This window comes from Salvelinus namaycush, chromosome 14, assembly GCF_016432855.1.
Source record: "Salvelinus namaycush isolate Seneca chromosome 14, SaNama_1.0, whole genome shotgun sequence".
NCBI classification, from domain to species: Eukaryota; Metazoa; Chordata; class Actinopteri; order Salmoniformes; family Salmonidae; genus Salvelinus; species Salvelinus namaycush.
The window spans coordinates 17,165,329-17,309,507 of NC_052320.1; the positions used below are offsets into that span (position 1 = coordinate 17,165,329).

At 42.4% G+C, this 144,179-nt stretch overlaps 7 protein-coding genes and 1 long non-coding RNA gene across 11 annotated transcripts in view; 4 read left to right on the top strand and 4 right to left on the bottom strand.

Moving 5' to 3' along the window:
• Positions 1–1,397: 1,397 nt before the first annotated feature.
• On the top strand, positions 1,398–18,763 carry LOC120058627 (neurofascin-like). The gene is made up of 26 exons (XM_039007386.1): positions 1,398–1,473; positions 1,612–1,717; positions 1,837–2,027; positions 2,295–2,417; positions 2,693–2,863; positions 4,050–4,161; positions 5,547–5,731; positions 6,021–6,152; positions 6,320–6,463; positions 7,825–7,936; positions 8,011–8,174; positions 8,296–8,443; positions 9,197–9,321; positions 9,509–9,610; positions 9,770–9,967; positions 10,137–10,207; positions 10,336–10,558; positions 10,789–10,904; positions 11,157–11,367; positions 11,491–11,613; positions 11,723–11,896; positions 12,004–12,135; positions 16,090–16,159; positions 16,587–16,598; positions 16,897–16,935; positions 17,039–18,763. Exons 1-26 carry the CDS (start codon positions 1,398–1,400, stop codon positions 17,292–17,294), a joined length of 3,516 nt encoding a protein of 1,171 aa, XP_038863314.1. The 3' UTR covers positions 17,295–18,763.
• A 22,980-nt stretch (positions 18,764–41,743) lies between these two features.
• On the bottom strand, positions 41,744–59,658 carry LOC120059207 (N-fatty-acyl-amino acid synthase/hydrolase PM20D1.2-like). Of its 3 annotated transcripts, none has more exons than XR_005478131.1 (14): positions 59,371–59,658; positions 59,160–59,246; positions 55,438–55,673; positions 55,150–55,236; positions 53,319–53,452; positions 48,751–48,870; positions 47,274–47,349; positions 47,088–47,149; positions 46,851–46,929; positions 46,058–46,129; positions 45,402–45,567; positions 45,153–45,252; positions 42,790–43,000; positions 41,744–42,651 (listed from the first exon to the last, which is right to left on the bottom strand). XR_005478131.1 is itself a non-coding variant. In XM_039008075.1 (13 exons), exons 1-13 carry the CDS (start codon positions 59,588–59,590, stop codon positions 42,871–42,873), a joined length of 1,569 nt encoding a protein of 522 aa, XP_038864003.1. In that variant the 5' UTR covers positions 59,591–59,658; the 3' UTR covers positions 41,744–42,870. The 3 variants fall into 3 exon arrangements, 1 of the variants encoding a protein (XP_038864003.1); XR_005478132.1 differs by having other exon boundaries at positions 41,744–42,647; positions 42,786–43,000; XM_039008075.1 differs by having other exon boundaries at positions 41,744–43,000.
• Positions 59,659–59,742: 84 nt separating this feature from the next.
• LOC120059208 (lamina-associated polypeptide 2, isoforms beta/gamma-like) lies at positions 59,743–70,889 on the bottom strand. The gene is made up of 6 exons (XM_039008076.1): positions 70,618–70,889; positions 66,165–66,267; positions 65,948–66,070; positions 64,041–64,105; positions 60,898–60,962; positions 59,743–60,594 (listed from the first exon to the last, which is right to left on the bottom strand). Exons 1-6 carry the CDS (start codon positions 70,828–70,830, stop codon positions 60,315–60,317), a joined length of 849 nt encoding a protein of 282 aa, XP_038864004.1. The 5' UTR covers positions 70,831–70,889; the 3' UTR covers positions 59,743–60,314.
• Positions 70,890–92,530: 21,641 nt separating this feature from the next.
• Positions 92,531–95,951, top strand: mfsd4ab (major facilitator superfamily domain containing 4Ab). Its single transcript, XM_039007608.1, has 10 exons — positions 92,531–92,760; positions 93,443–93,641; positions 93,740–93,988; positions 94,173–94,335; positions 94,535–94,650; positions 94,751–94,924; positions 95,102–95,249; positions 95,465–95,535; positions 95,615–95,735; positions 95,848–95,951. The coding sequence occupies exons 1-10, from the start codon at positions 92,531–92,533 to the stop codon at positions 95,949–95,951; spliced, it is 1,575 nt and encodes a 524-aa protein (XP_038863536.1).
• A 734-nt stretch (positions 95,952–96,685) lies between these two features.
• On the bottom strand, positions 96,686–107,959 carry LOC120059209 (acidic mammalian chitinase-like). The gene is made up of 10 exons (XM_039008078.1): positions 107,811–107,959; positions 107,642–107,698; positions 106,615–106,780; positions 106,344–106,468; positions 106,038–106,161; positions 105,840–105,923; positions 101,884–101,997; positions 99,124–99,243; positions 97,368–97,509; positions 96,686–97,234 (listed from the first exon to the last, which is right to left on the bottom strand). Exons 1-10 carry the CDS (start codon positions 107,942–107,944, stop codon positions 96,918–96,920), a joined length of 1,383 nt encoding a protein of 460 aa, XP_038864006.1. The 5' UTR covers positions 107,945–107,959; the 3' UTR covers positions 96,686–96,917.
• A 3,899-nt stretch (positions 107,960–111,858) lies between these two features.
• LOC120058870 lies at positions 111,859–117,728 on the top strand. Its single transcript, XR_005478067.1, has 5 exons — positions 111,859–111,970; positions 116,518–116,608; positions 116,746–116,855; positions 116,978–117,034; positions 117,197–117,728. It is a non-coding gene; the product is annotated as an uncharacterized LOC120058870 (long non-coding RNA).
• Positions 117,729–125,396: 7,668 nt separating this feature from the next.
• LOC120059210 (cell division control protein 42 homolog) lies at positions 125,397–128,499 on the top strand. 2 transcript variants are annotated; one of them, XM_039008080.1, is made up of 6 exons: positions 125,397–125,453; positions 125,914–126,044; positions 126,230–126,302; positions 126,405–126,514; positions 126,720–126,917; positions 127,601–128,499. In XM_039008080.1, the coding sequence occupies exons 2-6, from the start codon at positions 125,940–125,942 to the stop codon at positions 127,688–127,690; spliced, it is 576 nt and encodes a 191-aa protein (XP_038864008.1). In that variant the 5' UTR covers positions 125,397–125,453; positions 125,914–125,939; the 3' UTR covers positions 127,691–128,499. The 2 variants fall into 2 exon arrangements, with proteins under 2 accessions (XP_038864008.1, XP_038864007.1); XM_039008079.1 differs by lacking the exon at positions 125,397–125,453 and adding an exon at positions 125,458–125,547.
• Positions 128,500–131,159: 2,660 nt separating this feature from the next.
• Positions 131,160–144,179, bottom strand: part of LOC120059211 (F-box only protein 44-like) — a 16,612-nt gene continuing 3,592 nt past the window's right edge. Inside the window, exons 2-6 of the mRNA XM_039008081.1 lie at positions 140,435–140,693; positions 140,211–140,328; positions 139,268–139,363; positions 139,033–139,168; positions 131,160–131,816 (exon numbers count right to left, since the gene is read on the bottom strand). Coding sequence (XP_038864009.1) covers positions 131,670–131,816; positions 139,033–139,168; positions 139,268–139,363; positions 140,211–140,328; positions 140,435–140,693 — 756 coding nt within the window. The 3' untranslated portion in view covers positions 131,160–131,669. The remainder of the gene's footprint in view (positions 131,817–139,032; positions 139,169–139,267; positions 139,364–140,210; positions 140,329–140,434; positions 140,694–144,179) is intronic.

A 144,179-nucleotide genomic window follows, 5' to 3' on the forward strand; every position in this document is an offset into this window, starting at 1 on the left:
ACACAGAGTATTTCTGTGAAATTCTTTTTGGCATTGAAATTGCTCAGTATGAATAAGCCCATAAGCAGAGTGTGGGACTGCAATAGAGATAAAGCTTTGTTGTTACACAGCTTTGATGTAAATACAAACAATTCTGTCTGGCTTCCTTCATAAGTTTCCCCAGATAGGCATCATCAAATGAGTCAGCATACAAGGTTGTGACCACAGACCATGTATCAAGGCTCTATATCTATGGTTGTGACAACCATCTTTCTTTCCATGCAAATTATGTCATGTCCAACACTCAACAATGTCAATCATTCCAATTCCAAGCAGTGCTCAATCATTCCACTCAAACCACATTTTATTTTCATCTCATTGTTAAAACTATCCATGATACTTATTCACAAATTTCTTTGAACGTATATGTGCGTGTACACGAGAGAGCGAGAGAGAGGGAGCTTGGCAGGCACAGAGATGTGCGTGGTGAGGGGGGGGGGGGGGGGGGGGGGGCGAAGGGAGCTCATTCATTATTCATGAGATGGGTGGGCAGAGTGCAGAATGGCCATGGCACAGACAGAAACTCTATTACTGAGATGTTCACTCTGCTCTGCCTCTCCAGATTCCTGCTATTTGATTGACCAAGGAAACAAAATTGACTGATTGACCACCAAGGATTTGATCTGTTTACGGCACTAACTGGACATTGGAATTGTGGAGAAACTCAATGCATTGGAGTGTCATGGAGATGATGGGGAAGAGGGAAACCTCATGATATTCCACTTGAAGGATTGTACTTATGAAAGGTAACGCAGATGTAATGAGCTAATGTGTTCTAACAAGAGGCGGAAAAGTTCTGATAATTGTTGTAGATGAGTTGATCAATGAGTCTGATCAATGATCTGTTTTGTTACACTTTGTATCATATATATTTATAACTAACAGGGTAATATAGTAGTGACATATTAATTACATTATAACAATGTATTTCTTTGGGATTCAAGTAAATATATACAGCAACTAACAAAAGCTTTATTAATGTAGTCCTGTGGAGGAGGTAAGTTTTTCATAATGGCTTGAGACTGGAATTGAGTCCTGGGCATGTGTTGCGTTGGTGGATCTATTGTTTGGAAACAGTGACAAAGAGACTCTGTCAGAGAATGTGACAGCGCAGACTGTTGAGTGGGACAGAGATTAAATACTGCTATTTGGATACTGAATGGCATTTCATTTTATTTTGTTGTTTTGAGCTAGAAAATATTGTCTTACAAAGCAATTGGTCCCATAAATGTCATGAAATGTAATTTAAATTGATTTCATGAAACATTTTAATTGCTTAATCGGTCACTTATAAAACAGTTCCTAGATAAAGGCGTCCGGCAGTTCAACAGGATCGGTGAAGGTCATTCACTGGAGAGATGGGGATGCTGGCCAGATCCACTCTATTACTACTGTTATGGCAAGGACTGTCTGCCATTGACGTCCCACTGGAAAGTAAGTCAATACAACCTATTGTGTCCCTGCAATATGGTGATAATAGTGTACAGTGCTGTATATTTTCAAATACAGTATGTAAATGAATGTACAATCCTAATGCAATCAGGTCTTTCATTTTGACTTGTCAACCTACAGTCAGACAGCCCCCCACCATTATAAAACAGTCGTTGAAGGATCATGTCGTGGACCCCAGAGACAACATGGTCGTTGAGTGTGAAGCCAAAGGCACCCCTCACCCAATGTAAGAACTGACTAATCAAAAACACTTTCTTTATAGTTCAAAACCATATAAAAATTGTGAGTAGCTGTAGTACAACTCTTTTAACTACTTTAACCAAATTACTTGCCTTTATCCCTAAGTTTCTCATGGAGGCGTAATGGGAAGTATTTCAATGTGGCACGGGACCCTCAGGCCTCGATGAGGAGACGTTCGGGGACGCTGGACATCTATGCCTGGGCTGACCCGGAGGCTTATGAGGGGGAGTACCAGTGTGTTGCCACCAATGAGCATGGCACTGCATACTCAAACAAGATCAACCTACGCATCTCTAGTAAGCTGCCACTCAATTCAGGCTTTTGAGTCCATTGTCACAGAGTACATTCGAAAGCTAGGGCCTCAAACCTTGAAAATGCTCAACTTTGGTGGCAGAACCAAGCAAAGCTTAAAGGGACAAATCCGTACAAAATCTAATTTTGCCAGCCATTTTCAGACCTCAAAAGTGGTCTTATGTTAAGATAAGTCCATATCCCGGCAAGATTCAGCTCTCTGTGTTAAATGCCACTAACCGCATCCTCTTAACCCTATGTTTTCATGTCAGGGGCCCCTCTGTGGCCCAGAGAGGTGTTGGAACCGGTAACGGTGAGTGTTGGTCTTCCTCTGGTCTTGGACTGCAGCCCTCCTCCAGGCCCTCCCAAACCTGAGACCTATTGGATGAGCAAGTGTGAGTAGGCCTACCTCCTATTCTCAAATCAGAAGTACATCATGTCTAGGAATGGCATTGATATTCTATAATTAATGACAACCACCTGTCTCTCGTTCAGAACTGATGAGCTTATTTTGTTCATGTTTTTGTAATATGGCACTTATCCCAAACATTATCTGTATTTATCCTATCAACTCCAGATGACCTTACCAGGAAATGCATAAATAACTTTGTATTTATTTCAGGTTCATCAGGGAGACCTTTCAACTGGCCTCACCAGCCCCACCCCCCAGTCATGCTGCCTATCAAACAAGACCGTAGAGTGTCTATGGGGGTGAATGGAGATCTCTACTTCTCTAATGTCTACGTCAATGACTCTGCCACCGACTACTGCTGCAACGCACGCTTCCCCTACAAAAACATTATCCAACAGAAGATGCCTATTACCGTAAGAGTCCTTACAAGTGAGTATTGGTATGTAGCACAAGGGATGTTGCATCATTTACTTAACTTACCATGTACTAACTGGCCTTCCTCATTAAACTGTTGCTTTGGTTTGCCCCACATTGTTTTATTTCAGACTATCCCTAATACGACTCACCATAGCTCTTCTCCGATCTTACTGACCTAGTGCAGTGGTGAGTGTGTGCTCTGCTTCTTTTGTTGTGTTTAATTTTTACTAAGTATACTGTCAAGAATGAACAACCCCCTTGTCTTAACAACCTGACCCTTCTTTAACATTGGTCTGCCTTGACACACAGTCTTTAGGCCCATGATGAGTTAGGCACCACTGTTTTCCGTACCCAGTGTAAAGTACCAGTCGTAGTCAAACCACAGTTATAGTCCATGCTGTCAGGATATTTAAGTGAGAAAAGTTCTAACCATAGACTTAGATAGACATTGCGTCATTGTATCTGTCCCATTATGATGTCTCTGAGAACACGGGCAGCGTCATTGAGGCCATCTCCACTTTGAAGTGGTCAATTTTCTTCTTCTACTACTTCTATGAGTTGGCAAACAAACTGAAAGAGTGCACACTGCCACCTAGAGTGTGTTGTTGGAACAGGTATAAAGCCAAGGTTGGCGATTTACTGCCAACTGCAGTTATGGAATGTTTCCTCACAAGTATAATTCATTGGCTGATCCCTCCTGGTGACCTGGATGGAATTATATGATCTTTCCTTAAAGGTGCAATATGCCGAAATCGCGCCGCCATTTCCTGGTTGCTAAAATTCTAATAATTTGCTTAATTTCAGTTTGTGACAAAACAAGCACTCGGGGTTTAGAGAATCATTGTACCATCTAAACCGCTGTGGAATGTATTTCCAATAACCAAAAATATTGTATTTTCAGCTGGTGTACAAAACCGGAATCATATAATTAGGGGAGAACAGATTTATCTCTTCTTAGACTTGCTTTCAATGAGAATGATAGATCTATAACTCACATTTCAATGTGAATTGGGTCAGGTCGCCCAAAAAGTTACAAATTGCAGCGTTAACCCATAGGAAGTCCCACCCAGTTGACGACTTCAAAATGGTGAAAGTCCATAATGGTGCTTTCCATTCTAAAACAGGCTTTTGTGTTAAAGAGTTCTCTATCTATCTCTGTGGTTCTAACTCTGTGTGGTGTGTTGTGTTTCCTCCACAGCCCGCATGGTGTCTGAGGCCGCTCCCACCTTCCTGTCTCCAGCCGGGAGGTCCAGCTCCCAGACTGTTCTGCAGGGGGAGGAGCTGCTCCTCGAGTGCATCGCTGCTGGAGTGTGAGTGATCCTTGGTCGTCACTAGTTACCAAGGCACAAAGTCATAATTATGGCTAAACCCCGCCTGTTTAAAAAAATGTATTATTAAAATCAGATTTTTCCACCTGACCTTAAATCAAGACCAAAATGCAAATAGTTGTTTTCATGAATTTTTACGATATAGCCATGATCCTGTCAACCACAAACTTTTTGGGACATTCTTTCCCTCGGCAAGTCAGTTGAGAACCACTTCTTATTTACAACCACGACTTGACCAAGAGGCCAGAAAAATAACACAGTAAAAACAGAAACATGGGACAACACAATAGTTTAAATATAGGAGTACCAGCAGTGCTCGAATTGAGAGGGTTTAGAAAAAAGGGCAAATAGCGCACCCCTTTTTAATTTAAACATTTGAAGGGGGAAAAATGGATCCCGATTAAAAAATGGATCCTAAACGATCTATAACAATGCTTTTCTCCATGAGGCTAGGAAAATAGATCATGCTGCAGACATTATAGAGAAGAAAAATACATGTTTAGAACTAAACATTGATTGCATGGTGCTAGAAAGAATGCACTTAATTGATTGTAGAATGTTATCGATGGACACAGCTTTATAGAATCAAAACATACACAACTAAAAAAAACTAGAACTCGAGACCAAATCATTGCTAATCTCCCCCGCGGCAGTCAAGCAATTGAATTCCGCCAAGAGTCGTTCACAATCTATTCCGGTTATGGCCGCAACTAGACCTTGTTTCAAAATTCAAATGTATCTAGAAATAAACTAAAAATGTATACCTAGCAATCACAATTGTACTGTACATTGTTTGAAGCACATTTTTAAAAGTCTCAGTCACAAATGGCAGCTCCAATAAGCCCCTTGTGGTGAACAAGAGACTTGTACAGTATCATGATGCTTTCGAGTTATCGTTTTTAGGGCCCTGAATTAAACAAAACCAACTGTCGGTGGTATATTTAACGTACTGTATCTCAATTAACAATAATTAAAATAGGACCAAATGCAGGCTCCGGTCATATTTCACACATATCTGTTTAATTTATTTGGTCTTTCACCATAGCTAATCAAGTCAGGGGAACAATTCTGATTCCTTATAATGGGCAAAACATATATGGTAATGAATGTGCTTATTCTCCATACTTCTTCTACTATTCCACTTCCCAGTTTTGCCGGTGCAACTACTGTACTGGTTTTAAGCTATGTCCTGGACAGTGTTGTAAGTCATAAAAGGCTACATTGAAATGCCTCAAGTATCTTGTTTTGTACTATTACTACTTCAAACCAAGTCGTCAAATTTTGAATGTTCATTCAACGTTCAACACATCCTGAATACACCTGACTTGTGATTTTATTTGGTTTTAATTATAATTACCATATAATAGTCCAACCCCTGTCATCACATGGACCAAAGATGGAGAGGAACTGGACACGACCAACATGAAGGTGAAGAACTACAACAAGTTACTGCAGATCCCTAAGGCCTCTTTTGAGAACTCTGGTGAATACACGTGCACTGCCACAAACAAGATTGGATACCTGGAACACACCATCACTGTCCGGATCAAAGGTTAGCCAATCATCTACATCACGTCATCCTTCATCACACCAACACACAGATACTGGAACATATTCAGCATATTTACTCTCACAAGGATTTCGATTTGAACTTTACATTTCACTGTTTGATTTCCCGTGGGAGGAAATAGCCCATTGGTTTGATATTCAGTAGTTTGATATAGCCTGGACATGGTTACTTGTCCTTGTATGGGGTTTGATATTACGGAAATATTTCATATTTATGTAGATTTATGTGATATGATGTTTGTCTTTTTCTGCTGACCTGATCTCCATGACAGCGGCTCCGTTCTGGTTGGAAAAGCCCAGTAACCTGGTGCTTGCCCCAGAGGAGAATGCACGCTTAGTGTGCCGCTCTGACGGCATCCCCCGGCCCAGTATCCGTTGGTTCATCAACGGAGATACAATAGAGGGTAAGCAGCTAACCTAAGCACACTTATAGATGCCACTCACATTTTTTAATAATTATTTATTTGAAAAATATAAGACATTTTGTCACTTAATTGAAAAGGTTAAATGGTAAAGTAAGTTGAACTACTAGGAAATAATAGTTTACTTCTTCTTCTCCTATCCTTTCCAGATGCTACTCCAGTCCCAAACAGGGAGGTGTCAGGAGACACAATTACCTTCCGCTCTGTGACTGTGGCGAACACTGGTGTTTACCAGTGCAATGCCTCTAACCAGTATGGCTACCTGTTTGCCAATGCCTACATCAACGTACTGCGTAAGATATCACATTTGTTTGCAGAAAATAACCCTAAACCTCTTTATCCATTGGCATATGTGTAAATGCAGATATTAGGTCACCATTGCAGGATTCTAGTGTGATACAGTTTCATTTTCTGTTCCTCAAGATGCAACACCAAGTATTTTCAGAGCCACATATGTAGAGATTTCAGTGCCAACAGAAATGTTATTTGAATTTCAGAATATTTGGATATTGAATTTGAATGTAATATTTTTGAATTTGTAATGCACAAATGTAATCATTGAATTCATAAATCGAATTTGTATTTCATGATTTGAAACTGAATTGAATGAATATTGCATTCAGTTTTAAAGTTCAATTTCAATTTAATAGCATATTCAAATGCAATATTTATACTGTAAATACGGTAGATGGTAGATATTGCATTCATTGTCTGTGTATCAAGTTTACAAACCATAATTTCAAGTTAATCAAAGTTTCATATATTCAATGCATTCAAATTCCGTTTTCAAATGCAGTTCTCTAAATTCAGATTCAAAACCAGAGACAGCATCCTGGTACTTTCCCAGCCAGGAAAGGTAGAGGAGAACAGATAGAATCAAACTCTCTGTGGTAAACAGAAACCTCTGGCCGTTTCTGAAGCCAATGTGGCATGTTGAATTTATTTTCTACCTATGAACATAGAGAGTTGGATTCTATCTGTTCTCCTCTACCTTTCCTGGCTGGGAAAGTACCAGGATGCTGTCTCTGGTTTTGAATCTGAATTTAGAGAACTGCATTTGAAAACGGAATCTGAATTTAGAGAACTGCATTTGAAAACGGAATCTGAATTTAGAGAACTGCATTTGAAAACGGAATCTGAATTTAGAGAACTGCATTTGAAAACGGAATCTGAATTTAGAGAACTGCATTTGAAAACGGAATCTGAATTTAGAGAACTGCATTTGAAAACGGAATCTGAATTTAGAGAACTGCATTTGAAAACGGAATCTGAATTTAGAGAACTGCATTTGAAAACGGAATCTGAATTTAGAGAACTGCATTTGAAAACGGAATCTGAATGCGTTTGAGAAGTTGAATATATGAAACTTTGATCAACTTGAAATGATAGTTTGTAAACTGGATATGCAGACAATGAATGCAATATATACCATATTGAAACTGAATGTATAAATATTGAATTTAAACGTCAATTTGTCATTCATTCAATTCAGTTTCAAATCATGAAACAAAAGATCAATTTATAAATTTTGTGATTTAATTTGTGCAAAATTCAAAATTATACAATTTCTGTTGGCACTAAAATTGCTCCACAGCCAGGAATGAAGATAAAAAGTATATGTGAGTTGTCTAATGTCTCATTTCCTTATCTGCAGATGCAACGCCACGTATCCTTAGGCCTAGGACTGATCTGGTGAAGGTCATTGAGGGCAGACGCGCCTGGCTAGACTGCCGCTATTTTGGCTCGCCCGTGCCTGATCTGCGCTGGTGAGAACATGTTTATGATGCTCTTCTCTCGTGTGTGTATGCATGTGTGTAACTGACTACCTGTTTTTTCACAGGTCTAAGTATGGACTGGGCAACCTGGAGGGGAATCACTTTAAAGTACACAGCAACGGGACACTACAGATCAGAGGCACCCGTATGGATGACCAGGGGACATATGTGTGTATTGTCAGCAACAAGGAAGGACGAGATGAAAACCAGGTCAAACTAGAGGTCAAAGGTGAATGCCTAATAATAGATTTACTGTAACACTTTGCTTCTGCATGTCGTTCAATCTAGAGTTACACTGTTCATGGATCACATTGCAGGTGTTCTTGTGATCCTTATCCTCTCTTTTTCAGAGTCCACCAAAATTCTCAAACGCCCAGATAATATGAGAGTCCTCCGGGGGACTGATGTCCGGTTGGAGTGTAAGGCCCAACATGACCCCACGGTCGCCATCACCACCACCTGGCTGAAGAACAAACAGTTCCTCATCATAGGCTGGAGGTGAGCCTGAATATGACTACTTGTCCTTGTAACCATTGTAACAATGGGGTTATAGTTATAGCTAACCAGTGGTGTAAAGTACTTAAGTAAAATCACTTTAAAGTACTACTTTAGTTTTCTTTAGGTACTTTACTATTTATATTTTTGACTACTTTTACTTTTACTTCACTACATTCCTAAAGAAAACAATGTACTTTTTACTTCATACATTTTCCTTTACACCCAAAAGTACTCGTTACATTTTCAATGCTTAGCAGGACAGGAAAGTGGTCCAATTCACTCAAACATCTCTGGTCATCCCTACTGCCTCTGATCTGGAAGACTCACTAAACACAAATGCTTTGTTTGTAAATTATGTTTGATTGTTGTAGTGTGCCCCTAGCTATCCGTAAATAAAATAAAAAAACAAGAAAATTGTGCCATCTGATTTTCTTATTATAAACCATTTGAAATGATTTATACTTTTACTTTTGATACTTAAGTATTTTTTTGTAATTAGATTTACTAGATTTAAAACCAAATACTATTAGACTTTTACTCAAGTTGTATTTGTCTGGGTGACTTTTACTTTTGTCATTTTCTACTCAAGTATGACAATTGGGTACTTTTTCCACCACTGTAGCTAACATCAAATGAACAGAGTTATAGTCTATATCTGAGTATAACTAAAGGCTAAATGGTGAATAGTTCAACTGAATTTGTCAAGATGACTTCGTCATAATAACAGTATTGTGTCCTTTTAATTATCTCCAGGCTGTCGCTGGATGAATCAACTCTGGTCATCACAAACGTCAACAGAGGAGACGAGGGCAATTACACCTGCATCATCAAGACTGAGATGGACAAGAACACTGCCTCCGCCCGCCTGGTGGTGATGGGTAGGACTATAACTTGACACTTAGTTAACATACATAGCTACAGTACATACACTGTGTTTCAGCAATTGCATTACATGTTATGTAATGTTAACTACATTGCATTATGTAAGAGTAGCAGATAGAGACTTCATAAGCATGCTGTATGTTTTTGGAATTTGCATCAAACGTTTCCTTACCTTCCTCCCAGATCGTCCAGACCCCCCTACAAACTTGCAGTTGTCGGACCCCTTTGAGCGCAGCGTCAGGCTTACCTGGACCCCTGGAGATAGCAATCACAGTCCTATCAAAGGTAACAGCTCTACCCTACAGTCTACACCTCAGGAGCAGGACATCCAGAGTAAACATAGGTCTGGATGCAGGCCACGTATACACCATAGTTTCATTGAAATAGTCAGTTAGCTACCATCAACTGAAGGAATCAGTGTGTTCTTCTGGGCTTTTCCTCCAGAATACCTGGTGCAGTATGATGATGACGACTGGTTACCTTTCAAGTGGAGAAACCTTTCCACGTACCCTGGAAACTTGAACTCTGTCATTCTGCAACTGTCACCATTCATTATCTATGAATTTAGGGTCATTGCTATCAATGACATTGGTATGAGTAAACCCAGTCGCTCGTCAGCCAACTTCCAGACTGGTGGAGCACGTGAGTATTTCATGCTTGATGAGTTTGATAATGTGTTTTGAATAATTAATTTCTCATTGGCTTCATTAATTGTATTGAACAGGAACATAGCTGACAATTATCTTTCATATTAAAAAACTTGGACAATGAGCTTTCACAAAATAATCTGTGTACTTGCTATGATTCTCAGCTCCAGACGCCATCCCTAAAAACATCCAAGGAGTGGGAACATGGAGAAACAACATGATGATCAGCTGGGAGGTGATACATTCAAAGTGTTTTCAAAAGCTAATTCTCCATTCATTCATTTGTAACTCAATGTTTATTCAATGAAGAATAACAACTTTTATTCTGTACAATTGAACTTCCGTGTCTGGTATGGGGAAAAGGCACTAAACAACAGAGAGTGGAACGGTCCCCACCTAAAGTACTTGGTGTGGTGGAAACGGAGGGATTCCAGGGAGGAGTGGAAGAACGCTACCACTTGGTGGTGTAAATACTACATCTATGACACAGACACCTTCACACCATATGAGATAAAGGTCCAGGCTGTCAATGACTTTGGGATGGGCCCAGAGTCCACTGTCATCATAGGCTACTCTGGAGAAGACCGTGAGTATGACCACCCATCCCTTCCTGCAGATACAGAGACACTTTTTTATATACATTTACAGGTAGCTATAGACCTAGATCGATCCATGCCATGCCATGCCATGAATTCATGGATATTTATTGTTCACACATAAAAACTGATCTTTGTCATGTCTATACCTAGTTGACATTTAGCCATACCATAGTTACCATACCGTAGTGAATTACAACTTCCTTCTGGTGTCTCTCAGGTCCCACTGCTGCCCCCCTCAACCTGCGTGTGTCCAGGATAGAGGCCACTAAGGTCACCGTGCACTGGGACCCCGTGGCTCGCAGCAGCATCATGGGAGAACTGAAGGAATACAAGGTCAGACTAATGGGAATAGGTGGCTTGTTAAGTTTCTGATTTTCAATTCCAAGTGTGACAATCTATTCTGACAAGTAGAGATCCAGGCGAAATTGTTATTCATTAGGAAAGAGGTGGAGGAAGAGCCCTTCACACACTGGCTGCATGAATGAATGAATGAATGAATGAATGAATGAATGAATGAATGAATGAGGGAATAAACAACAGACCAAAGAGGGAACGAATACATGTGCTGTGTCCCCCCTATCCCAGGTGTACTTCTGGCGAGACAGTAGCCAGCTGAGGTGGCTGAGTGTGAGCAGGGCCATGAAGTCTAAAGCCTTTCCAGCCAGCGGGCCGCGTCTCTCTGGTGTCCTGCCGGGACTCATCCCTTACAGCAACTACAAGATGTACATAGTGGTGGCCAACAACCGATACGAGGGACATCCCAGTAACACCATAGAGTTCTCCACTCCAGAGGGAAGTAAGGAAAAGCATTGTGGTGCTGTATTAGATGTGGCAGACACTTTTTCTGTCAGGGTTCTTTTCCTAATCATGTATTTCCCAGTGTTTATTCTCAGACTTGACCTCTGATCTATGTCTGTAGCACCCTCTGCTCCAAGATCCTTCAGAATCCAGCAGAGACATTTGGACATGATCTGGGTGGACTGGGACACTCCTGCAGAGCCCAATGGCATCGTCACCGGATACATACTCAAATATCAGACAGGTAGGAAGACTTACTCATAAGCCAGGTGAGCAAATAAGGTACAGTATCTACAGTAAGTACAGTATCTGCATGTCTCTTAATGGCTCCCTACTGTGCACTCTCTCTACAGTGAACGCAACTCAGGGGGAGGAATTGCACGTTGAGCAATTTCCCCCAAACACCACCAGTTTTGCTGTTCGCCGATATGATCGCTACACCCGCTATAGATTCACCATAGCAGCACAGACTAGAATCGGGGTAGGAGAATGGTACACAGAGGAATCACCCCATTATACAACTGAAGGTATAACACTGCAGGTCAATCAGAGCACACAATTACAAGCCATTAAACATCCACACATCTGCAGATTTGATCATGACAATTAATCATGTGTGGGTGTTTATATACAGCTTATGCTCGGGAGCAGGTGGACCTCTCCACTCAGGGCTGGGTAATTGGTGTGATGTGTGCTGTGGCTCTCTTCGTGCTCATCCTGCTGGTCGTCTGCTTTATCAAAAGGAGCCGAGGGGGCAAATACCCAGGTACTGTAGCAATACTGTAGTCCACAAGACTTCTCAATTAAAGGACTAACATTCTTAGATGGAGAGACAGACCTAATACTCAGTGGCATGTCCAGGGGGTGCCCTGAAATCTGATTGGCCACCCCAGTGGCCCCCTCAGAAATTCAGATCTGATAGGTTGTCTCAGAATATATTGATAATTTTTACCAAGAAAAAGAACCGACAGCAAGATTCATCGATCTCACCGGAGAAAGCATTCGAGCAAAACAGTGCCCCTTTGTCTTAGTATGTGTAGCCCATGTATCTGATGCTGTCTGGACAAAAAGAGTTCAACTGAATGCTTTCAACCTAAATTTGTCTTCCGCATTGAATCCAACCCCTCTGAATCAGAGAGGTACATTGAATCCAACCCCTCTGAATTAGAGAGGTGCATTGAATCCAACCCCTCTGAATCAGAGAGGTGCATTGAATCCAACCCCTCTGAATCAGAGAGGTGCAGGGGGCTGCTTTAACTGACATCATCGGCACCCGGGGAGCAGTTTTTGGTTAACTGCCTTGCTCAAGGACAGAACGGCAGATTTTTCCACCTTGCCAGCTCAGGGATTCAAACCCTCAACCTTTCAGTTACCGGCCCAACAATCTTAACCACTAGGCTGGGCTACAGATACTACAACAGAGGGGTGCTGTTTGCCTCACTCAGATGCTTTCTCTAGTGAAATAGATTCAGCCTCTTACGAATTGACTGGAAAAGTATGAAACACAGACCGTCATGAATAAGAAATCATTATACGTTTCGTTTCTTTTTTATTGTACATTTTTTGAGGGAGGCTGGCCTAGTTTTTTAAGTGATTTGTTTGACAATCAGATGACAACATCATGACTAGTTGTGTTCATGACTCATTAAAAGGTAATACATTTTTACAGTTAAATTACATGTCTTTACTATAAAGAAGGGGTCCCCAATTACATTAAGCCGTGGGTCAATTTTTTTCCTTGAGCGCATGGTTGTGGGGCCGAAACATACAGTGGATTTGAAAAGTATTCAGACCCGTTTTTTCACATTTTGTTAGGTTACAGCCTTATTCTAAAATGTATTAAATAGTTGTTTTCTTCTCATCAATCTACACACAATACCCCGTAATGACAAAGCAAAAACAGTTTTTTATACATTTTTGCAAATGTATATAAAAAATTGTTTTTAAATTAATATCACATTTACATAAGTATTCAGACCCTTTACTCAGTATTTTGTTGAAGCACCGTTGGCAGCAATTACAGCCTTGAGTCTTCTTGGGTATGACACTACAAGCTGGGCACACCTGTATTTGGAGAGTTTCTCCCATTGTTCTCTGCAGATCCTCTTAAGCTCTGTCAGGTTGGATGGGGTACTTCGCTGCACAGCTATTTTCAGGTCTCTCCAGAGATGTTTGATCGGGTTCAAGTCGGGGCTCTGGCTGGGCCATTCAAGGACATTAAGAGACTTGTCCCGAAGCCCTTCCTGCATTGTCTTGGCTGTGTGCTTAGGGTTGTTGTCCTGTTGGAAGGTGAACCTTCGCCACAGTCTGAGGTCCTGAGCGCTCTGGAGCAGGTTTTCATCAAGGATCTCTCTGTACTTTGCTCCGTTCATCTTTCCCTCGATCCTGACTGGTCACTCTGACAGAGCTCCAGAGTCTCCCAGTCTCTGCCGCTTGAAAAACATCCCCACAACATGATGCTGCCACCACCATGCTTCACCATAAGGATGGTGCCAGGTTGCCTCCATGACGCTTGGCATTCAAATCAAATCCAATCAAAGTTTATTTGTCACGTGCGCCGAATACAACAGTACTGCAAAAACCAATACTGCAAAAAAGGTGCTAGGTGAACAATAGGTAAGTAATGAAATAAAACAACAGTAAAAAGACAGGCTATATACAGTAGCGACGCTATAAAAGCAGCGAGGCTACATGTAGACACCGGTTAGTCAGGTTGATTGATGTAGTATATACATGTAGATATGGTGACTATGCATATATGATGAACAGAGAGTAGCAGTAGCGTAAAAGAGGGGTTGGCGGGATGGTTCGTCGCAGGGCATAGCAGGATTTCTTGTAAGCTTCAGGGTTAGAGTCCCGCACTTTGAAAGTGGCAGCTCTACCCTTTAGCTCAGTGTGTGTGTTGCCTGTAATCCATGGCTTCTGGTTGGGATATGTACGTACAGTCACTGTGGGGACGACGTCCTCGATGCACTTATTGATAAAGCCAGTGACGGATGTGGTGTATTCCTCAATGTCATCTGAAGAATCCCGGAACATGTTCCAGTCTGTGATAGCAAAACAGTCCTGTAGTTTAGCATCTGCTTCATCTGACCACTTTTTTATAGACTGAGTCACTGGTGCTTCCTGCTTTAATTTTTACTTGTAAGCAGGAATCAGGAGGATAGAGTTGTGGTCGGATTTACCAAATGGAGGGCGAGGGAGAGCTTTGTACGCGTCTCTGTATGTGGAGTACAGGTGATCTACAATTTTGCCCCCTCTGGTTGCACATTTAACATGTTGATAGAAATTTGGTAGAACTGATTTAAGTTTCCCTGCATTAAAGTCTCCGGCCACTAGGAGCGCCACCTCTGGGTGAGTGGTTTCCTGTTTGCTTATTTCCTTATACAGCTGACTGAGTGCGGTCTTAGTGCCAGCATCTGTCTGTGGTGGTAAATAAACAGCCATGAAAAGTATAGCTGAAAACTCTCTAGGCAAATAGTGTGGCCTGCAATTTATCACAATATACTCTACTTCAGGTGAGCAAATTCTAGAGACTTCCTTAGATTTCGTGCACCAGCTGTTGTTTACAAATATGCACAGACCCCCCCCCTTGTCTTACCGGAGTGTGCTGTTCTATCTTGTCGGTGCAGCGTATATCCCGCTATCTGAATATCCATGTCGTCATTCAGCCACGATTCCGTGAAACATAGGATATTACAGTTTTTGATGTCCAGTTGGTAGGATATTCGTGATCGTACCTCGTCTAATTTATTGTCCAATGATTGCATGTTGGCGAGTAGTATTGACAGTAACGGCAGCTTTCCCAGTCGCCTTCTCCGGGTCCTGACCAGGCATCCGGCTCTTTGTACTCTGTACCTGCGTCGCTTTTTCTTGCAAATAACGGGGATGTCGGCCCTGTGGGGTGTTTGGAGAATGTCTTGTGCATGTTCCTTGTCGTAGAAAAAAATCTTCATCTAATCCGAGGTGAGTGATCGCTGTCCTGATATCCAGAAGCTCTTTTTTTGCCGGTAAAATATGGTTGCAGAAACATTCTGTACAAAATAAGTTACAAATAACGCGAAAAAAAACACATAATAGCACAATTGCTTGGGCGCCTGTAAAACTGCTTCCATTTCTTCCGGCACTATTTTAAGCCAAAGGCCAAAGAGTTCAATCTTGTTTATCATGGTCTGAGAGTCCTTTAGGTGCATTTTGGCAAACTCCAAGCGAGCTGTCATGTGCCTTTTACTGAGGAGTGGCTTCCGTCTGGCCAGTCTACCATAAAGGCCTGATTGGTGGAGTGCTGCAGAGATGGTTGTCCTTCTGGAAGTTTCTCCCATCTCAACAGGGAGACTCTGGAGCTCTGTCAGAGTGACCATCAGGTTCTTGGTCAACTCCCTGAACAAGGCTCTTCTCCCTGATCAAGGGAAATGCGCCAAACCTAAGCTGAAGCATTTCACGCATTCAACCATCATAATTATATTGATTAAATTCACCTTGCATTGATTAAGGTTCAAAATGTTATGGCCGCCTTAACTGGGTCTGTGCCCCACCATGGCCAACCCATTCAAAATGTTCTGGACACGTCATTCCTAATGCTATAGTTAAATCACTAGCATAAAGCTTCTGATCCCACAATTGCACTAAACAATCTAATGGATAGGATACATTTACCCTAAGTATGCATTGCTTATATTATATTTGGTCAAAGTAACAAGACAGAGATTTTTATTTTCAGTACGGGACAAGAAAGAAGTGACATTGGAGCCAGTGGATGACAAAGATCAGGAGGGATCATTTGACTATCGGTAAGCAATATAACAGAACTGTCTGAAAATCAACTGAGAAAACCTTGACTTGAGATAGGTATCAGTGGTACCAATGCAAGGTTTGTGTCGGTCAAAGTAAACCACATATACCATGTATAATAATTTTGTGAAGTATTCCTCATCATGTCAGTTTCCTTTTAAGACAGATATGGTATCTAAATAATTCCACATGAACAGTGATCTACAGTCATATAAACATGTATTCATACTGTAATATGTCATGGTAATAATATTCAACATTGAAAAAAATGTTTTTTTAATTCCCTAACAATATTGTATCATTTGGTGTTGTCATTATTTCAGAATATTGTATTTTTCCTGGTAACTCCCCAATAGATCTCTCTATTCTGACTACTAATGTTTTCAAATTTTCATCCTTGTTCTTTTCGCCTTTGGACTACTGAAGGTCTCTGGAAAGGTATGATAAGACTAACACTGACAAGTTTACACCATGTACACCATTTTTACTATATTATTTTGTATTATTTTACTTATATATTGACTTTATTTTTATAACCAATAATCAGAAATCTGAACAACAAAAAAACAACATAAAAAAGGTCTGTGACTGCAATTCAACGTGTTGTCATTGTTGAAACAAATAAATGGTTTAAGTGATTTGATTGAATGATCAACCATTTTAGGACATTTTATAGCAATGTTCTTCAACACTCACTCTCAACACAATTCCTAAACAATCTATTTTAATGTTTCAGGATAAGTCGTGTCACCACCATTCCCTACTCTGCCCGACGGTAAATATTATAACCAGTTAGTCTAGAACTGTATGCAGAAAGCTGTTAAGCCATAACCACAGCTCCTGAAGCATATCCTCTGATATTGTCCTTTTTCTTCCAGGGAGGAAGAGACTAAAGTTGGCAGGGGCCAGACGACAGTAGACACCATGATGAAACGGACAGATAGTGACGACAGTCTGGTGGACTATGGTGATGGACAGGAGATTGAGTTCAACGAGGACGGCTCCTTCATTGGCCAGTACACTGGACACAAGGAGAGGGATGACAGAGACACAGAGTTCAGTGAGAGCAGGAGCCAGGAAGCCCACTCCCCGATGGCCCACTCCCCCATGAGCCCCATCTATTCATTTGCATAAGGAAACAAGACGTACAATGGGTGTTACACTCAGACTGGGTCCGGAATGAACATTGCCCACTAGCGCCTCTATAAACAGTTGTATACGTGAATCAGACTGGGTCTGGAATGCCCACTGCCCACTAACTGGGGGACACAGGTGTTTCCAAGCAAATCCACCATCTTCTTCAATCCAGGCACACAAGATGATGTGGTTGGAGCCTGGTAGTGTTCCTCTATTTTCATGCTCTGCATTGACACTGGGTTGGTGCTGTAAATGCAATACAGCAGCAATTTAACAAAAATATGAAGGTTACAGTTACATTTATGAAGTTGTAAAAAGTACATGCTTATCAGGTGTATTTTGTAGGTGTGGAAGTGCATGCGTACATGTTGATGTGCGTGTGTAATATTCCTACTAATGGAGAGATATTGACTGCACATTAGGCAGAGGGATACATTGATAAGTTTATCATGTTGATAAAAGCAGTGACACCTGGTAGAGAAACTATTTATATGATAAATATTATTTATATGATGATTTATATGACAGTGGGAGAAAAATCTTAATTAACGATTCACTGCTAAGTCACTGGTTTAGGCCTGGCAGGATTGCTAAGTATCCTTTTAACTTTATCTCTACCTGATGGCAGTAAATATAGTACCACCTTTAGGGCTCTGTGCCCTTGACTTGTTTGTCTGTTTGTCTAAACATTGATATGTGAATCTTGGCTGATGTTGTTGTTGGTATGATGACACATTGTCATTGTGTACACACATTTCAGGACTGTGGGCTGCTTCAACATCTTTCAAAGCTAGACAGATGTCATCTGTAGCCTTGAAAATGTCTGGACAGCAAATTGTCTACTTTTGGGTGTGAGCAGGAAGTGTAAACACAGACATATCCGTAATATCCCTAAACATATCCCTAATCAATGTCTCTAGGACCATACTGTACCTTGTTTTCCCCTGTGCACTTTTATTTTTAGGAATTTGTGTAATTGTAATGTGGTGAGCTACAGTATTTAGAAGTTGTAAATGCTATGATATTATTTAATCATTTATTTACTTTCTGCTTATTAGTAATGTTCCTTGTGATTTTGACAATATTAACTGATAGAGATTTACCTTGTACTCATGGTACTCTAATTAATACACAAATAGATTAAAACACTGTTCTAATGACATGAAATGCTCAAGGCCAGCTGCATTTTTCCATCATGAGTAATAGTGTTGAAAGTACAATATGGAGGAGCAGTAGTACAGTATCATCATGTTCTCAAATGATATGGTGCACACGGCATACTGTATATTAACCTTCCAGTCAGGGACTATGAATCTGCAACATCGTCAGTAACATTAGTGGGGGAAAGCTGCCAGGTGATTCAGAGCTGTAACAGACGCCGTATTTCAGCCATAATTTAGTTTTTTTAACTGGCACTTGTACAATGCCTTCAGAAAGCATTCACACCCCTTGACTTTTCCACATTTTGTTGTTACAGCCTGAATGTTAAATGGATTAAACTGAGATGTTGTGTCACTGGCCTACACACAACACCCCATAATGTCAGTGGAAATGTTTCTTCAACAAATTAATTAAAAATGAAAATTTGAAATGTCTTGAGTCAATAAGTATTCAACCTCATTGTTATTTTAAGCCTAAATAAGTTCAGGAGTACAATTTTGCTTAACAAGTCACATAATGAGTTGCATGGACTCTGTGTGCAATAATAGTGTTTAACGGGATTTTTTAATGACTACTAAATCTCTGTACGCCACACATACATTTGTCTGTAAGGTCCCTCAGTCGAGCATTTCAGTGAATTTCAAACACAGATTGAACCACAAAGACCAGGGAGGTTTTCCAATGCCTTGCAAAGAAGGGCAACTATTGGTAGATGGGTAAAACATATAAAAGCAGACATTGCATATCCATTTGAGCATGGTGAAGTTATTCATTACACTTCGGATGGTGTATCAATACACCGAGTCACTACAAAGATACAGGCGTCCTTCCTAACTCAGTTGCTGGAGAGGAAGGAAACCGCTCAGGGATTTCACCATGAGGTCAATTGTGACTTTAAAACAGTTAGAGTTCAATGGCCGTGATAGGAGAAAACTGAGGGTGGATCAACATTGTCATTTCTACACAATACTAACCTAAATGACAGAGTGAAAAGAAGGAATTATATTCCAAAACATACATGCTGTTTGCAATAATGCACTAAAGTAAACTGGAAAAAATGAGGCAAAGAAATGAACTTTATGTCTTGAATACAAAGTGTTATGTTTAGGGCAAATCCAACACAACACATCACTAAGTACCACTATTCATATTTTCAACATAGTGGTGGCTGCATCATGTTATAGGTATGCTTGTCATCGGCAAGGAGTAGGGAGTTTTTTAGGATAAAAATAAATGGAATAGACCTAAGCTGGTTCAGTCTGCTTTCCAACAGACACTGGGAGACAAATTCCATTTTTCTGCAGGATAATAATCTAAATCACAAGGCCAAATATACACTGGAGTTGCTTAAAAAGACGACATTGAATGTTAGGCCTAGTTACAGTTTTGACTTAAAATGGCTTAAATCTATTGCAAAACTTGAAAATGGCTGTCTAGCAATGATAAACAACCAACTGGACAGAACTTTAAGAATTTGTCAAGAATAATGTGCACATATTGTACAATCCAGCTATGCAAAGCTCTTAGAGACTTACCCAAAAAGGCTTACAGCTGTAATCGCTCCCAAAGGTGATTCTAACATGTATTGACTCAGGGGTTTGAATACTTTCTAATCAAGAGATATTAGTATTTTATTTCATTGTTTTACAAATGTTACAATTTTTCTTAGACTTTGACATTACAGTTTTCTGTGATGATAATACACTGCTCAAAAAAATAAAGGGAACACTTAAACAACACAATGTAACTCCAAGTAAATCACACTTCTGTGAAATCAAACTGTCCACTTAGGAAGCAACACTGATTGACAATAAATTTCACATGCTGTTGTGCAAATGGAATAGACAAAAGGTGGAAATTATAGGCAATTAGCAAGACACCCCCAATAAAGGAGTGGTTCTGCAGGTGGTGACCACAGACCACTTCTCAGTTCCTATGCTTCCTGGCTGATGTTTTGGTCACTTTTGAATGCTGGCGGTGCTTTCACTCTAGTGGTAGCATGAGACGGAGTCTACAACCCACACAAGTGGCTCAGGTAGTGCAGCTCATCCAGGATGGCACATCAATGCGAGCTGTGGCAAGAAGGTTTGCTGTGTCTGTCAGCGTAGTGTCCAGAGCATGGAGGCGCTACCAGGAGACAGGCCAGTACATCAGGAGACGTGGAGGAGGCCGTAGGAGGGCAACAACCCAGCAGCAGGACCGCTACCGCCGCTTCCAATCTCATCAATTACATGTTGTGTATTTAACCCTCTGTTTCCCCTCATGTCCTTGTCGGAGATTGTTTGATTGTATGTTTGTGCAAGTCATGTGTCGGTGTGCGACGAGTTTTGTACCCACTTATGTTATTTTTTGTATATTTTGGTTTTTGGAGTTGTATTTCCCGCCTGAACCCAGTGGGATCCGTCTCTCCTTGACACAGGAGTACGACGGGAGTGCTGCCAACTGTCAGGGGTTCCTACTTCAATTAAACCTCTATCTGACCACGGTCCACCCAGTTCCATCGGACTGTGAGAGGGTGTCCGCCCTCGTCTCGTGCCTCACCGGGAGAGCCCTGGAGTGGGCCAACGCCGTGTGGAGAGAGGAAGATGCGGCGTTGGACCAGTTTGAGGAGTTCACCCGTCGTTTCCGGGCAGTCTTCCCGCCCGAGGGTAGAGCGGCGGGTGAGCGCCTCTACCATCTGAGGCAGGAGACGAGGAGCGCCCAGGAGTTCGCCCTGGAGTTTAGGACCCTGGCTGCCGGCGCGGGATGGAACAACAGGGCCCTGATTCACCATTATCGTTGCAGTCTGCGCGAGGACGTCCGTCGGGAGCTGGCCTGCAGTGACACCTCCCTCACATTTGACCAGCTGGTGGACCTGTCCATCCGGCTGGACAACCTGCTGGCTACTCGTGGACGTTCAGATCGGGGTCTGGTGGTTCCATCCTCCCGCACCCCCTCTCCAATACCCATGGAGCTGGGAGGAGCGGTGCGCAGAGAGACCGGAGGGGGTTCCCACTCGTGCACCATCTGTGGCCGCAGAGGTCACACTGCCGGTCGGTGCCGGGTTGGTTCCTCTGGGAATCGAGGCAGCAGGCAGGACGCTCTGGCGTCACCCCAGGTGAGCCGGCACCATTCTCACCCAGAGCCCTCTGTGGTACATCTGTTTGTGTCTGTTACGTTCCCTGAATTTTCCCCGCATTCCCAGCATAAGGTGCTCATCGATTCAGGCGCGGCTGGGAATTTTATTGATAGTGCTTTAGCCTATAGTTTAGGGATCCCTATTGTTCCCGTGGATGTGCCCTTCCCCGTTCACGCCTTAGATAGCCGACCATTAGGGTCAGGGTTAATTAGGGAGGTCACTGCGCCACTGGGCATAGTGATGCAGGGGGGGTCATACGGAGAGAATTTGTCTCTTCCTTATTGATTCTCCTGTGTTTCCCGTGGTGCTGGGCCTACCCTGGTTAGCTTGTCATAACCCCACTGTTTCTTGGCCACAGAGGGCTCTCACGGGGTGGTCGCGAGAGTGCTCAGGTAGGTGTTTAGGGGTTTCCGTTGGTGCTACTACAGTGGAAAGTCCAGACCAGGTCCCCACCGTGCGCATTCCCCCTGAATATGCCGATTTGGCTCTCGCCTTCTCCAAAAAGAAGGCGACTCAATTACCACCTCATCGACGGGGCGATTGTGCGATAGATCTCCTGGTAGACGCTGCACTTCCCAGGAGTCACGTGTATCCCCTCTCACAGGCGGAGACGGAGGCTATGGAAACATATGTCTCCGAATCCTTGCGTCAGGGGTACATTCGGTCCTCCACTTCACCCGCCTCCTCGAGTTTCTTTTTTGTGAAGAAGAAAGAGAGAGGTCTACGTCTGTGTATTGACTTTTGTGGTCTGAATTAGATCACTGTGAGGTATAGCTACCTGCTACCGCTCACAGCCACAGTGATAGAGTCAATGCACGGGGCACGCTTCTTCACCAAACTAGATCTCAGGAGAGCTTACAACCTGGTGCGTATCCGAGTGGAAGACGGCTTTCAGTACCACCTCTGGGCACTATGAGTACCTCGTCATGCCGTACGGGTTGATGAATGCGCTATCAGTCTTCCAAGCCTTTGTAGACAAGATTTTCAGGGACCTGCATGGGCAGGGTGTAGTGGTGTATATTGATGACATTTTGACATACTCCGCTACACGCGCCGAGCATGTATCCCTGGTGCGCAGAGTGCTTGGTCGCCTGTTGGAGCATGACCTGTACGCCAAGGCTGAGAAATGCCTGTTCTTCCAACAGTCTGTCTCCTTCCTAGGTGCCCCAAAACCTAATCAGTTAATTGTTACATGATTCATTTAATCGGGTAACAAATAAACATATTTAGTTGATTAAATTAGTTGATTAAATAAATAACAGTCATCAGATTAATGAAAGTAAAGTCACGACATGTCTCTTAGTTAACGGCCTGGATCTTGCATAATGTTTGTTCTACTATGATAACCTTTTGCAATTTATTTTTCAGTTTTCTTTTTCAAATCAAACTGTCCACATAGGAAGCAACACTGATTGACAATAAATTTCACATGCTGTTGTGCAAATGGAATAGACAAAAGGTGGAAATTATAGGCAATTAGCAAGACACCCCCAATAAAGGAGTGGTTCTGCAGGTGGTGACCACAGACCACTTCTCAGTTCCTATGCTTCCTGGCTGATGTTTTGGTCACTTTTGAATGCTGGCGGTGCTTTCACTCTAGTGGTAGCCTGAGACGGAGTCTACAACCCACACAAGTGGCTCAGGAAGTGCAGCTCATCCAGGATGGCACATCAATGCGAGCTGTGGCAAGAAGGTTTGCTGTGTCTGTCAGCGTAGTGTCCAGAGCATGGAGGCGCTACCAGGAGACATGCCAGTACATCAGGAGACGTGGAGGAGGCCGTAGGAGGGCAACAACCCAGCAGCAGGACCGCTACCTCCGCCTTTGTGCAAGGAGGAGCAGGTGGAGCACTGCCAGAGCCCTGCAAAATGACCTCCAGCAGGCCACAAATGTGCATGTGTCTGCTCAAACGGTCAGAAGCAGACTCCATGAGGGTGGTATGAGGGCCCAACGTACACAGGTGGGGGTTGTGCTTACAGCCCAACACCGTGCAGGACGTTTGGCATTTGCCAGAGAACACCAAGATTGGCAAATTCGCCACTGGCGCCCTGTGCTCTTCACAGATGAAAGCAGGTTCACACTGAGCACATGTGACAGACGTGATAGAGTCTGGAGACGCCGTGGAGAACGTTCTGCTGCCTGCAACATCCTCCAGCATGACCGGTTTGGCGGTGGGTCAGTCATGGTGTGGGGTGGAATTTCTTTGGGGGGCCGCACAGCCCTCCATGTGCTCGCCAGAGGTAGCCTGACTGCCATTAGGTACCGAGATGAGATCCTCAGACCCCTTGTGAGACCATATGCTGGTGCGGTTGGCCCTGGGTTCCTCCTAATGCAAGACAATGCTAGACCTCATGTGGCTGGAGTGTGTCAGCAGTTCCTGCAAGAGGAAGGCATTGATGCTATGGACTGGCCCGCCCGTTCCCCAGACCTGAATCCAATTGAGCACATCTGGGACATCATGTATCGCTCCATCCACCAACGCCACGTTGCACCACAGACTGTCCAGGAGTTGGCGGATGCTTTAGTCCAGGTCTGGGAGGAGATCCCTCAGGAGACCATCCGCCACCTCATCAGGAGCATGCCCAGGCGTTGTAGGGAGGTCATACAGGCACGTGGAGGCCACACACACTACTGAGCCTCATTTTGACTTGTTTTAAGGACATTACATCAAAGTTGGATCAGCCTGTAGTGTGGTTTTCCACTTTAATTTTGATTGTGACTCCAAATCCAGACCTCCATTGGTTGATAAATTTGATTTACATTGATCATTTTTGTGTGATTTTGTTGTCAGCACATTCAACTATGTAAAGAAAAAAGTATTTAATAAGAATATTTCATTCATTCAGATCTAGGATGTGTTATTTTAGTGTTCCCTTTATTTTTTTGAGCAGTGTATATCATTGGAGGCTGCTGAGGGGAGGATGGCTCATAATAATGGCTGGAACAGAGCGAATGGAGTGGCATCAAACACATGGAAATACGCTCCAGCCATTACCATGAGCCCGTCCTCCCCAATTAAGGTGCCACCAACCTCCTGTGATATATATACTGTATATACAAATCACTTCAAAAAGTAGACTACCTGCGGCTGTGCATGTACATCCACTCCAAAATAATTCCAGTGTTCAAACATGACATTTGATTAATGTAATGAGACATCTGTTAAACACCATAAGTGTAATGACATTCGATGATTGTCATTCGACATACTAAATCATTGGCGTGTATTCATGGATGCCAAGGGAAGCCATGCTTCTCCAAAAATGTGAACAATAAAAAGATACGAATATTTCATAATTTTCCTTCATTTCGCAAGCGGCTGAATCTATCTCACCGCAGTAAGCATCCGCATCGCTCAGAGTTATCGCTGAAAGATTTCTCTGGCGAGATTGATGCGTCTTGCTGTTGGCGTCTCTGTCAAATTATCAATATTGAGACCCCACCAAAGTTTGACTTTTGTTGCCTTTAGAGGAGCTCATGTCTCATCCTTAACGGCTCTTCCTTAACTCGCACTCTGGGCCTATAGTAGCTGTTATGTGTGAATGTATGATGAATACTACAATAGGGGCCAGATCCTGGACTAATTGTATTTCTTAACTAGTTCAAGACGACTGTTCAAGGCCGGCTCTAGCCTTTTGTGGGCTTTTGTGGGAAAATGTAGCACTTTTATGGGAAAATGGGAAAATGTAGCACTTTTAAAGCACCTTTTCTGTAGTTCTACATATTTTTCCATAGAGTGTAGCGAACACTTTGCAATTTTGCCATGGGGCCGAGAATTTGTTGTGTGTGCAATTTTACAGCTAATTCCCTGCAATTCTACCCATTTTGCCATGGAGTGGAGAGAAGAGTTTTCAGTTTCACAGCTAATTGCCTGCAATTCTACAAATGTTTCCATGACTTATGCCATGTTAAGGATATCTGAGTAACTAACAAAATTAATGGGGGCCCCCTGGAGGTCAGGGCCCCTGTGCACGTGCCCTGCATGCCCAGTCGGTATTCGGCCATGATTACTACAAGTTTAGATAGCTGGCTAGACTAACTTCCCAATCTGAAAATGTTTAGCCGACATGGAAAAGGAATACCTAGTCAGTTGTACAACTGAAATGTGTCTTAATTGATTAACATAACAGAAAAATTGCTGATGCAAAACCAAATTTCAACCTTGTGTATTCAACTATTCTAACTCTCAACAGTAAATTGACACCCTGGCTGAGTTCGGGGGCCCCCTAGCGGCCTGGGGTCCTAAGCGACTGCTTATGTCGCTTATGCATGGAAACGTTGGGAAATACCCATTAAATTGCTGGGAGATTATACATGGAGTGTGCAACTTTCTTTATTTTGATAGTTTACGATATTATTTCATAACATTAACAAAATACACTGTCCCATTTGGTTCCAGCAGTTGCTCGAGGCATTTAAGAAGGAGGGTGCTGACATCAGGAGACCAAGGCTGCTGGTCACAGCTGCAGTGGCTGCTAGGAAGGGAAACACTGACAACGTTTATGAGATTGCAGAGGTTGAAAGGGAGTTCAAAGGTTAAAACAGAACTCTTAATTTACCATGGTGATTATTTTAGTAATAATTATTGTGAACGTTTCTAATTTACCAGTTGGTATTTCCCATGTTATATTTACTGACTTTTTGCCTTGTATGGCTGTCGAACAGATACCTGGACTTTAACAATGTGATGACCTGGATGGAGCCTGGGACCCATTCACAATCAAATGCCGACCGTATTACCTCCTAAGAAAATTATCTTCGGTTATAGTCACAGCCGTCTATATTCCCCCTCAAGCCGATACCATGATAACCCTCAAAGAACTTCACTGGACTTTATGCAAACTGGAAACCACATATCCTGATGCCGCATTTATTGTAGCTGGGGATTTTAACAAAGCAAATTTGAAGAAAACACTACAGATGTTCTATCAATACATTGACTGTAGTACTCGTGCTGCTAAAACACTCAACCACTGTACTCCAACTTCCGGGATGCCTACAAGGCCCTCCCACGCCCCCCCATCGGCAAATCTGACCACAACTCCATTTTGCTCCTCCCTTCCTACAGGCAGAAACTCAAACAGGAAGTACCCGTGCTAAGGACTATTCAACGCTGGTCTGACCAATCGGAATCCACGCTTCAAGATTGTTTTGATCACGCGGACTGGGATATGTTCCGAGTAGCCTCTGAGAATAACATTGACGAATACACTGATACGGTGACTGAGTTTATCAGTAAGTGTGTAGGGGATGTTGTACCCACTGTGACTATTAAAACCTACCATAATCAGAAACCGTGGATAGATGGCAGCATTCGCGCAAAACTGAAAGCGCGAACCACCGCATTTAACTATGGCAAGGTGACTGGGAATATGGCCGAATACAAACAGTGCAGTTATTCCCTACATAAGGCAATCAAACAGGCAAAACGTCAGTACAGAGACAAAGTGGAGACGCAATTCAACGGCTCAGACACAAGATGTATGTGGCAGTGTCTACAGACAATCACGGACTACAAGGGGAAAACCAGTCTTGCTTCTGGACAAGCTAAACACCTTCTTCGCCCACTTTGAGGATAACACAGTGCCACCGACGCGGCCTGCTACCAAGGACAGTGGGCTCTCCTCCTTGGCCGACGTGAGTAAGACATTTAAGCGCGTTAACCCTCGAAAGGCAGACGGCCAAGACGGCATCCCTAGCCACGTCCTCAGAGCATACGCAGACCAGCTGGCTGGAGTGTTAACAGACATATTCCTGTCCCAGTCTGCTGTCCCCACATCCTTCAACATCTCTCCCATTGTTGCTGTACCCAAGAAAGCTAAGGTAACTCAACTAATGACTATCGCCCCTTAGCACTCACTTCTGTCATCATGATGTAATTTGAGAGACTAGTCAAGGATCACATCCCCTCTACCTTACCTGACACCCTAGACCCACTTCAATTTGCTTACCGCCCCAATAGATCCACAGACGATGCAATCGCCATCGCACTGCACACTACCCTATCTCATCTGGACAAGAGGAATACCTATGTAAGAATGCTATTCATTGACTATAGCTCATCATTCAACACCATAGTACTGTCCAAGCTCATCATTAAGCTTAAGGCCCTGGGTCTGAACCCTGCACTGTGCAACTGGGTCCTGGACTTCCTGATGGGCTGCCCTCAGGTGGTGAAGGTAGGAAACAACACCTCCACTTCACTGATACTCAACACAGGGGCCCCACAAGGGTGCTTGCTCAGCCCCCTAATGTTCACCCATGACTGCGTGGCCACGCACGCCTCCAACTCAATCATCAAGTTTGCAGACAACACAACACTAGTAGGCCTGATTACCAACAACGACGACACAGCCTAAGGGAGGAGGTGAGGGCCCGGGGAGTGTGGTACCAGGAAAATAACCTCTCGCTCAACGTCAACAAAACAAAGGAGCTGATCGTGGACTTCAGGAAACCGCAGAGGGAGCACCCCCCTATCCACATCGACAGGACCACAGTGGAGAAGGTGGAAAGCTTCAAGTTTCTCAGCGTACACATCACTGACAAACTGAAATGGTCCACCCACACAGACGCAAATAGGCGCAAATATTTATATATTCTTAATTCCATTCCTTTAGATGTGTGTATTGTTGTAAAATTGTTATATATTACTGCACTGTTGGAGCTAGAAAAACAAGCATTTTGCTACACCCGCAATAACATCTGCTAAACACGCTTATGTGACCAATAAAATTTGATTTGTTTTGACTTACACACCACAACAGCCCTCTGTACTGCGGTGCTTCAGATTGAGAGGAAGGGGAGCTCAAGTACTACAATGTTGTGAGTAAAACACCTGATCAAACATTACAAAGGGACATTTTTTTTTTTTTTTTTAACACAATACATTAATGCATATTTTCAGTATACTCAGGACCAATTCAAAACAACAGGTATTCTGCATGCCAGGATCAGCTTTCCAACACACATACAGTACTCATGTTTATTTTTCTCTTCCACCAGATCTGCACTTTCTTGAAAGGAGCAACTGTCCAGTTGATTGAGGATCAGATGGTTCCCTAGACCCCACCAAAGGAAATTAGTGGGTGGGATTTGACAACAGGGAAAACTTTGAGACAAAGGTATCACATTAATACAGTGCAGTGCAAAAAGGACTCTTCTTTCAGTTGATGGTTTAAATTCTAGCAGTGGAATGCCTGTTGCTCATTTAAACCATCATGTCTTTGTTATTGGTTACATGGTGATTGGTTGATGGCTATATGTTTTCAGGAAATAAAATATTTTGTCATTTTATAGGCATTGCTATCTTAAAATGAACAAGTTTGTAGGGGCCTTTATCTGGGCTCTGGATGACTAGCCCCTGATCGGCGTTCTCTTCTGGCCTCAGGTAAGCAGCCATTACTAGAATACAGAGGTAAAAGTCTCATAAGAGAAGGTTTAGTTAGTATAACAAAGGGTGCGTTTGAGTGTTAAGGTGAAAGCAAACGACTGTAGGCGAAAGTTTAGGAGTGAAGTCGGGGGAGGTGCAGCTATGACAGCCGAAAGTCAGACACTGGTGTTGCCACTTTGTTCCTAAAGTTTTTTCTTTCTAATATCGAAATAAACATGGCTCCAACCACCATATCACACACTCACAAACTGAAATCATGTGTGTTCATTGTACAAGAAATTACTGAGAGACTCGTACCACCCCTACTGGTCCGCAGACGTAATTCCATCCGCTGTGTCCTCAACCGGCCGTTGTCGGACGTCGGAGCAGACGTTTCTACTTACCCCAGCATGCTAACTTTTTACACCATGCCTCCTCGAGTTTCTTTTTTGTGAAGAAGAAAGAGAGAGGTCTACGTCTGTGTATTGACTTTTGTGGTCTGAATTAGATCACTGTGAGGTATAGCTACCTGCTACCGCTCACAGCCACAGTGATAGAGTCAATGCACGGGGCACGCTTCTTCACCAAACTAGATCTCAGGAGAGCTTACAACCTGGTGCGTATCCGAGTGGAAGACGGCTTTCAGTACCACCTCTGGGCACTATGAGTACCTCGTCATGCCGTACGGGTTGATGAATGCGCTATCAGTCTTCCAAGCCTTTGTAGACAAGATTTTCAGGGACCTGCATGGGCAGGGTGTAGTGGTGTATATTGATGACATTTTGACATACTCCGCTACACGCGCCGAGCATGTATCCCTGGTGCGCAGAGTGCTTGGTCGCCTGTTGGAGCATGACCTGTACGCCAAGGCTGAGAAATGCCTGTTCTTCCAACAGTCTGTCTCCTTCCTAGGTGCCCCAAAACCTAATCAGTTAATTGTTACATGATTCATTTAATCGGGTAACAAATAAACATATTTAGTTGATTAAATTAGTTGATTAAATAAATAACAGTCATCAGATTAATGAAAGTAAAGTCACGACATGTCTCTTAGTTAACGGCCTGGATCTTGCATAATGTTTGTTCTACTATGATAACCTTTTGCAATTTATTTTTCAGTTTTCTTTTTCAAATCAAACTGTCCACATAGGAAGCAACACTGATTGACAATAAATTTCACATGCTGTTGTGCAAATGGAATAGACAAAAGGTGGAAATTATAGGCAATTAGCAAGACACCCCCAATAAAGGAGTGGTTCTGCAGGTGGTGACCACAGACCACTTCTCAGTTCCTATGCTTCCTGGCTGATGTTTTGGTCACTTTTGAATGCTGGCGGTGCTTTCACTCTAGTGGTAGCCTGAGACGGAGTCTACAACCCACACAAGTGGCTCAGGAAGTGCAGCTCATCCAGGATGGCACATCAATGCGAGCTGTGGCAAGAAGGTTTGCTGTGTCTGTCAGCGTAGTGTCCAGAGCATGGAGGCGCTACCAGGAGACATGCCAGTACATCAGGAGACGTGGAGGAGGCCGTAGGAGGGCAACAACCCAGCAGCAGGACCGCTACCTCCGCCTTTGTGCAAGGAGGAGCAGGTGGAGCACTGCCAGAGCCCTGCAAAATGACCTCCAGCAGGCCACAAATGTGCATGTGTCTGCTCAAACGGTCAGAAGCAGACTCCATGAGGGTGGTATGAGGGCCCAACGTACACAGGTGGGGGTTGTGCTTACAGCCCAACACCGTGCAGGACGTTTGGCATTTGCCAGAGAACACCAAGATTGGCAAATTCGCCACTGGCGCCCTGTGCTCTTCACAGATGAAAGCAGGTTCACACTGAGCACATGTGACAGACGTGATAGAGTCTGGAGACGCCGTGGAGAACGTTCTGCTGCCTGCAACATCCTCCAGCATGACCGGTTTGGCGGTGGGTCAGTCATGGTGTGGGGTGGAATTTCTTTGGGGGGCCGCACAGCCCTCCATGTGCTCGCCAGAGGTAGCCTGACTGCCATTAGGTACCGAGATGAGATCCTCAGACCCCTTGTGAGACCATATGCTGGTGCGGTTGGCCCTGGGTTCCTCCTAATGCAAGACAATGCTAGACCTCATGTGGCTGGAGTGTGTCAGCAGTTCCTGCAAGAGGAAGGCATTGATGCTATGGACTGGCCCGCCCGTTCCCCAGACCTGAATCCAATTGAGCACATCTGGGACATCATGTATCGCTCCATCCACCAACGCCACGTTGCACCACAGACTGTCCAGGAGTTGGCGGATGCTTTAGTCCAGGTCTGGGAGGAGATCCCTCAGGAGACCATCCGCCACCTCATCAGGAGCATGCCCAGGCGTTGTAGGGAGGTCATACAGGCACGTGGAGGCCACACACACTACTGAGCCTCATTTTGACTTGTTTTAAGGACATTACATCAAAGTTGGATCAGCCTGTAGTGTGGTTTTCCACTTTAATTTTGATTGTGACTCCAAATCCAGACCTCCATTGGTTGATAAATTTGATTTACATTGATCATTTTTGTGTGATTTTGTTGTCAGCACATTCAACTATGTAAAGAAAAAAGTATTTAATAAGAATATTTCATTCATTCAGATCTAGGATGTGTTATTTTAGTGTTCCCTTTATTTTTTTGAGCAGTGTATATCATTGGAGGCTGCTGAGGGGAGGATGGCTCATAATAATGGCTGGAACAGAGCGAATGGAGTGGCATCAAACACATGGAAATACGCTCCAGCCATTACCATGAGCCCGTCCTCCCCAATTAAGGTGCCACCAACCTCCTGTGATATATATACTGTATATACAAATCACTTCAAAAAGTAGACTACCTGCGGCTGTGCATGTACATCCACTCCAAAATAATTCCAGTGTTCAAACATGACATTTGATTAATGTAATGAGACATCTGTTAAACACCATAAGTGTAATGACATTCGATGATTGTCATTCGACATACTAAATCATTGGCGTGTATTCATGGATGCCAAGGGAAGCCATGCTTCTCCAAAAATGTGAACAATAAAAAGATACGAATATTTCATAATTTTCCTTCATTTCGCAAGCGGCTGAATCTATCTCACCGCAGTAAGCATCCGCATCGCTCAGAGTTATCGCTGAAAGATTTCTCTGGCGAGATTGATGCGTCTTGCTGTTGGCGTCTCTGTCAAATTATCAATATTGAGACCCCACCAAAGTTTGACTTTTGTTGCCTTTAGAGGAGCTCATGTCTCATCCTTAACGGCTCTTCCTTAACTCGCACTCTGGGCCTATAGTAGCTGTTATGTGTGAATGTATGATGAATACTACAATAGGGGCCAGATCCTGGACTAATTGTATTTCTTAACTAGTTCAAGACGACTGTTCAAGGCCGGCTCTAGCCTTTTGTGGGCTTTTGTGGGAAAATGTAGCACTTTTATGGGAAAATGGGAAAATGTAGCACTTTTAAAGCACCTTTTCTGTAGTTCTACATATTTTTCCATAGAGTGTAGCGAACACTTTGCAATTTTGCCATGGGGCCGAGAATTTGTTGTGTGTGCAATTTTACAGCTAATTCCCTGCAATTCTACCCATTTTGCCATGGAGTGGAGAGAAGAGTTTTCAGTTTCACAGCTAATTGCCTGCAATTCTACAAATGTTTCCATGACTTATGCCATGTTAAGGATATCTGAGTAACTAACAAAATTAATGGGGGCCCCCTGGAGGTCAGGGCCCCTGTGCACGTGCCCTGCATGCCCAGTCGGTATTCGGCCATGATTACTACAAGTTTAGATAGCTGGCTAGACTAACTTCCCAATCTGAAAATGTTTAGCCGACATGGAAAAGGAATACCTAGTCAGTTGTACAACTGAAATGTGTCTTAATTGATTAACATAACAGAAAAATTGCTGATGCAAAACCAAATTTCAACCTTGTGTATTCAACTATTCTAACTCTCAACAGTAAATTGACACCCTGGCTGAGTTCGGGGGCCCCCTAGCGGCCTGGGGTCCTAAGCGACTGCTTATGTCGCTTATGCATGGAAACGTTGGGAAATACCCATTAAATTGCTGGGAGATTATACATGGAGTGTGCAACTTTCTTTATTTTGATAGTTTACGATATTATTTCATAACATTAACAAAATACACTGTCCCATTTGGTTCCAGCAGTTGCTCGAGGCATTTAAGAAGGAGGGTGCTGACATCAGGAGACCAAGGCTGCTGGTCACAGCTGCAGTGGCTGCTAGGAAGGGAAACACTGACAACGTTTATGAGATTGCAGAGGTTGAAAGGGAGTTCAAAGGTTAAAACAGAACTCTTAATTTACCATGGTGATTATTTTAGTAATAATTATTGTGAACGTTTCTAATTTACCAGTTGGTATTTCCCATGTTATATTTACTGACTTTTTGCCTTGTATGGCTGTCGAACAGATACCTGGACTTTAACAATGTGATGACCTGGATGGAGCCTGGGACCCATTCACAATCAAATGCCGACCGTATTACCTCCTAAGAAAATTATCTTCGGTTATAGTCACAGCCGTCTATATTCCCCCTCAAGCCGATACCATGATAACCCTCAAAGAACTTCACTGGACTTTATGCAAACTGGAAACCACATATCCTGATGCCGCATTTATTGTAGCTGGGGATTTTAACAAAGCAAATTTGAAGAAAACACTACAGATGTTCTATCAATACATTGACTGTAGTACTCGTGCTGCTAAAACACTCAACCACTGTACTCCAACTTCCGGGATGCCTACAAGGCCCTCCCACGCCCCCCCATCGGCAAATCTGACCACAACTCCATTTTGCTCCTCCCTTCCTACAGGCAGAAACTCAAACAGGAAGTACCCGTGCTAAGGACTATTCAACGCTGGTCTGACCAATCGGAATCCACGCTTCAAGATTGTTTTGATCACGCGGACTGGGATATGTTCCGAGTAGCCTCTGAGAATAACATTGACGAATACACTGATACGGTGACTGAGTTTATCAGTAAGTGTGTAGGGGATGTTGTACCCACTGTGACTATTAAAACCTACCATAATCAGAAACCGTGGATAGATGGCAGCATTCGCGCAAAACTGAAAGCGCGAACCACCGCATTTAACTATGGCAAGGTGACTGGGAATATGGCCGAATACAAACAGTGCAGTTATTCCCTACATAAGGCAATCAAACAGGCAAAACGTCAGTACAGAGACAAAGTGGAGACGCAATTCAACGGCTCAGACACAAGATGTATGTGGCAGTGTCTACAGACAATCACGGACTACAAGGGGAAAACCAGTCTTGCTTCTGGACAAGCTAAACACCTTCTTCGCCCACTTTGAGGATAACACAGTGCCACCGACGCGGCCTGCTACCAAGGACAGTGGGCTCTCCTCCTTGGCCGACGTGAGTAAGACATTTAAGCGCGTTAACCCTCGAAAGGCAGACGGCCAAGACGGCATCCCTAGCCACGTCCTCAGAGCATACGCAGACCAGCTGGCTGGAGTGTTAACAGACATATTCAATCTCTCCCTGTCCCAGTCTGCTGTCCCCACATGCTTCAAGATGTCCGCCATTGTTGCTGTACCCAAGAAAGCTAAGGTAACTCAACTAATGACTATCGCCCCTTAGCACTCACTTCTGTCATCATGATGTAATTTGAGAGACTAGTCAAGGATCACATCCCCTCTACCTTACCTGACACCCTAGACCCACTTCAATTTGCTTACCGCCCCAATAGATCCACAGACGATGCAATCGCCATCGCACTGCACACTACCCTATCTCATCTGGACAAGAGGAATACCTATGTAAGAATGCTATTCATTGACTATAGCTCATCATTCAACACCATAGTACTGTCCAAGCTCATCATTAAGCTTAAGGCCCTGGGTCTGAACCCTGCACTGTGCAACTGGGTCCTGGACTTCCTGATGGGCTGCCCTCAGGTGGTGAAGGTAGGAAACAACACCTCCACTTCACTGATACTCAACACAGGGGCCCCACAAGGGTGCTTGCTCAGCCCCCTAATGTTCACCCATGACTGCGTGGCCACGCACGCCTCCAACTCAATCATCAAGTTTGCAGACAACACAACACTAGTAGGCCTGATTACCAACAACGACGACACAGCCTAAGGGAGGAGGTGAGGGCCCGGGGAGTGTGGTACCAGGAAAATAACCTCTCGCTCAACGTCAACAAAACAAAGGAGCTGATCGTGGACTTCAGGAAACCGCAGAGGGAGCACCCCCCTATCCACATCGACAGGACCACAGTGGAGAAGGTGGAAAGCTTCAAGTTTCTCAGCGTACACATCACTGACAAACTGAAATGGTCCACCCACACAGACGCAAATAGGCGCAAATATTTATATATTCTTAATTCCATTCCTTTAGATGTGTGTATTGTTGTAAAATTGTTATATATTACTGCACTGTTGGAGCTAGAAAAACAAGCATTTTGCTACACCCGCAATAACATCTGCTAAACACGCTTATGTGACCAATAAAATTTGATTTGTTTTGACTTACACACCACAACAGCCCTCTGTACTGCGGTGCTTCAGATTGAGAGGAAGGGGAGCTCAAGTACTACAATGTTGTGAGTAAAACACCTGATCAAACATTACAAAGGGACATTTTTTTTTTTTTTTTTTTAACACAATACATTAATGCATATTTTCAGTATACTCAGGACCAATTCAAAACAACAGGTATTCTGCATGCCAGGATCAGCTTTCCAACACACATACAGTACTCATGTTTATTTTTCTCTTCCACCAGATCTGCACTTTCTTGAAAGGAGCAACTGTCCAGTTGATTGAGGATCAGATGGTTCCCTAGACCCCACCAAAGGAAATTAGTGGGTGGGATTTGACAACAGGGAAAACTTTGAGACAAAGGTATCACATTAATACAGTGCAGTGCAAAAAGGACTCTTCTTTCAGTTGATGGTTTAAATTCTAGCAGTGGAATGCCTGTTGCTCATTTAAACCATCATGTCTTTGTTATTGGTTACATGGTGATTGGTTGATGGCTATATGTTTTCAGGAAATAAAATATTTTGTCATTTTATAGGCATTGCTATCTTAAAATGAACAAGTTTGTAGGGGCCTTTATCTGGGCTCTGGATGACTAGCCCCTGATCGGCGTTCTCTTCTGGCCTCAGGTAAGCAGCCATTACTAGAATACAGAGGTAAAAGTCTCATAAGAGAAGGTTTAGTTAGTATAACAAAGGGTGCGTTTGAGTGTTAAGGTGAAAGCAAACGACTGTAGGCGAAAGTTTAGGAGTGAAGTCGGGGGAGGTGCAGCTATGACAGCCGAAAGTCAGACACTGGTGTTGCCACTTTGTTCCTAAAGTTTTTTCTTTCTAATATCGAAATAAACATGGCTCCAACCACCATATCACACACTCACAAACTGAAATCATGTGTGTTCATTGTACAAGAAATTACTGAGAGACTCGTACCACCCCTACTGGTCCGCAGACGTAATTCCATCCGCTGTGTCCTCAACCGGCCGTTGTCGGACGTCGGAGCAGACGTTTCTACTTACCCCAGCATGCTAACTTTTTACACCATGTCTCCCACGTGCTAGTGTAGTAACGACTACCCCGCGGCTTCCCTGTTCCATCTATTGCTGTTCACTGGACCCTACGATCACTTGGCTACATAGCTGATGCCTGCTGGACTGTTCATTTATCATGGTACTGCATTTTGTTTATTTATTTTTGTTTATCTGTCGGCCCTAGCCCCAAACTCAGGCTCTGTGTGTAGTTAACCGACCCTCTCTGACCATTCATCGCCATTTTACCTGTTGTTGTCTTAGCTGATTAGCTGTTGTCTTACCCGTTGTTGTCTTAGCTAGCTCTCTCAACACCTGTGATTGCTTTATGCCTCGCTTTATGTCTCTCTCAAATGTCAATATGCCTTGTATACTGTTGTTTAGGATAGTTATCATTGTTTTAGTTTACAGTGGAGCCCCTAGTCCCCACTCTACATGCCTCAGAGTCCTCTTTTGTCCCACCCCTCACACATGCGGTGACCTCACTCAGTATAACCAGCATGTCCAGAGATGCAACCTCTCTTATCATCACTCAGTGCCTGGGCTTACCTCCACTGTACCCGCACCCCACCATACCCCTGTCTGGACATTATGCCCTGAATCTATTCTACCACGCCCAGAAATCTGCTCCTTTAATTTTCTGTCCCCAACGCACTATACGACCGGTTTTGATAGCCTTTAGCCGTACCCTCATCCTACTCCTCCTCTGTTCCTCGGGTGATGTGAAGGTTAACCCAGGCACTGCGTGTCCCCAGGCACTCTCATTTGTTGACTTCTGTAATTGAAAAAGCATTGGTTTCATGCATGTCAACATCAGAAGCCTCCTCCCTAAGTTTGTTTTACTCACTGCTTTAGCACAATCCGCCAACCCTGATGTCCTTGCCGTGTCTGAATCCTGGCTTAGGAAGGCCACCAAAAATTCTGAGATTTCCATACCCAACTACAACATTTTCCATCAAGATAGAACTGCCAAAGGGGGAGGAGTTGCAATCTACTGCAGAGATAGCTTGCAAAGTTCTTTCCAGGTCATACTTTCCAGGTCTATGCCCAAACAGTTCAAGGTTCTAATTTAAAAAATGAATCTCCACAGAAATAAGTCTCTCACTGTTGCCACCTGTTATAGACCCCCCTCAGCTCCCAGCTGTGCCCTGGACATCATATGTGAATTGATTGCCCCTCATCTATCTTCAGAGTTCGTTCTGTTAGGTGACCTAAACTGGGATATGCTTAACACCCCGGCAGTCCTACAATCTAAGTTAGATGCCCTCAATCTCACACAAATCATCAAGGAACCCACCAGGTACAACCCTAAATTCATAAACATGGTCACCCTCATAGATATTATCCTGACCAACTTGCCCTCCAAATACACCTCTGCTGTTTTCAATCAGGATCTCAGCGATCACTGCCTGCATACGCTATGGGTCCGCGGTCAAACGACCACCCCTCATCACTGTCAAACGCTCCCTAAAACACTTCTGCGAGCAGGCCTTTCTAATCGACCTGGCCCGGGTATCCTGGAAGGATATTGATCTCATCCCGTCAGTCGAGGATACCTGGTCGTTCTTTAAAAGTAATTTTCTTAAATAAGCATGCCCCTTTCAAAAAATGTAGAACTAAGAACAGATATAGCCCTTGGTTCACTCCAGACCTGACTGCCCTTGACCAACACAAAAACATCCTGTGGCGGACTGCAATAGCATCGAATAGTCCCCACGATATGCAACTGTTCAGGGAAGTCAGGAACCAATACACGCAGTCAGTCAGGAAAGCAAAGGCTAGCTTTATCAAACAGAAATTTGCATCCTGTAGCTCTAACTCCAAAAAGTTTTGGGACACTGTAAAGTCCATGGAGAACAAGAGCACCTCCTCCCAGCTTCCCACTGCACTGAGGCTAGGTAACACGGTCACCACCGATAAATCCATGATAATCGAAAATGTCAATAAGCATTTCTCTACGGCTGGCCATGCTTTCCTCCTGGCTACCCCCCCCCCCTGCTTTCCTCCTGGCTACCCCCCCCCCCCCCCGCAGCTACTTGCCCGAGCCTCCCCAGCTTCTCCTTCACCCAAATCCAGATAAAAGATGTTCTGAAAGAGCTGCAAAACCTGGACCCCTACAAATCAGCTGGGCTAGACAATCTGGACCCTCTCTTTCTAAAACTATCCGCCGCCATTGTTGCAACCCCTATTACCAGTCTGTTCAACCTCTCTTTCATATCGTCCGAGTTCCCTAAAGATTGGAAAGCTGCCGCGGTCATCCCCCTTTTCAAAGGGGGTGACACTCTAGACCTAAACTGCTATAGACCTATATCTATCCTACCCTGCCTTTCTAAGGTCTTCGAAAGCCAAGTTAATAAACAGATCACTGACCATTTCGAATCCCACCGTACTTTCTCCGCTGTGCAATCCGGTTTCCGAGCTGGTCATGTGTGCACCTCAGCCACGCTCAAGGTACTAAACGATATCATAACCGCCATCGATAAAAGACAGTACTGTGCAGCTGTATTCATCGACCTGGCCAAGGCTTTCGACATTCTTATCGGCAGACTCAATAGCCTTGGTTTCTCAAATGACTGCCTCGCCTGGTTCACCAACTACTTCGCAGACAGAGTTCAGTGTCAAATTGGAGGGCCTGTTGTCCGGACCTCTGGCAGTCTCTATGGGGGTACCACTGGGTTCAATTCTCAGGCCAACTCTTTTCTCTGTATATATCACTGATGTCGCTCTTGCTGCGGGTGATTCCCTGATCCACCTCTACGCAGACGACACCATTCTGTATACATCTGGCCCTTCTTTGGACACTGTGTTAACTAACCTCCAGACGAGCTTCAATGCCATACAACACTCCTTCCGTGGCCTCCAACTGCTCTTAAACGCTAGTAAAACCAAATGCATGCTCTTCAACCGTTCGCTGCCTGCCCGACTATCATCACTACCCTGGACGGTTCTGACCTAGAATATGTGGACAACTACAAATACCTAGGTGTCTGGCTAGACTGTAAACTCTCCTTCCAGACTCATATTAAACATCTCCAATCCAAAATCAAATCTAGAATCGGCATTCTATTTCGCAACAAAGCCTCCTTCACTCACGCCGCCAAACTTACCCTAGTAAAACTGACTATCCTACCGATCCTCGACTTCGTCGATGTCATCTACAAAATGGCTTCCAGTACTCTACTCAGCTAACTGGATGCAGTTTATCACAGTGCCATCCGTTTTGTTACCAAAGCCCCTTATACCACCCACCACTGCGACCTGTATGCTCTAGTCGGCTGGCCCTCGCTACATATTCGTCGCCAGACCCACTGACTCCAGGTCATCTATAAGTCTATGCTAGGTAAAGCTCCGCCTTATCTCAGCTCACTGGTCACGATAACACCTGCTGGTAGCATGCGCTCCAGCAGGTATATCTCACTGGTCATCCCCAAAGCCAACACCTGCTTTGGCCGCCTTTCCTTCCAGTTCTCTGCTGCCAGTGACTGGAACGAATTTCAAAAATCGCTGAAGCTGGAGACTTATATTTCCCTCACTAACTTTAAACATCAGCTATCTGAGCAGCTACACCGATCACTGCAGCTGTAAATAGCCCACCCAATCTACCTCATCCCCATATTGTTTTTATTTACTTTTCTGCTCTTTTGCACACCAGCATCTCTGCTTGCACATCAGCTGCTCATTTTTTAATTTTACCCCTTTTTCTCCCCAATTTCGTGGTATCCAACTGGTAGTAGTTACTGTCTTGTCTCATCGCTGCAACTCCCGTACGGACTAGGGAGAGGCAAAGGTCGAGAGCCATGCGTCCTCCGAAACACAACCAACCGCACTCTTGACACAACGCAGATCCAACATGGAAGCCAGCCGCACTAATGTGTCGGAGGAAACACCGTACACCTAGTGACCTGGTCAGCGTGCACTGCGCCCGGCCCGCCACAGGAGTCGCTAGTGCACAATGAGACAAGGATATCCCTGCCGGCCAAACCCTCCCTAACCCGGACGACACTGGGCCAATTGTGCGTCACCCCATGAGCCTCCCGGTCGCGGCCGGCTGCGGCAGAGCCTGTGCTTGAACCCAGAATCTCTGGTGGCACAGCCTTAGACCACTGCGCCACCCGGGAGGCCATCATCTGCTCATTTATCACTCCAGTGTTAATCTGCTAAATTGTAATTACTTCGCTACTATGGCCTATTTATTGCCTACCTCCTCACGCCATTTGCACACACTGTATATATACTTTTTTCTATTGTGTTGACTGTACGCTTGTTTATTCCATGTGAAATTCTGTGTTTGTGTTGCACTGCTTTGCTTTATCTTGGCCAGGTCGCAGTTGTAAATGAGAACTTGTTCTCAACTAGCTAACCTGGTTAAAGGTGAAATAAAAAATATCACATTCATTTGTATACAGGCTAACCTCTGTATAGCCTACATGAAGTTGGTTCCTTTTCAGTCATGTCTTTGGTCACATTCGCATGGGTCAAACAAAAACACCATAATTACTTGACAAAAGTAATCCGCTCGAACGCGCCCATTGTATCATTCCATGCTTGACAATAACACATTTTGTGTACGGCAAATTTGCCAACCCTTCCTCCCACGACCACTCCACCACCACTGTGCCTACATTAGTTTAGATTCTAATGTCAAAATATGTACACCAATATTTGGCTCAAAGTGAGCCAAAAATAAAGTACTTGTACAATGTTTGTATGTAATATTTGTTGATGCTGCTGATCGTGATTTGCCTTTCATTTGAAATGTTTGAAACCCTTGTTTGTTTGTTACAACATTAATTCCAACTGTAAAGTAGGCTACTACTTAGTAGTAAGTATATAGTCTACAATAGGTGAATAAGAAAACAATATTGCGAGGCTACTTAATGTGGCATGGATTTAGACCTGTCTGAACACGGTTCGCTAACCGGGATTCCTTGGGACATCCCTACCCTGAACCCTACCCCAGGGTTTCCCAAACTCAGACCTCGGGACCCCAAGGGGTGGACGTTTTATTTTTTGCCCTAGTACTACACAGCTGATTAAAATAATCAACTAATCATCAAGCTTTGATCAGCCGTGTAGTGTTAGAGCAAAAACCAAAACGTGCACCCCTTGGGGCCCCGAGGACAGAGTTTCAGAAAAGCTGCAACCCTTACCCTAACCATCTTGAATGTGAACTTCAGTTGGGTAGAGATGTCCCAAGGATCCCGGATAGCAAGGACTGTCTGACTACATTGTTTGGACACACCAACTGGAAACAAAGATTGCCGTCACCACAGTGCATCTTGTTTATTATCCATTATGTTCACTACACCCCCACATCAACGATATCTTTAGCGTCATTGGCACAGTACCTCTGACACTAGGCAGCAGTATTTCAAGAAAAATAGATACTTTCACAGTTATCATCTGAAACAGAGGATTAAGTATCACACCTCAATTAACCTGTGTTTTATATTCACAATTAAAATTTAAAAAATGCTCTCATACCTCAGAAATCAGCAAGTAAAATAGCATGCAAAATGATCTCCTTTTAAAAGCTTGCGATTTCAATCTTCATACCATTAATGTGCATTGAAAATAATTGTTTTACATAATATCTTTATAATTTAATATTCATGTACAGATGCCATTCCACAGGGAGGAAATTTTGCCAGCAAATATCAGATAATATCTCTCACACATGCATGCTGCATACACTTCATCAATCACCTACTTCAAGCTTCATGTTGCCAATGACCAGTAACAAAATAATAGTAACATATCAAATTGATTTTGTACCAATTAGAAACAGCTTTTCTATGGCCATACCAACATCTAACTCCATATCTCTACTGCAATACTGTCACCAGGGTGGGTTATTTTCTTTATAAAATGTAACACAGATCAAAATCTCTGTTGTATTATTTCTGTTCCTCGTAAGACTTTGCCCCCTTTTGATGTCTTCGTAACATTGAATTGCTGTACTCATTGATAATACAATCCGATTGTCTCATTCAAACTATAGCATTGATGCTAATGTGCACATGGTTTGTTGCTTATCATATAGTATCACCACGAGACAACTGTGCTTCTTCCAAAATATAGGAGGGACCAAACCTGACAGAGTAAACAGAATGTAACACAGTGTAATCTGGATTATGAATGTAAGAGGCTGCGTTTACACAGGCAGCCCAATTCTGAGATTCTAATTGGTCTTTTGACTAATCACATCAAACTTTTCACATCAGATATTTTTCAGATCTGATTGTCAAAAGACCAATTAGTTAAACAAATATTAGAATTGGGCTGCCTGTGTACACACAGCCAGAGTGGCATACACTTGCAGCAATGGATAAGTGAACCACCAAAGCACAACCACTGCCCCCAGTACCCATAATGCCCTACAACTTTAGAGCTCATGACCAGCACTGTGGGGAGAAGGGAGGTCCTTGATGTCACAGTTCTGGATTAGATTGAAGTAAAAGACCACCAGTTCCTCATAGTTCTTCTTAGAAATCCTCTCATTAATACCATGGAACCTGAAAATGTAGAGGGAAAAGATAGAAAGATCGTCTCAACTTAATGTCGTTTGGCCACTTTCTCATTTGTCGAATGCAGTATAGTGCATTGTTTAACCCTCCTTGTCGGCACTGTGTGTATAGGGCTGACTTACATTTTATGGTTCAACCGTGTCACATGGCTAGATCATAAGACTGTGGAGTATTAGTCTCATGATCAACAAAAGAACAGGGCCTTGTGTTCAAACAATCTTATGACTACATCGTTATGACTACATTCAAAACCTTGCTTCCGGACAAACTAAACACCTTCTTCGCCCGCTTTAAGGACAACACAGTGTCACCGACGCGGCACACTACCAAGGACTGTGGGCTCTCCTTCTCCGTGGCAGACGTGAATAAGACATTTAAGCATGTTAATCCTCGCAAGGCTGCAGAGCAAGACGGCATCCCTAGCCGCATCCTCAGAAGATGCGCAGACCAGCTGGCTGGAGTGTTTACGGACATATTCAATCTCTCCCTATCCCAGTCTGCTGTCCCCACTTGCTTCAAGATGTCCACCATTGTTCCTGTACCCAAGAAAGTAAAAGGTAACTGAACTAAATGACTATTGCGCATCATGAAGTGCTTTGAGAGGCTAGTTAAGGATCATATCATCTCTACCTTACCTGACACCCTAGACTCACTTCAATTTGCTTAACGCCCCAATAGATCCACAGGCGATGCAACCGCCATCGCACTGCCCTATCCCATCTGGACAAGAGCAATAGCTATGTAAGAATGCTGTTCATTGACTATAGCTCAGCATTCAACAAAATAGTACCCTCCAGGCTCATCATAAAGCTCAAGGCCCTGGGTCTGAAACCCGCCCTGTGCAACTGGGTTCTGAACTTCCTGACGGGCCACCCCCCAGGTGGCGAAGGTAGGAAACAACACCTCTACTATGCTGATCCTCAACACAGGGGCCCCAACAAGGGTGCTTGCTCAGCCCCCTCCTGTACTCCCTGTTCACCCATGACTGCGTGGCCACGCACGTCTCCAACTCAATCATCAAGTTTGCAGACGAAACAACAGTAGTAGGCCTGATTACCAACAATGCCGAGACAGCCTACAGGGAGGGGAGGGCCCTGGGAGAGTGGCGCCAGGAAAATAACCTCTCACTCAACAAAACAAAAGGAGCTGATTGTGGACTTCAGGAAACAGCAGAGGGAGCACGCCCCTATCCACAGACGGGACCGCAGTGGGGAAGGTGGAAAGCTTCAAGTTCCTCGGTGTACACATCACTGACAAACTGAAATGGTCCACCCACACAGACAGTGTGGTGAAGAAGGCGCAACAGGAGGCTGAAGAAATTTGGCTTGACCCCTAAAACTTTTACAGATGCACAATTGAGAGCATCCCGTCAGGCTATATCACCGCCTGGTACGGCAACTGCACCACCCACAACTGCAGGGCTCTCCAGAGGGTGGTGCGGTCTGCCCAACACATCACAGAGGGCAAACTACCTGCAATCCAGGACACCTACAGCACCCGATGTCACAGGAAAGCCAAAAAGATCATCAAGGACATCAACCACCCGAGCCACGGCCGGTTCACCCCGCTATCATCCAGAAGGCGAGGTCAGTAAAGGTGCATCAAAGCTGGGACCGAGAGACAAAAAAAAACAGACTTAAATAGCCATTAGTCGGCTTCGACCCGGTTACGCAAACCCTGCACCTTAAAGGCTGCTGCCCTATATGCATAGACTTGGAATCACTGGCCACTTGAATAAATGGAACACTAGTCACTTTAATAATGTTTAAATACTGCTTTACTCATCTCATATGTATACACTGTATTCTATTCTACTGTATTTTAGTCAATGCCATTCCGACATTGCTCGATCTAATATTTATATATTTCTTAATTACATTATTTTACTTGTAGATGTATGTGTATTGTTGTGAATCGTTGTTAGATACTACTGCACTGTTAGATACCACTGCACTGTTGGAGCTAAATACATTTTGATTTGAACACAAGCATTTCGCTACACCCACAACAACATCTGCTAAATATGTGCATGTGACCAATAAAATGTGATTTGATTGGAGCTGGAGAGAGCTCTTCTATACAGAATATTTCCTTGTGGGTGTTATGGCTCACAGTACTTCTGTTACAGTGTGTGTCCTACCTCTGGGCGTCCCCTGGTCTGAACCATGTAGGAGCAAAGCGATAGATGTCCTTGGCCAGGTCAGTGTAGTGACGGCTGTCTGTGTTTCCGATGCAGATACCTGCACATTGGAATATGATAGTAGGTCTCGACATAAAAATGATAAAACATTGCCTGAACAACCCATTTCATAAGCAGAAAACATTTTCAACACCATGGTGGGCAAACCAAACTAATACCATTCCCTCTCCACGTACTCCCATTTCTTACCAGGGGCAACAGTAACTTGTGGGAACTGGTCCAGCACAGTCTTCTTGATGATCTGAAACCCAAAGGATGTTTCATCGTAGGAGCTGACAGGCAGCGGGTCAAAGCCATCCACTAGCTCCATCTTCACCCTCTCATCTCCCACTGTGGACTGGATCAACTCCAAAACCTGACGGGAGGACAAATACACTATCATTGTGAAAACTGAACAGTTTCCTTCAACTGTACTTCAAAGTTGCGAGCATGACTAAATTAAATAAATGTTCAATGTTCTACTTTTGTGAGAGGGCCATATGATTCTAGCTAATATAATAGATAAGTAACATGAGTTTTTAATATAGCATGTGGTTGAACCATATAGATAGCAGTAGATTTGCAATGTCACAGCACCATTCATTAGACCAGGGATCACCAAATAGATTCAGCCGCGGGACAATTTTCCCTGAGCAGATGGTCAGGAACATAATTACAAATTATTTGTAGACTGCAAATTGCCCGCAAACAGATATAATATTTGACTAAAACAATAATTTAAAATATTTTGTGCTCAGAAAACTTGGGGTGCCAAATAAAAATCACCCATTGGCCAATTTGGTCTGTGGGCCACCAGTTGAGGAACCTGGCTTTAGACAGAGCTTGCAGTAAATACTAATCCCCACCTCTTGTAGTGACTGTGCGGAATGTATCCGCAGATTCACATAGGCCTCAGCTTGGGAAGGAAGAATGTTAACCTGTGAAAAAAGAAAACATATGTATGTAATTAAAGGACTCCCCCAGAGGAAGTTGCAGCCACTATTTCAACGTAATTTCCTGTCCTAGAGATGTAATACACATTTAGGTTCAACAACTAAAGTATGACAAAGGCTACTTATACATATTCACGAATTGGGTGTGGGAATTTCCACTTGGAGTTGATAAACATCAACCAATAGGGCACCGACAGCAGTATAGTTAGCATGCTAACCTTATCTAGCTAGCTAATGTTATCCGTTGTTCCTGTTTATTTTTTTATTTAGGGAAAACTTTGCCGCAGATGGAAACCACTGGACGCGAATCCACCATAGAAATAGAAAATAATAAGATGAAGCTCCGGAAATACGGATAACTATTGAAAGATAGCTGATATGCATTATTCTATATTTGGAATGGAAACGATGCAACCTTTGGTAGGCTGCTGACAGGCTTTGGCACAGAAAAGCCAAGTCAGCCAGTGTTCAGGGTTCTCACAGGGGAAGTGAAATGATAGGCTACAATGACTTTGCTCATGATCATGCACGCCGAAAATGACATGTAACTATAAGTTCCTTTGCATGTGCCTTCTCATTATCTGGATAGACACTTGTGGTTTCTGGCCATTGTCTTTCAGCTCCGAAAAGTGGATTTTTACTAGTGCGGGCATTTAACAGACAACTTTATGCACAATATATAATTTATCATGACTAGATATTGTACCTTAACTCCTGAGTTGAACATAGTGATTGCAGTTGTCGTTCTCACAAAAGCATTTGTATCAGGTCTTCTTTCCATTACTCTGCAAATAAAAGCTGTTAAATTAGGTTTAATAACTAAATCAACACCATAAATTCCCACAAGATGAGGTATCTTTATTTTATAAGAGTCCCCTCTTACCTTTGTAATTCAAATAATCAAAGATGGAACAAGCCAGTGAAATTCAGAGTGGAAAATTACCTTCCAAGGAGTGGGGAGAACAGCCACATATTCGACATGACAAATTTGAGTGGGAGCCTAAACTGTGAGAAAGAAAGTGATAAAAAACGTTTTTTACTGACAAATAGATGTTGTAATTTGATGGAACTTTCCCTTTAACACTCTATAGCACTCATAGGATGTCTGAGGCTAGAAACACAGCATTACCTTGTGAGCCAGGTGTTCAAAGGTCCCACGTTCAGGGCCTTCACCAAACAACCTGGGCATTGGGTTCTCCTCCAATCTGACAAAACAGATCACGTGTGCTTAGACTTAGAGAATTTGGGTTTAGGTTCACAAAGGTTCCTCCCTTTAATGAGCTTCCTAATATTATTAACTGAAAAGGTCCTAAGAGGGAACTTGGACCTTGTAAAATGAATCAAACATTAGGAACACCTTCCTAATATTAAGTTGCAACCCCCCCTTTGCCTTCAGAAGAGCCTCAATTCATTGTCTCTACAATGTGTTGAAAGCGTTCCATAGGGATGCTGGACCATGTTGACTCCAATGCTTCCCACAGTTGTGTGAAGTTGGCTGGATGTCCTTTGGGTGGTGGACCATTCTTGATACATTCGGAAAATTGTTGAGTGTGAAAAACCCAACAGTTCTTGACACAAACTGGTGCACCTGGCACCTACTACCATAACACGTTCAAAAGGGACTTAAATATTTCTTTAACCTGACATCAATAAGGGATAAAAGCTATAACCTGGATTTGCCTGGTCTGTCTGTCATGGAAAGAGCAGTTCTTAAATGTTTTGTATACTCAGTGTATGTTCATGGCTGACCATGCAAGGGAAATTGAATTCCCTTTGATTGCACAGTACCTGTAGTTGTTAAGCAATGGCTACACACAGTAGATCCATCTAGCCTTTGATTAGTAATGAAAAAAAAGTGTATATATATATAAATAAATAAAATAAATACATTCGATACAGTTAGTGGGGCAAAAAAGTATTTAGTCAAAAATCTTAGAAAATCTTTGGAGGGAGTTGAAAGTCCGTGTTGCCCAGCAACAGCCCCAAAACATCACTGCTCTAGAGGAGATCTGCATGGAGGAATGGGCCAAAATACCAGCAACAGTGTGTGAAAACCTTGTGAAGACTTACAGAAAACATTTGAGCTCTGTCATTGCCAACAAAGGGTATATAACAAAGTATTGAGAAACTTTTGTTATTGACCAAATACTTATTTTCCACCATAATTTGCAAATAAATTCATTAAAAATCCTACAATGTGATTTTCTGGATTTTTTTTTCTCATTTTGTCTGTCATAGTTGAAGTGTACCTATGATGAAATTTACAGGCCTCTCATCTTTTTAAGTGGGAGAACTTGCACAATTGGTGGCTGACTAAATACTTTTTTGCCCCACTGTATATATCATCATATTATAAAATCGATACTTTGACTCTAAGTAACAATTTGTAAAAAAAAAAAAAAAAAAAAAAAAAAAAAAAAAATCTAGGTAGCGCGCGAGTGTCCTGTAGTTTTCACCAAAACGGTGGTATTTTTCATTCTATAGCTTGTTCTCCATCTTCTTTTGAATAGCAAGCCAACCTCAGCACCTAAGTATTGTGATAATGTATCTGCAGGTCCCTGACAATTCCCAGCCGTACCTGTGACGATTCACTAATCCCCTCTTACCTTTTGACTGCTCCTGCCAGGATGCCTATGCTGCTCTCACTGGGAGGCATGGAGGAGTGACCCGGGGCCTTGGAAACGCTCAGCTTCACCGTTGCTAGCCCCTTCTCACTGATCCCAATCCTGACATATACACACACAGGCAAATCAAAATCTAATATTATTTGTCACGTGCTGACCTAAGACAGGGACATTTTACTAGGATTAAATGTCAGGAATTGTGAAAAAAGGAGTTTAAATGTATTTGGCTAAGGTGTATGTAAACTTCCGACTTCAACTGTACAAGCGTTTGAAAAAGGAACACAAAGTAACAATAACGAGGCTATATACAGGGGGTACCGGTACCGAGTCAATGTGTAGGGGCACAAGTTAGTCGAGGCAATTTGTACATGTAGGTAGGGGTAAAGTGACTATGCATAGATAATAAACAGCAAGTAGCAGCAGTGTAAAAATAAAGGGAGGGGGGGGAAATCAATGCAAACAGTCTGGGTGGCCATTTGATTAATCGTTCAGCAGTCCTATGGCTTGGGGGTAGAAGCTGTTGAGGAGCCTTTTGGACCCAGACTTGGCGCTCCAATACCGCTTGCCGTGCAGTAGCAGAGAGAACAGTCTATGACTTGGATGACTGGAGTCTGAGAATTTTTGGGGCCTTCCTCTATAGGTCCTGGATGACAGGAAGCTTGGCCCCAGTGATGGAATGGGCCGTACGCACTACATTCCGTAGCGCCTTGCGGTCAGATGCCGAGCAGTTGTCATACCAGGCGGTGATGCAACTGGTCAGGATGCTCTCGATGGTGTAGCTGTAGAACCTTTTAAGAATCTGAGGACCTATGCCAAATCTTTTCAGAGTCCTGAAGGGGAAAAGTCATTGTTGTGCCCTCTTCATGAGTGTCTTGGTGTGTTTGGACCATGATAGCTTGTTGTTGATGTGGACACCAAGGAACTTGAAACTCACGACCCACTCCACTACAGCCCTGTCGATGAGAATGGGGGAGTGTTCGGCCCTCCTTTTCCTATAGTCCACAATCAGCTCCTTTTTCTTGCTCACGTTGAGGGAGAGGTTGTTGTCCTGGCACCACACTACCAGGTCTCTGACCTCCCTATAGGCTGTCTCATCATTGTCGGTAACCAGGCCTACCACTGTTGTGTCGTCAGCAAACTTAATGACGGTATTGGAGTCATGCTTGGCCACACAGTTGTGGGTGAACGGGGAGTACAGGAGTGGACTAAGCATGCACCCATGAGGGGCCCCCGTGTTGAGGATCAGCGTGGCAGATGTGCTGTTGCCTGCCCTTACCACCTGGGGGCGGCCCATCAGGAAGTCCAGGATCCAGTTGCAGAGGGAGGTTTTTAATCCCAGGGTCCTTAGCTTAGTGATGAGCTTAGTGGGCACTATGGTGTTGAACGCTGAGCTGTAGTCAATGAACAGCATTCTCACATAGGTGTTCCTTTTGTCCAGGTGGGAAAGGGCAGTGTGGAGTGTGACAGATTGCGTCATCTGTGGATCTGTTCAGGCGGTATGCGAATTGGAGTGGGTCTAGGGTTTCCAGGATGATGGTGTTGATGTCAGCCATGACATGGAGCGGCAGGTAGCCTAGTGGTTAGAAAGTTGGGCCAGTAATCGAAAGGTTGCTGGATCGAATCCCTGAGCAGACAAGGTAAAAATCTGTTGTTCTGCGCCTGAACAAGGCAGTTAACCCATTGTTGCCTGGTAGACCATCATTGTAAATAAGAATTTGTTCTTAACTGACTTGCCTAGTTAAATAAAAAGGTTAAAAATAAAAATAATTTAAAAGGCCAGCATTTCAAAGCACTTCATGACTGCCCGACGTGAGTCATTTAGGCAGGTAACCTTTGCTTTCTTGGGCACAGGGACTATGGTGGTCTGCTTGAAACATGTAGGTATTACAGACTTGATCAGGGAGAGGTTGAAAATGTCAGTGAAGACACTTGCCAGTTGGTCCGCACATGCCCGGAGTACACGTCCTGGTAATCCATCTGGCCCCGCGGCCTTGTGAATGTTGACCTGTTTAAAGGTCTTGCTCACATCAGCTACGGAGAGCGTGATCACACAGTCGTCCGGAACAGCTGGTGCTCTCATGCATGCCTCAGTGTTGCTGGCCTCGAAGCAAGCATAAAAGGCATTAAGCCCGTCTGGTAGGCTGGCGTCACTGGGCAGCTCGCGGCTGGTTTTCCCTTTGTAGTCTAATAGTTTGCAAGCCTGGCCACATCAGTAGAGCGTCAGAGCCGGTGTAGTAGGATTCAGTCTTAGTCCTGTATTGACGCTTTGCCTATTTAATGGTTCATCTGAGGGCATAGAGGGATTTCTTATAAGCGTCCGGATTAGTGTCCCGCTCCTTGAAAGCGGCAGCTCTAGATGTTGCCTGTAATCCATGGCTTCTGGTTGGAATATGTATGTATGGTCACTGTATGGACGATGTCGTCGATGCACGTAAGCCTGTGACTGAGGTGGTATACTCCTCAATGCCATTGGGTGAATCTCAGAACATATTCCAGTCTATCCTAGCAAAACAGTCCTGTAGTGTAGCAGTCCCATCATCTGACCACTTCCGTATTGAGTGAGTCATTGCTTGAATTTTTGCTTGTAAGCAGGAATCAGGAAGATAGAATTATGGTCAGATTTACCAAATGGAGGGTGAGGGAGAGCTTCGTATGCATCTCTGTGTGTGGAGTAAAGGCGGTCTAGAATTTTTTCCCCCCTCTGGTTGCACATGTAATATGCTGGTAGAAATTAGGTGAAACAGATTTAAGTTTGCCTGCATTAAAGTTCCATGGCCACTAGGAGAGCCGTTTCTGGATGAGCATTGTTTGCTTACGGCCTTATACAGCTCGTTGAGTGCAGTCTTAGTGCCAGCATCGGTTTGTGGTAAATAGACGGCTACAAAAAATATAGATGAAAACTCTCTTGGTAGATAGTGTGGTCTGCAGCTTATCATGAGGTACTCTACCTCAGGTGAGCAATACCTCAAGACTTCTTTAATATTAGACATCGCGCATGAGCTGTTTTTGACAAATAGACAAACACCACCACCCCTCGTCTTACCAGAGATAGCTGTTCTGTCCTGCCGATGAACGGAAAATCCAGCCAACTGTATATTATCCATGTCGTCGTTCAGCCACGACTCGGTGAAACATAAGATATTACCGTTTTAAATGTCCCGTTGGTAGGATAGTCTCAAACGGAGCTCATCCAGTTTATTCTCCAGTGATTGCACTTGGCAGGCATATACACTTTTAATATATTGTGATAGCAATCTATGACGTAAACCATATTTAAGTTGTGTTTTAATATCATATTGTACAACAGCTGATGAAACTAACACTGTAAAAGTGAGAAACTTTGATCAGTAACCAGGTTTCCATCCAACCACTTCATGCAGATGAACTACGTGACGCATGGGGAAAAAATCATGACCTGGTTGATGGAAACAGCTGGTACAATTTTATAAATGTGGACAGACAATTTATTCGTTTGACATAGTGGGATCTTTTTGTGTGCGTAAAATTAATTACACGAGAAATGACGCAAATATCGATAATAAGCATCATATCGAAGTAAACTTGGAGTCACGAGACGATATGTTGTGTGTTCCTTCCACTACGACTCGGGAAAGCATGCAGTTTATTAGGCTACAGATGAAAGAAGTTATGATGAACTTCACAGGGTGGTGAAAGTGCAGTGATGATCTTGATGCTCCTTTCCAAGAAATATTGAGGATCTTATTCTAGTGACATGATGATCAATGCTTGGCTTCCATTTGACAATTAAAATTGATCTTGCTCTCATCCATAATAATCTCATCATGTAGGTAGCGTACCAGCAATCTATCTGCAAGCCGTTGGCTAAAGTGGTCACATTTGCTATATAAACGCAACAGTTTTGGTGACAAAACTATCAGTAGAGTTGAAAATGCGATAGAGACCCATTTAACTTTTTTTGTTTTTATTCGGGAATTTAACCGCAAAAGTTATGTTATCACACATAGCCTTTTATACACAATAAGTCCGGTTGATGGAAACTTCTCTGGTGGGAAAATGTGTATATTGTTGTACGCACATTTTTAAATAGTCGCATGAAAATCTGTCGCCAATTGGATGGAAACCAAGCTAATGTCATTTTCTGATAGTAAATTGTATTTTCAACCAGAAACTACGCAGGACCTTGTAATCAGCAGTTTTTGCAAGGGTGGAGTTTTGGCTTGCCTGTTGACATCACCAGGCAGTATAAGTTAATAGACCAATAAAGAGATTTCCAAACCTCTATGCCAATAACAGATAGTTTTTTCAGGTTACATATCCCTCCCATTAGGCCCTTCCAATTACACCCCTCACTCAGACCACTCCCACAGTCCTAACTAAATTCTGTCTAAGAAATTATTTTAGCAAAAAATCTATTTGGATTTTTGACAATTTTAATGGAAAACTATTATAATGGTACTTAATTGTTACCCAGAAATGAGTTCATACTGAGATAAAAATGGCTACATTGGGCCTGTGGTTAGTCACTTACAAAGACACTAAATATGAGAAAAGAGTGAATGAATGCTTACAGAGCAGCAGGCCCCTGCAGACCACTGATGACTCCATCCAGCACAGCCAGACCCTCATCCAGTACAAACGCCAGCTGTACCCCTTTCTTCTTCAGCACCCTCACTATGTTCATTGCCCCCTGGAAGCCACTCACCTACAGTAGACAGACAAAATCCTTTTTTTGATTTCTGTCCCTTTTCAGTTAGTGAAATACAGTTGAAGTCGGAAGTTCACATACACCTTAACCAAATACATTTAAACTCAGTTTTCACAATTCCTGACATTTAATCCAAGTAAATATTCCCTGACTTAGGTCAGTTAGGATCACCACTTTATTTTAAGAATGTGAAAAGTCAGAATAATAGCAGAGAGAATGATTATTTCAGCTTTTATTTATTTCATCACATTCCCAGTGGGTCAGAAGTTTACATACACTCAGTATTTGGTAGCACTGCCTGTAAATTGTTTAACTTGGGTAAAACGTTTTGAGTAGCCTTCCACAAGCTTCCCACAATAAATTGGGTGAATTTTGGCCCATTCCTCCTGACAGAGCCGGTGAAACTGAGTCAGGTGTGTTGGCCTCCTTGCTCGCACGCGCTTTTTCAGTTCTTCCCACAAATTTTGTATGGGATTGAGGTCAGGGCTTTGTGAGGGCCACTCCAATACCTTGACATTGTTGTCCTTAAGCCATTTTGCCACAATTAGAAGTATGCTTGGGGTCATTGTCTATTTGGAAGACCCACTTGCGACCAAGCTTTAACTTCCTGGCTGATGTCTTGAGATGTTGCTTCAATATATCTACATAATTTTCCTCCCTCATGATGCCATCTATTTTATGAAGTGCACCAGTCCCTCCTGCAGCAAAGCACCCCCACAACATGATGCTGCCACCCCGTGCTTCACGGTTGGGATGGTGTTCTTCGGCTTGCAAGCATCCCCATTTTTCCTCCAAGCATAATAATGGTCATTATGGCCAAACAGTTATATTTTTGTTTCATCAGACCAGATGGCATTTCTCCAAAAAGTACGATCTTTGTCCCCATGTGCAGTTGCAAACCGTAGTCTGGCTTTTTTATGGCGGTTTTGGAGCAGTGGCTTCTTCCTTGCTGAGCGGCCTTTCAGGTTGTGTCGATATAGTACTCGTTTTACTGTGGATACAGATACTTTTGTAACCGTTTCCTCCAGCATCTTCACAAGGTCCTTTGCTGTTGTTCTGGGATTGATTTGCACTTTTCGCACCAAAGTACGTTCATCTCAAGTAGACAGAACGCGTCTCCTTCCTGAGCGGTATGACGGCTGCGTGGTCCCATGGTGTTTATACTTGCGTACTATTGTTTGTACAGATGAACGTGGTACCTTCAGGCGTTTGGAAATTGCTCCCAAGGATGAACCAGACTTTTTTCTGAGGTCTTGGCTGATTTCTTTTGATTTCCCCATGATGTCAAGCAAAGAGGCACTGAGTTTGAAGGTAGGCCTTGAAATACATCCACAGGTACACCTCCAATTGACTCACATAATGTCAATTAGCCTATCAGAAGCTTTTAAAGCCATGACATCATTTTCTGGAATTTTCTAAGCTGTTTAAAGGTACAGTCAACTTAGTGTATGTAAACTTCTGACCCACTGGAATTGTGATACAGTGAAATATAAGTGAAATAATCTGTCTGCAAACAATTGTTGGAAAAATGACTTGTGTCATGCACAAAGTAGATGTCCTAACCGACTTGCCAAAACTATAGTTTGTTAACAAGACATTTGTGGAGTGGTTGAAAAACGAGTTTTAATGACTCCAACCTAAATGTACGTAAACTTCCGACTTCAACTGTAAATACCTCTACCAACTTCACAAACCTCCTCATCATGACCCAGACCAATGAAGAATCCCCTTCGCGGTGAATAACCTCTTATCAACAGGTACTCCAGCGCCTGGAGAATTCCCTACAGTGAAAAATTTGTCTGGTTAAATTCTCACAATGTGAAATCGTATTATTGGGTGAGAAAAACAGCAACCGCATTGTTGATTACGCAATGCTCTTGGGCCTCTAGCTCAAAGATAAAACATATCATAGATTTGGTCCTTGTTCTTGGAACACCCAGGTTCCATAAACATCTACCCACTGTCAACCCTCACGGCCTCACCATGACAGACTGCTTGTTATCGATGGTCCCTCTCCCGTAGATAAATCCATCTATCTCCTTTGCAGAGAATGGTGGGGCCTCCCATCCGTCTCTCTCCTCAGCAGGCACCACATCTATGTGGGCCAGCAGCATGTAGGGGACGAGGGCCAGGTCAGAGCCTGGCACCCAGAACAGGTGGCTGTAGTTTGCCACAACCTCATGCTGGACCAGGTGGGAAGAAAACACTGTAGGGAAAGCTGGCAGAGGGGGAAAAAAATCTGTTAAGTGTTAGGAAATGCAGGATACCACCCTTACGAGAAAAAAAATGCACTCAGAGTGCAGTATAACTGCAGTATTCTGCAAATACTGCATCAAAAATACCATAGTCGACTGCAGTTACTGCACATTTACTGCAGTTTCAAAACTGAAATCTTTTTTTGTGAGGGCATTTCTAATAAGCTTTTAAAATAGTGGATTTGAAGTAAACGCAGATGCATTTCTGCTTGAGTATCAGAAAGCAGTGTCGAAATGCTAATTGGTAACTTTATATGCTCAAACCCCAAAGGACGGCAGATGGCGATATTGAGTCGTTTCATCTTATGGTCTACAGGGAATGCATGCAGCAGGCTATACACTAGTGTCCCCCGTGAACAGTTTTTGTTGTTGTACATTCTCCATTCAGGCTGCAAAGACATCAATTTCCTCATGAACTCAATTTAAAAGTGAGAAGGCAGAATTTATTTGGAAAGTATGCATACTTTCTTGATGAAACAAAAATTTTCACCCCCATGGTAGTGGCTAATGCTACTTCCTGATGTTTAGCCAGGGTCATGTCTAGATGGGACAGCTTGTCAAAATTGAGGTCAAAAGTTATTATTTTTACATTTTAGCTAACCGTACTCTTTTCCTAACCTTAACCGAATTATCCTAACCTGGGGGGTTATGAAGGAACCAATGGGATGCTCAAGGTGGGGCATTCCTGCAGGGAACCCTTAACATATTATCGTGCAGTTGCATACATGGATTTATCGGGCTTCACTAAGGGGCTGTAACATTAACGTTGTAACAAAGTTGACATTTGGGTATAGCAGCCATTGTTTGTCACGACCCCCAACACCCTACCATAATACTTCACCTAACAGTATATGGCCAGTGCGCATTTTTAGCACTTCACTGAGCTGGCAAGCCTCCAGTTACACAGCACTCACGTAGAAGCAGTAATAGTTAGTTCAGAGTATTTCTGAGTCAACTCTTTAGATGACATGCGTCCCATTATGCCTGATTTAAACCAACCACTGCATTCCACAGTAAGAACCTCATACCAACAGTCAAGCGTGGTGGTGGTGTGATGGTTTGGGGATGCTTTGCTGCCTCAGGAGATATAGGCCTATGGGCTAGGCAACAATGATTTGAAAGTCGCAAAATAAAGCAAATGCTGTTTCTTGCCTTAAGCTGGGAATCACTCACAAGTAATAGGCTAATATTGTCACCCATCAAACTATTCTTGATTTAATCTTATCGTTGCATATACTAAATATGTAAAATTTGTTTTGATTTAGGTGCATGATAATGGTCAGTTCTCTCTCGAAACAAGGGCAGCAGAAGAAATACTTGTCATCTATGCACTTAAATAGCAAATAGAGGACGCTTTTCCCGTGATTCATTATCATGCCAGCCAGGTAGGCTATACTCCTGTTGTAAGGAGAAACAATGTGCTTAATATTAGGATAATGTATAAATATATATATAGTAGGCCTAGCCTATAGAACGCTGGATGGGAACCTCTTCTTTTAACCTCTTCGTTCTCTCACGCAACAGCATAGCCTATAGAAATGTTGCGCAACATGAGCTCTCATGAAATGTTTGATTTGATGTTCGAATACATTTGCATTGATGTCAGAGTGATTAGAGGGACAATAGAGTGCTGAGTACCAGGCAGTTAACAAGCCTGGTAGGCTACTAATGACCATCAGCAGCATCAGAGCTTTTTAATTTATTTTAAATTTAACCTTTATTTAACTAGGCAAGTCAGTTAAGAATACATTCTTATTTACAATGACGGCCTACCCCGGCCAAACCGGACGACACTGGCCCAATTGTGCACCGCCCTATGGGACTCCCAAACCCGGCCGGTTGTGATATAGCCTGGATTCGAACTAGGGTCTGTAATGGCGCTTCTTGCACTGAGATGCAGTGCCTTAGACCGCTGTGCCACTCGGGAGCCTAATTACCGTGACTAAGCGGTCACGTGGAATTAGACTGCCTTCATGACTCGTCCCCGCCGGTGTGACGGTAATATGGTCACCGTAACAGCCCTAGTCCACATACACATATCTGTCATGCTGCTGCTCCAGTTACAACTGTTCTGCCTGCGGCTACCTTGTCCCAGACCTGCTGTTTTGGACCCGCTCTCACCCTCCCTCTACCACACATGCTGTCTCAACCTCTTAATGCTCAGCTATGAAAAGCCAACTGACATTTACTCCTGAGGTGTTGACTTATTGCACCCTCTACAACTGTGATTATTATTTGACCCTGCTGGTCATCTATGAATGTTTGAACATCTTGAAGAACAATCTGGCCTTAATGGCCATGTACTCTCAATCTCCACCCAGCACAGCCAGAAGAGGACTGGCCACCCCTCAGAGCCTGGTTCCTCTCTAGGTTTCTTCCTAAGTTCCTGCCTTTCTAAGGAGTTTTTCCTAGCCACCATGCTTCTCCATCTGCATTGCTGTCTATTTTAGGCTGGGTTTCTCTATAAGCACTTTGTGACATCTGCTTATGTAACAATGGCTTCATAAATACATTTGATTGTTTTATAATGTTAGCTAAATGTAGTAATAAATAAATAGGCTACATTTCTTTAAATGGACAATTCTGTGAACTGTCTTGTGAAAGTTTTAAATTGACACAATACCCATTAGTAAATGTATCAGCTAGAGATGACATGCAGGAACTTGCAGAGATTTGTAGTTTTGACATGTCTAAATTGATGCCAATTAGCATTTTTGAACCTGAGAGTAAATAGAGCCAAATATATTGATATAAGAGAGAGAGATGTACATGGTTATCAAAACCTCAAGCCAAGGTAAGCCTACACAAAACACAGCCCTTATTTTAAGTGTTTCTAAAATCCCTTATGGGAAAATGGGGTAAAAATGATTGGAACCATTTCCCTGTTTGACTACTAGGTTTTATGAGTATTATGACACCTCCACTGTGGGATTCTACTCAGAGATGTGGTGAGGCTACACCTCAAATTACATACTAGTCATGAAAAACATGCAGTTACTTGCTGTATATAACTGATAGAGCTAAAATGTGCGCAATTGTTTAGCATGGAATAAACATACATTTGTAGTTCTGACTATGTTCTTCAAGAGGTGATGACATTCCAAATAGTTAACATGTATTTAATATTTCCTTAAACGGCACGCAGTTGTCAATGCTTTCTGCGGAGCTGGGGGACTACATGCACCCCAGCAGGCAAATCGAATCCTCTCTTATTGTGACGTTTTATTGAAAACGACCAGCGCCATGCATTCCTTTTGGACGGTAAAATGAAACGAATCCTTATCGCCATTTGCCGGCCTTGTGCTTAGTGGGCTAATGGGCCTTGTGTTCAGTGGGCTAGTGTACTCAGTGAAAACATGTTTCCTACAGTAACCGGTTATAATATAACCGCCTATGCAGCATGTACCTGCTCCTAAACCAAGTATAACAGTAGGTATCCGGTAGCTTACCTTTCCTCAGGAGGCCGTCGAACTCGCGCAATGCGGTGGTGTTGAGCTGTGTCTCCGTGGTTGACACGGTGGGAATCCGGATTGCGTCTGTGTACAAAAAAAGCAGGCGGCGTTGAGCAAATTTAGTGAGCACATTATAGCGATTATTCATTCACACAGCATAGGTTGACAAATCTGCTCAGCTTGATGATCGAATTAGTCCGGATCTCACCTCTGAAATTCGCTAGAAGCTCCTCTCTCTGGTGCTGGTTTATGTCAGACGCAATATTGTTCGTCTTCTCCCAGTGTGCAAGTTGAAGTCCTGCATTCACATCAAATGTTAGTGTCCTTACAGTGGCTGCAACGAAAAAGGCTAATATAACTAATAACAAGCTAAACGACACAATTTTCACAAACTTGAGAATGTTCAATTTTGCACTGCGTTCGGTCATTTTTTAATTCGACAGTGCACAGCGTGTTGTTGTGAAGAGTGCAAGCTGCTCGTGACGTGTTCTGCTAATTTGATCTATGAATGATCGTTTGAGCGCCACCTTTTGGGCTGGAAATAGGTCACCAGATAATAATTTACCTTATGCACTTCCAATCAAATTGCCATGTAGCACTTATTTTATTAGACAGAACATGTCAAATGCTCTTTATTCAAATTAACTCAGACAACTACACAATAAGCAACTCTTGAAAAATAAACAAAAAACAACTTTCATGTTTCATATTACACTGAAATCCCTGACATTTGGTGAGCTCCACATAACTCGACTTGTTTTTGATAAGGCCACAAACAAAACCAACAGTGTAACTTATACTGTAACTCCATGAATGTAATTAAGACATACTTTTATTAAATACAAAAACTCCATTAAGTTAAATTTCATACATATTTTTATTATTTAAAAAAATGTAGGCCTAGTCATTCGTTTTCTGCACTTGCACTGATCCTGTATGCATTTGAACAGCACACAGTAGGTTCACCGTAACATTTTCGAACCAACAGGATTGTCCAAAGGAGAATGACACCAGAGCCATATATAGAGATTTTTTTAAAGGCTTTGAATGATGGTAACAAAATGATGTTCCGCACAACTGTAAACCAATGTGTGGAGTATTGAGGAGGAGCGGGGGAATTATGCCTCCCTAGAGAACGAGCTGAGGAATATCCTAGGGTTCAGCCTGGAGGGACAGTCCCTCAGTCTCCGTCTCCATGCTGAGGTTGTCCAGCAAAGCCACAAAGGGATTGGCCAAGCTATCCTCTATGGCAGCATAGATGAGGTAGAGGAGGCAGGCCACGATGAAGAAGACCAGGATCTGGACCCACAGAGGAACCAGGCGATGCTCCACTGCCCATCGCTGTAGGGTCATGGGACTAGCAGGGAGGTCTGGGTATTTAAACTGGACCGGTCGCCCCGCTGCACCCTTGATAGGCCTCCGACGGGTGGCACTGAAATAAAGGGGGGAATTAGCAACATTGTAGTACCCAAATACTATAGGTACATGGAATATAAGTAGACTTAGGTAAACCAGAATTCTCCAACCCTGGTCCTAAAGAGCTGCTGCATTTTGTTTTAGTACTGTATATGAAGGAACCAATAGATTGCAGAATAACCCAGACAGGGTACCTTTCAATTAAAATACCGGTAGCAACTGACTGCTTAACCAGGTTTGGATAAAGGCTGATGTGACTGCAGGCTTCCTTAATTTCTAGTCTACTGTGTAGTGTATTTTTATGAGAGACTGTACTTACGCAATGCCAGTTGGTGTGGGTTCTGTCTCTGGGAACATCTCCATCAGAACATCTGTGACTGGCTCCTAAAGACCAGACAAACAGATGCACATATCAGAGACTGACACACACCAAAATAGATGATAGGAAAGAGAAGTGTCCACACCAGTGTCCACCCTCACCACCTTAAAACAGGTCAGGTAGAATGCCAAAAATAGATAATTAAAAGTTAGGGGAAACAGGAAAGTCAGATAGACACTTGTGGTTATTGTGCTAGCTAGACCATAAGATTAAAGTCCTCAAGTGACAGTCAACTAATGTATCGACCTTTTCTTAGTAAAACATTAATTAAGGTATGAATGAGCACTAATTAAACCACTGGCTTGGTTATATACATGAAGACCCACCCAATTAAACTCACATACTGACAGTCAATTTATAAACAGAGTAATAGAATGAGCCCTGCAGATCTGCATGTAGACATGAAAGCACAAGTATATGAACTGTTGAAAAAGCGTAAAGAAAGAATCTAAAAGACTTGGATAAACAAGCTAATGTATGTGCCTTGATTTGCCGTTTGAAAAGGGATGTCTTAGGGGTGATGAATAGGGATCTGTTAGTCATCGTATACTTGTCCACCGTCGCCGCTTCCTGCTAAAATAGGTGAGAAACAACGCAAATTAAATGTTACATCCTTGTTTCCCTCTCAGCCCTGTACACCCACACAATGTTTACCATAGCCCAGTGAATCACAGAAACCCTATAACCACCAACACCAGCCTGTCACTGATAAGATTATTGAACTGTTTGTCAGTACTACTGACCCAGTAGGGCCTGGGGCAAGGTCCTTGATTACTACTCCTGTTATTCCCTCTCTTGATTTCTGGTCCACTACTGGACAGAGGGATCCGACTCTCAAACTGTAGTTCCAGAGGAAAAGGTAAATACAGCATATCACTCCCTCATCACTCCAGTGAAGATTGATAGAATTGCATATTTTACATAGTAAATATGATCATTAAGACTAGATACCAAAACCAGTTCAAAACAAACTTCCCTCCTCCACCATCTGAGTAATGCTGAAGCTCTTAGAGTACGAAGAGGAGTCAACATCACAACCGCCTCTCAGAGACACTGACTGTGGCGACACCTGCAGGGGTTAGGACAGAACTTAAAAAGAAATATACACCAACAGCTTGCTTGATCCCTTAGAAGATACTCTCCATAAGTGAAAGAAACCCACCAAAATCCTTGCACCATCTTTGGAGTGAGAAAAGGGTGCCCAGACTCATGCACATTTTATACTGAACAAAAATTTTAACGCAAAATGTAAAGTGTTGGTCCCATGTTTCATGAGCTAAAATCAAATATCCCAGAAATGTTCCATTTGCACAAAAATCTTATTTCTCTCAAATTTTGTGCACAAATTTGTTTACTTCCCTGTTCGTGAGCATTTCTCCTTTGCCAAGATAATCCATCCACCTGACTGGTATGACATATCAAGAAGCTGATTAAACAGCATAATCATTACACAGGTGTACCTTGTGCTGGGGACAATAAATGGCCACTCTTAAATGTGCAGTTTTGACATACAACACAATGCCACAGATGTCTCAAGTTGAAGGAGCGTGCAATTGGCATGCTGACTGCAGGAATGTCCACCAAAGCTATTGCCAGATAATTGAATGTTAATTTCTCTACCATAAGCTGCCTCCGTCGTTTTAGACCATTTGGCAGTATGTCCAACCGGCTTCACAACCACAGACCACGTGTAACCACGCCAGCCCAGGACCTCCACTTCCGGCTTCTTCACCTGCGGGATGGTCTGAGACCAGCCACTCAGACAACTGATGAAACTGAGGGAGTATTTCTGTCTGTAATAAAGCCCTTTTGTGGGGAAAACTCATTCTGATTGGCTGGGCCTGGCTCCCAAGTGGGTGGGCCTATGCCCTCCCAGGCCCACCCATGGCTGTGCCCCTGCCCAGGACTACTCTCTGTTTATTATCTATGCATAGTCACTTTAACTCTACCTACATGTACATATTACCTCGACTAACCGGTGCCCCTGCACATTGACTCTGTACCGGTACCCCGTATATAGCCTCGCTATTGTCATTTTACTGCTGTCGTTGAATTATATTGTTATTTTATTTATTTTTTACTTAAGAAGATTTAAGAAAAATAAGTGTTAAAGCATTGTTGGTTAAGGGCTTGTAAAGTAAGTATTTCACCTGTTGTATTTGGCGCATGTGACAAAGAAAATTGTATTTAATTTTTATGAATTTATTTCAATTGACTGATTTCCTTATATGAACTGTCTCAGTAAAATCGTTGAAATTGTTGCAAGTTGCGTTTATATTGTTGTTCAGTATATATTAAATGAATTGCTAGCAGAAGGGGAGAGATCCCATGCCCATTGAAGAGGAATGTCCGTAAAAAGTAAGTCGTTATGAAAGTGTTACAGTAGGAGGAAGTTAGGTGAGTGTAGTGGTATATCCCTAAATCTGTGGGCAGTCCTAGTACAGAGGATGTTCTGCTCAGCACATGCCCATGTGAGGGGGGAAGCTGCTGCCCCCACTCTGCTGTGGCAGACGACTCAGCCACATTCCCATGATACCCTGCATTCCTCCTGTGATCGAATTCAAAGCGGCCCAGATCTCTTCGAACCAGCTGCCAGGGTGGCACTATTATCATCCCATTACACAAAAGCATTACCCTCATGAAATAATTCCATCACCCATTTTAAAACATTGAATTTGTGAATAAATAATACATAATGGTGTTGGTGGTATAATGAATAGGCAGATTTACCATTCTGGACAAAGGCATAAAACACTGATGATAGTGATATTCCGTGTTTTTATTATTCCGTGAGTGCGGTACCATCTATTAAAAGTAAGGAATAACTTAGCTGAGAACCACTCCTAAAATATAACTTATCTTTACATTGAGAGAGTTTTCATTATTAGATCCATGTCCAGAGATACCAATTACTGCCACCAGATGGCACTGCAGGCAATGTTCTCTCCTTTCATATCTTGAGGAACATGACATACTGTAACTGCAAAGGACATTTACTATTCTTAAAGGAATGAGAGGCTGAACATAGGTACTGATCTTTGCTTTGATCACAGGTCTGAAAACCAGAGTATGAATGCACTCACCCGCATGTCAACGTGCAGGTTTTCCTCCATTAATGAAACCGTCTCTGGGCTTCCTTGTTGTGAACCTGCAAAATCAGAGGCAGAAACCCATTAGATTAGATTGATTGCTGGTATATCAGCACAGTATGAGGGCAATTTATTTATATATTCAGTACCAGTCAAAAGTTGACATCTACTCATTCAAGGGTTTTTATTTATTTTACTATATTATAGAATAATAGTGAAGACATCAAAACTATGAACTAACACATATGGAATCATGTAGGAACCAAAAAAAGTGTTAAAAACAAATAAAAATATATGTTATATTCTTCAAGGTAGCCACCCTCTGCCTTGATGAGTTTTGCACTCTTGGCCTGCTCTCAACCAACTTCATGAGGTAGTCACCTGGAATGCATTTCAATTAACAGGTGTGCCTTGTTAAAAGTTCAAATGTGGGATTTATTTTCCTTCTTAATGCGTTTGAGCCAATCCGTTGTGACAAGGTAGGGGTGGTATAAAGAAGATTTGGTAAAAGACCAAGTCCATATTATGGCAAGAACAGCTCAAATAAGCAAAGAGAAACGACAGTCCATCATTACTTTAAGACAGGAAGGTCAGTCAATCCTGAAAATTTTAAGTACTTTGAAAAAGTTTCTTCAAGTGCAGTCCAAAACCCATCAAGTGCTATGATGAAACTGGCTCTCATGAGGGCCGCCACATGAATGGAAGACCGAGTTACCTCTGCTGCAGAGGATAAGTTCATTAGAGTTACCAGCCTCAGGAATGGCAGCCCAAATAAATGCTTCATAGAGTTCACGTAACAGACACATGTCAACATCAACTGTTCAGAGGAGACTGCGTGAATCAGGCCTTCATGGTCGAATTGCAGCAAAGAAACCACTACTAAAGGACACCAATAAGAAAATACTTACTTGGGCTAAGAAACACAAGCAAAGAACATTAGACCAGTGGAAATCTGTCCTTTGGTCTGATGAGTCCAAATTTGAGATTTTTGGTTCCATCCGCCGTGTCTTTGTGAAACGCAGAGTAGGTGAACGGATGATCTCCGCATGTGTGGTTCCCACCGTGAAGCATGAGGAGGTGTGATGTGTGGGGGTGCTTTGCTGGTGACACAGTCAGTGATTTATTTAGAATTCAAGGCACACTTAACCAGCATGGCATCCCATCTGGTTTGCGCTTAGTGGGACTATCATTTGTTTTTCAACAGGACAATGACCCAACAAACCTCCAGGCTGTGTAAGGGCTATTTGACCAAGAAGGACCGCGAAGGAGTGATAACCCGATCACAACCTAATTGAGATGGTTTGGGATGAGTTGAAGGAAACGCAGCCAGCAAGTGCTCAGCATATGTGGGAACTCCTTCAAGACAGTTGGAAAAGCTGGTTGAGAGACTGCCAAGAGTGTGCAAAGCTGTCATTTAACACTTGTTTGGTTGCTACATGATTCCAAATGTGTTATTTCATAGTTTTGATGTCTTCACTATTATTCTACAATGTAGAAAATTGTAAAAAATTAAGAAAAATCTATGAATGAGTAGGTGTGTCCAAAGTAATATATATATCATATATATCATAAATATATATATATATATATATATATATATATCATATATATCATAAATATATATATATATCATAAATATATATATATATATATATATATATATATATGATATATATATATATATATATATATATGATATATAATATATATATATGATATATAATATATATATATGATATATAATATATATATATGATATATATATATATATATATATATACACACACACACATCATATAGACATATATATATATATACACACACACAGGACAGACAGAGACACACACATTTCACTCTGATCCCAAAGTTGACATTAGAAAGTTACATCTTAATGGTCATACCCGACTCTTCCTCCCCTTCACTGTCTGAGTACTGGTCTGCATCCCCTGTGCCACCGTTCTGCCTGGGCTGGGCAGGTTTTAGTAGCCTCTGCAACTTCCTCTCATATATAGACCTAGTGGTGGCTATCACACACACAAATATTAGATGAGAATACATTGTATAATAATATAGATAAATAGACCGTCTGTAAACAGTGTAGTCTGGGAATAATCTCACCTACAATGGGTCCAGCTTCCACTCCATATTTCAGTAGTGTGGTCTTGAGCTCATCATCTGTCAGTACACTGGGGTCTAACATCTCTGGATCTTTCTCCTCTTCCTGTGGGGACAACAAATTACCATGTATGATGAAAACACATTACACAACTTTTACCATAACTGAACTGACTTTTAAACTAGACAGGGTAAAACAGTCATGTTGATCATACTGATAGAAACATATATGTATCATGTCTACTATAATGACAATTGAATGCTGAATCAAACATCACGATAAGCTAGCTGTTACAGCAGAACATCAATATAACGGCAAGTTGTACAAAGTGGTTTAACAGCGGTTCAAATTCCACCCCCATTACAGCTTCTATAGAAGACACCCTGTTTTGTCTACAATTCAACTTATCCATAATGCTTGGTTCTAGCCTTTATTGAAAAATACTTCAGTGTTCATATATATTCTTTGACAGACTAGCAGACTAGCTGACAGTGCTGTAAGTTGCAAAGACGGCAATCAGGTACAGCATCAGCAGCCTTTGAAAGCATCAAGCATGTGTTCGACCAGAGAAAGCAGCTGAGAAGACATCTGAGAACACACCCCGGGTGTTAGTTACCAGAGCCAAAGTCACTATTACAGCTAAACCAAATCAAATCGGATTTGTCAAATACGCTGAAAACAACAGGTGTAGACCTTACCGTGAAATGCTTACTTACAAGCCCTTATCCAACAATGCAGTTAAGAAAATATTTACTAAATAAACCAAAAAAAGTAACACAATAAAATAATAATGAGGCTATATACAGGGGGTACCGAGTCAATGTGAATGGGGTACAGGTTAGTCAAGGTAATATGTACATGTAGGTAAGGGTAAAGTGACTATGGATAGATAATAAACAGCGGCGTAAAAAAAGGGGGGGGGGGGGTCAATGCATATAGTCCGGGTATCCATTTGATTAGTTGTTCAGCAGATTTATTGCTTGGGGGTAGAAGCTGTTAAGGAGCCTTTTCGACCTACACTTGACACTCCGGTACCACCTGCCATGCAGTAGCAGAGAGAACAGGCTATGACTTGGGTGGCTGGAGTCTGACAATTTTTTGGGCCTTCCTCTGACACGCCTAGTAGAGGTCCTGGATGGCAGGAAGCTTGGCCCCAGTGATGTACTGGGCCGTATGATAGTGATGCGCGGGTTGACTCATAACCCGCCAGTCCCCACAGGCTGGGTTTAGGGTCATTAAATATTGTGTGGCTGTAGGGCGGGTGGGTAGCGGGCAGGTGGAATAAAGAGAAACAATACCTTTAAAAAACAGAAATGTATCATTATTGTGCAATTTACATAATATACATTGAGGTTTTTCTTTCATTATTTCAGGCTATCTGGAATGAGTGCATAACCCTAAACTTTAGGGCTTAACTGTATGCGTGCCAAATTGCCTACACAGCCAATCCCCAAATGATGCTTTTGGGAATGGGCAGAAAAAGTTAACATCAATCCACAGAGGCAAAAAGAAAAAGATAAATGCTGCGAAATGAGAGTTGAAAATAAAGAGAAGGGAGGGCCAGACAAGTAATGTTAGGAAAAGATTTGGTGAAGTGGTAAAAGAGGATGATAGCAGTGCCGGCGATGTTATGTGACCCGATTTAGGAAACTAGGCGTATGTCACAAGTCACAACTTCACAGGAGAGCTGTTTGAATGTAAAAAAATATTTTTATGTGATGATTGTGAGGTGCTTTACAAATTTGACAGTCACAAGACAGGACTTCAAATAGGCCTATGGCATGTCAGGGGAACTGTAGCCTACTGTTTAGATGGGTTAAATGAAAACTGAAATCTGGACGACTAACCAGAATAACCTACTGTTAATAATACTAGTCCAGTGTGAATCGACATCCTTGTGTTTTGAGAGAAAATGTCTGAGTTTTACAGGTGTTGCTCACGGTTTGAGCAAGAAAACAAGACCTGAGTGGATAAATTGAACAAAGTGCTACACATAGCCTATATATGAATGGCCTACACATAACAACTTTCACAGTGAATGCTTTTGTTTATATGTTTTGTGCAAATGAATTGAACATCACCAAATGCATCATTAAAAAAATATTGCGCCTGTTTAACGCAACCCTTGCTGTTAATAGATCGCAAAGCAGCATACAACTGAGCTACACGTTTGGAACAAGATCACTTTCTCATCCATAGCCTGAAAACGCATATCAAGCGCAAGTTAACTGTTAAACACATCTGAAGGCTGGGGGGCATTTAGGAAGTCTTCTACTGCGGATCGGTAAAATATCCTAATGATTATGATCACACTTCCTCAATTCAAATATTATGGCGACACTATAATAAAGATGGTTTGGTACGGTTTAGAAACTTGGGAACCAAGCTCGAGTTATCAGTGTATCCTGTTATCGCCTGGACTTGTTGAAATATCTTCACACCTAGAAAAACAAACCTCCAGGATTCCGTCAAAACGGTCAATTTAAAAAAACAATAATTACTGGGTGCATATCCCGTCTGAATTGTCCTCAGGAATAACATATATTCTGGGGTAATAAATACATAACCAACGTTCTCTAGTAAAAACTAGTCCTGTGCAAATTGGGCTATAGTCTTAAGCAATAAGGCACGAGGGGGTGTGGTATATGGCCAATATACCACGGCTAAGGGCTATTCTTAGGCACGACGAATGCCTGGACACAGCCCTTAGCCGTGATATATTGGCCATATACCACGAACCCCCGAGGTGCCTTATTGCTACTGGTTACCAACGTAATTAGGGCAGTAAAAATAATATGTTTTGTCATACCTGTGGTATACGGTCTGATATACCACGGCTGTTAGCCAATCAGCATTCAGGACTGGTAGCACAGTTTATAATTAATAATAACTCCTGCAAAATTAAGCATTTCTTGCAGTAAAATAATACACCAAATGTCAGCAAAATTTGGATTTGGTAACAGGAGTGGAGAAATATGATTGATTTCTTTCTGCATCTTGAGAGAATGCAATGCTCAGTTAGATACGATCTGTAGAGGTGCTGTCTTCATAATAAAAGTTGATAGTATTTCAACTACATAAAATACGCATTGCTTTATTGTATTTTCATCCCAGTCCATAAACGTCTTTGCTCCGCAAAAGATGACAGAAAAAACTTTACCGATGTCAACTACTATAGATTGAAGAATTCATTCTATCGATCTATTACATTATTATTTTGTGCAAGGGTATATTTAGTCGTCAAGGGCAACATATGACAAAAGAAAAGCTACAAGTATCTCATTATAGACAAGTTGACTAGCAAATAGCCTACCAACATGTTGTAAATTATAAGCAGAAACATATCTAAATCGGGCAAAACAAAATCGTGCACCCTCTGTCAAAAAAATCGTTCTGCAGTCTTTGACTGTCGCCTATAGCGCATTTTCTATATTTGCGGGTTAGGGTTGGGAGTGGGCCTCAGATTTTCATTTTATCACATATAGTCGTGCGGTTGCAGATGGGTTATTAGAAATGTCTTGCCGGTGAACAAACAGCTGACCCGAGCACCACTACAGTAAGCACTACCCTCAGTAGTGCCTTACAGTCGGATGCCGAGCAGTTGCCATACCAGGCGGTGATGCAACCAGTCAGGATGCTCTCGATGGTGCCTATTTCTACAATGTATCTTCTTAAAATCTGATTTGAAACCTAACATTAACCACACTGCTAACCTTATGCCTAACCTTAAATTAAGACCAAAAAGCTAATTCTTGTTGAACACTCTAGTTAAGTGTGAAACCACACTGAATGATGGCATGGCATTGGTGACTCAGTTCTGGAAGACCCCCCCTTCATGGGCCCCTCCCTGCTCCCTTCACCCTCCCCTTCCCCCCCTCTGCAGACCAGCCAGCCAGCCAGGCCGACTATATAGCTGACCTTGCAGAGTTCAGGGTATTAGTTGATATGGGGTTACAACAGCTGCATGCAACCTTGTGTCCTGCCTTTACTATAGGCAGTCACCCTGGGACAGTATCAAGAACATGTTTAACTTAGTTTACCAGAAGATCTGACCCCATAGACATAGCAAACACTGCATGCTAAATGTTAGTATAGTATAAAGTACAGTAAAGTATAGTATTAGTTTATAGTTGACTACCTCTGCTAAGCTAAAACCATTTGAACGTTCCCTGGTGAGCAAATTACTGAATAAGGGAGGGACACATAATATTAAACAACGGGTGGGTCTAATCCTGGATGCTGATAAAACCGCATAAATTACTTATGATCAGAGTTTATATGAGATCGATTCCTATTCCCAAATAGATTAGGAGGACTGGGTATAGAAAGCTCAATTGATCTAGATCAGAACACATATGTTGGCTTGATCCAGTATACGTTATAAAGCGTTTCACTCGAGCTACTTGATACAAAATAATTAGCTAGCTATCTGATTGACATGATAGCTCTACTTACAAAGTCCTGACTGTCCTGTACTTCAACAACATCGTCATCTTCCTCATCACTAGAGAAATCTGCAGCACTTTTCTGAACGATATGTTTCAAATATAGTTCCACATAAACTTGCTTCTTGCTCTCCACCGCAGGCAGGGTGACGTTGTGGGCTATTAACTCCGACTTCAGTCTCGGCTTGGAGAACTGAGCGGGGTCTTCTACAAACACGGGCATGTCACGCGTCCAGGGGCCGACCAATACACCAAAGCAAGCAATATGCCAACTTGTTTAGCAAGCTAGCTATTCAAGTAAAGAGACGGTCCAATGCCAATGAACCAGCAATCGTTGCTAGCTAGCTACGGCGTCACTCAGCCGGAGAAACAGGTGCTCACGCCTGGAAGAGGGCAGAGGGGACGAGTTACTTGATTTGCCAGCCAACATGGTCAAGCAAGCAGCTGCAACTGTAGGAGCTACAGTAAGTTAGCTAACTGAGCTAATTGAATCAGACTAGTCATGATTTCTTAGCTACGTCAGTGGCATTTCACTTTAATAGTATTAACTGACATTAGTTGTTGATACCGTTTTTATGCATTATTTAGCGGTTATACCCTTAAAATAGTTACCTTTGATTGGCTGGTACTGCAATGCAGGCACGGTTCGGTTGTCGTCTGTTTCTCTGATTTGGCGCCGAATTACTTTTGTGTCGCTTCTTGATTAAATGCTTTTTCAAGTCACACTTGCTTGCGTTTACAACTGTCACTTTGACTAAATACTTTTCTACATTTACATGTGAGGCTGGCTGGGGCATCATTTGGTGAAGCAACAGGTAGATTTTTGTACTTTACCAGGTTTGTCATATATATAGATACAGTTAAAGTCGGAAGTTTACCTACACCTTAGCCAAATACATTTAAACTCAGTTTTTCACAATTCCTGACATTTAATCCTAGTAAAAATACCATGTTTTAGGTCAGTTAGGATCACCACTTTATTTTAAGAATGTGAAATGTCAGAATAATAGTAGAGAGAATTAATTATTTCAGCTTTTATTTCTGTCATCACATTCCCAGTGGGTCAGAAGTTTACATACACTCAATTAGTATTTGGTAGCACTGCCTTTAAATTGTTTAATTTAGGTCAAATGTTCGGGTAGCCTTCCACAAGCTTCCCACAATACGTTGGGTGAATTTTGGCCCATTCCTCCTGACAGAGCTGGTGTAACTGAGTCAGGTTTGTAGGCCTCCTTGCTCACACGCGCTTTTTCAGTTCTGCACACACATTTTCTATGGGATTGATGTCAGGGCTTTGTGATGGCCACTCCAATACCTTCACTTTGTTGTCCTTAAGCCATTTTTCCACAACTTTGGAAGTATGCTTGGGATCATTGTTCATTTGGAAGACCCATTTGCGACCAAGCTTTACCTTCCTGACTGATGTCTTGAGATGTTGCTTCAATATCTCCACATAATTGTCCTTCCTCATGATGCCATCTATTTTGTGAAGTGCATCAGTCCCTCCTGCAGCAAAGCACCCCCACAACATTATGCTGCCACTCCCGTACTTCACGGTTGGGATGGTGTTCTTCGGCTTGCAAGCATCCCACTTTTTCCTCCAAACATAACGATGGTCATTAAGGCCAAACAGTTCTATTTTTGTTTCATCAGACCAGAGGACATTTCTCCAAAAAGTACGATCTTTGTCCCGATGTGCAGTTGCAAACCGTAGTCGGGCTTTTTTATGGCGGCCTTTCAGGTTATGTCAATATAGGACTCATTTTACAGTGGATCTAGATGCTTTTGTACCTGTTTCCTCCAGCATCTTCAAAAGGTCCTTTGCTGTTGTTCTGGGATTGATTTGCACTTTTCGCACCAAAGTACGTTCATCTCTAGGAGACAGAACGCGTCTCCTTCCTGAGCGGTATGATGGCTACATGCGTACTATTGTTTGTACAGATGGTGGTACCTTCAGGCATTTGGAAATTGCTCACAAGGATGAACCAGACTTGTGGAGGTCGACAATTTATTTCCTGAGGTCTTGGCTGATTTCTTTTGATTTTCCCATGATGTCAAGCAAAGAGGCACTGAGTTTGAAGGTAGGCCTTGAAATACATCCACAGGTACACCTCCAATTGACTCGAATTATGTCAATTAGCCTATCAGAAGCTTCTAAAGCCATGACATAATTTTCTGGAATTTTCCAAGCTGTTTAAAGGCACAGTCAACTTAGTGTATGTACATTTCTGATCCACTGGAATTGTGATACAGTGAATTATAAGTGAAATAAACAATTGTTTGTAAACAATTGTTGGAAAAATGACTTGTGTCATGCACAAAGTAGATGTCCTAACCGACTTGTCAAAACTAAAGTTTGATAACAATAATTTGTGGAGTGGTTGAAAAACAAGTTTTAATGATTCCAACCTAAGTGTATGTAAACTTCCGACTTCAACTGTGTGTGTGTGTGTGTGTGTGTGTGTGTGTGTGTGTGTGTGTGTGTGTGTGTGTGTGTGTGTGTGTGTGTGTATATATATATATATATGTGTATATATATGTGTGTGTGTGTATATATACACTGCTCAAAAAAATAAAGGGAACACTTAAACAACACAATGTAACTCCAAGTAAATCACACTTCTGTGAAATCAAACTGTCCACTTAGGAAGCAACACTGATTGACAATAAATTTCACATGCTGTTGTGCAAATGGAATAGACAAAAGGTGGAAATTATAGGCAATTAGCAAGACACCCCCAAAAAAGGAGTGATTCTGCAGGTGGTGACCACAGACCACTTCTCAGTTCCTATGCTTCCTGGCTGATGTTTTGGTCACTTTTGAATGCTGGCGGTGCTCTCACTCTAGTGGTAGCATGAGACGGAGTCTACAACCCACACAAGTGGCTCAGGTAGTGCAGTTCATCCAGGATGGCACATCAATGCGAGCTGTGGCAAAAAGGTTTGCTGTGTCTGTCAGCGTAGTGTCCAGAGCATGGAGGCGCTACCAGGAGACAGGCCAGTACATCAGGAGACGTGGAGGAGGCCGTAGGAGGGCAACAACCCAGCAGCAGGACCGCTACCTCCGCCTTTGTGCAAGGAGGTGCACTGCCAGAGCCCTGCAAAATGACCTCCAGCAGGCCACAAATGTGCATGTGTCAGCATATGGTCTCACAAGGGGTCTGAGGATCTCATCTCGGTACCTATTGGCAGTCAGGCTACCTCTGGCGAACACATGGAGGGCTGTGCGGCCCCACAAAGAAATGCCACCCCACACCATGACTGACCCACCGCCAAACCGGTCATGCTGGAGGATGTTGCAGGCAGCAGAACGTTCTCCACGGCGTCTCTAGACTCTGTCACGTCTGTCACATGTGCTCAGTGTGAACCTGCTTTCATCTGTGAAGAGCACAGGGCGCCAGTGGCGAATTTGCCAATCTTGGTGTTCTCTGGCAAATGCCAAACGTCCTGCACGGTGTTGGGCTGTAAGCACAACCCCCACCTGTGGACGTCGGGCCCTCATACCACCCTCATGGAGTCTGTTTCTGACCGTTTGAGCAGACACATGCACATTTGTGGCCTGCTGGAGGTCATTTTGCAGGGCTCTGGCAGTGCTCCTCCTGCTCCTCCTTGCACAAAGGCGGAGGTAGCGGTCCTGCTGCTGGGTTGTTGCCCTCCTACGGCCTCCTCCACGTCTCCTGATGTACTGGCCTATCTCCTGGTAGTGCCTCCATGCTCTGGACACTACGCTGACAGACACAGCAAACCTTCTTGCCACAGCTCGCATTGATGTGCCATCCTGGATGAGCTGCACTACCTGAGCCACTTGTGTGGGTTGTAGACTCCGTCTCATGCTACCACTAGAGTGAAAGCACCGCCAGCATTCAAAAGTGACCAAAACATCAGCCAGGAAGCATAGGAACTGAGAAGTGGTCTGTGGTCACCACCTGCAGAACCACTCCTTTATTGGGGGTGTCTTGCTAATTGCCTATAATTTCCACCTGTTGTCTATTCCATTTGCACAACAGCATGTGAAATTTATTGTCAATCAGTGTTGCTTCCTAAGTGGACAGTTTGATTTCACAGAAGTGTGATTGACTTGGAGTTACATTGTGTTGTTTAAGTGTTCCCTTTATTTTTTTGAGCAGTGTGTATATATATATATAAAATGTGTGAGTGTATGTTATAGATGTTTCATTCTCAGGATAAACCTAAACATGCCCATACAGTACCTATGAGGAGGTCCACAGGTGACGTAACCTACCTCTGGCCCAGTCGTTTTCCATATCCTCCGGACCCTCCATAGTTATCCATTTTTCCTGTCGTCTTCTGTCATTTAGGCTGGCATAAAGAACCCAAGACATAGAAAGAATGTGGAAGCTTGAGCATACAGTCATGCTTGCAGAAGAAAAGAGGATGCTTATTGGTTTACCGGCTTCGAAAGGTAGGCCTAAGCTATGCCCTGTAGTATAGGACCTGAGTAACAAATATCCTGTTACCAGTTTGCCTACCTGTATGTAGGCTATGTGTCTGGGTTTGGTTTGTTTCCCATGGGATCACAGTGGTGGGCTTGGGTCCTCGTTTTGTTACAATTGTCTTACATTATTACACCCAGTGGCTTCAGCAACCATTCCCTCTTCCTGGCAGTTTTCTCAGAGACAGGTTTTATTTACTCCTTGAAAAGGTGGATGATGTGAGTATAACAGCTGTTTTAAAAGGATACACATGCCAAACAAGGTGACTGAGGCAGATTTACTGGCATGTGGACATAGACAGTGATAGAGTACCAACCTCATTGCATTTGCTCCAGGCAGGGAGGAATGCCAGATTTTTAAACAGTGCTCTAGGCATCTAGGCAGATGTAGATAGGGGACTGAGCAGCTGGAGGGAGGATAAGGATCTGACAGGATACTACATCCTATCTCCAACACAAAGGATAGAAGGTGTTTCTGCTTCAGGCTATCACTAAATGATGGACAGCTGATTTGATTAATTTTCAGACAAAAAATATTATTTGGCTATTTAAAATGTTATATGAAGATCCTATTGTTGATTTGGAGAACAGATTTTGCGATATCTATGGTTATTTTAATTTTATTTAACCTTTATTTAACTAGGCAAGTCAGTTAAGAACAAATTCTTATTTTACAATGATGGCCTACCCCCGGCCAAACCCTCCACTAATCCTTACAACGCTGGGCCAATTGTGCGCCGCCCTATGAATCAATAAGTAATAGATGTACAATAATTAAAGAGGCTATGACTATATGCAAGTGATAGAAGCAAAATTATATTCCTTCCTCATGGTCTATGTTTAGAATAGAGTCGGTACCCTGGTTGCGTTTCCACTCTGTACACAATGGCTTTAAACCCTACATGACATACCAGAGAGAAATCACATAGGAATAGAAAGCCATAGAACACAGGCGTGACTAAATGATCAGGGAAAACAACAAACTTCTGAATAGTCCCAATGTGCTTCTTTTGTTTATTAGCCTCCAAAATGTTATGCAGCAATATGTTGAGACACATTATTTTAATATCAAAAGCTGGAAAAATAGTAATTATAACAGGGGCAGGTTGCAGGGAGGCACTGGTCAGGATTTAAAACTCATATCCCTTTGAATAATTGACCAAAGAAACTGAACTGGTAGTATTCAAGGCCTCGGAGGAAATAAATTATAGTATCTCATTATTCTTTTATTTTTCCAACTGATTCCTCGGTGAATGAACAAGAATTGTGTTTTTGACGGAGGAAACTCAAATATTAGGCTATACGTACAGTGATCCCTATTCAACGCATCATTCTAAAATATCTATCTGCAAGCCATTTAATACCCAATTACAGAAATACTCTTTCCAAATCTTTCAATCAATGTCTAAAGGGAAAAGGTAAAGCGTTAATCAAAAGGGTGTTTGTGGTTTTAAAGGGAAGCAGTGAATACAAGACAGATTATGTAAACAGTCATTTCTATTCAGTGGCAGGCCTCTTCCTGACGTTTGGAACCACAGACAAAGGATTGGAGAATGACCTCAGCATTGATTCATTCATGACTGAGACACAGAGAACTAAGCAGTTTTGGGTAATTAACTAAATCTTTGTGCAAACAGAGGCAATATTTGGGATTGGGAACTGGACGATAAGCTTTAGTTGCATGGACAGAACAGTCTGCCCATTTAAGATATGCTATTTTTAGAGACTCAGCCTTGTTCAATCAAAACTGGTAGCCTAACAGTGTTTCCAGGATAAGTCCAAAACACACAACCCTCACACCTCAAGAATTCTTTTTAATCAAAAACAATGCAATAGAAATGATTTTTCTTCTGTTGCAAACCAATTCCCTATACAGCATACCCAAAGCTATAGAGAGACATCCAAACACATTATTTAACAAACGGGCCAACTGTACCTACCATTAGTGCAATGTCTTCTGTGCAGCCCTTCTGACTGAAATACATACATAAATCACTGTTAAAGGTCCAATGCAGCCATTTTTATCTTAATATCAAATCATTTCTGGGTAACTATTAAGTACCTTACTGTGATTTGTTTTTGTTTAAAATGTTCAAAAGCTTCTTAGTAAAGAGCAATTTCTCAAGCAAGAATTTTGCTAGGACTCTCTGGGAGTGGTCTGGTGGGGAGGGGGAAACTGAACACTAGCTGTTTTTGACAGAGAGGTTTGGAACTCTGTTTCTTATTGGTCTATGAACTAATTCACCGCCTGCTGATGTCACCAGGAAGGCCACAAGAACAGGCTGAAATTTCAGGCTCTATTTTCTAAATGTTCTTACACTAAAATGGCATTATCATCATTTTCACAATTTCATAGTGTGGAAATATATATAAAACACAGGAGAATCATGTTTTTGACTACATTGGGCTTTTAACTCAATCACTGTTAACTCACCCCTTCTCTTTATTGGTCTGTACCAGTCAGACACATCCCCTGTTCACTTTATTCGGGTCATTCAAGCTGGCCATCTCTGCTGAGGAAAAAGTACAAACATAAAATGCCTGGATGCTGTAGTCTAGCTCAGGGAAGAAAATGGGGAACTGAGGAGGACAGAGGCAGTATTTGTTGAAATTGTATCGAGAGCAAAGCTGAGGTATTTGAGGCACAGGGGGGCCAGGTATTTGTCAGTCAGTGTTCAGGGTTTCTGGTGCTTTCTGTGTCTCCAACTCAAACAACAAAAGCCCCATTGAGGCAAGCTTTTTTTTCTCTGAACTCGAGCACAAAGCTTCCTGTACGGCTGTGACTGTCCACTGCAGAACAGGGCTTCTGCTCTGCAGTGGACAGTTATTCAGACAAAACACAAAGAGGGTAGGACGATTATAGACTGCCAACCAATTTTGTTCTTAAACCTGCACTTTTCCATGTGGGGTTTGTAGACTGAGTATATTAAAACATTAAGAACACCTGCTCTTTCCATGACATAAACTGACCATGTGAATCCAGGTGAAAACTATGATCCCTTATTGATGTCACTGGTAAATCCACTTCAATCCTTGTAGATAAAGGGGAGGAGACAGGTTAAAGAAGGGTTTTTAAGCCTATAGACGATTGAGACATTTACATTTAAGTCATTTAGCAGACGCTCTTATCCAGAGCGACTTACAAATTGGAAAGTTCATACATATTCATCCTGGTCCCCCCGTGGGGAATGAACCCACAACCCTGGCGTTGCAAGCGCCATGCTCTACCAACTGAGCCACACGGGACCGTGTATGTGAATTGTGTATGTGTGCCATTCAGAGGGTGAATGGGCAAGACAAAAGATTTAAGTGCCTTTGAACGGGGTATGGTATTAGGTGCCAGGCACACCGGTTTGTGTCAAGAACTGCAATGCTGCTGGGTTTTTCATTTTCAGTTTAAATTTCCTGTATGTATCAAGAATGGTCCACCACCCAAAGGACATCCAGCCAACTTGACACAACTATGGGAAGCATTGGAGTCAACATGGGCCAGCATCCCTGTGGAACGCTTTCGACACCTTGTAGAGTACATGCCTTGACAAATTGAGGCTGTTCTGAGGATAAAAGTTAATACTTAATATTAGGAAGGTGTTCCTAATGTTTGGTACACTCAGTGTATATAGCTGTATTATAGGTGCAAAAGAGTCAGGCCATCTTAAGACAGAAAGTGTACAGAGGACAGGCCAAAATGCAATAGAACTAAGGCTACAGTACATTCAGAGCTTGATTTGCACTGTCCTTTGTACCTGGAATTAATGCTTTAGATATGAAGGCCCTACAGTACCTAAAATTATATGACAATGTTCTAGTAACTTACTGTACCATCTTGCCTGTCATTGTACTGTTGTCCCATCTCATTATTATTCTGTTCTAATAGTCTCCCAGCCAGCCAGGGTGATCATTCATTTGTCCGGCAGACATTAGATGGCTATTATTGGTGAGAATATTCCCTGCTCACTTTTTTGGAAGGCAGTGAGCTCTCACACCCCTAATAAGTCTCCTTTCCCCAGACACCCAATTCAAACCTTGGGTTGACAGCCTCCTCTGGCCCCCTCCCTCCTCCAGATCCCATAACGCCAGGGAGCCTACTGATGCATGTCCAGGCATAAATTAGCAAGGCCTCTGCTCTGCTGTGTGTCAGACACTGGCCAGACGATAAGGTGAATCTCAGGGAAGCACAGCCAGGAGGATTAGCACTAATCCCAAACATCCTACAACGTTTCATCTCCACTGGGAGCCAATTGAAGTCATTGTCACACTGTCAGACACACCAGAAGTGTATGTCAGTGTGCATGTAATATATGTCTGTGTGGAATGTAATCACATACATACTGTGGAGTAATGGACAAAACAAAATGAAGATAAAAGAGATTCTAAGTGCAGAGGTTCTGGGTTGCCCTTCACTATTACAGTGCAGGATACGATACATTCCATTATTTGCAGTTGTGTTTTAAACTCCATCTCACAGAGGTATTTGCTTGTTTCGCTAATACACAGGAATAAGGGAGAGCAATCAAATGTCTAGCGAGTCACATTGCAACCCACTATTCATTCAATACACATGCACCTACTACTGTCAGACTACACAGTCACTATCACAGACCAAACACTGCATTCTGTAAGCAGAAGAACAACAGTAAGATCTTCTTATTTGAAGCTGCCTTTTTCATACAACCAGATAACAATTATCAAAACATGGACAAGTAGCTTTCACACACTAGCCCTAAGCCCACAGTTTACTGATGGGCAGATTTATTCGATGTAATAAATCTTTCACTTACCTCCATTTCCTCATCTTCTGGCTGTGTCCTCGCTGGAGCGAGTAGGCTATGGCATCCCCTCAGCCTGATACTGTAGAGAGACAATGGGTAGTGGGGGGGAGGAGTTAATGTGTAAGCAGGAGGCGAGAGAAGACTGGAGAGACCGAGGGAGTAAAGCAGAATGAAAACTGAAAGAGAGAGAGAGAGAGACTTTTGGAGGATCAATTGCTGACAATACTCATAAATTCACAAATCTGACGAAATGCTGCTGGAATGGCAATTTTAGAAACCCCAGTTGCCATGATGGAGAATAATCAAGCAAAAATCCCTCTTCACATGGGGAAATGAAAGGGGAAAAACACAAGGACTGGGAGAGAGAATGTGTCCTGGCTTTTAACAAGTCCTTATTTTAGGGGGTTTCTTTGAATGAGAGTTCTTAAGATTCCGAGTTGGCAGTGTGCCCATGTGTGTTGGAGCCGGGGAGAAGAGGAGGGATGCAGAGGATAAAAGAGAGGGTTGAGGTAGGGGGGTGTCTATTGTGTCCCCTTCCTTTCAACCATAGCACTCCAGTTGATCCTTGCAGGCAGTGGGCGGCTGCTGATTATTCTCAAAGAATCTTAGTTTATCAACATCCAGATTGGAAAAAAATTTACATTTTGTTTAATCTGTTAGATTATAACTGCCGAAATTGACATGAACTTCGACATCTACTCCCAGCACAGAAAATTTGTGGATTTACAGGGAAGAAAAGAGCAGGCAATCCAAACATGTCAGAGAAGCACTGGGACTCAAATCAATGCAGGAAAATCCTCATTCCTCAAAGAGCTTTTTCACTATTCTTTGTTCAGGCCTTCTTTATTCCTTCTTTGTCCCCTTAAACAGTCCATCACTGGCAGAGGAAGAATGTAGTGTGCAGGGATGAAGCCAGCAGGTGCTATGCCCCTCTCTGAGCCACATTCACACTCTCTCTCTCAGCTTTCTTCTCCCTCCTTCCATCCGCCTCCCCTGTTAACACATTCCCCTTTGAGAAAATGGGGTGAAGGGAAGGGGGGAGAATATGAGCTACTGTATACGTAAGTGGAAGGGGAGAGAAATAAAGGGCAAGAAACCAGAGGGAAGAAGAAATGTGTGTGAATTGTTGAAGATTTAATTAGTAAAAAGGTTTAGGTCACGATGTCCCATGAGGCTCAGTTGGTAGAGCATGGCGCTTGCAATGCCAGGGTTGTGGGTTCAATGCCCACATTGCGACTAGTAAGGGAAAAAAATGAACATGGATGCACTCACTACTGTAAGTCGCTCTAGGTAAGGGTGTCTGCTAAATAACTAACATGTAAAATGTCACGACATCTTGATCAGCTCTGTAGTACAAGACTGATGAGGAAAAGGAGAAGAGAGTGTGTTGGAGAATGGTTAGATGGTGGGGAGAAATGAATCTTCATCCCTCCTCTTCTCCCCGGCTCCCTGTACATTCAGATCACAGCTTGTACCGCATCAATGCTTCAAGAAAAACCCAGTTTCACTGTCTCCCTGCCGCTGCCAGCCCCAGACCCGACTCTATTCTGTCTCTCCTTCTCCCTTTCCATCAAATAGACATACAGGCTCAGTTCATTACTATTCACCAGGTCTCACTAAGACACGCTTCACTGCCCCACTCACTACCACTGGGTGCAGGGGAGGGGAGGGGAGGAGGGAAGGTAGAGACACAGATAAATCTTACAATGGAGGAGAATAAATCACAATAGACTATCCAGATGTGTGTAAAAAAAAAAAAAAACACTTACTAGACTGTTATGTGCTATGTATCATCTGGTGGTTTGTTTTTCTGTTGTGTGATAGCATATATCCAGGTAAACAACAATGCTAGTTGTATTCTAATCCGCACCACCCCTAATATCCCTGAGTCTGGCAACAAATGCAGTGAACTAATGGAGCTTTCTGCTGTTTAGATTGAATCTCTATTACTAACGCACAATACAGATGTATTCAGTACATTCAGAAAGTATTCAGACCCCTTCCCTTTTTTCACATTTTGTTACGTTACAGCCTTACTCTAAAATTGATTAAACAAAACATTTTTCCTCATCAATTTACACACAATACCCCAGAATGACAAAGTGAAAACAGGTTTTTTGAAATTTTAGCAAATTTATTGAAAATATAAAACAGATTACTTGTGTAAATAAGGTTTCAGACCCTTTGTTATGAGACTTGAAATTGAGCTCAGGTGCATCCTGTTTCAATTGATCATCCTTGAGATGTTTCTAAAACTTGATTGGAGTCCACTTGTGGTAAATTCAATTGATTGGACATGATTTTGAAAGGCACACACCTGTCTATATAAGGTCCCACAGTTGACAGTGCATATCAGAGCAAAAACCAAGACATGAGGTCGAAGGAATTGTTCGTAGAGCTCCGAGACAGGATTGTGTTGAGGAAAAGATCTGGGGAAGGGTACCAAAATATTTCTGCAGCATTGGAAGGTCCCCAAGAACACAGTGGCCTCCATCGTTCTTAAATGGAAGAAGTTTGGAACCACCAAGACTATTCCTAGAGCTGGCCGCCCGGCCAAGCTGAGTAATCGGGGGAGAAGGGCCTTAGTCAGGGAGGTGACCAAGAACCCGATGGTCACTCTGACAGAGCTCCAGAGTTCCTCTGTGGAGAGGGGAGAACCTTCCAGAAGGACAACCATCTCTGCAGCACTCTACCAATCAGGCCTTTTATGGTAGAGTAGCCAGACGGAAGCCACTCCACAGTAAGAGGCACATGACAGCCCACTTGGAGTTTGCCAAAAAGCACCTAAAGGACTCTCAGATCATAAGAAACAAGATTTTCTGGTCTGATGAAACCAAGATTGAACTCTTTGGCATGAATGCCAAGTGTCACGTCTGGAGGAAACCTGGCACCATCCCTACAGTGAATCATGGTGGTGGCAGCATCATACTGTGGGGATGTTTTCAGCGGCAGTGACTAGGAGACTAGTCAGGATCGAGGGAAAGATGAGTGGAGCAAAGTACAGAGAGATCCTTGATGAAAACCTGCTCCAGAGAGCTCAGGACCTCAGACTGGGGCGAAGGTTCACCTTCCAACAGGACAACGACTCTAAGCACACAGCCAAGACAAAGCAGGAGTGGCTTCGGGACAAGTTTCTGAATGTCCTTGAGTGGCCCAGACAAAGGCCAGACTTGAACCCGATCGAACATCTCTAGAGAGACTTGAAAATAGCTGTGCAGCAACGCTCCCCATTCAACCTGACAGAGCTTGAGAGGATCAGCAGAGAAGAATGGGAGAAACTCCTCAAATACAGGTGTGCCAAGCTTGTAGAGTCACACCCAAGAAGACTCGAGGCTGTAATCACTGCCAAAGGTGCTTCAACAAAGTACTGAGTAAAGGGTCTGAATACTTATGTAAATGTGATATTTCAGTTGTATAGTTTTATACATTTGCAATAATTTCTCAAATCCCATTTTTGCTTTGTCATTATGGGGTATTGCGTGTAGATTGATGAGGGAAAACAATTTAATCTATTTTAAGATAAGGCTGTAACGTAGCAAAATGTGGAAAAAGTTAAGGGGTCTGATTACTTTCCGAATGCCCTGTATGTTCATCCATGTAAATTGTTAAAACGCTTATGCCTTTTGTGCATGATATGTATACATTATTCACACATCAATCTAGCCTAGTGTTACATCCAAACTAGAGTTCACTATAGTTCACCTGTTGCTTTCAACCACATAAAACATCTGGGTTTTCAGCCATGAACTCACCTCCAACATGAGCACTTAAAAGATACTGTAAAAAATACCTTTGATAAAAGGTTGCTTGCTTTGTCAAGAACAATTTTAATGTTGTGGCTCTTCAAAATAATCTAAAAGTATGTCTTAAAGAGGATCTTGATATGATAATGGACTTACACTGAGTATACAAAATATTTCTTTCTATGACAGACTGGCGAGGTGAATCCAGGTGAAAGCTATTATCCCTTATTGATGTCACTTGTTAAATCCATTTCAATCAGTGTAGATGAATGGGAGGAGACCGGTTAAAGAAAATTTTAGACAATTGAGACATGTATTGTGTATGTGTGCCATTCAGAGGGTGAATGTTCAAGACAAAAGAAAATATGTGCCGATGTATGGTAGTAGGTGCCAGGCTCACCAGTGTGTCAAGAAATGCAACGATGATGGGGTTTTCACGCTCAACAGTTTCCTTGTGTAGCAAGAATGGTCCACCACCCAAAGGACATCCAGTCAACTTGACACAACTGTTTGAAACGTTGGAGTCAACATGGGCCAGCATCCCTGTGGAACACTTTCAACACCTTGTAGAGTCCATGCCCTGACGAAATGAGCTTGTTCTGAGGGCGAAAGTTGGGGGTGCAACTCAATATTAGGAAGGTGTTCCTAGTGTTTGGTACACTCAGTGTATGATGCAGCAGTGACTAGGCTGCCTAATCTTAACTGTTTTTTGGGGGGTTCATTCGTGTCCTTTGACATCAGTTGTTCCAGTTTTACTGTTGTTCAATTAGGTGAAATCTTACTCTAAGAAATTATTGATTACGATTTCTATGAGCAACGTTGAAGAGTTAATGGAATGGCACCACAGAATAGCCATTGTTGCTGTTGTAAACCTGTGTGCCAGCTAGGGGAAACTAGCTGGCACATCTGATTATCTTCTGAGGCCTCTGCATCTGATTGGACTTTGATTCTTTAGGAACACTGGGTGGGTATTTTTCTGACAGCAGTGCTTGTGTCACGTCTGCTCCCGCTCTTCCCTCCCCCTGGCGCTTGAGGGCGCTAGGTTGCCCTGCATCACGCACTCCTACCATCCATCACGCACACCTGCCTTCCCTCGTCACGCACATCAGCGTTATTGGACTCACCTGGACTCACTTATCACCTGTTAATTTCCTCCCCTATATTTGTCAGTTCCCCAGCTCTGTTCCCCGCTGCTGCATTGTATTGTTTTTGTCTTTAACATTGGTTTGCTGACGCTGTTCCTGTCTCGTTCTATGTCCGTCTTTATTAAATGTTTTACTCCCCGCACCTGCTTCATCTCTCCAGCATCAAACCATGTGACAGCTTGGGTGATCAGAGCTGCTTCACTGAACTTTAATCTAGTATAAGGATATCATGGGAGGACTTTTCAAGGAATTATGCTTCATGCTCATTTGACCACAGCCATTTTCTACTGTAAGTGACACTTCTCACATTCAACCACATTTTGACCCCCATCCCTGAGACTGATACATTAGTTGACTTGTTTCTATGAACCATGGTTACAAAAACGGCTCATATTAGTCTTTTGGATAATTCATCTTGCATCATGTTGTTATTTTAAGTCTGTCATATTGTAATACACTGGAAACCCTAGGATTCATTCATTGCAACCGCCAAGGTCCTGTAAAGATGGAGAACTTGCAGGCATTTGTTGCTGCCACTTAAGAACCTGATTAAATTAGCTTCTACCTCGCATTCAGAATTAGGAAAATAGTTTACAAGACTTCAATAAAATAGGTTTTCAGTTTTTTTTCCTGAGTGGTAGTGCTATTTTGCTCTGCAGTGCTAACATTATGCTATTGCTCAGCTGCCTGTCTTTTGCATTCAACATATCCTTGACTCTATTTTTGGCCTTGGAAAGGGGTAGCATGGGGGTATCTCTGTCTGAGGGGAGGGGTGGGGCCAGGTTTGACACAACTCATGTCTCTGTGCCCTCCAAAGCACTGGAAGGTGAGTGACAGATTCTCCATTGCTAGAAGCGTGAAGAGTCAATTTCAATTCCAGAGCCCATTTAGAAACTAAATTGAACATGGACATTTATGGCTTATCGTTATAGCTCTCTGGACAATCTGAACATTACCTCAGAATGGAGCCCTGTCTGGTTGGGACAACAAATCTTTAGTCTTATAACTTGTTTACTCTTTAAAAATCATTGGCACTCTTCTCTTTAGGCATTTTAGTCAATTCTAATTTCAAAGTAGGCCTACATTAAAATGTACTTTTAGATAAATGTCAATAGCACTAGCTACATTATCTTAAGGGATTGTAGGGCTGGTGTGAGTTATAGCAGTATAAATGTCTCTTGATGAAAGAAGTGAGGCAACATGTTCTCCTTCTTATTACAGTGACAGCTTCAACAGCAAAACAATCTGCAGTCCCTCCCCCTTACTGCAGCCAGTCTTACTAGAACCCTGGGGGAAATACAAGAGAGACCCGCAGCAAAAACAGTGAGGAAGAATAGGGGGCCGGGAGTAAAAAAGTGAAACTAGCAGATTAAGATTCCATACACAGTTTGACCTCGCACTGTCTTAGGCCTCTGATTAAGTGTTGGCTAAATGTCAGACTATGGAGATGAGACGGAGTTGAGAGGCCTGAACCGCTTCTCTCTAGTTTATGCCCGGCTACTGATGTTGATGTGGCCAGCATACTAAATGTCAGAAGGCTTCAACAGAAAAAAATGTTGTGTGTGTGAGCGAATGTGTGCCTATATGCGACACACCGAGACAAAAGAGGTGACAAAGAGAAAAAATATTAGAGGTTGATTCATGGGCATTAATCCTGCAGAGAAAATGAAAAACTGTCTGCCAGAACTCAGTTTGTTTTCATTTAATATGATCGATAACGCATGGATCAAGATACGTGACAAAGTTTGTCTTCTATTCAGAGTGTAAAAGTGTTCATCTCAGAAACATTCAGTATTAGAGACATCTGACTTGCAGGATTAATCAGCATATTTTCTCTTCACTAAATCTATTTACAGAACATCTACTATGGCTAAATAAATCATTCTGTGTCATAATCTTATTTCATTTCTACATTTTTTCGCCAATCTTATGAAGAAGGGCCGTCTTTATGTTGATATTGCCATAATTGGCATTTAATTTCATTGGATACAATTACTGAGCAGTAAATGTAATTTCATGTTGACAAAATGCAACCACCCAACCATCCAATGATGGGATTTATAAATCAATTATCTGGGCTCCCTAAAGGACTGATCTCTATAATATACAGTGTAAACAACTTTTGGAAAGCTCATATTCTAAGCTAGCCATTAAAAAAGTATGGTCCACAGACCTAATTGAATCTGAACAACCCTTTAAGTTAACTGGAACAGAGTATGGAAAAATATGAGTTTCAAGTTTTAATGTCACATGCACACGTATAGTGAAATTCCTTTCTTGCTAATTTAAAACCCAACAATGCAATAATCAATAACATTGTATTACTAGAAAAAAAACACAAGTAATATGAAATACACAAAGTAAGTAAGTATGCATACTATATAAAGGAAATATTAAAAAAGTCAGTTCCGATACCATATTTACATGTGCAGGGATACTGGAGTTGTGGAGGTCAATATGTATTGGGGTAAGGTGACTAGGCAACAGGATATAAGATAAACAGAGTAGCAGCAGCTTGTATGTGTGCGGGTGTGTAGAGTCAGTATAAATGTATGCACGAAAATAGTATGACAATGTATGCACACAGTACTGTAAGTCGCTCTGGATAAGAGCATCTGCTAAATGACAAAAAAGACATGTGTGTGCATATTATGTGTGAGTGAGCAGATGATGGAGTGACAGTGTGTGTGTGTAGGCCCTGTCAGTGTGCATAGAGAGAGTCCAAATACTGAAATAAAAGGTCAATAAAGATACAAGGCTAACTCAGTCTGTGTAGCTATTTTGTTAGCCATTTATCAGTTGTATTGCTTGAGGATAGAAGCTGTTCAAGAGCCTGTTTGTGTCACACTTGATGTACTGGTACCTCTTGCCGTGCGGCAGCAGAGAAAATAGTCTATGGCTTGGGTGGTTGGAGCCTATGAAGATTTTCCAGGCCTTCTTTTCACACCGCCTGATATATAGGTCCTGCATGGCAGGAAGCTTGTTCCCAGTGATGTACTGGGCGGTCCGCACAACCCTCTGTAGCTCCATGCGATCGAGGGTGGTGCTATTGCCATACCTAGCAGTGATGTTCGTGACTTCTTCACAACTGTGCGTGTGTGTTTGGACTATTTTAAGTCTAGTGATTTGGACACAGAGGAACTGAAGCTGTCTACGTGCTCCACTGCCCCCCCCCCCCCCACAGTTTTTTTTATTTTTAGTGGCAATCTATGGGTACATGTTTCATAAAAGTATAATTTGAAATGGATAATGTACCTATACATGATAATGTATCCTCAACAAAAAATGGGGTTCACATTTTTTTTTAAGGTAAGCTAAAGGAAATGCAACGTATGTGCACCATCTAGTGTTTAAAGTCAACAACCTCAACCCCACTATAATCAGAGCGTTAGTACGCAAGCGGTACTTCATTAGATGTGATATTTTGATGATGTAGTTGTGGATTATAACTCTGGGATATAATAAAAACAATATACAGTATTAACACTTTAAAAGATATATATAGTATAATAGTAGTATGTAACAAATAGTGATTGTGATAGTTAGACCAGGTTTCTTAACCAAATATTTGAGAGATTGAATAAAAAATAATACTTTGTTTGCAATAGACACCAATTCTTATAATTCTGCTTGTGACAACTTTGGCAGAACCAGTTCTACCAACCATGGAAAACCACCATCTTCAGCCTCATTCAAATTACAATGTAGTTGAAATTTAACAACCGCCTTACAAATCTCTGCAAGGATGTTAGTTTGTTGACATTGTTAGTTGACAATTACCTAAAACGTTACTTGTGTGTTGGTGTAACCTTGAAAGAGGAAGTGTGCAGGCTGATTGTCGTTAATCAATGCCTTTTATAAAAACATATACAGTATTTCTCAGGGGCCATGACTCAACCAGCATCTCCGCTCCAAGGAATAGACTTGGCAAATCAGTTACACAATATGAACCCAGCAAGTTGTTCAATTTTGGGCACAGTTTATCCACTTTCACACACATGGAACTACGTTGCCTTCGGAATATATTCAGACCCCATGACTTTTTCCACATTTTGTTACGTTACAGCCGTATTCTAAAATGGTTTAAATAAATAAAAATCCTCCGCAATCTACACACAATACCCCATAATGACAAAGAAAAAACAGGTTTGTAGACATTTTTGCAAATGTATAAATAAATAAATAGAAATCCCTTATTTACATACAGTTGAAGTCGAAAGTTTACATACACTTAGGTTGGAGTCATTAAAACTTGTTTTTCAACCACTCCACACATTTCTTGTTAACAAACTATAGTTTTGGCAAGTCGGTTAGGACATCTACTTTGTGCATGACACAAGTAATTTTTCCAACAATTGTTTACAGACAGATTATTTCACTTATAATTCACTGTATCACAATTCCAGTGGGTCAGAAGTTTACATACACTAAGTTGACTGTGCCTTTAAACAGCTTGGAAAATTCCAGAAAATGATGTCATGGCTTTAGAAGCTTCTGATAGGCTAATTGACATAATTTGAGTCAATTGGAGGTGTACATTTACATTACATTTAAGTCATTTAGCAGACGCTCTTATCCAGAGCGACTTACAAGTACATACATTCATACTTTTTTTTTTTTTTTTTTTGTACCTGTAGATTTTTTTTGTACCTGTAGATGTATTTGAGGCCTACCTTCAAACTCAGTGCCTCTTTGCTTGACATCATGGGAAAATCAAAAGAAATCAGCCAAGACCTCAGGAAATAAATTGTAGACATCCACAAGTCTGGTTCATCCTTGGGAGCAATTTCCAAACGCCTGAAAGTACCACGTTCATCTGTACAAAAAATAGTACACAAGTATAAACACCATGGGACCACGCAGCGGTCATACCACTCAGGAAGGAGATGCGTTCTGTCTCCTAGAGATGAATGTACTTTGGTGCGAAAAGTGCAAATCAATCCCAGAACAACAGCAAAGGACCCTGTGAAGATGCTGGAGGAAACGGGTACAAAAGTATCTATATCCACAGTTAAACAAGTCCTATATCGACATAACCTGAAAGGCCACTCAGCAAGGAAGAAGCCACTGCTCCAAAACCGCCATAAAAAAGCCAGACTATGGTTTGCAACTGCACATGGGAACAAAGATCGTACTTTTTGGAGAAATGTCCTCTGGTCTGATGAAACAAAAATATAACTGATAATGACCATTGTTATGTTTGGAGGAAAAAGGGGGATGCTTGCAAGCCGAAGAACACCATCCCAACCGTGAAGCACAGGGGTGGCAGCATCATGTTGTGGGGGTGCTTTGCTGCTGGAGGGACTGATGCACTTCACTAACTAGATGGCACCATGAGGAAGGAAAATTATGTGGATATATTGAAGTAACATCTCAAGACATCAGTCAGGAAGGTTAAGCTTGGTCGCAAATGGATATTCCAAATGGACAATGACCCCAAGCATACTTCCAAAGTTGTGGCAAAATGGCTTAAGGACAACAAAGTCAGGGTATTGGAGTGGCCATCACAAAGGCCTGACATCAATTCCATAGAAAATTTGTGGGCAGAACTGAAAAAGTGTGTGCGAGCAAGGAGGCCTACAAACCTAACTAAGTTACAGCAGCTCTGTCAGGAGGATTGGGCCAAAATTCACCCAACTTATTATGGGAAGGTTGTGGAAGGCTACCCAAAATGTTTGACCCAAGTTAAACAATTTAAAGGCAATGCTACCAAATACTAATTGAGTGTATGTAAACTTCTGACCCACTGGGAATGTGATGAAATATATAAAAGCTGAAATAAATCATTCTCTCTACTATTATTCGGACATTTCACATTTTTAAAATAAAGTGGTGATCTTAACTGACCTAAGACAGGGAATATTTATTAGGATTAAATGTCAGGAATTGTGAAAACTGAGTTTAAATGTATTTGGCTAAGGTGTATGTAAACTTCCGACTTCAACTGTAAGTATTCAGACCTTTTGCTATGTGACTCCAAATTGAGCTCAGGTGCATCCCGTTTCCATTTATCTATGGTAAATTCAATTAATTGGACATGATTTGGAAAGGCACACACCTGTCTATATAAGGTCCCAAAGTTGACCGTGCATGTCAGAGCAAAAACCAAGACACGAGGTCGAAGGAATTGACCGTTGAGCTCCGAGACAGGATCGTGTCAAGGCACAGATCTGGGGAAGGGTACGAAAAAATGTCTGCAGCATTGAAGGTCCCCAAGAACACAGTGGCCTCCATCATTTTTAAATGGAAGATGTTTGGAACCACCAAGAATTTTCCTAGAGCTGGCCGCCCGGCCAAACTGAGCAATCGGGGGAGAAGGGCCTTGGTCAGGGAGGTGACCAAGAACCCGATGGTCAATCTGACAGCGCTCTAGAGTTCCTCTGTGGAGATGGGAGAACCTTCCAGAAAGACAACCATTTCTGCCCACTTTTTTTGTATCCATTTTAGAATAAGGTTGTAACATAACAAAATATGGAAAAAGTTTAGGGGTATGGAAACTTTCCAAAGGCACTGTATTTAGCCTTTCACAAGGATATGAAGCATATGTAGCATATTGCAGCATGAATGTGTAGTAAATGTGTAGCATAAATACTCTCTTCCAAATTACATGAAGGTCGATGTGTTAGCATCTATGTGGAGGATACTGGCCTGGGTGCAATATGGTAAGGAATAGGATTAAATAAATGCTTTTGATTATTCGAATTGCTACCATTTGTTGGTCCCCATTCCTACTCTTTGACCTTGTTGTGACCCGAAAATTCATAACTGGCCATCAGCCTCAGTAAATCAATTCAGGGATGAGTTGTATGCCAGCAAACCAAGACGCTCACCAAGACGTTGCTGCTGCTAAACAATTTGATCTTCCTGTCATGGTTGAAGTTTTACAACAAATGTAAGGCAATATAAAACTAGTGGTGTTGTGTGATGCACATCCTCCAACCCCAGTCAACCTCCTAGACTTTAGACCTGCAAACAAGTTCATGTTGGTATACTTTATTTAACCTATATTTAGCTGGGGAGTCATTGCTAAAGTCTGCCATTTTAAATATACAACTGACAGCGAGTATAAGTGACACTTTGTCAATGACTTGCGATAATACTTTTCCCCACCTTGACTCTCATCACTTTCAGTACTTTCCCTTGCCGCCCACACAGAGAGTCTCGGGTCACAAACACTGGTAAAGGAGGAAGAGAGTCTGCCATATAAATGATCAAGAGCATGTTGTAGTCCTTTTGAAGTTATATTCCAATAATATATAAAGTATGATGCTTTTACATCTATGGGAAGTTATTTTGGGCCCTCCACAGGTTAGGTCCCCTAAGCCCTCCTGGTGATACAACTCCATGATGGCACCAAGGGAAGCCAAGGCACTCTTTCATCCTGTGTCATTTCCTGACCTAAATGAATGAATGAATGGAGGGACATGAGTGACTATGACAGATAAGACAATAGTTAGCTTTAAAATATAATTTTGACACAGTTTGACGCTTAACAGCAAATCATTGACACTTGAAAGATGCCCAATGTTCATAGAATCTCCTCTACCCATTAACTACAAAGGACATCCTTTCAGTTAAGTAATTTTGGTGGGAACTTGAAAATATTTAAAAGAGACCAAATCACTCAAATATTATACTGCAAGACCTTCAGCAGGTAGAGACAGAGTAGTTACTAATCATACTGTTGACTGGACACCCAATAACATAAAGGCTAGTTAGGTCTACTACTGGACAATTCTCTTTGCAAAATTGTGGACTGACTTTTGTTCATAATTTCTCAATTTGAATTTCTGAAGCTTGTGGAACAATAATGTTTATAGAAGAGCGGATTATAACACTTTTTAAAAGGAACTTTCACCACACCTGTACCTACTGGAGTGTGTTCTTCAGTTTTGGACTGTGTATAGCCTTCCTGGGACCCACCATATTGGACTTGCGATGTCAAACCCAGTCTACACTGAGCCAGATCACCTGGGTCTTCTTCTCCCAGCAGTTCTGCCTGCTCATCGGCAGCTCGATCGGAGGGGTCTTCAAGAAAACGTGAGTGAATATTCAAACAGTTCTCTGATCCCTGTGTGAAGCATAGGGTCGAAAAAATCTGGGAACTTAAAAAAAAAAAATCTGGTTTTCCCGAAATCCCGGTTGGTGGATTCCCGAAATCCATAATGTGCAACCCTACACTTTTAGAAAAAAAGGTGCTATCTAGAACCAAAAGGGTTCTTTGGCTGTCCCCATAGGAGAAACCTTTGAAGAACCCCTTTTGGTTCCAGGTAGAACCCTTTTGGATTCCATTTAGAACCCTTTCCACAGAGAGTTCTACCTAGAACCAAAAAGGGTTCTCCTACAGTATGGGAACTGTGTTTGGATTCTCACTTTAAACCAATTCATGACAAAAAGATAGCTGTAATTTAAAGGGCTTTCTACGTAGTTCTAGGTACTGCATTTTTTTGAAATGCAATGCAAACAGAGTTCAGTAGCTTCTTTTTGCTTAAACTGTGAAATCACTGTGCAGAACCCTTAAGAGTGTGAGGGTTTGTGTATGCATTAGTTGGCAATTATCTCTGTAGCCTATTCTATCAACAGTGAGCCCCTAGCCAGCAGGCCTTTGCATATTTCAACCATAGTGTTGGCATACATCTTGTTCAATGTTTGAGCCATTCAAACCTCTAGTATATGTGTATGTTATTTCTAGTAGTAATAACTCCTCCCCTCTCTCCCAAAGGTTGTTCAGTGCTCTAGCTGCACTGTTCTTGTCCTCGCTACTCATCTCTATAATATTTGCCATCATCCCCCTCTGCCATAATGTGCTGCTGTTGGCTATTGCCATGGCTGTGTCCGGTCTGGCCATGGGCATCATTGACACCATCGCCAACATCCAGCTGGTCGCCATATATCAGAAGGACTCGGCTGTCTTTCTCCAGGTGAGAGAGTAACTATGCCCAGTTCAGTTCAGCTTTCAGAATATACCCAAAGTGCATTATATTTAGAATGAATGATAGAAACTTTGTTGTTTTTGCAGGCCCTCCACTTCTTCATTGGGTTCGGGGCGCTGGTGAGTCCTCTGATTGCTGATCCCTTCCTGTCTGAGACAGGCTGCAAGGTGGGGAACGTGACAGAAAATGTGACCGAGATCATGCACCACTTCAGGAACACACTGAGGAACAGCCCCATTGTGATGCACAACGTGTCCGTGGACCACCTGCCCCTAGCAGAGGAGCCAGAGGAGTCCATCGTGTCCTACGCCTTCTGGATCATGGCAATGATCAATGTAAGATCTTGGAAAAGCATAGTGAGGTGAAATATAGTGTGTAAGCTCAAGCATAACGCTCCTAATATTGATTCCGCTCACTCCAAACTTTTAATAATGTTGATTGATTATTGCAAAGGCTTTGATCCAAGATTTTACATTTTTTCCCATGATACATAATTTGAATGATATTTTCCTCTCCCAGCTGCCAGTGCCAATGGCAGTGTTATTCCTGATGTACCAGGAGCAGTTGATCCCCTGCTGCCGCAGCACCACACCTCATTTGCTGGACAAAGACGAGCTGGCCATGGAGAACCAGGGGGCCGAGGGGCCTGACACAGAACCTAAAGACCAGGAGGAGGGAGGAGGTAAAGGGCAAAACTTAGTGTTTTGGATCTGATCTGAACTCCTCATTTCCTTTATAAGATGACAGTATAACCAAGATAATTTGAAAATTATAATACTTGGATCACATCAAAGTCTCAGAGTTTGGATCAGTTGAAAATTCACACCTACTGTACTAGCCAAGTGGTTTAGATCTCTCCTAATGTTTCTCTCGGTTTGCAGGTCATGGGGATATCTTCAGCTGCTGTCAGAATAACAACCTGCGTGAGTTGCCTGTGTCCTTCTTTGGGATTCATATCGTTGGTGGAATGGTCCTGTTCATGACCGATGGCATTGTGGTGAGTAGTACAGATTCTGTTATAACTATGCAGTCTGCTCCATATTAGTGTATGTATGCAGCAATGGATTCATCTGTGGACCTTCACTTTCTATTCCTAGGGTGCGTATGCAGGCTTTGTGTACACATATGCAGTATCTCCCCCCATTTCTCTACCTAATAAGACTGCGGGATACCTGGTCAGTATCTTCTGGGCAGCCATTACTGCAGGACGTCTGGTGTCCATCCCTCTCACCTTCCGCTTCCAGCCCGTTCGACTGCTCATGATTAATCTGGTAATGCCAATGATAGAATATTTTATTAATCCCTAAAGAAAATGTTTTAACATTAATGAAGGTGTGTAATAAAATATTTATTGTCTTTCAATTCCAATATGTTTATATTTAAATGGGCATTTCTCTCAATAATTGATTGTCTATATATCCAATTGAAGTCTTTCTTCATCTCTGCAGGCTGGTGTCATTGTCACAGTGTTGTTGCTGCTCGTCCTCGACACCAGCAGTATATTCCTGTTTGTTGGGACCACTCTACTGGGCCTGTTCCTCAGCAGCATCTTCCCCTGTATGCTGGCTTACACTGAGGACATCCTGGACTACCAAGGTACATTCATCAATCGCCAGCACAATAAGTGTCAATGACTCAGTAACAACACAGTAACAACACAGTAACGACTCAGTAACAACACAGTAACGACTCAGTAACAACACAGTAACGACTCAGTAACAACACAGTAATAGAGTGGTTTGATAAATGATGATGAGATACTACAGTATATAATCTCTGTTTTACTCTTCTTCTCTTTTCTCTCTTGGCAGGATGTGCAACCTCAGTTCTGGTAACAAGTGCTGGGATGGGAGAAATGGTCATGCAAGTCCTTGTTGGATCGGTAAGACTGCACAGAGACGTAGTATATGTTAAAGAGAGGGGAAGATAAACAGTCTAATATTGTGCTTTGCATTCTCCAGATCATCCAGAGTGAAGGCAGCTATAGTTTCCTGCTCTGTGGCATGATCATCGGTTGTATGGGCTCCATCCTCTTCTTCGGGCTGCTGTTCTTACATCGCATGCACAGGAAATACCTCACTGGTACTAGGACCTCCTCAGCCATATCACAGTTGAACAAACTGTACATAGAGAAAAAAGTACATAATTTATCTGTAACCCATCTGTTCACATTCTAACCTTTCTCCCCCCACAGGAACCTCAGTGAAGTCAGCCATGGTGGAGGAGCTCCCACCACCAGCAGCAGCAGCAGCAGCAGCAGCAGTAGACAGTAAAACAGAACAGAAGGAGAGTAGCTGAGAGGATATGTAGCTGGGGCCATTTGATGCCCAGTATTGTTATTGACCAACAATGTGAAGAGGAAGAAAACACGCTGTTAGTGAAGACAAATACATACAGTACCAGGACCTGTGTAATGTTTTAGCCATCCTGAAGGCTGCAATAGCCAGAGGAGTGAATAAGTCATGTTTAAGTTATTAATATATTCCAAATGATTTAGTCCCTCCTTTTTTCCTTCCTGAAAATGCCGCTACTGCTTCTTATTCCAATCATCATCATCCCTTTAGATATGCTAATGTTACCTTCTGTTTAAAGCCCCTATAGATAATGACTTTGTAATAAATGTGTGAGCAAGGGGTAGTTAGGTTATAGTATATGAAAATAATGTGCTTTATTTTCAAGGCATTTGGATTGGTAGGCCTCCCGGGTGGCGCAGTGGTCTAGGGCACTGCATCGCAGTGCTAGCTGCGCCACCAGAGTCTCTGGGTTCGCGCCCAGGCTCTGTCGCAGCCGGCCGCAACCGGGAGGTCCGTGGGGCGACGCACAATTGGCATAGCGTCGTCCGGGTTAGGGAGGGTTTGGCCGGTAGGGATATCCTTGTCTCAGTATGTAAAATGTATGCACTCTACTGTAAGTCGCTCTGGATAAGAGCGTCTGCTAAATGACTAAAATGTAATGTAATGTATGCATTGTTGCTCATTGTCACAATGTTGAAATGTAAAAAAAAAAAAAAAAAAATGAACATGAGTTGAATGACAACTTTTTTTATTTCAACATAAGACAGTGAACTCTATTTTGCTTTCATTAATAGTTGTTCACAAGAAGGGGATAATTCAAAACATTTTAGAACAATTTATTGAAATAAGTCATTTTTTTATTGCTATCTGAAATATAATGTAGGATATATACTCAAAAAGGGATGCCTCCAGTTCTAAAATGGAGGATATCTGACCATGAAATATCACCTGTCATTCTGAAATAGGGACTTTAGGACCAGTTGCAGCAAGAGCATGAGGTGTCGAAGACCAGGCCAGTAGCACAGTACTGGAAGTAGGTCTTGCCCTGACTGCAGTTGTAGAACTGGTTCTTGTTCTTGGGGTCGACGTACAGCCCAGCGGCCTTGCCAACACAGAAGTTACTGTCCATGCCACTGGTCCCACTGGTGGTCCCACTGGTGTTCCCACCGCTCGAGCTGCCTCCACTGGAACTGCCTCCGCTCGAGCTGCCTCCAGAGTCCCCACCATCATCACCTCCATTGGTAGTTCCCTTAATAAGGGGCAGGGGAGTTGCAGGGGGATTGCAAGCTGAAATGGATATTTAAAAAATAAAACAAATTTAAAGAACATATTTTAGGTGTTTGATATAATTCTGTAGCACAGCAGTCAGAGATGTCATACATTTCTGCTATCGAACCCAATCTAGTGTGCAGGTCCTTACGTGCTGATTCCAGATTGAGGCCTTTCTTGAGGACGTTGATGAGAGGATATTTTCCCTGGCCACAGTAGGTGCCGGTATAGTCATCCATATCAAGAGTCCAGACCATGGCTCCTCCAAAGTTGTTCTTCTTCAGCCAGTCAACCTATAAACAGTGGTGTAAAGTAACTAAGTACAAATTCTTTGAACTACTACTTAAGTCGTTTTTTGGGGTATCTTTACTATTTATATTTTTATTACTTTTACTCCACTACATTCCTAAAGAAAATATATACTTTTTAGTCCCATACATTTTCCCTGACACCCAAAAGTACTTGTTACATTTCGAATGCTTAGGCAGGACAGCAATATGGTCCAATTCACACACCTATTAATATAACGCATTGTCATTCCTACCCACTGAGCACACACTGGTTGTTTCCACGTCATTTCATTGAAATGACCTTGAACCAACGTGGAATAGACATTGACGTGCCCAGCATGTACTGCCTCTGATCTGGAGGACTCACTAAACACAAATACTGCATTTGTAAATTATGTATGAGTGTTTGAGTGTGCCCCTGCAGTCAGTAAATAAATAAAAACTAGAAAATGTTGCCATCTGGTTTGCTTTATATGAGGAATTTGATGTATAGCTTTTACTTTTACTCAAGTATGACAATTTAGTACTTTTTTCACCACTGTACTTAAGTACCAGATACATTTAGACTTTTACTCAAGTAGTATTTTACTAGCTGACTTTTAATCATTTTCTATTAAGGTATCTTTACCTTTACTCAAGTATGACTATTGAGTACCTGTTCCACAACTGCCTATAGACAGCTAGAGGCACAACGTAAAATGTTAGCTGGCAAAAAGGCGCAACATTTTTTGTGGAGTTCAACACATGCAGAGAAACCCGGTTGAACAACTTGATGCACTACTATAAGGTAATCCCTAGAGAGCAGCCACACTAATCATTTCTATGTTATGAATGCACATTCATGTGCAGTGCAATATTGATGCTGTCGTGTGTGTTGAATTTACTTGTGTATATAAAAGCATGCCATAAATACATATTTTTCATATTACCATCTTAAGGGTGTGTGTGCTGGAAACACATTTAGCAGACTGTTTGATCGAGTCTCGCCACTCACGTTTTATACACTGAGTGTACGAATCATTAAGAACACCTTCCTAATATTGAGTTGCACCCCGTTTTGCCCTCAGAACAGCCTCTATTTGTCAGGGCATGGACTCTACAAGGTGTTGGAAGAGATCTATAGGGATGGTGGCCCAGGTTGACTCCAATGCTTCCCATAGTTGTGTGAAGTTGGCTGGATGTCCTTTGGGTGGTGGACCATTGTTGATACACACGGAAACTGCTGAGCGTGAAAACCAATCACCATTGTAGTTCTTGACACACTCAAACCGGTGTGCCTGGCACCTACTTCCATACCTCGTTCAAAGGTGCTTAAATAATTTTCTTGCCCATTCACCCTCTGAATGGCACACATAGACTATCTATGTCTCAATTGTCTCAAGGCTTAAAAATCCTTCTTTAACCTGTCTCCTCCCCTTCATCTACACTGATTGAAGTGGATTTAACAAGTGACATCAATAAGGGATCATAGCTTTCACCTGGATTCATCTGGTCAGTCTATGTCACGGAAAGAGCATGTTCCTAGTGTTTTGTACACTCAGTGTATGTCACCATAATGCTTAAAAAAAGTAGTTTCACATTGCAACAAATACTATTTTTTTATTGTATTGTTCTTACCTTGATCCCAAAGCTCTTGACATTGTCATAGCCCACCCACTGGGTTCCTTTGTAGGCGTACGGCACGTCCTGTGGTGCGTCCCAAACCTCTGTGGCTCCGTCTTTCAAAAACCCACAGATCTGTGATACAGTTGAAGTCGGAAGTTTACATACACCTTATCCAAATACATTTAAACTCAGTTTTTCACAATTCCTGACATTTAATCCAAGGAAAAATGTCCTGTCTTAGGTCAGTTAGGATCACCACTTTATTTTAAGAATGTGAAATGTCAGAATAATAGTAGAGAGAATTATTTATTTCAGCTTTTATTTTTCATCACATTCCCAGTGGATCAGAAGTTTATATACACTCAATTAGTATTTGGTAGCATTGCCTTTAAATTGCTTAACTTGGGTCAAACGTTTCAGGTAGCCTTCCACAAGCTTCCCACAATAAATTGGGTGAATTTGGGCCCATTCCTGTAACTGAGTCAGGTTTGTAGGCCTCCTTGCCCTTGCACACTCTTTTTCAGTTCTGCCCACAAATTTTCTAGGATTGAGATCAGGGCTTTGTGATGGCCACTCCAATATCTTGACTTTGTTGTCCTTAAGCCATTTTGCCACAACTTTGGAAGTATGCTTGGGGTCATTGTCCATTTGGAAGACCCATTTGCGACCAAGCTTTAACTTCCTGATTGATGTCTTGAGATGTTGCTTCAATATACCCACATCATTGTCCTTCCCTCATGATGACATCTATTTTGTGAAGTGCACCAGTACCTCCTGCAGCAAAGCACCCCCACAACATGATGCTGCCACCCCCGTGCTTCACAGTTGGGATGGTGTTCTTCGGCTTGCAAGCTTCCCCCTTTTTCCTCCAAACATAACGATGGTCATTATGGCCAAACAGTTCTATTTTTGTTTCATCAGACCAGAGGACATTTCTCCATAAAGTACGATCTTTGTCGCCATGTGCAGTTGCAAACCGTAGTCTGTCTTTTTTATGGCAGTTTTGGAGCAGTGGCTTCTTCCTTGCTGAGCGGCCTTTCAGGGTATGTTGATATAGGACTTGTTTTACTGTGGATATAGATACTTTTGTACCTGTTTCCTCCAGCATCTTCACATGGTCCTTTGCTGTTGTTCTGGGATTGATTTGCACTTTTCGCACCAAAGTACATTCATCTGTAGGAGATAGAACGCGTCTCCTTCCTGAGCGGTATGATGGCTGGTGTTTATACTTGTGTACTATTGTTTGTACAGATGAACGTGGTACCTTCAGGCGTTTGGAAATTGCTCCCAAGGATGAACCAGACATGTGGAGGTCTACAATGTTTTTCCTGATGATTTTCCCATGATGTCAAGCAAAGAGGCACTGAGTTTGAAGGTAGGCCTTGAAATACATCCACAGGTACACCTCCAATTGACTCAAAAAATATGTCAATTAGCCTATCAGAAGCTTCTAAAGCCATGACATAATTTTCTGGAATTTTCCAAGCTGTTTAAAGGCACAGTCAACTTAGTGTATGTAAACTTCTGACCCACTGGAATTATGATACAGTGAATTATAAGTTAAATAATCTGTCTGTAAACAACTGTTTGAAAAATTACTTGTGTCATGCACGAAGTAGATGTCCTAACCGACTTGCCAAAACTGTAGTTTGTTAACAAGAAATTTGTGGAGTGGTTGAAAAACGAGTTTTAATGACTCCAACCTAAGTATATGTAAACTTCCGACTTCAACTGTACATGAAAACACAGGGAATCAACAACACCTATCTCCATCAAGTGTCATCACTTTCTTTTGTTGTTCTTGAAAGTACACTGAACAAAAATATAAACGCAAAATGTAAAGTGTTGGTCCTATGTTTCATGAGCTGAAATAAAAGATCCCAGAAATGTTCCAGACGCACAAAAAGCTTATTTCTCTCAAATTGTGTGCACAAATTTGTTTACACCCCTATTAGTGAGCATTTCTCCTTTGCCGAGATAATCCATCCACCGGACAGGTATAACAGATCAAGAAGCTGATAAAACAGCAGGATCATAACACAGGTGCACCTTGTGCTGGGGACAATAAAACGGCACTCTAAAATGTGAAGTTTTGTCACACAACACAATGCCACAGATGTCTTAAGTTTTGAGGGAGCATGCAATTGGCATGCTGACTGCAGTAATGTCCACCAGAGCTGTTGCCAGAGAATTGAATGTTCATTTCTCTACCATAAGCCGACTCCAACGTAGTTTTAGAGAATTTGGCAGTACGTCCAACCGGCTTCACAATCGCAGACTACGTGTATGGTGTTGTGTGGGCGTGTGGTTTGCTGATGTCAACGTTGTGAACAGAGTTCCCCATGATGGCGGTGGGGTTATGGTATGGGCAGGCATAAGCTACGGACAACGAACACAATCTCATTTTACTGATGGCAATTCAAATGCACAAAAATACTATGACGAGGTCCTGAGGCCTTTAGTGAGGCTTTAAAGGTATCTGTGACCAACAGATGCATATCTCTATTCCCAGTCATGTGAAATCCATAGATTAGGGCCTAATGAATTTATTTCATCATATGAACTGTAACTCAGTAAAATCAATGAAATTGTTCCATGTTGCGTTTATATTTTTGTTCAGTATGATTTCCCTTGTTATGATAAAGCCATCAAATAAGAAGCAACCAGTTGAGTCGAAGTTGAGATACAATTGAAACCAGATCATAAGGAGGCCCTCAACAGTTAGAGTTCACTTTTTATGATGTAAGAAATCAATATCACCATTTAAAGTACCTCAAAGTAAGCCAGCTCTCCAGCCTCCTGTGTGTATTTGCCTGGAGTTCCAGCCCCGGCAATAGATGCTCCGATTCCGTTGTCAGCTGCATTCGTCAGGGTGAACGTTGTTAACTCGAAATGACACAACGACAAGGTTCCAGTTTAACAAAGTTTACTCAACTATATGAACACACTACAAGGTAGCCATTACACTCCAGGCTAGGTCCAACAACGAACAGACTTCCAGCGCATGCGCACTCTTGACTCCGTGATAGCCCCGTAATAACAGGAGTATAGGGATACTTAAAACATGAACTTAACAATCTCCCCCTTTTCTTTAAAGACAAATAAAACATCAACAACATAATTAAAGGTCCAAGTATTATTCAAGATCCCCATTACAAATGGGTTGTGTTACAGGCTGCCACTTTCCATTACTGAGAGCCTGTAGGAGCGAGAGCCTGTAGGAGCACAAGACCGGATGCTCCCTTTTTAGTCAGACAGTCAGCAAGCTGTTCCTTTGTGGTCGACCACAGAATCCGCTGGATTCTCTGTGCTTGAATAAGTTCCTTGATGCTGCTAATCTCAAAGTCTTTTCTCTGTGACAGACTTGGTTGACTTCACAGCATCAACTAATGAGTAGTTGTCAGTGACACAAACTACAGGTAGGAAGTGCCGTTTTGTCCCACCAGTGATAACCTAGCGAAGCATCACTGAAGACAACTAGTTTCAAAGAGTCATCTTTTCCAACATGCTGAAACTTTAACGTCACTTGTTGTGATTCCAGTTTACGAACAACTTTGTTTGCCTCATGAATGGTTTGTACAGTGGCGTGTTTTGTGTTAGATGCCAAGTTGCAACCATCAAACCAGGTCTACTCTGTCTCGCAGCCCATAAAATTTGTCCCATCTTTGACCTCAATTGACCAGCTTCAATTCCACAGAGGGGAATTCCTTTGTACGGCTCTTGAAGAATCCATGTGGATAGGTTGAAGATTCTTGATATAGCTCTCCTGTTGCATCAGTATTTTTCCATCAACTGTAATAAACTCTATGCCAACATAACAAAAATGATCATGCTCCTCACGGCCAACCTAGAAAACAGCTTTGAGGTGTGGAATCACAGTTGAAGCAAAGGTCTGTGAGCCACCCCAGATAAAGTCATCAACATGACAGGCAAGTACTCCAGTCACATTACAGTCTTGATCAAGCCAATAGAAGACTGCAGGATCCACTTGTGACATTTTTCCACCTGTATTCAGCATTGTTGCCTTGACTTTGTTGTACCAGTAGAGTGATCCATCTGCCAGTCCATACACACACTTTTTTAGTTTCCACAGTGTTCCTTCACTTTTAGCTTCGGGCGGAGGTCGGATGTGAATGTCCCTTGACAGCTCTGTTCCCTGCAAAAATCCAGATTTGATGTCTATGGAATTAAGTTTCCATTTTTTCTGGCAGATCACTGACATCAGCAATCTGAGTGACTCTGAGGCCCATGTCGGTGAGTCTTTTGGGAGTTCTTTAGCAGCCAGCTCCTCAAAAACTCTAGCCACTAGACGTGCTTTGGGCACTATTCCAGTTAAGGATTCTTTAAGGGTACACACCCACCTTGTTGAGACGCACTTTTGGCCAATGTCTTTGACTTCCTCAAACACTCCATTTTTCCTCCAATTACTGAGCTCATCTAGCTTAGCTGAGTCAAATGACACGTCCTTTGTTTCAAGTACATCATCATTTTGAATGTCATTCTGTTTTTCTCGATTTTCCATTGGTTCAATTCTGATATTATCTACAAGTGGCAGGTCAGCTGACCCTGTTGTACCAGAAAGTGTAGCTGGTTCAGAGTACTGCAAGTTGTACCAGTTCTTGTGTTTTGCTTTTCCTGCTCGTCCAATGACGGTTGCTGTATGTGGAATACCACTTTCTCTGTCCGTGTATTTAACAGGTTGTCCAGTTTTCAGATTGGAACAACCATGTTCTCTTAACACATGTGGCTGTTGAATGTTTTCCTCATTTGAACGCTCAACAGTATTACCTGTGGCATGGTTGAAGGTCTCTGCTCCATTTCCTATGTCAGTTTCGGTGTCCATATCATTGGATGCGACATCTGGTAGGTTTGTGTCTGTTACTGTGTCCTTTTTGTCATTTTCATTAGGAGACTGATTCTCAGCAACAGCCCCTCTATCTTGTTGATCATTTACTTTCCGCAATCTTGAGTGATGCACCCTGACAATCATGCCTCCGTGCCTCACAAATATCACCACACCATCTTGACCAATGACTACTCCCGGTCCTTTCCACTCTTGACAGTCAACTCGTTTGTAGTACACTTTGTCTCCAGACTCGTACTTCTCATCATCATTATTCCCTGAACTGCTGAGTAACTTTTGAAGTCTGTTAACTGTATCATGTCCAAACTGTTTGTAAAGCTTTAACAATACTTTGTGTTTTTCTTTAGTGCTCATGTTCTCTGTGACTGTCAGAATCTTCATGTGCTCTGTGTCAGTCAGAATCTCATTTTTGCATGGACACTGTGTGATGTCTTTGTCTAAAATGTTTACACAATAGTGGCCTGAGGTAGTAAGTTCAAGAGTCACTGGTTGTTTAAACATCACTGCCTTGTCATTTTTTATGTCTAGTACAGCCTCTGCCTTCTTGAGGGAAGCTTTGCTTAATAGTAAGGGGATATCTGTAGGGACCACCTCTGTTTCAATGTGACACTTAGTCTGACCAATTTTTGCTGGTATCTTAACTCTCTTGGTAGAATGGACAATTCTCCCGTCTCCAAATTTGAAAGCTCTGTTGCTTGGTGTGTCAATCATATTTTGTACTTCCTTCATATTTAGTTCACTGACATAGCTATCAAGCCATTTTGCACCACACACTGTCCGTGTACATGCAGTATCAATCACAGCAGATCCTAAGGATTCAACTATAAAAATCTCAGTATCAGAAGCAGATTCATTTGAAAACAGTGTAATGTTACACTGCTCTATCTCTGTGTTTACATTTTCCTCTGTTAGTTTAACTTGTTCATTTTTATGAGGACAGTCTTTAACCCAATGGTAAGTGCTTTGACAAATAGCACATTTCGATCTCCTTCCATATGTGTCCAGTGGATTTGTGCCGGGAAATGGCGCCCTCTTCTGGTTATCTTGAGAACGTGACTTTTTGGCGCCTTTTCTGTGCTGCTCGGTGTAATATGCTGCGTCACTCACTTGCATTCCATCTGTTATTGGCGCGACAGACGTCTTTTCACCAAATATTCTTTTTAGTGCCGACTTCATAGATGCAAAAGTCAGCACAGTACAAGCAGTCAACGCCAACTGTTTCTCCCTACCATCTAGACAAGCAGTGTCTAGCAACTTGAACCCTAACACTGCATCTGGGAGAACCATGTCGTACTTGCGCATTCTATTGTACCTCTGTTCGAAATCAATGATGTAGTCCGCCATTGCAACCGAAATATCTCTCGTAACACTGTCAAAGTTTGAATATGCCTCGTAGGCACGGTCTTTCTCTTCTTTAAGAAATACAGAATCCAGTGCTGTGATCAAAGTTCCCATACCGTCATCCTTGTTCAAATCCTCAACGGATATCTCCAGTGCTGTATCTCTCGCTCTTCCCTCGAGCGATAATACCACCGCAAGTGCTTGCTTTTTCGCGTCCAGATTAGTAACGCGTGTCCAGATTCCCAGTTCATTTTTCCAACTTTCGTACGACCTCTTCTCGTCGAAGCGAGGTGGCACGTTGTAGTTAGAAGCCATCGTCTGCTACCAATGTTAACTCGAAATGACACAACGACAAGGTTCCAGTTTAACAAAGTTTACTCAACTATATGAACACACTACAAGGTAGCCATTACACTCCAGGCTAGGTCCAACAACGAACAGACTTCCAGCGCATGCGCACTCTTGACTCCGTGATAGCCCCGTAATAACAGGAGTATAGGGATACTTAAAACATGAACTTAACAAACGTGTTGCCGTAGGTGGGGAACCCAACGATCAGTTTCTCTGCTGGGGCTCCATGGTTCTTCCAGTAGTTCATAGCATAGTCCTGAAACACAATAGCTTTATATGTTAGTGTTTGCTGCCTGCTGGGTTAACTTCGCTCTTCAGCAGACTCATCACACCCACAAAGAGCCATCCACCCTTGTCCTGACATACTCACCACATTGAAGTAGATGAAGCCACCATTGTCAGCAGGGCTCTTGTACATGGGGCTGCACTCTCCAGTGAAGGGATCCCAGGAGCCGTGGAAGTCATATGACATGACATTGATCATGTCCAAGGCCCTAGAGGTTGCAAAAGTGGCAAACTGTTATTATATGGTCAGTATCATAGCCTGAATAGCAGTAATATCTTTTTGAGAAAGACAATGACTGTATGGCAGTATACAGGCTACAAAGTACAGTAGATAGGCCACTACAGAGTGAGTGTAGAGTGGATAGGTAACTACAGAATGGATGGTGCCTACTGTCCAAGCTTGGGGATTTCGTAAGCAGAGCTGATGGTATCCCTTCCAGCGGAGACAGCAGCAGACAGCAGGAGACGGGCCTTGTTAGTCTGCTTAGCCTCCTTCTCAAATGCTGCCCTCATTTCCTGTTATCAACACTTTTTTTTAATTTAACCTTTATTTAACTACGCAAGTCAGTATTAGGGTTTTACTATTTACTCAATAACTATTGCAACAGAAAAATATTAAACTCTCAGTTGTATTATTGTTGTTCTTGTTTAGTCAACTTTACCTCCACAAGAACAGAGTAGAGCTGCTGATCCTGAGGAGGGCTCCCTCTGTTGGCTGGGTACTCCCAGTCGATGTCCAGACCATCAAACTCATACTTCCTCAGAAACACTATCACAGAGTTGATGAAGGTCTGGCGGTTGGTGGGGCTGGCCACCATGGCAGAGAATCTGATGGGGGAATAGAATGACTCTAATCACGTTTCCATCCACAGTTTTTAGGCGAGTAAAGTCATACCTTATAAAAAAAAATCACGACAGCTGTGATGGAAACATTACCTTTCGCTTAAATGTTATAAAAGCCTACAGATAATTTGTTCGTTTGACATGGTGGAATCGTTTTGTATCTGTAAAATTATGTTTTGCAAGAAATGGCGGTGGAAACGCCTTTATGCTCAAATAATAATATAATGACCATCATATTGAAGTAAATTTGGGAGTCACGCGATGATATGGTGTGTGTGGTCATCCCACTACGACTCGGGAATGCATGCAATTTATTAGGCTACAGATTAAATACAGTATGAACTTCACAGGGTGGTGAAAGTGTACAGTGATGAGTTTGATGCTTCTTTCAATAAATATCGAGGGAATTATTTTATTGACATGATGATCGATGCTCTTAACCATAATAATCTCATAATGTAGACTGGCCTACCAGCACTGTCGGCCTATCTGCGAGCTGTTGGATAGATCGCACATTCCAAGACCATATTTGCTATTTTGCGCAACAGTTTTTGTGACAAAACTATCAGTAGAGTCGAAATGCAATGGAAACAGATTGAACTTCAGATTTGTATTCGGTACATGAAAATGTAAGCGAAAAAGTACATCTTATCTGCAACAAGTCTGTTTGTGGAAACACAACTGGGGGAAAATACATATTTTCATCATGCCAATTTTAGAATATTCGCATGAAAAAAATCTGCGAATATTCTGATGATCTATAGAGAGAAATAGAGGGAAATAGAGAGACACTGATGGCCGTTATCAAGAGGAAAGTATGCGAACAGATATAACGGATCATCTTACCCAGAAGAGCCGAAGTTCCATCCTCCAACAGACAGAAGAGTCTTCAAGTTGCCATTCCTGTTGAAATACAATATGTTATTCCATATTAAGGGAAATTAAAGTAGTAAATTGATGACATTTGTCTCTCGACACAATCTCATGAGGTGTTAGTTTCTCAGTAGGGGCTCACTGGTTCTTCAGGCCATTGAACTGGCTATAGAGCTCTACGTCATTCCACTCGAAGGTGGCCAGTTCGTTGTTCTTCATGGTGGCGAAGGCGTAGAGAAGATGGGTACACAGACATGGGTCAATGTCATTGGGCATGTAAATGGCGGGGGGTGGTCTGTACTGTGCCCAGTTTGTGAAGTAGCATGACAAAATGTAGGAGGACCCTGAGACACAAGTTAAAACAGGATATGAATAGTTTGATATTTGCTCATTCACTTGTTTATAGGATTGAATTACTTCATTTTCAACTATAGTCTCATAATCCACTTAGTTTACATATTCTATTGCCCCATATTTAGTAAATTACAGATGTAGGATCTTAATTTGATCACCCTGTTGCAGGATAACTTTCCATCAATGCAGGAAATGTAAAACATGTGGTGTATTTGAGGTTTTTAAAGGCTTCTGAAGTTTGTAATTTTCACTTAGACATTTCAGACTAGATTTTACCTTGTGAAAAATGCATAAACCACTACAAAAATGAATGTAAATTAATTATAATCCACATAATAATTCACATTTCCTGTTACTGCAGGATTATTTTCCTGCTATAGTAAACTGGCTCAAATTAAGATACTACATACAGTATGCACTGTACTTGGTCTATGGACCACAACTGAGTTCAATTGAGACCCCTATCCCCAGCCTACAAAGAGTTTGTGTTCTGGAGTCCACTTACCGAGCTGTGCATGCAGCAGCAGGGCTAGAACTATGGAAAGAGAAGACACAGATTACATTTTGTTATGCATACGTTGGATGCATACCATACAATAATGTAGTGTTGAGCTTTCACCATAACTACTTACCCGTCACAAACAGAACTTTGCCCATGATTGCTTGAATAAAGACTGTGTCTATGGTCACCACTTTTATACAATCTGCATTTGTTCAAAACGCCTTGACATGCATTTTTGCAATAAAAGGGAATATTTACTAAAGATTATTGTGCATTACCAAAGATTAACATATTTGCTGGCTGTGAGGTGTGATTACCTATCTTTTCATTATGTTCTGCAGGTACACTGCCAAATTGGATTTCTCCTTGTGTGAAGGACTTTTATGATAGATTGTTTCATGAACAAACTGATCATAACAGTAACTAACAAGTACACGTGGCCTACTTTGGGCCTTGTTTTGGTTGATACTTGGCAACTAAGAAAAGATGTATGCAAATACAATGGGGCAAAAAAGTATTTAGTCAGCCACCAATTGTGCAAGTTCTCCCACTTAAAAAGACGAGAGAGGCCTGTAATTTTCATCATAGGTACACTTCAACTATGACAGACAAAATGAGGGGAAAAAATCCAGAAAATCACATTGTAGGATTTTTAATGAATTTATTTGCAAATTATGGTGGAAAATAAGTATTTGGTCACCTACAAACAAGCAAGATTTCTGGCTCTCACAGACCTGTAACTTCTTCTTTAAGAGGCTCCTCTGTCCTCCACTCGTTACCTGTATTAATGGCACCTGTTTGAACTTGTTATCAGTATAAAAGACACCTGTCCACAACCTCAAACAGTCACACTCCAAACCCCACTATGGCCAAGATCAAAGAGCTGTCAAAGGACACCAGAAACACAATTGTAGACCTGCACCAGGCTTGGAAGACTGAATCTGCAATAGGTAAGCAGCTTGGTTTGAAGAAATCAACTGTGGGAGCAATTATTAGGAAATGGAAGACATACAAGACCACTGATAATCTCCCTCGATCTGGGGCTCCATGCAAGATCTCACCACGTGGGGTCAAAATGATCACAAGAACGGTGAGCAAAAATCCCAGAACCACACGGGGGGACCTAGTGAATGACCTGCAGAGAGCTGGGACCAAGTAACAAAGCCTACCATCAGTAACACACTACGCCGCCAGGGACTCAAATCCTGCAGTGCCAGACGTGTCCCCCTGCTTAAGCCAGTACATGTCCAGGCCCGTCTGAAGTTTGCTAGAGAGCATTTGGATGATCCAGAAGAAGATTGGGAGAATGTCATATGGTCAGATGAAACCAAAATATAACCTTTTGGTAAAAACTCACCTCGTCGTGTTTGGAGGACAAAGAATGCTGAGTTGCATCCAAAGAACACCATACCTACTGTGAAGCATGGGGGTGGAAACATCATGCTTTGGGGCTGTTTTTCTGCAAAGGGACCAGGACGACTGATCCGTGTAAAGGAAAGAATGAATGGGGCCATGTATCGTGAGATTTTGAGTGAAAACCTCCTTCCATCAGCAAGGGCATTGAAGATGAAACGTGGCTGGGTCTTTCAGCATGACAATGATCCCAAACGCACCGCCCGGGCAACGAAGGAGTGGCTTCGTAAGAAGCATTTCAAGGTCCTGGAGTGGCCTAGCCAGTCTCCAGATCTCAACCCCATAGAAAATCTTTGGAGGGAGTTGAAAGTCCGTGTTGCCCAGCAACAGCCCCAAAACATCACTGCTCTAGAGGAGATCTGCATGGAGGAATGGGCCAAAATACCAGCAACAGTGTGTGAAAACCTTGTGAAGACTTACAGAAAACGTTTGACCTCTGTCATTGCCAACAAAGGGTATATAACAAAGTATTGAGATAAACTTTTGTTATTGACCAAATACTTATTTTCCACCATAATTTGCAAATCAATTCATAAAAAATCCTACAATGTGATTTTCTGGATTTTTAAAAATCATTTTGTCTGTCATAGTTGAAGTGTACCTATGATGAAAATTACAGGCCTCTCTCATCTTTTTAAGTGGGAGAACTTGCAAAATTGGTGGCTGACTAAATACTTTTTTGCCCCACTGTATTGGCACTGAGAATTTAGGGGAACACAATATCCCAAATAATCAAACTACAGGGGCGGCAGGTAGCCTAGTGGTTAGAGCGTTGGGCCAGTAACCGAAAGGTTGCTGGATCCCCGAATTGACAAGGTAAAAATATTTTGTTCTGCTCCTGAGTATGTTGTTAAAAACTGGCCACAAAAATCCAAGGTCCTCTATTAAAACCTGGTGAATTCATGGTGAACTAATCTCTGTTCCCCGGTAGGCCATCGTTGTAAATAAGAATTTGTTCTTAACTGACTTGCCTAGGTTAAATTAAAAAATGTAAAAAAACACATTGACTGGAAAATGTGTTGAAGATTCTGCTGTGTTTTTTTTATTGCACTATAAGCCAGAATAATGTAACATTGAATATGTATAAATTGTGAAGTTTTTCTGTTTGAACAGCTAAGCGGTAACCTAAAAAACATATACTGTTATCGCACTGCTAACATAAACAAGGCACAAAACAGAGGTGCTTACACTGTAGCTAAAGAATTCAACCTATCTATGTGATATGTTAAAGTCAATAGATAACTTATCTCAATCTTTCCTTCCTTATTTCAGGCTTCCGTTATTTCAGACTGCGTACATCAGATTATGCAACAAAAATGCTGATTCTAATGGAACATGTTGAACAGTGATAGTTATAGTGTGAGTAAACACCTTAAAGCAAAAGTTATTTTAATAAGTGACCATTTGTTTTTTCTATTTCCCATAGAAACCTTGTTTGTTCTGCTGGAGGCGTTTGTAAAGTGAAAAGGGAAGCTAACCAGATATTAGTGGGACAGCAGTAGGGGATCCCTCATAGTATCCTCATTGGATCTGAACTTACTTTGGCCAAGGTCAAATGTAGACCATGTTAGTCAGGAGTAGCTGTGTGCAACTACAGTATGTTGTTAAAAACTGGCCACAAAAATCCAAGGTCCTCTATTAAAACCTGGTGAATTCATGGTGAACTAATCTCTGAGGTCAGATTCACACCAAACCAGGTTTCAACATCTGTTATTGGCCTATTACTACTGAAGTTAGTCCTCGGTGGGTGATTATAATGCCAATGGATAAATGTTACATAATGAATCATTAATAACCACACACTTCTCTGCTCTCTCATTTGCTGCGTTCTTGCTTAAGCAAATAGCAAATGTCCTATTTCTCATTTTGGAATCACTTCCCTTATTACATATACTTTGAGCTGACGAAACAGTCATTTGAAGGAATACTTGTGATTTTGAGACATACATTATCACAATAGTGAGATTATAGGCACATTAAAAACTTCAAACTTGGCTCAGATTGTTAAAAACATTCTAGAAGTGTTACTAAAGGTAAGAACTTTTATTTTTTGGGGAATGTCTGCATATTCTCCTTATAACCCCTTAAGCCATAATAGTATACAAGTTTACTACTGTATAACCAGAGACAAATAAGGTTTTCAGCTTGATTAAGGCATTACGCCATGTAACATTTTCACGGTTAGTTTAGACTAAAATCAAAGATGTGTTGAAATACATTTGAGGCTTCAAAGGATTATTCATCTCATCTCCCTGTGTGTGTGTGTCACTAATTTGTTCCGTTCACTCATAGAAAACAACAACCTTTTCTGATGAAAATGGGAAACAAACCATCAAGTAAGTCATTTCCCAAAATGAGATAGAAAATCCAAAGTATCCCTTCGGATTTTAATCTGATCCAAAGTATTCCCACATATAATAGAGAGAGATATAATATCATATCCAAATGTAAGCAAGATTTGAAATAATTATGTTTTAGTCAAATAATATCTGTTTGGGATTTTGTGGTCAATTTGCAGTCTTCAATTATTTCTAATAATGTTCCGGCCCCCTGATCATCTGCTCAAGAAAAAATTGGCCCGAGGCTGAATCTAGTTGATGTTCCCTGCCTTAGATAATATAATGTACACAACTTAAATCTTTACATTGCAATGTGATCAAAGGTGTGTATTTAGTTGTAATAGTCTACATGTGGGACTCACACATACATGATTGGTTAGTGGTTTTGCATCATTGTTTTGGTCCTTGGCTGTGCATGGATAAGTATGTCACGTTCCTGACCTGTTTTCTGTTGTTTTATATGTGTTTAGTTGGTCAGGGCGTGAGTTGGGGTGGGCATTCTATGTTATGTGTTTCTATGTTTAGGTTCATTGGTAATTAGCCTTATATGGTTCTCAATCAGGGATAGGTGTTTGACGTTTCCTCTGATTGAGAACCATATAAAGGTAGGCTGTTCACACTGTTTGTTTGTGGGTGATTGTCTTCCGTGTCTGTGTCTGTGCACCACACGGGACTGTTTCGTTTGTTCGTTCGTTTGTGTAGTCTAGTCTGTACCTGTTCATGCGTTCTTCGTGTATATGTAAGTTCGTTTGTTCAGGTCTGTTGACTTCGTTTATTATTTTGTAAATTCTCAAGTGTGTTTAGTTTTCGTCTTGTTTAATAAATATCATGTCGTATAACAACGCTGCGCTTTGGTCCAATCCCTACTCCTCCTCTTCTTCCGAAGAGGAGGAGGACAACCGTTACAGAATCACCCACCAAACAAGGATCAAGCAGCGTGAGAGGAACCAGCAACAGCGGCCAAAAAACCAGGACTCGTGGACTTGGGAGGAAATATTGGACGGAAAGGGACCCTGGGCTCAACCAGGAGAATATCGCCGCCCCAAAGCTGAGCTGGAGGCAGCGAAAGCAGAGAGGCGGCGTTTTGAGGAGCTAGCTCGGAAGCAGGATAAGGATCTGGGCTACACTACGTGGGAGGAGATCGACAGGTGGGCGATCGACTCAGGGCGAGTGCCGGAGCCCGCCTGGGATTCTCTGGCGCAGTGCGAGGAGGGATACCGGCGAATGGAGGCAGCACGAAGACGCGGTAGGAAACCCGAAAGTAAACCCCAAAAATTTCTTGGGGGGGGGGGGCTAAAAGGGAGAGTGGCGAAGTCAGGTAGGAGACCTGCGCCTACTCCCTGTACTTACCGTGGAGAGCGAGAGTACGGGCAGACACCGTGTTACGCAGTAGAGCGCATGGTGTCTCCTGTACGTGTGCATAGCCCGGTGCGGTACATACCAGCTCCTCGTATCGGCCGGGCCAGATTGAGCATTGAGCCAAGTGCCATGAAGCCGGCTCTACACATCTGGCCACCAGTGCGTCTCCTCGGGCCGGCTTACATGGCACCAGCCTTACGCATGGTGTCCCCGGTTCGCCTACATAGCCCGGTGCGGGTTATTCCACCTCCCCGCACTGGTCGGGCGACGGGGAGCATACAACCAGGTAAGGTTGGGCAGGCTCAGTGCTCAAGGGAGCCAGTACGCCTGCACGGTCCGGTATTTCCGGCGCCACCTCCCCGCTCCAGGCCAGTACCACCAGTGCCTACACCACGCACCAGGTTTCCAGTGCGTCTCCAGAGCCCTGTTCCTCCTCCACGCACTCTCCCTGTGGTGCGTGTCTCCAGTCCAGTGCCTCCAGTTCCGGCACCACGCATCAAGCCTCCTGTGCGTCTCCAGAGCCCTGTACGCACTGTTCCTTCTCCCCGTACTCGCCCTGATGTGCGTGCCCTCAGCCCGGTACCACCAGTGCCGGTACCACGCACCAGGCCTATAGTACGCCTTGAGAGTCCAGTGTGCCCTGTTGTTGTTCCCCGCACTAGCCTGATGGTGCGTGTCCTTAGCCCGGTACCTCCAGTTCCGGTACCACGCACCAGGCCTACAGTGCGTCTCAGCCGGCCAGAGTCTGCCGTCTGCCCAGCGGCGCCTGAACTGCCCGTCTGCCCAGCGGCGCCTGAACTGCCCGTCTGCCCAGCGGCGCCTGAACTGCCCGTCTGCCCAACGGCGCCTGAACTGCCCGTCTGCCCAACGCCGTCTGAACTGTCCGTCTGCCAAGCGCCGCATGAACTGCCCGTCTGTACTGAGCCTTCAAAGCCGCCCGTCTGTACTGAGCCTGCAAAGCCGCCCGTCAGACAGGAGCCTTCAGAGCCGTCCGCCAGACAGGAGCCGCTAGAGCCTTCCGCCAGACAGGAGCAGCCAGAGCCTTCCGCCAGACAGGAGCAGCCAAAGCCTTCCGCCAGACAGGAGCAGCCAGAGCCTTCCGCTAGACAGGAGCAGCCAGAGCCTTCCGCTAGACAGGATCAGCCAGAGCCTTCCGCCAGACAGGATCAGCCAGAGCCTTCCGCCAGACAGGATCAGCCAGAGCCTTCCGCCAGACAGGATCAGCCAGAGCCTTCCGCCAGACAGGATCAGCCAGAGCCTTCCGCCAGCCATGAGCAGCCAGAGCCTTCCGCCAGCCATGAGCAGCCAGAGCCTTCCGCCAGCCATGAGCAGCCAGAGCCTTCCGCCAGCCATGAGCAGCCAGAGCCTTCCGCCAGCCATGAGCAGCCAGAGCCGCCAGCCAGCCATGAGCAGCCAGAGCCGCCAGCCAGCCATGAGCAGCCAGAGCCGCCAGCCAGCCATGAGCAGCCAGAGCCGCCAGCCAGCCAGGAGCTGCCAGAGCCGCCAGCCAGCCAGGAGCTGCCAGAGCCGCCAGCCAGCCAGGAGCTGCCAGAGCCGCCAGCCAGCCAGGAGCTGCCAGAGCCGCCAGCCAGTCATGAGCCGCCAGCCAGTCATGAGCCGCCCTTCAGTCATGAGCCGCCCTTCAGTCATGAGCCGCCCTTCAGTCATGAGCCGCCCTCCAGTCATGAGCTGCCCTATAGTCCGGAGCTGCCCTACAGTCCGGAGCTGCCCTACAGTCCGGAGCTGCCCTACAGTCCGGAGCTGCCCTATAGTCCGGAGCTGCCCTATAGTCCGGAGCTGCCCTATAGTCCGGAGCTGCCCTATAGTCCGGAGCTGCCCTATAGTCCGGAGCTGCCACTCTGTCCGGAGCTGCCCCTCTGTCCGGAGCTGCCCCTCTGTCCTGAGCTACCTCTCTGTCCTGAGCTACCTCTCTGTCCTGAGCTACCTCTCTGTCCTGAGCTACCTCTCTGTCCTGAGCTACCTCTCTGTCCTGAGCTACCTCTCTGTCCTGAGCTACCTCTCTGTCCTGAGCTACCTCTATGTCCTGAGTTATCTAGGGGGGACCGGTGTTAAGGTTCCTAGACCAGAGTCGGGGGCGAGGATCGCCACTCGGAGGACGCTAAGGAGGGGGACAAAGACAATGGTGGAGTGGTGTCCTCGTCCTGCGCCGGAGCCGCCACCGCAGACAGATGCCCACCCAGACCCTCCCCTTGAGTTTTAGGGGTGCGCCCGGAGTTCGCACCTTGAGGGGGGGGTTCTGTCACGTTCCTGACCTGTTTTCTGTTGTTTTGTATGTGTTTAGTTGGTCAGGGCGTGAGTTGGGGTGGGCATTCTATGTTATGTGTTTCTATGTTTAGGTTCATTGGTAATTAGCCTTATATGGTTCTCAATCAGGGACAGGTGTTTGACGTTTCCTCTGATTGAGAACCATATAAAGGTAGGCTGTTCACACTGTTTGTTTGTGGGTGATTGTCTTCCGTGTCTGTGTCTGTGCACCACACGGGACTGTTTCGTTTGTTCGTTCGTTTGTGTAGTCTAGTCTAGTCTGTACCTGTTCATGCGTTCTTCGTGTATATGTAAGTTCGTTTGTTCAGGTCTGTTGACTTCGTTTATTATTTTGTAAATTCTCAAGTGTGTTTAGTTTTCGTCTTGTTTAATAAATATCATGTCGTATAACAACGCTGCGCTTTGGTCCAATCCCTACTCCTCCTCTTCTTCCGAAGAGGAGGAGGACAACCGTTACAAAGTAAAAGGTGACCTTGTGGTGGTAGTGATGGTGCTAGTGAGTCATGAACACATGTTTCTGTTATTTTGTAGTATTCTTTTGACAATATTTTAAAGCACTAAGTGGCCTAATTCAAATGTACTAATATCCTTTATAGCAACAACAACTACAATAGCGCCAACAACAGCAGCAACAACAACTATTCCTACAACCACATACATGCCAACAACACCATTCATTGACCAAAGGTAAGCATTGAATTCTACGACTAATTCATACAGTCACTCAAATTCATACATTTCCTTCACCAAATCAGATTTAAAAAATTTAAGGCTTATATTATCACTCTTAAATCACTGTTTTCTCATTCCCTTTTACTCTTCAGGCCCGTATCAGCAGAGCAGATCATAATTGGCCTGGTCACCTGTATTTGTCTACTTGTTGTGGCTGCATCAGGTCTGTTTGTTTATACCCTCTGGAGAAAGACAGCTTTGCGTGAGTAACATCATCTTCTTTTAAAACATATTTATCCTTTTTAACCTAACACAGACAAAGATGTATATTGATTTATTCTAAGAAAGATTCTAAATGTTTTCCTTTTATGTTCTTTTCTCCAGCATGTGTCAAAATCAAGAGAGTTGGATGATGAAACAAAAACCACAGACAAACCACAGGTACAGAAATGCATCACTCAACAATATGACCACAAAAGCAGACTCTATTCCTAAGCATTTAGACAAATGTATATTATTTGTACAAGAGATAAAAGCAACATTTGAACTGTCTGTCATGAAAGACACATTTAGTCTGTAACTTGGTTGTATATCATTTTTCAGGTGTTTGTTATTGCAAATGAGCACACATATGCGAACGCTGGTAAATCCAAGGTGCAGAGGATGGAAGACCACATTACTTACAGTGACCTGACCATCCTAAGGGCTAACGCCAAACCATCGCCAGCCACAGAGATGACTGAATATGTCAGTGTTAGAATCTGCACTTCTGAAGTTTAACATGCATAATAATGCACAAATATGAATCTCTTCAAGGACAATGCTTTAAAGTCACAAGGGTGGGAGCAGCTCAGAATTGGAATCTTTTGAAGTTTATTTTGTATGGTTTTGATGGGGTTACTAAAAATATGATTTCGATTGCAATGATTCTAAATATCATAATGTTTTGTATTCTATACATTTAATATATTAGTATTAGTATGTATCCTTTTTGTAAATGTTTTGAATCATGACAGTAAAGTAGCCTATAATATAGTTTAGATAGCATGTACTGTAGCTTAATGAAAAAAACTGCATTACACCTATTTAGTGGTTTTCTCACAATTTTACCAATAAACCATTGTTTATAAGTAAATCAAACCAACTCTTTACAGGAACACCTTGGCTCTGGTGTCATTCATTGGCCTTGTGGCTCAGTTGGTAGAGTCCCTTACGGAAAAAAAGACATGTTTTGCACACGTAACGTTTCATTTCACATGTGAAATCATGTGGTTTTGGAACACTTCACATGTGATGATATTTCACATGAAGTTTCACATCTGGATATTTTTCACAGGTAAACAAAAATGTCCCTTGAATGTCACGTTATTGCAGTGTTTTCAAATGATCTATTTGACACACAGTACATGATTACATTGTGTATGTTTATTTATACAGTATTTTTTCATTCAACATGTCCTCACCTGGGATTTGAACTCACAACCTAACCTCTTGGTTCATGGCATTTTGAGCTTCCTGCTACGCCACCATGTCTGTGTCAATAACTGATTTTACCTGTATTCCTACACTTTGGAATTCAAAATAACTCTCAGCTTTGTTAAAAATACACTCAAGTAAAACTATTATATTTATCATAGTGATTCAGGAGTTACATAAAAACAACATAATATGCACACCAACTATACAAAAAAAACTCCAATTGGTGAAATTATCACATTTTAGGGGAGACCCAGATGCAGACAGTGTTGAAGTAACAAAAGTGTATTACTAGAACAGGGGGCAGGCAAAACAACAGGTCAAGGGCAGGCAGAGGTCAGTAATCCAGATCAGAGTCAAAATGTACAGAACGGCAGGCAGTCTCAGGGTCAGGGCAGGCAGAGGTCAATAATCCAGGAAGACTAGAAAACATGAACTATAGAAAAAGACAGGAGCAATGGGGAAACCGCTGGTAGGCTTGATGGACAAAACGAACTGGCAACAGACAAACAGAGAACACAAGTATAAATACACTGGGGATAATGGGGAAGTTGGGCAACACCTGGAGGGAGGTGGAGACAAGCACAACGACAGGTGAAACAGATCAGGGTGTGACAGAAATAAGTAAATGAAAACAATGATGAGAGAATAGTCAGATGTACTGTAACTGATAACTAAAAGCAGTGCAGATGGCACTTTTTTGCTTAGTGCAGAGATGTATTATAGCTAATGAATCTGTAGGGGACTTATGAGAATACTACAGACTTCGTAACACAGCAGATCAGTTTACCCCAAAAAGGTGGGGTCATAAAAAAAAGTCAGCACTAAGTGATCATGTCAAATGTAATCATATTACACTATTTTAGCTGAACAGCGTACCACTAACCTTAAAACTCCTATACCATTTAATTACTTCCCATCCCCCCAAAAATGTGAAAAACATTAAAATGTGAAAATATAATTAGCAGTTTTACATGTGAAAACGTTCAAATGATGTCACATGAAGTTTCATGATATCACTTTTAAATGTTTAAATGGTGTCTCTCAAAATCAATGATATAAAGAAGCCAAGATAAATTATATAAATATATATATTTTTAAATGTAACTACTTTAAATGTAATTATAGGCAGAAAGACAAATTCAACTGCATCTTTAATCGAATCAGATGGTTTATTCATCACAAAACCATTTGATGTTGCTAATTATTTTTATGATTACTTCATTGGTAAAGTGGGCAAACTCGGGCAGGAAATGCCAACAACGAACAGTGAGCCACTGTATTCATGCATTTTAAAAAATGTATATGAAAGAAAATCATTGTAAGTTTGAATTTTGTAAAGTTAGTGTGGGAGAGGTGGAAAAAATATTGTTATGGATCAATAATGACAATCCTGGCATTAACAACTTAGATGGAAAGCTACTGAGGATGGTACTGTAGCTGACACTATAGCTACTCCAATCTGTCATGTCTTTATTCTGAGCCTAGAGGAAAGTGTTTACACTCAGGCCTGGAGGGAAGCCAAAGTTATTCCGCTACCAAAGTGGTAAAGCAGCCTTTACTGGTTCTAACAGCAGACCTATTAGCTTGCTGCCAGCTCTTAGCAAACTGTTAGAAAAAATTGTGTTTGACCAAATACAATGCTATTTCTCTGTAAACAATCGAACAACAGACTTTCAACATGCTTATAGAGAAGAGCACTTAACATGTACTGCACTGACACAAATGACTGATGATTGGTTGAAAGAAATTGATAATAAGAAGATTGTGGGAGTTGTACTGTTGGATTTCAGTGCAGCCTTTGATATTATTGACCATAACCTGTTGTAGAGAAAACATTTGTTAGGGCTTTTAAACCTCTGCCATATTGTGGATTCAGAGCTATCTATTTTATAGAACTCAGAGTTATTTTTTTAAATGGAAGCTGCTCTAATGTCAAACATGTAAAGTGTGGTGTATCGCAGGGCAGCTCTCCAGGCCCTCTGCTCTTTTTTTTAATTTTTTTACCAATGACCTGCCACTGGCATTTAACAAAGCCTGTGTGTCCATGTATGCTGCTGATTCAGCAACCACAGCTAACGAAGCTACTGAAACCCTTAACAAAAAGTTTCAGGCATTTTTGGAATGGTTACAAACCTTTCCCTAAATTCTAGACCTCAGCTAAATCTGGTAATGAATGGTGTGGCTGTTGAACAACTTGAGGAGACTAACTTGGTGTTACCTTAGATTGTAAACTGTCAGGGTCAAAACATATAGATTCAATGGTTGTAAAGATGGGGAGAGGTCTGGCCGTGACACCACACTCCACAAAGCAAGTCCTTCAGGCTTTAGTTTTATCTTGTGTGCTACAAAGAAGGACCTAGTTAAGTTGCAGCTGGACCAGAACAGAGCGGTACGTTTTGCTCTTCATTGTAATCAGAGGGCTAATATTAATACCATGCATGCCAGTCTCTCTTGCCTAAGAGTTGACGAAAGGCTGACTGCATCACTTCTTGTTTTTATAAGAAACATTAATATATTGGAAATTCCAAATTGTTTGCATAATCAACTTACACACAGCACTGACACAAACACTTACCCCACCAGACATGCCACCAGGGGTCTTTTCAGAGTCCCCAGGTCCAGAACATATTCAAGGAAACATATAGTATTATACAGAGCCATAATTGCATGGAACTATCTTCCATCTCATATTGTGAACAGCAAATCTGGTTCAAAAAACAAATATTGCAACACCTCACAGCACAATGCCGCTCCATCATGTGACCTACTTGTTGTGTCATACATGCACACACTCGCACACTACATGTTCATGTTTTTAAATGTATGTAAATTGTAAAGTTTTCTGTCTGTAATGTCTTTTTCCAGTAAGACAAACCCAAGTAAGACTAGCTGTCGCCATTGGCGTCGGCTAATGCGGATCCTAAAAAAATATACACTACCGTTCAAAAGATTGGGGCCACTTAGAAATGTCCTGGTTTTTGAAAGAAAAGCAAATGTTTTGTCCGTTAAAATAACATCAAATTGATCAGAAATACAGTGTCAACATTGTTAATGTTGTAAATGAAAGTGAAGATCTCATACAACGCTGTGTACTACTCCCTTTAGAGAACAGTGCAAACTGGCTCTAACCAGAATAGAAAGAGGAGTGGGAGGCTCCGGTGCACAACTGAGCACGAGGACAAGTACATTAGAGTGTCTAGTTTGAGAAACAGACGCCTCACAAGTCCTCAACTGGCAGCTTCATTAAATAGTACCCGTGAAGAGACGACTCTGGGATGCTGGCCTTTTAGGCAGAGTTCCTCTGTCCAGTGTCTGTGTTCTTTTGCCCATCTTAATCTTTTATTTTTATTGGCCAGACTGAGATATGGCTTTTTCTTTGCAACTCTGCCTAGAAGGCCAGCATCCCGGAGTCGCCTCTTCACTGTTGTCGTTGAGACTGGTGTTTTGCAGGTACTATTTAATGAAGCTGCCAGTTGAGGACTTGTGAGGCGTCTGTTTCTCAAACTAGACACTCTAATTTTATAAATGTTTACATTTTATTTCACCTTTATTTAACCAGGTAGGCCAGTTTAGAACACGTTCTCATTTACAACTGCGAGCTGGCCAAGATAAAGCAAAGCAGTGTGACACAAACAACACAGAGTTACACATGGGATAAACAAACATGCAGTCCATAACATAATAGAAATGTATATATACAGTGTGTGCAAATGTAGTAAGATTAGGGAGGTAAGGCAATAAATAGGTCATAGCGGCGGAAAAAAATTACAATTTAGCAATTAAACACTGGAGGAGTGATAGATGTGCAGAAGATGAATGTGCAAGTAGAGATACTGGGGTGCAAAGGATGTACTTGTCATCTTGCTCTGTTGTGCACCGGGGCCTCCCACTCCTCTTTCTATTACGGTTAGAGCCAGTGTGCGCTGTTCTGTGAAAGGAGTAGTACACAGCGTTGTACGAGATCTTCAGTTTCTTGGCAATTTCTGAAATGGAATAGCCTTCATTTCTCAGCACAAGAATAGACTGACAAGTTTCAGAAGAAAGCCCTTTGTTTCTGGCCATTTTGAGCCTGTAATCGAACCCACAAATGCTGATGCTCCAGATACTCAACTAGTTTAAAGAAGGCCAGTTTTATTGCTTCTTCAATCAGTACAACAGTTTTCAGCTGTGCTAACATAATTGCAAAAGGGTTTTCTAATGATCAATTAGCCTTTTAAAATGATAAACTTGGTTTAGCTAACACAACATACCATTGGAACAGAGGAGTGATGGTTGCTGATAATGGGCCTCTGTACGCCTATGTAAATATTCCATAAAAAATCTGCCATTTCCAGCTACAATAGTCATTTACAACATTAACAATGTCTACACTGTATATCTGATCAATTTGATGTTATTTTAATGGACAAAAAAATTCGCTTTTCTTTCAAAAACAAGAACATTTCAAAGGGACCCCAAACTTTTGAACGGTAGTGTATATATGTGGGTTTTCTCCTAAGAGGCATGGCAGTTTTGAGCTCGATTCCCACGGGGGACCAGTACAAAAAAGTATGAAAATGTATGCACTCACACCTGTAAATCAGTCTGGAGCATCTTCTTAATGACTAAAATGTAAATGTCAAATGCCTTTAAATCAATGATCTGCCATGAGAAAACATATTTCAGAAGGAGGCCTTTACTGCCACCTACTGCAGATAAATTGTCTAAGTAGTACACTCGGAGTAGTGCCCATCATTTGAATGAGGAACATGATATTACACACACCCACACACAGAGAGAGAACTGGCAAGCAGATGTTGCTCAATGTTTTAAGGGGAAGGACAGACAATGAACCACATACACAAAGTGAAGAACACATAGTTCTACATAGATATTTCACATTGCCCTTTCCTTCTCATCATGAAGACGTCTGTGATATACAGTATATTACATTTGTCAATGGTAAAGTGTATATGTCACTGTAAGGCACGAGGGGCACGAGGGGGTGTGATATATGGCCAATATACCACGGCTAAGGGCTGTTCTTTCGCACGACGCATCGCAGAGTGCCTGGACACAACCCGTAGCCATGGTATATTGGTCATATACCACAAACCCCCGACGTGCCTTATTGCTATTATAAACAGGTTACCAACATAATTAGAGAAGTAAAAATACGTGTTTTGTCATACCCGTGGTATACCGTGTGATATACCATGGCTGTCAGCCAATCAGCATTCAGGGCTCGAACCACCCAGTTTATAATAGATAGTTATATTTAGTAGATGATTATTACGAGCTTCAAGAGAAACATGATTAGGCCATTGTTCTATTGTGATTAAGATACCAGTTGGAAATGGTTAAAAGAAAAGAGTAAAAATTGACTAATTTTTCCAAAGTTTACTTTACATCTCCTGACCATGTTAAACGTTTGTACAGCTCTCTTCATTCTCCTCCCTCTAACATGGATCTAACATTGTCAGATTGTGGTGAAAAACCAGCAAGCCCAGAGTGAGAGGGAGGAGGATCAGGAAGCTGGGGTCTTCATTATCACAATGAGTGCACTGAGGTAAAGTGATGAGGGGATGTACTGGTGTGTCATCTCCAGACCAGGGAGGAATGTCTACACAGGTTTGAAGCTACAAGTCCTCAACGCAGGTAATGCCACTCAGATTGTCCTGCCTCAACTTCAGAATGTTCTACCCACAGTGTTGTAAGACCATGCAATAAGCCAGATGAGTATGATCTGAATGAAGTTTATCATTGAATTTAAATTCAACTACTACTCCTTCCACATAGCTTTCCGGAGAAAATGAGAATATGCAAACACTGTATGTCCTTGTATTTGATCATATTGTAAATTATAACATGGCATTGTTATTTTTTGCATATATTTTTTACAGGCATATCTTCTTCAACTGCATCTATAAATTCAACAACAAAACTGGAAGAGAGGAAAGTGCAACATCGTGAGTCCTAAAAAAAAAATGTTTTTAATGGTTAGAATGTTAGGTCTATAGGGGATAAACAAAACGTATCATTGTATCCTTTCAATATTTATAGGGTAACCAACTCAAACAAGCAGATCCAGATGTTTGGTAGACAGACACCCTAATTCAGGTAATTATACTAGACTACTTTTAGTTTTTCCTGATGTAGTTGGTGGGCTATTCTTCGGTGGATCCTCTTCATTTTGCTGCTGGGTTGTTTTTGGCAACAGGTGTTGAAGACAAAAGCTACATGCACCACCACCACCACCAGCAATTGCGAGATCACCGCAGGGACAGCACAACTCCTACGTTTTTTTATGCACTGTAAAAAATCAGGGTGGACCAGATTGATGAGCTCTCCCTACAATTTGTTTCTGCAGTGAGGAGACACCCTCTTTAGATAATTATTTTGTAACGTATCTGCAGAAAAACATGGTTTTGAGCTCAAAAAGCAGTAGAAGCAGTATGCAAACCAGCAGAATGCAAATATTTCACCGGCGCGATACGGCTCCCAACTTTCACCAAAAAGATCAGTTCAAAAAGAGCCATTTGTTGGTGAACGACCCATCACTCGTGTAAGGTACGTTTTCTGTGGATCCCAGCTCATGCTGGGGTAGGGGGAAATGAGGCAGTGGATAAGGTTGCGAAGAAAGCTCTGAAGAGGTGGGAGATATATGTGGTGTTACCGTTAGGGGGGATGGAATGTAGGAGCATCATAGCAGAGTGGCTGACACAGGAGTGGCAACTTGAGTGGAGGAACGGGGGATGCTATCCAGAAATCTATGAGGAAGGTCAGTAGGTATGTGTGGAGTGAAAGGAGGGATGAGGTTCTGTTGACAAGGCTGAGGTTGAATCATTGTGGATTGGGAAGTGGGTTATTGTTAGTGGGGAAACACCCAGATGAAAAGTGTAAGGTATGTGAAGAGGTAGAGACTGTGAAGCATGCCCTGTTATATTGATGAGTGGCGCAGTAGTCTAAGGCATTGCATCTTAGTGTAAAAGGCGTCACTACAGTCCCTGTTTCGAATCCAGGCTGAGTCACAGCTGGCTGTGATTGGGAGTTCCATAGGGAGGTGCACAATTGGCCCAGTGTCGTCCGAGTTTGGCTGGTGTAGGCCGTCATTGTAAATACGAATTTGTTCTTAACTGACTTGCCTAGTTAAATAAACTATATTGCTGAGGAGGACACTTTTCTGCGAGTTGGGTGTAACTGAATTTTTGCTTGAAACAATTTTGGCCTCTAATGACAGGCAGAGACAAAATAGAAAGGAAACTGTTGTCGTTCTTTATTGCACCAGCATGCACCTACAGTTGAGAGGCTATTAGATATTTAAATGTGTAATTCTCCCTCCGATCTGAGACCGGCAGCAATACAGCGTCTAGTCTGCCGGAAACGCACAAGAAGAAGAGAGGTAAGGGAAATCTTTCGAATTACATGTTATCATCATCAATAGGGTAACAATTGAAATGATACCAACGCTTTTCATGAAGGTGTTTTAGCTATAGGTTTGTCATTCATCGTTAGTAACAAATACAATTAATAGGAAATTGAGAATAAGAACTGTGAACACCAACCCAGATAGCTAGCAAACATTAGCTACGTCAGTTTAAATTAGTTAGAGTAAAGTATCTACTGTAGCTAGTTATCTTTTGTCATAGATTTCTATTGAGTCTGTAGTTGGTTGTTGCTAACGTTACAACTTCTTCATTTAGACCTGGCTTGCTAGCCACATAGGAAACCAGTTTCAGACGTTAGCTAGCTAACGTTAGTAGCATACAACCAACTACTACTGGATACGTCTTCCCTGCCACTCGTCTGAAGTCTTGTAGCTAACTTATGCTGAACTTTTTTCTTTGTCTTTTCTCTTTCAGACATACAGTAAACAGAGAACACAAATATGCAGACGATTAAATGTGTTGTGGTTGGAGATGGAGCAGTGGGAAAAACCTGCCTTTTGATTTCATACACAACCAACAAGTTCCCCTCTGAATATGTACCAACAGTATGTATATCTTCTATACCTTGGGTTTATCTGTCACAGTGATTATTGATCACCAAACCAGAGTTCGGTGGCTCATTCTCATGTTTCACACGCTTTAAAGAGACTTAGCTGGTTCTTCTCAATAACTACCATTCAGAATAATCATGGAACAGGACAGATATCTCTTTTTTTTTCTCTCATCACAGGTGTTTGATAACTATGCAGTAACTGTCATGATTGGAGGTGAACCTTACACCCTAGGATTATTTGATACTGCGGGTAAGAGTGGATCCTTTTCAAGGACATGTTCACAATTTGAATAAATCATATTTTTGGTTGAAGGCTATTCACATTTAATCAACACGTTATCTGTTTCCTTAGGTCAGGAAGATTACGACAGGTTACGGCCTTTGAGCTATCCCCAGACTGATGTTTTCCTAGTTTGTTTCTCTAGTGTTTCACCCTCTTCATTTGAGAATGTTAAAGAAAAGGTGAGTACAACGCCAAGCCCTTGAAGCATACAATGCACACGTTTTTAATAAAGGAATATTGACTAAATTATACATTATTTCTAGTTGGTTAAATGGAATGTTAAATTGGTAACATGTGAAGTGATGGGGAAGATACTAGTTATGACACTATCTGACGGACTGACTTTTCTGATTGTTTGAAAATAATGTTTCATCTCTCTTGCAGTGGGTACCTGAAATCACTCATCACTGTCCCAAGACACCATTCCTGCTGGTTGGAACTCAGATTGACCTGAGAGATGATCCTTCCACAGTAGAGAAGCTGGCCAAGAACAAACAGAAGCCCATCAGCCCTGAGACAGCTGAGAAGCTTGCCCGTGACCTGAAGGCAGTCAAATATGTTGAGTGCTCTGCCCTGACACAGGTGAGACTTCTATCTAAAACATATAGAAAATAGAGATATGACTTGCATAATAGCAACTTATGTTAGATGTGCATCTAGTCTGTGTTGTCTTTGTGCTTGTCTTGCCTTCATTCTTTCTGTGTTAGTGGTGGCCTAGTATTGGAAACCCATCCGAATGCACTTTACTCTTGTATGTCTGCTAACTAACACTGGTCATATTCCCCTCTTTCTCCTCCCTCTCTATAGCGAGGTCTGAAGAATGTATTTGATGAAGCTATCCTAGCAGCTCTAGAACCCCCTGAAACCCAGAGAAAGTGCTGTCTGTTTTGACGGCGGTCTTTTAAAATATTTGCTTTGCCTTTGATCGTCTGCTGCGTCTTTTAATGTAAAGGAATGACTATTTGTCAAGTAAATAACCAAGATGCTCTATTTAAATGCGTGCCCATTAACTTCTTTCATTTCTATGTCGATTTTGTTTACACCTAGCCTAGTCATAATAGCCCATACTACCATGGCCTTCATGGCAAGGATGCTAACCTGTATTGTTCTATGGGAGAGAACATGTCCAGTTTGGCACTTAATTGGCAAGTTTACGTAAGGCTGCAGCTGAGTTTGTTTTCCTTTTAAAAGATGGTATTACCAGTTGTGGTTACACACTGCAAGGTAAAAAATGTATTTGGTACATTCATGTTTTGTGTTTGCAGAAAGGACTAAAGAATGTGTTTGATGAGGCAATACTGGCTGCCCTGGAGCCTCCGGAACCCAAGAAGAGGCGCAAATGTGTGCTGCTCTGAGCATTTCCTCTCTTCTATTGGTTAGAGCATTTCATCAACACTACTTGGTGTTGAAACCATTATTGCACAACGTTACTTCACTCCTATTGGTAACTGACAGAAATATTTTAAAAATGTTTGCAAAGTAGTGTGTGAACTTAATTGATCTCTACTAGAACCTTTGAAATATAACCCTCTTATGTAATAGTACACATCATTCCTAGAGCCATCTCAGTATTTTTCAGTTAGGACTGCAGCCACCAATCTGTATCAGAAGAGTGTGAAAGGGTCACAGACACACAGCTGATGATTGGGACCAGTGACAAGAGGACAAAACAATTTTACCTTCAATACTAATGATTCACTTTTTTCAGGTGTACGTGTTTTCATGAACACCTGAGGTGAACATAAATCCCCTTTCAATTGGGAAAGTGATAATAGATTCTGTAACAGTCGGTAGTAACAATGATATGTTGGTGCCAACCCAGTTACAACATATATGCTATGTTTGTCAGGGCAGTATAGTAGTTTTTTTTTGTCTTTTAAATCAAATGACTTGTTTGATGTCACATACTCTATTGCATTCTAGGCACGTAAGTCTTTACTGCTCTGAATGAAACAGCTCATTGTTGCAGTGTAAAACCACCATGAGACTTTTGCTTTAGAATTTCATTCAGTCGACAGATTGTTCCTCCTTTGACAGGCACAGAATCTTACATGTTGTTTATTTGTTTTATACAAAAATGTACATCTCCCGTTGTCACAATTTGAGTATAAGTGAATTTCTTGAAAATGTATCAACCAAATAAAGTTAAGAATTCTCAAGTGTGCAATCTTTTCTGATTCATTCTGAGTAGGAGTGCTGATATGCCCCTGATTTTAAGTATGGGCTCTCAGTATATTGTATTTTCAGGGGTTCTGGCATAGAGGATGAAACTCACTCCACACTAGTTGAAGAAACAAGGACAGTACACTTACATTTATTTAATATTCAAGAGGCAATCTCAACAGGATAGCAATACAACCAAATTAGCCTATATTATTGAATTCAAATGTATTAGTTTTACAAACAGTTATACCAACACTTGAAATAATTAATGATCTTCATACATATAGTAAGGTAGTGCACCATGTTCTGTGTATCCTCAATATATACTGTACATGTTAACAATTACATTCTTTTGTTAAGAAATAAAATGTTTACAAAAGTGTTCAACTACGTTTCTTAAGGTGTCATTTGTCAAAGTGGGTCAGATGTTTATGTACATACAAATGTATATTCAAGTTCACTTTGCTTTCTCTCCTTTGGTCTGTCTTGTTTAAAGCCTCCAAGCAGTCTTTTTAATAAAAATGAAATCATTGTCTAATTCAGCTACAGTTGAAGTCAGAAGTTTACCTACACCTTAGCCAAATACATTTAACTCAGTTTTTCACAATCCCTGAAATTTAATCCTAGTGAAAATTCCCTGTCGTAGGTCAGTTAGGATCACCACTTTCTTTTAAGAATTTGAAATGTCAGAACGATTTCAGCTTTTATTTATTTCATCACATTCCCAGTGGGTCAGAAGTTTACATACACTCAGTATTTGGTAGCACTGCCTTAATTGTTTAACTTGGGGTGGCCTCCCACAATAAGTTGGGTGAATTTTGGCCCATTCCTCCTGACAGAGCTGGTGTAACTGAGTCAGGTTTGTAGGCCTCCTAGCGCGCACACGCTTTTTCAGTTCTGCCCACAAATGTTCTATAGGATTGAGGTCAGGGCTTTGTGATGTCCACTCCAAAACCTTGACTTTGTTGTCCTTAAGCCATTTTGCCACAACTTTGGAAATATGCTTGGGGTCATTGTCCATTTGGAAGACCCATTTGCGACCAAGCTTTAACTTCTTGACTGATGTCTTGAGATGTTGCTTCAATATATCCACATAATTTTCCTTCCTCATGGTACCATCCATTTTGTGAAGTGCACCAGTCCCTCCAGCAGCAAAGCACCCCCACAACATGATGCTGCCACCTCTGTGCTTCACGGTTGGGATGGTGTTCTTCGGCTTGCAAGCCTCCCCCTTTTTTATCCAAACATAACGATGGTCATTATGGCCAAACAGTTCTATTTTTGTTTCATCAGACCAGAGAACATTTCACCAAAAAGTATGATCTTTGTCCCCATGTGCAGTTGCAAACCATAGTCTGGCTTTTTTATGGCGGTTTTGGAGCAGTGGCTTCTTCCTTGCTGAGCGGCCTTTCGGGTTATGTCGATATAGGACTCGTTTTACAATGGATAAAGATACTTTTGTACCTGTTTCCTACAGCATCTTCACAAGGTCCTTTGCTGTTGTTCTGGGATTGATTTGCACTTTTCGCACCAAAGTACTTTCAGCTCTAGGAGACAGAACACATCACCTTCATGAGCGGTATGATGGCTGCGTGGTCCCATGATTTTTATACTTACAGATGAACATGGTACCTTCAGGCATTTGGAAATTGCTCCCAAGGATGAACCAGAGGTCTACAATTGTTTTTCTGAGGTCTTGGCTGATTTCTTTTGATTTTCCCATGATGTCAAGCAAAGAGGCACTGAGTTTGAAGGTAGGCCTTGAAATACATCCACAGGTACACCTCCAATTGACTCAAATGATGTCAATTAGCCTATCAGAAGCTTCTAAAGCCATGACATTTTCTGTAACTTTCCAAGCTGTTTAAAGGCAGTCAACTTAGTGCATGTAAACTTCTGACCCACTGGAATTGTGATACAGTGAATTATAAGTTAAATAATCTGTCTGTAAATAATTGTTGGGGAAATTATCTGCGTCATGCACAAAGTAGATGTCCTAACCGACTTGCCAAAACTATAGTTTGTTATCAAGAAATGTGTGGAGTGGTTGAAAAACGAGTTTTAAGGCCTCCCGGGTGGCGCAGTGGTCTAAGGCACTGCATCGCAGTGCTAGCTGTGCCACCAGAGATTCTGGGTTCGAGCCCAGGCTCTGTCGCAGCCGGCCGCGACCGGGAGGCCATGGGGCGGCGCACAATTGGCCCAACGTCGTCCGGGTTAGGCCGGCAGGGATATCCTTGTCTCATCGCGCACTAACGACTCCTGTGGCGAGCCGGGCGCAGTGCACGCTGACCAGGTCGCTAGGTGTACTGTGTTTCCTCCGACACATTGGTGCGGATGGCTTCCGGGTTGGATGTGCGCTGTGTCAAGAAGCAGTGCGGCTTGGTTGTGTTTCGGAGGAAGCATGGCTCTCGACCTTCGCCTCTCCCGAGTCCGTACGGGAGTTGCAGCGATGAGACAGGACAGTAACTACTACAAATTGGGGAGAAAAAGGGGGGTAAAATATATATATATATTTTTTAACGAGTTTTAATGACTCCAACATAAGTGTATGTAAACTTCCGTCTTCAACTGTACATTACCAGTCAAAAGGTGACACCTCATTCCAGGGTTTCTTTATTTTCTGCATTGTAGAATAATAGTAAAGACATCAAAACTATGAAATAACATATGGAATCATGTAATTACCAAAAAAAAGTATTAAATCAAAATATATTTTGAGATTCTTCAAAGTAGCCACCCTTTGCCTTGACGACAGCAGCTAGATGTGGTTGTAATAAACAGTGGTTTCTGTTTTCTTACTACAAATGTGGCTATATCCTTCTTACGGTTTAAGCTACAAAATATTCTAACCCCATCACTGAAAGATAAGACTGAGGAACACGTTCTTGTCTTCTGTTTCTCTCTACAGTGTCCACAAGGACTCACTAGAACACAGTGGACAAAAACAGGCACTAAATCAGACTAGGGGAAAATGAATATTAATATATAAAAAAGTATATATTCTATAGCTAGAATCATCTATATCCACATGGAAACAGGGTGCCAAAGGCAGAAAAGACAGAACAAGGTGTACACTATGCTAAGGTACGTTTCAGATGCTAAAGTTAAGCTTGCAGGTGGGCACAATATTCACATGTCACCTCTTGGGAGAGTAAATGGGAACACCGAAAGCTATCTGTCCACCGATGGGCAGATCTCGATGCTACTGTTGGTGACCCGAATTCCATACCAGCCGGCCCAGTACAGAGTATCCTTTCCTCCATGAATGAATCGGATGTACCGCACACCTGGTCCATAATTCTTGAACACATGAGTCATCTGAAACATGGAAGAGGATCATTGAAGAGACCATATTTTCATGTTCAATTGTAATTAGTATGCTTTGTTTAATTGGGAACAATCTGTTTTGTATATACAGTTGAAGTCAGAAGTTTACATACACCTTAGCCAAATATATTTAAACTCAGTTTTTCACAATTCCTGACATTTAATCCTAGAAAAAATGCCCTGTCTTAGGTCAGTTAGGATCACCACTTTATTTTAAGAATGTGAAATGTCAGAATAATAGTAGAGAATTATTTCTTTCAGCTTTTTTTCTTTCATCACATTCCCAGTGGGTCAGAAGTTTACATACACTCAATTAGTATTTGGTAGCATTGCCTTTAAATTGTTTAACTTGGGTCAAACATTTCTGGTAGCCTTCCACAAGCTTCCTACAATAAGTTGGGTTAATTTTGGCCCATTCCTCCTGACAGAGATGGTGTAACAGTCAGGTTTGTAGGCCTCCTTGCTCGCACCTGCTTTTTCAGTTCTGCCCACAAATTTTCTATAGGATTGAGGTCAGGGCTTTGTGATGGCCACTCCAATACCCTGACTTTGTTGTCCTTAAGCCATTTTGCCACAACTTTGGAAGTATGCTTGGGGTCATTGTCCATTTGGAAGACCCATTTGCGACCAAGCTTTACCTTCCTGACTGATGTCTTGAGATGTTGCTTCAATATATCCACATAATTTTCCTCCCTCATGATGCCATCTATTTTGTGAAGTGCACCAGTCACTCCAGCCGCAAAGCACTCCCACAGCATGATGCTGCCATCTCCGTGCTTCACGGTTGGGATGGTGTTCTTCAGCTTGCAAGCGTCCCCCTTTTTCCTCCAGACATAACGATGGTCATTATGGCCAAACAGTTCTATTTTTGTTTCATCAGACCAGAGAACATTTCACCAAAATGTGCAATCTTTGTCCCCATGTGCAGTTGCAAACTGGCTTTTTTTAATGGCAGTTTTGGAGCAGTGGCTCCTTCCTTGCTGAGCGGCCTTTCAGTATATGTCGATATAGGACTCATTTTACTGTGGATATAGATACTTTTGTACCTGTTTTCTACAGCATCTTCACAAGGTCCTTTGCTGCTGTTCTGGGATTGATTTGCACTTTTCGCACCAAAGTATGTTTATCTCTAGGAGACAGAACGCGTCTCCTTCCTGAGCGGTAATGACGGCTGCGTGGTCCCATGGTGTTTATACTTGCTTACTATTGTTTGTACAGATGAACGTGGTACCTTCAGGCATTTGGAAATTGCTCCCAAGGATGAACCAGAGGTCTACAATTGTTTTTCTGAGGTCTTGGCTGATTTCTTTTGATTTTCCCATGATGTCAACAAAAAAGGCACTGAGTTTGAAGGTAGGCCTTGAAACACATCCACAGGTACACCTCCAATTGACTCAAATTATGTCAATTAGCCTATCAGAAGCTTCTAAAGCCATGACATTTTCTGGAATTTTCCAAGCTGTTTAAAGGCACAGTCAACTTAATGATGTACACTTTTGACCCACTGGAATTGTGATACAGTGAATTATAAGTGAAATAATCTGTCTGTAAATAATTGTTGGAAAAATGACTTGTGTCATGCAAAGTAGATGTCCTAACCGACTTGCCAAAACTATAGTTTGTTAACAAGACATTTATGGAGTGCTTGAAAAACAAGTATTAATGACTCCAACCTAAGTGTATGTAAACCTCCGACTTCAACTGTACATTACCAGTCAGTGTACAGTGCTTTTTGGAAAGTATTCAGACCCCTTGACTTTTTCCACATTTTGTTATGTTACAGCCTTATTCTAAAATGGATTAAATACTATTTTTCCCCTCATAAATCTACACACAATACAAAAAAAGACAAAGCAAAAAATGTTTTTTAGAAATGTTTGCAAATTTATATATATATATATATATATATAAAAAAACTGAATTATCACAGAAGTATTCTGACTCTTTACTCAGTACTTTGTTAAAGCACCTTTGGCAGCAATTACAGCCTTGAGTCTTCTTGGGTATGAAGCTACAAGCTTGGCACACCTGTATTTGGGGAGTTTCTCCAATTCTTCTCTGCAGATCCTCTCAAGCTCTGTCAGGTTGGATGGGGAGAGTTGCAGCACAACTATTTTCAAGTCTCTCCAGAGATGTTAGATCGGGTTAAGTCCGAGCTCTGGCTGGGCCACTCAAGGACATTCAGTCTTGTCCCGAAACCACTCCTGCGTTGTCTTGGCTGTGTGCTTAGCGTCGTTGTCCTGTTGGAAGGTAAACCTTCGCCCCAGTCTGAGGTCCTGAGCGCTCTGGAGCAGTTTTTCATCAAGGATCTCTCTGTACTTTGCGTCGTTCATCTTTCCCTTGATCCTGACTAGTCTCCCAGTCCCTGCTGCTGAAAAATATGCCCACAGCATGATGCTGCCACCACCTTGCTTGACCGTAGGGATGGTGCCAGGTCTCCTCTTGGCATTCAGGCCAATTATTGGTTTCATCAGACAGGTGCCTTTTGGAAAACTCCAAGCAGGCTATCATGTGCCTTTTACTGAGGACTCGCTTCCGTCTGGCCACTCTACTATAAATGGCCTTATTGGTGGAGTGCTGCGGAGATGTTTGTCCTTCTGGAAGGCTCTCCCATCTCCACAGAGGATCTCTGTTAGAGTTACCATTGGGTTCTTGGCCTCCTCCCTGACCAAGGCCCTTCTCCCCCGATTGCTCAGTTTGGCCGGGCGGCCAGCTCTAGGAAAAGTCTTGGTGGTTCCAAACTTCTTTCATTTAAGTATGATTGAGGCAACTGTGTTCTTGGGGACCTTCAATGCTGTAGACATTTTTTAGTACCTTTCCCCAGATCTGTGCCGACACAAACCTGTCGTCTCGGAGCTCTACGGACAATTCCTTCAACCTCATGGCTTGGTTTTTGCTCTGACATGCACAGTCAACTGTGGGACCTTATATAGACAGGTGCTTGCATATCCAAATCATGTCCAATCAATTGAATTTACCACAGGTGGACTCCAAGTTGAAAAACATCAAGGATGATCAATGGAAACATGATGCATCTGAGCTCAATTTCAAATCTCATAGCAAAGGGTCTGAATACTAATGTAAACAAGGTATTTGCTTATTTTTTATAAAATGTGCCAAAAAATTCAAAAACACTGTTTTCGCTTTATCATTATGGGGTATTGTTTGTAGATTGCTAAGGAAATTTTTTTGTTTAATCCATTTTATATCAAGGCTGTAACGTAACAGGAAGTACCCGTCCTAAGGACTATTCAAGACTGGTCTGACCAATTGGAATCCACGCTTCAAGTTTGTTTTAATCACGCGGACTGGGATATGTTCCGGGCAGCCTCCGAGAATAATATTGACGAATACACAGACGGTGACTGAGTTTATCAGGAAGTGTATAGGAGATGTTGTACCCACTGACTTAAAACCTACCCTAACCAGAAACCATGGATAGATGGCAGCATTTGCGCAAAACTGAAAGCACGAACCACCGCATTTAACCACGACAAGGTGACTGGGAATATGGCAGAATACAAACAGAGTAGTCATTCTCTCCGCAAGGCAATCAAACAGGCAAAACGTCAGTATAGAGACAAAGTGGAGTCGCAATTCAATGTCTCAGACAAGAGACATATGTGGCAGGGACTACAGACAATCACAGACTACAAAAGGAAAGCCAATCACGTTGCGGACACCAACGTCTTGCTTCCTGAGAAGCTAAACCTGTTCCTTGCCTGCTTTGAGGATAACACAGTGCCACTGACCTGGTCCGCTACCAAGGACTGTGGGCTCTCCTTCTCCGTGGCAGACGTGAGTAAGACATTTAAACGTCTTAACCCTCGCAAGGCTGCCAGCTCAGATGGCATCCCTAGCCGCGTCCTCAGAGCTTGCGCAGACCAGCTGGCTGGTGTGTTTATGGCCATATTCAATCTCTCCGTATCCCAGTCTGCTGTCCCCATATGCTTCAAGATGGCCACCATTGTTCCTGTACCCAAGAATGCAAAGGTAACTGAACTAAATAACTATCGCCCCATAGCACTCACTTCTGTCATCATGAAATGCTTTGAGAGACTAGTCAAGGACCATATCACCTCCACCTTACCAGTCACCCTAGACCCACTTCAATTTTCTTACCGCCCTAATAGGTCCACAGACGATGCAATCGCCATCACACTGCACAATCCCATCTGGACAAGAGGAATACGTATGTTAGAATGCTGTTCATTGACTAAAGCTCTGCATTCAACACCATAGTACCCTCCACGCTCATCATTAAGCTCGAGGCACTGGGTGTGAACCCCGCCCTGTGCAATTGGGTCCTGGAAATCCTGACGGCCGCTCCCAGGCGGTGAAGGTAGGAAACAACACCTCCACTTCGCTGATCCTCAACATTGGGGCCCCACAAGGGTGCGCCCTCAGCCCCCTTCTGTACTCTGTTCACCCATGACTGCGTAGCCAAGCACGCCTCCAACAAATTTGCAGACAACAACAGTAATAGGTTTGATTACCAACAATGACGAGACAGCCTACAGGGAGGAGGTGAGGGCTTTGGGAGTGTGGTGTCAGGAAAATAACCTCTCACTCAACGTCAACAAAACAAAAGGAGATGATCGTGGACTTCAGGAAACAGCAGAGGGAGCACCCCCCTATCCACAGACGGGACCGCAGTGGAGAAGATGGAAAGCTTCAAGTTCCTCGGCGTACACATCACTGACAAACTGAAATGGTCCACCCACACAGACAGTGTGGTGAAGAAGGCGCAACAGCGCCTCTTCAACTTCAGGAGGCTGAAGAAATTTGGCTTGTCACCTAAAACCCTCAAACTTTTACAGATGCACAATTGAGAGCATCCTGTTGGGCTGTATCACCGCCTGGTATGGCACAATGTATCACCGGGGGCAAACTACCTGCCCTCCAGCACACGTACAGCACCCGATGTCACAGGAAGGCCAAAAAGATCATCAAGGACAACAACCACCCAAGCCACTGCCTATTCACCCCGCTATCATCCAGTAGGCGAGGTCAGTACAGGTGCATCAAAGCTGGGGCCGAGAGACTGAAAAACAGCTTCTATCTCAAGGCAATCAGACTGTTAAATAGCCATCACTAGCACAGAGAGGCTGCTGCCTATATTCACAGACTTGAAATCATTGGCCACTTTAATAAATGGAATACTAGTCACTTTAGTAATGTTTACATATCTTGCACTCGTCTCATATGTATATACTGTATTCTATACTATTCTACTGTATCTTATTCTATGTGGCTCTGACATTGCTCGTCCATATATTTATATATTCTTAATTCCCTTCCTTAGATTTGTGTGTATTAGGTATATGTTGTGAAATTGTCAGATATTACTTAGATATTGCTGCAATGTCGGAACTTGAAGCACAAGATTTCGCTACACCCGCAATAACATCTGCTAAAACACCTGTATGTGACCAATAACATTTCATTTGATAACAAAATGTGGAAAAAGTCATTCAAGGGTTTTTCTTTATTTTTACTATTTTCTACATTGTAGAATAATAGTAAAGACATCAAAACTATGAAATAACACATATGGAATCATGTAGTAACCTCCAAAAATCTATATTTTATATTTGAGATTCTTCAAAGTAGCCACCCTTTGCCTTGATGACAGCTTTGCAGACTCTTGGCATTCTCTCAACCAGCATCACCTGGAATGCTTTTCCAACAGTCTTGAAGGAGTTCCCACACATGCTGGGCACTTGTTGGCTGCTTTTTCAGTCCAACTCATCATCCCAAACCATCTCAATGGGTTGAGGTCGGGTTATTGTGGCGGCCAGGTCATCTGATGCAGCACTCCATCCCCCTCTCTCTTGGTCAAATAGCCCTTACACAGCTTGGAGGTGTGTTGGGTTAGTGTCCTGTTGAAAAACAAATGATAGTCCCACAAACCAGATTAAATGGCAAAACGCTGCATAATGCTGTGGTAGCCATGCTGGTGAAGTGTGCCTTGAATTCTAAATAAATCACAGACCGTGGCACCAGCAAAGCACCCCCACACCTCCTCCTCCTTGCTTCACGGTGGGAACTACACATGCAGAGATCATCCGTTCAACTACTCTGCATCTCACAAAGACAAAGCGGTTGGAACCAAAAATCTCAAATTTGGACTCATCACACCAAAGGACAGATTTCCACCGGTCTAATGTCCATTGCTCGTGTTTCCTGGCCCAAGCAAGTCTCTTCTTCTTATTGGTGTCCTTTAGTAGTGGTTTCTTTGCAGCAACTTGACCATGAAGGACTGATGCACGCAGTCTCCTCTGAACAGTTGATTCTGATATGTGTCTGTTACTTGAACTCTGTAAAGCATATATTTGGGCTGCAATCTGAGGTGCAGTTACCTCTACCGAACTTATCTTCTGCAGCAGAGGTAACTCTGGGTCTTCCCTTCCTGTCCGGGTCCTCATGACAGCCAGTTTCATCATAGCGCTTAATGGTTTTTGCGACTGCACTTGAAGAAACGTTCAGTTCTTGAAATGTTCCCCATGTCTTAAAGTAATGACGGACTGTCGTGTCTCTTTGCTTATTTGAGCTGTTCTTGCCATAATATGGACGTGGTCTTTTACCAAATAGGGATATCTTCTGTATACTACCCCCTACCTTGTCACAACACAACTGATTGGCTCAAACGCATTAAGGAAAGAAATTCCACATTAACTTTTAACAAAGCACACCTGTTAATTGAAACGCATTCCAGGTGACTACCTCATGAAGCTGGTTGAGAGAATGCCAAGAGTGTGCAAAGCTGTCATCAAGGCAAAGGGTCGCTACTGTGAAGAATCTCAAATATAAAAAGTTTTTTCTTCTTCAATTGGTTACTACATGATTCCATATGTGTTATTTCAGTTTTGATGTCTTTGATGTAGAAAATAGTAAAAATAATGAAAAACCCTGGAATGGGTAAGTGTCCAAACCTTGACTGATACTAATATATAGTTCTTTCTTGGGTTTACAACCTCAGATGCACACCTTTTTACCTTGTTTTTATCTGCACTGTTTGTCTTTTAATAGTTTTTTGTGTGCAAATAAATAAAACAAACATCTTGCAATGCAATCACTGAAAATGTCTAATGCACACAAAATCTTAGTAAAACACAAGACAAGGAGAAACCACATTGTTGATTGTGTACTCAGCCATTTACAGACCCATGTATATGGAGAATTATCTTAAAGTCTGACCGTTTACCTGATTCCATTTATGATCATCCCAGTTTTGAAAGATGACAGTTCCTGGACTAAACTTCTTAATTGGCTGCTTCTTATGATTTAGCAACTCAACACAGATCTCATATTTAGCGCCACATTCCCTCCGTGGAGCATACCTGATATGGACACACAAACATACAAGTTGTACAGTAGTCTATTCCTCTGACAAGTAGAGTAGCAGACACTGAATGACAAAATTCTAATATTCCTCTCACCAGTCGGATATAATGATGTCGGGTTGAAAGTCATCCATGAAAGAAGGCCTGTAACCCTCTTTCTCCAAGTCAATCAGCTGAGACTTCCTGCAGGTCCTGAGATGAACCAAAGACAAGAGGACACACACAGCCAACACATTTACCATGGTTGATAGTAGGCAGCCATCTAAGTGTCCATATCGGCTAGACCAGGGATGGGCAACTCATTGTAAATAAGAATTTGTTCTTAACTGACTTGCCTAGTTAAATAAAGGTTAAATAAAATGTAAATAGCAGAATACACAAGGTGCAATCTCAAAATTAGGTTGTGCATCAGCAGTTTCTCTCTTATGTCAGTCACTCAATTAGCCTACGTCAGCAAAAACCTTTAAAGTTGGTAAATTAATCCATAAACTTGTCTTAATCATCGTCGTATTACCGTATTATTTCGTCACCATCATTCATATTAAATACCGCAAACATTTCTCTCCACCCTTTGGCACAAGTTGGAGAATTGCTGGAAATACGCTGTAGAACTGCATTTTTCTTTCCTCCCCATTGCAAAATGCCTTCTTGATTTAAAACCACTACAATTTCTCTATGCCCCATGGCAAAATGTGTAGAATTGCAGGAAATTAAATCTAAAACTTTTTCTCTCCACTGTCAAGAGGGCCGCTAATATGTTTTGCTCGCAAGCTGGGGGTATGGATGTGGGTATGCAGGCCCGCGAGCCACTGAGGACTCCCATGATGAGTTCAGATTTTTTTGTGGCTCCCACCCCTGGGCTAGACAGCAAGGTCATTGTCAATTGCACTGTATCCATCTTGCATCATAGGTATTATTACAATTCAAATGTATTATAAGAGCTGGAAAAGAAATACAACACCAATGTGGATGTGAAACAAAGTGGGACCAAGTGATATTCTCTCACTGAAAAACTAATATGGTATAGTAGTATACTCACGAGTAAGAAGTCGCAAAGTATTTTTGGACCGTGTTGTCAGGAAGCGGCACTTCTTCCACTGACTCTATTTTCCATTTATCCCCTCCATTCTCAATAATTTGCCAGCCCTTGAATTTATCTGGAGAAAAAAAATCAAGGAGGGATTTGAAATGTGGGTTCTGGGGTTAATAACAGGACCCCCCATACACAGAGAATTTAGACATTTCTGTGGTCTCGACTCTTACCATCTGCTCTGGGGTTCTTGAGAAGATTACGTCTCTTCTTACACAAGAAGTAAAACAAACGCCAGTCTTTAGGTAGTTTAGTCACATATGTCTGGTATCCTTCTCTTCGGCACCTCTCTCTCCAAAGAGAATCACTGTCCACCACTTCTTTCCACTCACGACACACAAGTCGACAGACACACACCACCTGCTGTGGAGGGACATTTAGGAGCATCTCCTCCAGGACTTCTAGAGGGAGCACAGGTAGCATGCCTGTGAACTGAACAAGAGATTGGATGTTTTCGTTGACATGGGAGACAAATGTACTATGGACTAATTAAACAAAATTATAGCTCTTTGGCAATACAGATCAGTGTTGTGTTTACTTGTGACCAAATTAAGTGTTCAATGAAAATAACTCTCCCTAGAATAAAAGATGGGGGAGGTTTGATAATGCTGTGAGGTTGCTTTGCTGCCTCTGGTACTGGAGGCCTTGAATGTGCACAAGGCATCATGAAATCAGAAGATTACCAGCTGTTTGAGTCCAATGTTCAACACATTGTCCAAAACTGGGTCTTCATTAAAGGTTGTAGATCTTCCAGCAGGAGAACGACACCAAACACACATCAAAAAGCAACCAGGAATCGTTAACAAGAGATGCTGGACTGTTCTGGAGTGGCCAGCGACGAGTCCAGATCTGAATCACATCCAAAACCTATAGCGAGAACTGAAAAAAGCAGTTGGTGGAGGGCACCCCTCAAACATTGAAGAATTAGAGCAGTTAGCTGCTGGAAAATTGGCAACATTGTCAGTAGCGGGTGCAGCAAGCTCATTGATGGCTACAACAAATGTTTGTTTTACTCTTTCAATGAGCTTATAATATAAACTCCAAAGCGAAAGGTACTGTTTATTAATAATAATCAGAGAATCTCTTGTTCGTATCCTGTTAAGAGCTTGGCAGCACTAAATTGTTATAGGTTAGGATGTCTCTGGGCCTCCTCTGCCAGGCTGAACCCCTGTCCTCTTCGGGGTCACCCTGAGGACAGGTTGGCACTCCTTCACAGTGAAGTTTCTATCAGTCTGACCCTGTTCCTCACTATTATCGGATACTAGCTGTGTGCTACTCTGTCTGCTCTCGTCATCCATAAGTGGCCTGTTGATGAATACTGGATAAGAATCCTCATCTGACCTCTCAGACTCAGCGCTCTCAGCATTTCCCTTCTCCACAGACCTCTACGCTGGGGCGGTTCCCTTCTCCACAGACTACCCGGTGCTTGAACTGGTTCCTCAAATGGTAGAGAATTATCTGACAAGAGTATATTGCAACGCAAAACCCAGGCCCTGTCTGTACCCCTCTCGGGTTTGACCTCCTAGACAGGGCGGTCGCCTTTCCTAGTTACTACCATGTGTATTTGGTCCTCCCAGTGTGATCATAGCTTTCCTGGTGTCCTACGTTCTGACATGTTCCTCACCAGTACATGATCCCCTGAGAACAGAACCAAACAAATTTTATTCCGATCGTAGTAGGCTTTTAACTTTGCTGTTGATTTCTCCATGTTTCTTATGGCGATATCATACTCTTCCGCCATCTGTTGCTGCAACTTCTTAGCATGATTTCTCCTGTTCCTTTATCTGTAACCCAAAGAAAAGGTCAATAGGTAGCAGTGGAGCCCTTCCAAATAGCAGCAAATGTGGTGAGAATCCAGTAGGTTCACTTGTGGTACAATTATATGCATGAATGACCTTGTTTAGATAATCACCCGTTTACCTTTTTATCATCATCTAGTGTGTGCAACATTGACAATAGTGTACGGTTAAATCTCTCCACCGGATTCCCCTGTGGATAATATTGAGAGGTTCTGGAAGGCTCTGAAGAACTGATTCTCAAACTCTCTTCCCTGATCGTGATGGTTTATGACAAAGCCAAAAACTTTAGGAAAAAGTCCTCGAAAAGCTTTTCTGCTGCCGTTTTCCCTGACTTATTTCTGGTGGGGTAGGCTTGTGCATATTTTGTAAAGTTATCTAAAATAACTAAAATGTACTCGTAGCACCCTCTGCTTTTCTCCAAAAGCACAGTCAATTGAAATCATGTGGAAAGGAGCTGTAGCTCGTACATGTTACATTGGGGCCCTAGTTATTACACTGGGTTTCTTTTGTTTGATACACACTTTAGTGATAAATTGTTCAATGCCATGTTGCATGCGCGGCCAATAAAAGCATTCTCGTGTTAGTAAGTTCAAAACTCTTTCTGTTCCTAGATGGGCCATTTCAGTGCCTAAGTACTTGTCATTTAGTGTTCTGTACTGACTTGGTACCACAACTTGTCCTTTTTGCGGTTTCTCTTTGTAATAATCCCTCTGGTGAGACATGGAGCCTGTTACACTCTTGCAGTAACTGACTTAGCATGACTTTTGTTGACATTGTTGGTTTTGGCTTTGTCCTTTGCCTTTTCAGTTCCAAGATTCTCCATAGAGCAGCATCCTTTAACTGAGCCTGCATGAGATCGTGTGGAGACAGTCGGTCTGTAACTGTTCCCACCCACCTTAACAGCTCCTCTTGCACTGATGGCCTTAGTGTGACTGCGGATATCCAAGTTACACAGTCATGCTGTTGTGCATGAACATTATTGAGTGTTGCTTTTACCATCTCAAGTGAGTGTTTCTCTGTGCATTCTTCCACGTAATGTTCAGCATGCAAAGAAGAACGTGACAGAAAGTCTGCGTCGGTGTTTACATTTTCAGAACGATACTTCAGTGTGAGATTAAAGTCAGATAGCTATTTGCAAATACTGTGCCAAATCATGTGTGAAGAATTCAACAAAGATGCAGAATCATCTGGCCAAGTGCATAAAGTTCCCTCAGCGCTAACAAGCAACCTCTGACAAAAGTCTCTCTACTTCTATTCGAGTTGAAAAGTATGAATCAGACACCTTATCGATAGCAACAGCTCAGGGTCCTCCTGGAATCAGAAGTTTTTTTTGACTCAATGGAGGAACGTAGTCAGAGAAACGCTGATGAATGTCTTGCTTGAGCTGTGTATGCAACTGGTTCACCTCTGATGCTCACAGGCAATGTGTATTGGAAGAGATTTCTTAATGTTCTTCGCCCAGCATACACCCCTCCAACAAGACATGCTTTATCTACTAATTTGCTGGATGCAGAGTTCAACAGAGATCAAGTGAAGGTCAAGCAAATCAAAGAGAAAGCAAACTATTGCAATCATCTCTGATGGGTGGTTGAATGTTCGTGGGCAAGGAATAATTAAGTACATCATCTCCACCCCTCAACCAGTATTCTACAAGAGCACAGACACAAGGGACAACAGACACACCGGTCTCTACATTGCAGATGAGCTGAAGGCAGTCATCAATGACCTTGGACCACAGAAGGCATTTGCACTGGTGAGAGACAATGCTGTGAACATGAAGGTTGCTTGGTCTAAAGTGGAGGAGTCCTACACTCACACCACACCCATTGGCTGTGCTGCTCATGAATTGAATCTGCTCCTCAAGGACATCATGGCACTGAAAACAATGGATACACTCTACATGAGCGCCAAGGAAATGGTTAGGTATGTGAAGGGTTATCAAGTTATAGCAGCAATCTACCTCACCTAGCAAAGTGAGAAGAATAAGAGCACCACATTGAAGCTGTTGGCAAAACACGTTTGGGTGGTGTCATCATGTTTGACAGTCTCCTGGAGGGGAAGGAGTCTCTCCAAGAAATGGCCATATCACAGTCTGCCGATACAGACAGTCCCATCAAGA

Bases quoted from the DNA above. Each gene is read 5' to 3' on its own strand.
- LOC120058627 (XM_039007386.1), top strand. From the start codon at position 1,398: ATGGGGATGCTGGCCAGATCCACTCTATTACTACTGTTATGGCAAGGA. The intron at 2,418-2,692 runs GTGAGTAGGCCT...CCCACCCCCCAG, and splicing joins GACCTATTGGATGAGCAAGT to TCATGCTGCCTATCAAACAA. The intron at 11,614-11,722 runs GTAGGAAGACTT...CTCTCTCTACAG, and splicing joins CATACTCAAATATCAGACAG to TGAACGCAACTCAGGGGGAG.
- LOC120059207 (XM_039008075.1), bottom strand. From the start codon at position 59,590: ATGACCGAACGCAGTGCAAAATTGAACATTCTCAAGTTTGTGAAAATT. The intron at 55,237-55,437 runs GTGAGGCCGTGA...TTTTCACTGTAG, and splicing joins ATAACAAGCAGTCTGTCATG to GGAATTCTCCAGGCGCTGGA. The intron at 45,568-46,057 runs GTGGGGATTAGT...TCCTCCCGTCAG, and splicing joins CCGCACAGTCACTACAAGAG to GTTTTGGAGTTGATCCAGTC.
- LOC120059208 (XM_039008076.1), bottom strand. From the start codon at position 70,830: ATGCCCGTGTTTGTAGAAGACCCCGCTCAGTTCTCCAAGCCGAGACTG. The intron at 66,268-70,617 runs GTAAGTAGAGCT...TTGTCCCCACAG, and splicing joins TACAGGACAGTCAGGACTTT to GAAGAGGAGAAAGATCCAGA. The intron at 60,595-60,897 runs GTAAGTACAGTC...CCTTTATTTCAG, and splicing joins CCCACACCAACTGGCATTGC to TGCCACCCGTCGGAGGCCTA.
- mfsd4ab (XM_039007608.1), top strand. From the start codon at position 92,531: ATGTTTATAGAAGAGCGGATTATAACACTTTTTAAAAGGAACTTTCAC. The intron at 94,336-94,534 runs GTAAAGGGCAAA...CTCGGTTTGCAG, and splicing joins AGACCAGGAGGAGGGAGGAG to GTCATGGGGATATCTTCAGC. The intron at 94,651-94,750 runs GTGAGTAGTACA...TTCTATTCCTAG, and splicing joins TCATGACCGATGGCATTGTG to GGTGCGTATGCAGGCTTTGT.
- LOC120059209 (XM_039008078.1), bottom strand. From the start codon at position 107,944: ATGCCCAATGACATTGACCCATGTCTGTGTACCCATCTTCTCTACGCC. The intron at 106,781-107,641 runs GTAAGATGATCC...TTCCCCCATCAG, and splicing joins TGGAACTTCGGCTCTTCTGG to ATTCTCTGCCATGGTGGCCA. The intron at 101,998-105,839 runs GTTAAGTTCATG...TGTCATTTCGAG, and splicing joins CCACCTACGGCAACACGTTT to TTAACAACGTTCACCCTGAC.
- LOC120059210 (XM_039008080.1), top strand. From the start codon at position 125,940: ATGCAGACGATTAAATGTGTTGTGGTTGGAGATGGAGCAGTGGGAAAA. The intron at 126,045-126,229 runs GTATGTATATCT...CTCTCATCACAG, and splicing joins CCTCTGAATATGTACCAACA to GTGTTTGATAACTATGCAGT. The intron at 126,515-126,719 runs GTGAGTACAACG...TCTCTCTTGCAG, and splicing joins TTGAGAATGTTAAAGAAAAG to TGGGTACCTGAAATCACTCA.